The 144,179-nt window shown below is 40.3% G+C and overlaps 1 protein-coding gene and 1 long non-coding RNA gene across 4 annotated transcripts in view; one reads left to right on the top strand and one right to left on the bottom strand.

Moving 5' to 3' along the window:
- LOC110366445 overlaps positions 1–5,549 on the bottom strand; it is a 65,272-nt gene extending 59,723 nt beyond the window's left edge. For both annotated transcript variants that reach the window (XR_004929695.1, XR_002426680.2), the window contains exons 1-2: positions 5,136–5,549; positions 1,780–1,948 (exon numbers count right to left, since the gene is read on the bottom strand). This is a non-coding gene — a long non-coding RNA (uncharacterized LOC110366445). The remainder of the gene's footprint in view (positions 1–1,779; positions 1,949–5,135) is intronic.
- Positions 5,550–52,912: 47,363 nt separating this feature from the next.
- wnt7bb (wingless-type MMTV integration site family, member 7Bb) lies at positions 52,913–99,911 on the top strand. Of its 2 annotated transcripts, none has more exons than XM_012880323.3 (4): positions 52,913–53,347; positions 65,108–65,334; positions 92,777–93,048; positions 98,342–99,911. In XM_012880323.3, exons 1-4 carry the CDS (start codon positions 53,277–53,279, stop codon positions 98,819–98,821), a joined length of 1,050 nt encoding a protein of 349 aa, XP_012735777.1. In that variant the 5' UTR covers positions 52,913–53,276; the 3' UTR covers positions 98,822–99,911. The 2 variants fall into 2 exon arrangements, with proteins under 2 accessions (XP_012735777.1, XP_012735768.1); XM_012880314.3 differs by lacking the exon at positions 52,913–53,347 and adding an exon at positions 58,752–59,108.
- The last annotated feature ends 44,268 nt before the right edge of the window (positions 99,912–144,179 follow it).

Raw genomic sequence — 144,179 nt, 5'->3', positions numbered from 1 at the left:
GCTCAAGAAGTCAACAGGTTGAAGATTCTTAGGTATTCAGAAATTGTTCGGCTTTGCAAATATAATCAACGTATTTAATACCTCATTTAATGCCTTTAGATGTCAGAGGCTCAATTGGCTCCAAAGCAACACCAGCGCAACATCACCTGTCTCTGGCTTTCCACCAGCTCCGCTTCACCAAATCATGAAACATCTCTTTTCCCTGCAGCCAATCAGATCTCAATCTCTGGCTGTTCTCAAGCAAAGAACGAAAGAGGAAGGCCAATGAGTGATGGCCCTCCTCCCCCCCTTTATATCCTACACACACGACAATCACTGTTTGAGAAATGCCAACAGACGGGCAATCAGTCATTGTAATTAGGCTCGCTGCCGTTCCCAAGCCTTCATATTCCAGGCCAGAACTGGAGGACGTAGGTAGCAAGCTCCCCAGCTGCCGCCCGCCACAGCCCTCCGCTGGCTCGGCCTGAGCCCCAGCACAGGCCACTCCCTTTCTGCTCCCTGCGATGAGAAGGGCGGCTGCAAAATTATAAGGGGAGCTGGCTGGCTGGCTGACTACATAATTACTCCCCCCCCCCACCCTCCCGCCCAGTCCCACTGCTCCTTTCTTCAAACTGAACAAGAGCAGAAGCCTTAGCCTCTGAAAATCGCTTTCAAAAAGAGGGTGTTGGCAGTCGTAACCTGAAAATCGTAAACATTAAAAGTGGTTTCGTGTCAGTTTTTCCCTCATGACTTGCTTCTAATTTCATATAAAAGCACTATCTGGGCTTTTTTCTGGTCGAAGTTTGTAAAGACCTTCAGATCTCTCTGGAGTTAACAGCTAAACAGGAAATGAGCACAATATTTTGCAGGGATTTATTTTATTTGCTTGTAGACCGTGGGCCAGATTCTGAAACTGGCTCTGCTTGTCACATATAGGGCCTAAAGTTTTCTTGGCAGGGAATCGGAGAATTGCAAGTTCAGCCAAAATAGACAATAAAGCAGAATGGAGGAACATGCCAAATTGCCAGGGCAATTCGGTACAGAGGCTCATTTTTCCAAAATGATTCATGCTGGAAAGAAACAGCGTTTCCCTGTCCTCAGATGAACTCGGTGCGCTCTCCGTCAGCTTTTACATGGAAGCCGTGGAGAGAGGAAGGGGGTGGGGTGGGGGGTTGGGGGGGGACTAGAGAAAGCTCGGTTGCACAGGCATGCATGTGTGCACACATGCACATGACCACATGGCCATTAGAGCGCATTCTTTGCACACAGTGGAATTAGGTAATGCTCATAAAAACCCCAAATACTCAGACAAACACACAAACACGCAAATAGCCACTACTGTAAAAAAAAAAAAAAAACATTTTACAGACACAAGGGGGAGAAACCAAACACAAAGGTTCCCAAGCAGGACAAATTAGACAGAGGGATAAGTGCCATTTTTGAAGCGAAACACAATCTGTTCTAACTAGCAAATTGTTCCATTGTCCTCCAGCAGGATGAAGGTTACAAATTTGTACAATAGAAATTTGACAAGTTGGGCCTGCATCTGTATTCATTCCCTTATGCTCCGATACCCCTCAAAAATAACGTGTGACTGATTGCCTTCAGAAGATTTCTAATTAGTAAACAGGCTCCCCCTGTGCGCGATTTCATTTCAGTATAAATCCTGCTGCTCTGTGAAGGCCTCAGAGGTGTCATAGACGCCAGAAAACATCCAGCGTCATGAAGACAGAGGAACGCAGCAGACAGGTCAGAGATAAAGCCATACAGTTAAAGCAGGGTTAGGATATAAAACTATACCTCAAGCTTTGAACGTCTCACGGGCCATCTCGCCCTAATCGAAAGGTGGAGAAAAGTCAGTCTTAATCCAGGAGGTCCATAGTCCATGGAGGGGCTGCAGACAACCGCAACTCAGGTGGAAGAATCTGACGTCGGAGAAGCCATTAGACGTGGACTCCACAAATCTGTCCTTTATGGAAGAGTAAAGTAAAGCTATATAAAAAGGCTATAAACCACAAGAAGTCCCATTTAGCCCTGCACAATATATATCACACGTCTATCGTCATAAAAACATCACTGTGTGAAATATTCATATTGCAAATGACTGCTTGGAGTGCAATAATGGTTAGCCAATATATTCCAAGAGGTATGAACGTGCCTTTTACATGCCAATGTAATATTTGGCCAGTTGGAGTCTCACGGCAGCAGATGTTCACACCGGACACTAATGATATTGTAAAAAAAAAAAAAAAAAAATGCTGAAGGTCAGACAGTGATGGAAGGACAGACGAGAAAGAGAGGAAGGAAGAAAATAGGCATTTATTGCAACCAATATCACCACTGAAATATTTACTAATACTATCGGAATCGCCAGATTTTCTAATATTGTGCAGCCCTAGTCCCACAGCAGTTTGCAAACGCGTTGAAGTAGGCGCTCTGGTCAGATGTGACCAAAATTATACTTCTTTTGGCCAACCTGAAAAACCTTATATGCGCAAAAAAAACCTAGCCTGTATATTATTCTGTAATCTCCATCCTTTATTTTAGCAGGCACAGGGAAGCTGGACAGAATTGATTTAAAGATGCATGGAGCTAATTACAGGCCGGTCCAGGAAGAAAACCTGTTAGGGTCTGGAAAAGGCGTGAGACTAGGGCAGAGGTTCACCTTCCAGCAGGGAAACGGCCCTAAACATAAAGCAAGAGCTACAAGTGGACAGTTTTGATGAGAGTATGTCCATGTGTTTAGCCAAAGTCCAGACTAAAAAACAAATGACACACTGGGCAACACTTGAAACTTGATGTCCGCAGGCATGCCATCCAATCTGATACCGATTCATTTTGCAAAGAAGAGATGGAGCAAAATGGCACCCCGTGCATAGCTGTTTCAAGAGTGGGTTTCATTAGTAAAAATACTGAAAACTGAAAAAATATAGTTTGTGCAAAAAGTATATTTTATGCTATAGTTTATGTAAAATTTTGTAATATATGGTAATTATGCCTTACTTTGTGTCACATAAAATCACAATAAATTACACTCCAGTTTGTGGTCGTAATATAACAGAGTGGAGAAACACACAGCAAGGCTGTGAATAATTTCAAACGGCTCAGCGTTTTTTCACATTAAAGAGATATATTTACAGTAAACCTTTACTCTCTAATATCTTAATAACCTATTTTAAAATAATGCAATACAAGTCCACACAGTACATGTTTCTTGCGATTCAGGATTTTTACAGCTCACTTTGCAAGTAACCACCAAGTAGAACTTAAAGTAAAATTAGATCATGCAAACATTAGGTATTAAGTTACATGGGAAGGATAAAATCCATTTGCATGATGTTGTCAGAGGCTTTAATGCACCCGTAACTATGCAGCTAGTAATGAAAGTCGCTGTTTGTGCAGCAGAAATGCTGCTGTCGGCAATTTTCAGAGGCATTGGATCAAAACATTTATCCTAAAATTATCTTAAAATGTGGAGGTCAAGGGAGACGCATGCAGAAGCTGTAAATATGCATTCGCTGAACTCCAAAGATGTGACAGGGGGAGTTATTTCACTCGTAGAGAAAATCTTGTTCTCTGTCTCCTGTTTATTGTCAGAAGTAAATATCCGGCACTAAAACGTAATTAAAGTTCACTTAACGTTCCTTTGGTGAACTGTAACCTATCATTTACCGAGGAGTTTAAAAAGCAAAGAGGAAAAAAAAAAACTAGAACGACAAAGAAACTACAAGAGAGTGTGACGGCAATGAGAAGAAGAACACACACAGAGGTAGGTGTGTTTCATTACTGGAAGAAAATCCATGTCAACCAAGTCACTGCAGTATTACACAGAGACATTTCTGTTGACGTCTACAAAGGTTCAATACAAAAAGGACCAACTTCAGGACAAAACGAGAACCTACTGCCCAGAGCTTCAGCTCGAGGGTTTCTTGTGTACTGTTCTTTACATTCCTTTATTCTATAACTGTACCCTGGCTAAAAAAAAATAAATAAATCTGCATTTCATCTAGAGAGGCACCAATCAGCCACATTTCAGATGACATTGTTTTTTCTTGATTGGCTCTGATCTGAGATCCACAGGTTTTAGTAAAAAAAAAAAAAATATTTAAATTTTTTCTTATTCAATAAAGCATAAGAAATAACTACTCTAAGTAACTTCGGTCAATAACACATCAACCAACCCCTTACACTTTGATTTTAGTTGAATAAAAATCTGGCAAAGGTATAGATTATTTGCAAAATATTGAAATTCCTTCATTTTGTGTTGGATTCAAAATTGCTATTTGAATCAATATATGTTTAAATATTTACGAAAAAAAAAATTGATCTGTTGAAATTAATAGTTAGGTGAGACCTCATTGAAAGCCAAAAATTGGAGGAGCGCTTATTGTGGTGTTAGCTGGTGCCCTATACATGGAGGCCCGTCAGTCCTTGACGCAGCCTCAGGGTTAATGTCCCGACCTTGAGACCTTTGAAGGAGGTCTAGGTACAGTAATAATGGCTACTAATACTACCAAAGCTTCTAAAATTCAGTATCAGAAAGGAAAAGGGTGCTGGGTTCATCTTAATATGTTATTTTAAAGATATTAGAATATAGGGTAGGTTTTTAAGCACAGCTGCAGCTCTATGTGTTTTAAAGTTATAGTGAAAGTCCAACATGCTGCTGGTGCACAACCCTAGTTGCAAATGATTATTTTTGGAGCAGAAGGTTCACAGGACTGGAACTTACTATTAACCCATTCAAAGTTTTAACTACAAGTGATTAGGCTCATACATTTTTAAATTTTTTTTTTTTTTTTTACAATCATGACCATTTGTATTTGTATTTTTAAAACCACAAGGCACCTAATATAGCATAACACTACAAAAAAAAAAAAAAAACTATTCACATTAGTGCTATGCAATCATTTTAAATACCAGAGTTGTTCACAGGTGCTCCAAAACTGAATTAAAAAAAATTAAGTCGGTGTTAAGTCTCGTTTCAAGGGTATTCCCATTTGGCTAATCAATTTTCCAAGAATATTACGGCAATAACTGCTATCGCGTAAAAGCAATATTTATGGGACAATTAAACTTTTTATTGGGTTCTTCAGACTGAGCCAAGCGCCCGTGTTAAATGTGAACAGAGGGATAAGGAAAACTTGGAAGTGACTTACCATAACAAGGCGCCATGTGCTGCTTGTCAACTGAGCGTCCACATGGCGCGTCAGACGTGGCTGACAGCGGTGAATGAAAGAAAACTAGTTCAAATGTTTATCTTCTGACGCACACAACCTATTTATATACGTTGCGGGTGCTGCGCGCAAATCTCTTTTTTTATTATTTTCTGGTTCCCACAGACCTGCCAAAAAGTTAAAAAAACAACAACAACAACTTGTCTTCTTCCTGCAGAAAGCCAAAGAAGTGAGCAGCGAGCAATCCTCCGGGTTCCAGGTCACCTATGAGGCGGTGGTGTGACAGCGCAGTGGTGAGGACAGGGATTAGAGCAGAGAAAGGACGCTTCTCCTCTCCGCTGCGCAGTGCGCACCCGGTCCTGGTGTCTCCAGAGGGAGGGCGGGCTGCATGCATGGCGGATCTGACTCACTCCGCTGTGCGGAGAACTCCGGACTGGCACTTATTATCACACCCGAGCAGGGGCATTTTTTTTCCCCGCTTAGGTTTGTGGGGAGCAGAAATATTTACTAGGCTTCATTCTTGTCTGGGCTGATTGTCCCAGTACACTGGATGCGAATCTGGTATTGGAGCACAATGAAAGAAGAGATCGATATTAAACAGCGCTGACGCATAAACACCTATTTTATACTGACCCATGTATTATAGAGAGTCAGTTTAAGTCACCATTTCAAGTGTTTATTCGTGTTAAGTTTGATTGATTATGGTTTAGAGCTAATAAAACATTCAGTGAAATTACTCAGAAAACTGGAATATTACATGAGAACAATAAAAGCTTTTTTTTTTTTTTTGTTTTTAAATGTATGTAGCAATATTAAAACTATTTAATCCATTCTGAAATGCCCAGTTTCTGGGATTTAAAACTACTTTTCAACATATAATCTTGCATGTATCTTTTAGATTTTAGCAGCAAAAGCAAACAATACTTTTATAATAGAAATTATATAAAATAGGCTGAGCACTTATGAAACTGTTTCTTAATCATAGAACACTAGTTTCTTAGGTGTACAAATCCCTCATATTAATACATTAATACATACATTTGCTTCAGTTTCAGGAAGGGGTCTTCTTGGTTTCACAGCTCCCATCAAATATTGGGAATCTGATTAACCTCAAGTAAAGTTCACATGTCTTTGAAGCCTTTTCCTGACTTCTCCACATTTGCATTTTTAGCTGAAGACTTTGCAGAGAAGTTACACAGGGTTAAAATGTACAAACATGTCAGTCAAGAACCCATAAAGTTCTATTGCAGTCTTGGCACAACTAAGACAGTCATCAACAAATCTCTAAAAACCTTGTAGGTATGTGTTATAATCTGATGAAGACAGATCTTTTGGGGCACACTTCTATAAATTGTAAAGGTAAAAATGAAGAGGATATAAAAAGGGCTGTGAACAAAAGACGTCCTCAATGTCTGAAAGATTCTGAGACAAGAGATGGCCTTAGAAAGACCAGGTTGGTTTAACAGGGGCGTAGTCTACATTGTTGGCTTTGGTATTTTCTATTTTGCTCTTGACATTAACTAAAAAAAAATAATACTATGTGGGGTTAAAGGCTTGTCAGATTGCTGGCCAATCAGGCACAGTGATACATTTGTCATTTTAATAGTCGGTAGTAGTTTTGCAAGTGTGGGCAGTTAACACATCCTGGTGAAAAAGGAAACCAGCATCTCCATAAAGCTTGCCAACAGAGTGAAGCAGGAAGTGCTCTAAAGTTTCCAGATTCATGGCTTTGCTGGGGTGAGAAAACATAGTTGACCAACACCAGCAGAGGATTTGACTCCCCAAATCATGACTGACAGTGGAAACTTCCTGTAGGACTTCTATCAATTTAAGGGCCTTAGGAATCTCCTTCTAGACTCTGGAACTTTGATTTCCAAATGAAAAAAAAACCTACTTTGATCTGAAAAGATGAGTTTGGAAGGCCTAGCGACAGTTCCGTCATTATCTGAGTTAGCCCAAAGAAATGGTTCCGAAGTTGTCTCTGGTTCAGGAGTGGCTTAGTGTCAGTCATGGGGGTTTAGACGAAAGTTCAAGCCGGAAGACTCATCTTCTCAACCCACAAGACTGCTTATAAGTCGCTTCATAAACGAATACTTCTGCTCTCCAGCTGAGCTTCAACCCTCCCCCACCCCATCTCCTCCTTAGCGCTCCCAGGCTCCTTCTCTCCTCTGGCTTCCACCACCAGTGTCTGGACCCCAGGGGAAGAATTCTCTAATCCTAATCCTAAAATGAACATCCAAGCTCATAGACATTCGCAGCTTTCATGTTTTCTGCCAGGGTCTGAGCGCCAAAGAACTTTTCTAATTTATGTCAATAACTTTCTCTAATTGCCTCTTTTTTGTCTGTGTGAGTCTCTCCAGATGGAAATAGCCTTTGTCCTGGATGTGTCTAAAGCTCTGACATCAACTGCAGTCTACACCTTTTGAATCGTACTTTTTTCTTCCACTCAACTTTCCATTAATATGCTTGGACAGCTTACCTTTAGGGGCTTATCATTATTATGAACGATATTAATGACTGTCTGCCAATAACTCCCAGGCAGTTATTGGCAATCATCTTTCCTATGATTGTGTAGGTCATAGCATGACATTTCTTTTATATAATCACTTTTATCAGCCCTTTTTAATGTTCTAATTTTTCTAAGAAACTGATGATGGGCTTTTAGCAAAAGTTGTAAGCCAGAATAACCAAAACTAACAAAAATAAATATTTGACACACGCCACCCTGTGTGTAATGAATCTAGTGTGTTAATTTCCCTCTTTTTAACTGAACTACCAAACTAATGCATGTTTTGATGATATTCCATTTTACTAAGATTCATGGACCATGTTAGAACCTGTTTGCATTGTATCTTATAAATATTATATCTCAATACTGGAAATAAGATAATAAAATTAGCTGGTAATACAACACAACCAAATCTGTGTTACTTGAGGCTTGAAAATAATTTCACATGGTGTTTCTACTTGTAACTCTTTGGATAATAACTTCTTAAATGTTTAAAAATGTTCAAATGCATCTTTGTTGTCACACTGATGAGTTATTTGAACATTTAAACCTAACAAGTGTGACTGTTCTTCTGCATTCAGAGCCCCCCTGCTGGTGTGGGGCCCTAAGCAGCTGCTTCTTTCATCCATGTCTGCTCTGTTGATCAAACTCATAACCATATTTTGTTGCTTTAGATTAATTCTTAGCATGTATTTCATCATTCCCATTAAAACATTTGTGTAACACGGGACAATAGCATAGAGTTTTAACATGTGAGCTGTTCCACAAAAATTACAGTATTGCAATATTCAAAGCAACATTGAATGTGTTCAGCAACAAGTGTGGTTCTTTGGGTGCAGCTGCATTTGTTATTAAATATTTTTCAGGCTTTAATAAAAGGCAGAGCCAGACTAAGTCATAAGCGAACTAAGCTGCTGGTCAGCCAGGAGTGCCTCCAGAAAGTTTTCAAAGGAGTGGCAAAACGGGGTCCACTACTGATATTGTGGAGTCCTACAAGGACCAAAAGCGATAATAGAATTCCAAGAGTTTATTTTTTTCATGCTGTTGCCATATCTGAAGGAGTAGTGGACTGAAGATACAAAACTCACTTCTAATGTTTTAAATTTTAAATTCCTGCATATAAAGCTGCCTGACCTTGGGTGCTGGATGTTTCCCCCAGACTAGCAGGGGTTCCCAAGAGGGCTTTATCTGTCATGCCAAGCATAGGTCTCAAAAGTTTCAATTTTTAATTGAATTTAAAAAACAGTTGCAGACATTTTTAAATTCTATAACATTTAAATATTTGCATTTTTGAAAAGCTGACAAACGTGTACAGCTTCTATGCAGTTTTTTTTTTTTTTTTTTTTGCTGCTTTTTAATTATTAAATCAGATGAACTGGAATTGGAGCTCAAAATCATACTCTGCTCAGGGCCCAATATTATCTTGGGTCTCTGTCAAAAGGTACAATCAAACAGGGTAAAATTAAAATCAAACAAAACCCTGCAACATGCCTTTTTTCATTGAACCTAAAGTATTGTCATTAGCAATTTTGTAAAAGTTTTGTCCTTCCTGTGCTTTTCATGGGTGCTGCCATCTTGGCATCCTTGGCGATTACAATAACGTACCAATCGCACCAGGCCCCAGAAAGAACATGCAGCAGATCCAAGTCAATAGATCTAAATGTACCATAATGCCAGAATGTGTACTGTTGCAAAATAAACCATTTGCGTGCAAAGGGAAGTCCTTCTTACAAATTCCCGACCCATCGAAAGATGTGAGAACGAGCAGCAGCACTGCTGACAGCTTGTATGATGGGAAGGTGTGTTTAAACTCTCCTTTGTAGGTCACTGCAAGGCTTCCGATTCAGCCAACAGCGGCCTTCCTATTCTTATCCTAAGAATATGGCACATTTTACATGAAAATGGTTGCCTACTTTTGTTTGACTTTAAGATTAAAGCATTTTTTTTTCTAATTCCTACTCTGATGCTTGGAATCTCAGACATGCTTAAACAATATGAGCAAAGCTTTTATAAGTGCAGCAGACACATCGAACACATTCTTTTGAGCAGAGTTTTATTTTTATTAGAATAAACACAAAGCTCTACCTTATTTGTCAGCAGTGCAATACCAAGCAGCCTCTTTGTAGTGTTATGGACTTGAGTGAGAAAGCAGTTCACCCCACAGTGCTTCGGGCAGACTGACTGGCCTTAGAGATGTCTGAATGGCGATTGGAGCTTTCAGCTCCCTCTCGCTGTATCTTAAGTGGCACCTGTGTGCCACACCGCTCTGAAATCCCTGAATTGACACCAAACACAGGCAGCACTGACTTGTCATCCTGCAGGGCAGGACTTTTCTCAAGGCTCTTGTTTTCTCTGGAGACAGGTCAGTGGTCTTCATACCAAAAAATAAAGAGACAACGTTTTCATTGAGACAATTTGTCTCCCATTGCATTGGGGAGGCACGACCCTGCTGAACCCGTGCTGCACAGAGACAAGGGTAATGAGATTATCTGTGCATGAGTTTGAGCATTGTTTGTGACGTGTCCTCTCCAGATTGTGTGTGTGTGTGTGTGTGTGTGCAGCCTTTAAGGCTCTGCAGGCTCATGTGACAATATCACCGCAGTAATGAGTGAGAGTATTGTTGGCGGCGGCGTGCAGGGGGGGTTGGGGCGGTCATTGAGTTCGTCGAGTAAAACAACTAGTTTGTGCCGAAGGTAATGACATTTAAGAGTCTAGGATCTCTAACTTTATGAATTAGAGGAATGCCTGATGTGTGTAATTTTGATGCATAGGAGCAGACGGTTCACTGTGTTAGTCCAGGTGGTGCTGGATCTAGACTTGTACTACATTGGTTTAATTACACGTAGTCGGCACTGAGATTCCCACAGTATGATAACCTTGAGTAAAAATACTACAATATTAATGTATTGTGGTATTTACACTGAATTTGTGAACGTGCGTAGCAAGAAAATTGATTTTGTTTAAAAAAGAAAGGCAACAATTTTCCACACTCCCTCATACGTGTTTTAGGATGTTGATTATTGGATTTATAATATATAAATCTAAAACACATATTTGTTATTATGCAGGCTTCTTATACCTGAGCAAAAATGTAGATTAGACCAGGGATCCGCAACCTGCAGCTTTGGAGTCACAACCGGCTCTTTGGACTTTCCACAATAGCTCTTTAGCTCTTTGGCTTGACAAGTTAAAAAAAATTAATGTGTAAAGAAATCATGTATTAATTGTATTGAATTTTTTGACTTTAATTATCCTTGCAATGAAAATTATGTTTTTTTAATACAATTTTCCACAAATATCATCCCATAGAAGAAAGTGTATATATCAGTTTTTTTTTTTTTTTTGCAAAGTTTGCTATTCTTTATTTGACCACCTAAAAATAAAAATAAAATATTGGCTCTTTAAAAATGATAATGAATTTCCTAGATGTGCATCACAGTTCTAACTTGCCTTTTTTTCAAAAGGTAGTGTTTCATTTTCACCTCTGAGCAGGTTTTAATTAAACTGATCAATCGTGGTGTCCTTGGGCAAGACACTTCACCAGTATTGCCGATGGTCAGAGGGCCGGTGGTGCCGATGTATGGCAGCCTCGCTTCTACCAGTCTGTTCCAGGGCTGCTGTGGCTACAATCTAGCTTCTCACTGTCAAGTACAAGCCTCTTACCATTTGCTTAAATTGACAGTTTTTGTCTTTTCCGCTTCATACAAATTAATACAAGCTTAGTGAGCTCATTAAAGCTGGCTAACTAGTCGGGCTGTATGCTCTGGTAGCCGGTTTAGAGCTTACCAAGTCTATTTTTAAAACAGCACTTGCAAGCACTTGGTAAGCAAGGGACATGTATGGTAGCCATATTTCAGCCAGCTGACCAGAGGGGCAAAGTAGCAGGAAAAGGGCGGGGCTTCCATGCAATAGAAAAAAAACACTGGTAGGACAAGCCATGGGAAGATTATGATGGAAAAATGTTTGCATATCCAACTAAAATATTTCATTGTGAGATAAATTGTCTTGTGTTTGACCAATAATCTGTAGAAAAATCAAACAACAAATCTGTATTTTAAACGAGTCCAGAAAATTGTGAGCATGCTCCCTGGACAACCTGGATTTACGTCAGGTGGACGCCGTATGTCAGCAGATATATTAGTGTCTGGCTTTTGGATTTACTCAGACCACCAAATAAGGCTTCAGAGGACTGGAAAATAAAAGTTTTCTCCACAACAGCCATCTAGCTGGCTGCTCCACACGTCACAAGGGGACGGGGAAAATAGCACAGCTATTGTTCTGCTTGTCAGATCAAAAGGACTGCTGTCAATTTTCTATGAAACTGTTTAGACAAGACTTCTGCTAGTTTTCAGGACAGTGATGAATCATCAGACCACGACTGTCACATTCTGGGCCATCAATGGGCGTCTTTCCTTGAGTTTCTACACAGTCTGGAAATGTAAGGAAATGTATGAAATCTTTAGGGTTTCCACTTCTGGATAAATATGACAAATGAAAATCAGCATGGAATTAAACAGATACTCATATTTTCCTTTAAATATGATTTAAATGTTTTTTTTCTCTTCTGTTTATTCCTCCATGTATACTCACTTTTGTCGTTGATGTCCTTCCTTCATCACTCCTCCCCTTGTATCCTTACATCTTTCCTTGCTTTATTTCTAATTTCTGTCATGTCCTTGTGTCCTAGCTCCATTCATACCTTGTGTCCTTCCTGTTCAAAGACAGTGCTTCCTTTCTTGTGTGTTTCCTTTATTTCTTTAGTTCTCTTTCCTTTCCTCCTTAATTTTTCCTTTATTTTATCCCACAATAATTCCTTCCTTCCTTCCTTCCTTCCTTCCTTCCTTCCTTCCTTCCTTCCTTCCTTCCTTCCTTCCTTCCTTCCTTCCTTCCTTCCTTCCTTCCTTCCTTCCTTCCTTCCTTCCTTCCTTCCTTCCTTCCTTCCTTTGTGTCCATCATTTTTCCTTCTTTCCTTAAATGCATTTTTCCTTTCTTTCTGTCCTTCCTTGTTTCCTAGTAGTCTTTCCTTCCTTCCTTGTGTCCTACTAGTCTTTCCTTCCTTCCCTTGTTCCTTTCTTTGTGGTCCTTCTGTTTTTTTTTTACATTAAAATGTTAAGGAACCCCTTTCGTACATCAGGCAGTTTGTTTTATGCTGCCTCGTAGGATTCCTCAGGGAATCTAAGAAAACATTGAGAGTTTCAGGCCAAATTCTACACAATTTAACTGTCTTTGTTTTGTCTCTTTTTTTTTTAAATATTTAAAACTTTAGAAACTGTTAACTGACTCTTAGCTGTATACAGTATTATAAAATGGTGAATATGCTCTAACAGCTTTATTCATTTTATAAACTGCTAAACAATCCCAAAAAAATATCTTTGAAACATTCTTTTTGTATAACCTAGTAACATAAATATAAATATTCTTAGTTTTGTTCAACTATTTTATATTTAGTCTCTTTTTCAGTGCGGCCTTCTTTGTTCTTCTACCTTTTCAGAAAAAAATGAAGTTCAATGTATTTTTATTCAAATTCTGCCACGCCTCAGATAAACTTGCTGTTAACCTGTTTTGATAATAGTGCCTGCTGCTTTATTAGGATTCAGACCGGTCAGGTTGGGAATCATTTGAATTCAGGTGAAGGTTTATGGCTGGCTGGTCTCCTTGCTTCTCCCTGAAATCCATCCAGTTTGCCAAAACCACACATGAAGCGTAAGCACTGAGGGTCCCTGGGCCTCTGCTGAGATATTTTGCTCGGATGCTCCTTGACCTCGGACTGTCTTGAGGCTTTTTGCACTCTAAGCCTCGCATATTTGTAAACAACATGTTTTCCGAAGGTCTCCAACACGCTCGCTCCCTGCTTGTAAGTCAGCCTGATTTGCACAAACAGACCGTTCTCTGCCATTTCCCCCCCATGTAATATTTTTTTTTTTGTGGCAAATATCTCCATCTAATTTAGGATCAGAAAACAAAATGTTTAGTTTTGTACAAAGCGTGCATTAAATACTGAAATGAGCATTGTGGATGAACGACTTGACGGTAGTGTTTGAACTCTTTCCTGCCTAAATGCTGCTTGGCATCCAACCGGACTGTAAACCAAGAACCTCAAAAACAAAACCAAACAAATAAAAAAAAAAAAAAACTGGCATTAGAGTTCACACTTTTGGCTGTGACGAGCTTGCTTCTGTTCTCGCCTGTGCTGGTCTGTTAACTTTCGGAGCTCCTTAGGAAAACATGTTCATTAAGTTCCCAGCGGGAGTCTCCGGGCTTCGCCTCGTCAATGACGGACACATGAATGACTCAATGCGTCTGGATTTGTAACCTATGAGGGCTTTAGAAAAAGTCCGAGAGACAATGGCAACTGAGGCAAAGCTACAGAGCCCTCAGCCGAAACAAAATGCCATTGTTCGTATTTTTTTTTTTTTTTCACAGTTAGACAGTGGGGGCTGGGTGGTAGGCATCCCTTCTCTCGCCTCCCCAATGAGGCTCCCACAACCTTAGGTCTGGTGTTCTGCCCCAGTCTCCAAGTGTTGCTAGTGGCGCAAGTGATTAGGAAGGCTGCCTCTCGGTTTCTGCAGCTCCGCAGGGGGAGCCCCTTCTTGAAATGCACTCCTCGTTCTGAGTCCAGACAGCAGCTGATGGGGGATTATCTGCTGGCTGTGGCATGGCGTACTCCCCGCTATAATCTTCAATTAGTCCAGTTCCCCGCAATATGCTTCTCCGACCTGCCGCTACCTTTCCCACGACTTCAGCATGAACACCACAGTGATGTGTTAGAAGTTTGCGAGCTTTGCATGTTGCACACGTTGTTTGCTTTGTTGTCAGTCAGCATGCAGAAATATAGGCCATTAATCTGCGGAAGATTACATTGAGCTACCTGAGAATATTACTGGTCACTTTTGCGACGATGTACTCGCTGTATTTTTTGACAGATTTTCTTTTTTCTTTTTTTTTAGTTTAATGTTTTGTGGTCTATTCATGAGCATACTCACTCAAGAAGACCCATTATAAAAACCAATGACAGCCGTGGACAAAGACAAACCAACAGAGACACAAAATTTGTAAGATGGAAGAAAAGTTTAATGGTTTACAAAACATTTCAGCAAATAAAAACCTGACGTTTGCCAGGCGTGCACCTCTGTTTACTCTGATATCTAAAGTCAATCACTGTTAATAGACTTTAGTAAACAGTCCACCTGTGTGTTGTTTCATCTCGGTATCAAACCAACTGTCCCACGAATGCTTCAGTGAACAAACACCATCATGAGGACCAACGAACACAGCAGACAACTCAGGGATCCATCAACCAGATATGGAAAAAGTATAGCACAATAGCGCAAACTGTAATAAATAATATTAGAAATTATTTTTAACCAAAACCTCTCAAAAGAAAACTAAACATTATAAAAGGAGTATATATACACACTATTGCCAAAAGTATTCGCTCACCTACTTTGACTCACATATGATCTTAAGTGACATCCCGTTCCTAATCCATAGGGGTTCAATATGACGTCGGTCCACCCTTTGCAGCTAGAACAGCTTCAAATCTTCTGGGAAGGCTGTCCACCCGATTTAGGAGTGTGTTTATGGGAAATTTCTGACCATTCTTCCAGAAGCGCATTTGTCAGGTCACATACTGATGTTGGACGAGACGGCCTTGCTCTCAGTCTCCATGTTAATTCATCCCAAAGGTGTTCTATCGGGTTGAGGTCAGGACTCTGTGTAGGCCAGTCAAATTCATCCAAACCAGACTCTCCTCCAGGTCTTTATGGACCTTGCTTTGTGCTCTGGTGCACAGTCATGTTGGAAGAGGAAGGGGCAGATCCAAACTTTTCCCACAACGTTGGGAGCATGGAATAATCCAAAATGTCTTGGTAAACTGAAGCTTTCAGAGTTCCTTTCTCTGGAACTACGGGGCCAAGCCCAGCTCCGGAAAAACAGCCCCACACCATAAACCCTCTCCACCAAACTTTACACTTGGCACAATGCAGTCAAACACATATCGTTCTCCAGGCAACCACCAAACCCAGACTCATCCATCAGATTTCCAGATGGAGAAGCGTAGTTCATCACTCCAGAGAACATGTCCCCATGCCATGCTGTACAGCACTGCATCGGACGCTTTGCATCACACTCGGTGATGTATGGCTTTAATGCAGTTGCTCGACCATAGTAAGCTCTCTGCTTACTGTTCTTGAGCTAATCTGAAGGCCACATGAGGTTCTGAGGCACACACACAAACACACATATATATATACATATTGCCGAAGGTATTTGCTTATCCTATATATCATATTGCAACAGAGCAACCTCATTAACTCCTTAGACTACAGGATATCTTTAAAAACTCCTTTCCATCATTTGATGAAATCCAATTCTCTTCCACTGACAAAGTCAGTGACTAACTCTGGCCAAATAAATTCTTGAATTTTTAAATTATACAATATACGGTAGTATAAATTGCCTGCTTTTTAAAGACTTATTTGCAAACCTTTATTTGATTACAGAGTTGAATATTAAAATTATTGCTGTTTCCTCACTTAATCAGAAAGTAAAATGATCACCCGTCTCTGCCTGAGCCGGTGCAAGTTAAAATCGTAATGCTCTGTGGGAACACTAGCTTGAAAACCCTCAAGGAAGCTATTTTCTTAGAACTCTTAAAACATTTCCAGTTGAATAATTTATCTTTCACCGGGCATATCTGGTTCTGGGCGCTTGCATGCTTTAGTAAAGCTGAGTGTTTATTAAATGAGCACCAGTGTTTGGAGAGGAACACTATACCTTACTGGGACCAGCTCGCAGCACATTAACATTGGTTGAGCTGATGTAGAAAAGCGCCAGCACTAATACCATTTATGTCGCATACAACCATCTAATGCCAAGAGACTGGAGAACTGAAAAGGAGCAGCAGGCCTTTTGGTACGTGAAAGGGTTTGTTAGAAATCTATATGCTAATCTTGTTTCTGAATGTTAACTGATCCGTTCATCACGCTGTTTACTCAGTCACAATCTCTTATTCATTAGCTGGGTTTCCATTGAAGCTAACTGAGAAAACCTTAGAAAACAAGGTAAATCCCAAATCCCTCTTCTTAGTGAAATCATTATCCTTCCTTTTCTTTTTTAACACTGACTTGAATTGAATTCGGACAAAAATGCATTCATTAGTGCCAAGTAATGTTTATAATGTAGTTGGTTTAAAGTTTGTTGCCAAGGAACCTACTATAGTTTAAAGGACACACATAATGCTTTTAAATCCTTACTTTTCACATTTAAATCATTCAGTCGTGGTCTGTTATATACAGTGGAACTTCCTTGTTATTGTAGCTCCATGGGCCATCTTTTGACCCTGTCAAATTCAAGATTGTGAAGAAGCAATCGTGGCCCAAATGGAGTTTGGTGACCTACAAGCATGTGTGCAGGCTGGAACCAAGCTAACTACAGTGTGCTTTCTGTGAAAATCAAAGCAGCAGTGATTTTTCTAAGCAAGAGAAAGCTGACCCAGGAGCCAGACCCCCTCCACAGGCCGAGCGCAGCCCACCAGAAATCCATGTAAAGCTCACCAAGACTGAGTTCTCAAATGAGAGCTTTCACCCTGAGAGCTGCTTCCTCGCCGTCGGCTCAAACTGCTTTCAACTGGATGCCCCAAAGTCAACCAAATGGACAACAGAGGCAGAGGCTTGGAAGAGTTTAGCAGGGAAAGTTAGGATGGGATTAATCATTTAAAATGGTTTACTTTTAATGTGTTTTCACTGTATTTTTAAGGTTTGACTAAAGTTAAGACCTGGAGCTTACAGGCTAACGTCACTCACTAGTGACCATTGAAGCAATGCTATGCTAATTTGTTTTGGGTGTGTTTTATGGTTATGACAAACTTTATTTCCATAATGGATTTTAACACAGATGTGACATCAATGTTAGTGTTTTCCAGTCTGTTTATTACACCGGATAAAGATTACAAGTCTTTATAAATAAACTCAGAACGTCCGCTAGCATTAGCTGGTACTAGTCTTGCTAATAACTCGCTACTAACCCTAGTTAAACCTAACTAAGGCTTGTTTAAACATAATGCTTGTTTTCATTTTGCTCCGCCATCGTTTGATAGTGCTAAGAGCATTAGTATATCGTTAATAGGAAACATTAATGTCAATTTAATGGTGTTTGTGTAACTCTAAGATTAATCCTTGGCCCGGATGTGCCCGACGTATCATATCCAGTCAATCATCCGCTTCCAGCATCCTCTTGCTTCTGAAGTGACCAATTTGAGCCTTAATTCTTTCCTGGGGAAATAATTGCATTAATAAAATCAAGTGTCCTAAAGGTTATTGATTTTTATTTAGCAAATTGTTCTTTAAATTTATTTCCCAAATAATGTTTTGTCTAACTCAGGATTTGCATTATGAATGGGTTGAACACAAACCAAATGTTCGAAATCAGTTAAGATAATTTAACCTCATTCCACATTCTTTAAGATGAACTTTGGTTCTTTAACTTAGATCTACAGTGAACCCAAGATTCACTGAATCATTCGTATGGTGATGGTTTTATTTGTCCTTTTGCTCTTTTGTGTGTACATAGTTCCTTAGTTTGTGATGGCAGAGACAGGCAGGATGGTCAGGGGGAATAACCAGAGTCAGAAATCCGAGAGCAGATCCAGAGTCAGAGCCAGGTGATCAGAGATCCAGGGAAAATCCAAAACAGAATCAGAGCACAGAAGCAGGTCAGATATCCAGATAGCACAACAGTCAGGTCCAACAGGGGTTAGGCAGGCTCAGAGAATCAGTAGGCTGAAACAGGCAGGAAGGATACAGAAACGCTGGAATAAACTCACTAGTGGCTTGTAATAATCTGGCACTAGTGACTGGTCTGAGAGCTATATAGTCAGACGTGCAAGTGGATAAGGTGAAGGCTGATGAGAACAGGGCGGAGCCGCACAGATGTGTCAAATGATAAATCAGACCAACACTAGTGCCAAGATCATGACATATATTCCTCTTTATCATTGCAGTAAGGTGCCCTGTACAAAAGTGTTTTATCACTGTCTGATGGTACGTACTGTCACCTCATATTCCTGTGCCCTTGGACATCTGGAGCTTCGGACATTGCTTCAAAGGTGCTTTGGGTCACAGAGAAGCACTGCGGCTGTAACCTGACTCTCGCCAGATGGATCTCGTTTCGCCGAGCTCCACTCGGCATCAATACATCCATCTGGACTTGCTGCCATTGCGAGGGACTTTAATACCACATAAAATGGACGAGCCAATCAGGTTCACCTGGCGGGATTTTCGGAGATGTGACGTATCAGAGAAGCGACTGTTTGGATTCAGACAACAATGGAGTAAAGATGACGGACAAGTGGTTTATCCAATCATATGCAAGGATTTTTGATAAGACCTCTCCTTCTGAAATACATCTCCAATTGAGCAATCCCAGATGGATGTGTGGAGCTCAGTGGGATGAAATCCATCTGGTGAGAGTTAGGTTACCGCGGCTGGTCATTGACCTAGAACCTAGAAGTTGCTTCCAGCCCTTTCAACCCTCACTGAAGAAATACCTGTCTCTCTCTCATGTCATAGTGTCTGTGACCTTCTAATCCCCCTCATCTCTCTCCATCTCTTAACTTGCTCTTTCCTGGTCCTAGTGCAGCTCAGACCTCCAGCTAAATCAGTGCTTTAAGCACTTAACTAAGCTTAACTTTAGTGTCCCAGTTTAAGAAGGAGACTGTGTTCAAGCAGAGGACAGACAGTGTCATTTGACAGCTGGTGTCTCGAAGAGAATCATAGTTCTCTTCCTTGCTATCAGTGATATTTGTTTGTTGTTTGGTAGCCAAAAAAAAAAAAAAAAAAGAACTTATCCATAATGTACCATGCAACCTGAAGTCTGCAACCTGCTTATTGTGTGGGTTAATACACCCATTAACCAAACATTTTGACTTATCCATTCATAACTTCGGGATCATTGAGCTTGGATTGCTGTAAGAAATAGAAATGTTGGATTCACAAACCTGATTAGGAAAAACTGATGTTGTTGTTCAAAAAACTTAATTGGGGATAGAAAATTGAATACATTGAAAAATATAAACATATCTGTGCTGCACCTGGACAGACTGCATTCCACTTTTCTGCACTTATGGAGACTCTATAAAAACAAAAATCATGTATTTAAGGCTAAAAAACGTGGATTTTGCATGATATGCCCCTTTAAGATGCAACGATACAAAGCTTTATTGTGTTGAATTTGTGTCCCAAATCGGAGTAGTCCAACATCACTAACCACATTAATCATATAAATATTTCTCCATGGAAAACCAAGAGGTCAGAATGCAGCTGATTTTGTGTGATCGTGTCAATATTTGAAAAGAGCGAGTTCAAAATACCAGTGTGAAGTTCAACGAGTGAGGTCATCCATCCTGGGAAAACACAGATGTCAAACAGGTGGCCCTTATGTAAGGGTGAAAGCAGCAAATGTTGCACCTGCTGGTTAAAGAGCATTCCTTCCTGAAAATTTATCTAAAATTAGTTGTTGCAAACGTTGTTCAGAAGAGCTTAATATATTGATTAACAAGTTGGTTGGAGAGGGGATCTCACGTAAAAAAAGTAGAGAATATGAGGCTGCTCAGCTAAAATGATCTCAAATGCTTTAAATGGAAACCCATTTCAGGGTTATTCCAGACAAACAAGATCAATGTTATGGAATGTTCAGCCAAATCCCTGGATCTTAGTACCATGGAAAACCCGTGGGATAACATTAAACATATTTTTTTTATATGTAGAGAAATTGAAGAATGTAGTGCAATAGTCTGGCCTGGAATACCTGCTCACAGGATCCGGAAGCTGCTCCCCTCCATACAATACAGATGTGAAGCAGTTCTCAGAAACAGTGCTTATAAAACCAAATATTAGTTCAAGGATTCAAAAGAGAACATACATTTTTGAGAACTATTTCGTTTAAGAAACAGAGACATGAGTTTGGAAAGAAAAATCCAGACAGTGTGTGGGTTAAAAGTCAAATTCTGTGTGTGTTTTTCGGGCCAAATATGGACAATAAATGACTGACCTGACATTTCCATAAAAAAGATATCCATAAATATCTGCCGATAGGGTGATTTTCATCTACAGTGTACAAAAACAGACATGTTTTTTTTTCTGTTTCTAAAAGCAAACCTCATCATTTAGCAAGAATCGTTGACATGAACGGTGCTCAGCGTGCAGGATATGGTCACGTTATATTGACACAGGAGGCAGGGAAACCACAGCAGTGCCAGTAAAGTGAGTCATTCTCATTTGGGGAAGGGTTATCTAAGGTAAAGTCTTCATGTGCTTCAGGTGTGATACTTTATCTATTATTTCTGCTGACAAAAACCTGGCCTCTGTTGGCACGTCAGTCCAACTCTGCGACACGGCTTGAACAGCTGGGAAAGAAATAAAGCTTTCGACTCCCCTCAGTTCACCTGCGACCTTTGCTTTGAGGACACGGCTGAAAACGTGAGCGCTCATGAGCCAGGTGTTTTTGTCCGTGGGCGTATGTGGGTTTTCTGTGGAGCGCAGTGATGGGCCTTGACAAGCAGACGTGCTTTAACAAGACGCGGGGCCGTCCTTGATAACACACTCAGATGAGTGCTCTATTTTGGGTCATGGGACTCCGTGGACTCACTCACCCCAGCCGGGCTGAATCAGAACAAGTTTATCAGGGACACAGACGTCTGGATCCAGCACCAGCGCTGTTTTATTCATTCCTGCAACCAAACACGTGTGGAGAAAAAACTCATAAAGCTCAAACCTATTCGTGAGATTATTCTGCATTTCCATTTCCTATTTTAATTTTCCATTTCTGCACGTAAAGGTCAGATTGGCATGGTCTTCACTGTATGCATTTCCATTCAATACTTGCAAGAAGTATTATTGCAAATACACCTGTATGTTTTTGGGGGTGCATCTGCACTGGTTTTGCACATTTAGAAATGTTTGACAATTCTTCTGAGCAAAATTACTCAGTTGAACAGGTTGAAAAGCTTGACATAACTTTGCAAGGCTTTCCAGAGATTTAGGTCTGGACTTTGATATGAAAATGTTTTCATCTAAACCATTCAGTTGAAGCTCTTGCTGTATGTTAGGGTAGTTTTGCTCCAAGGTGAACCTTCACCCTGCAGTCTCAAGTATTTTGCATCCTGTAACATGTTTTCTTCAGGAGATTCTCTGTATCTAGCTTCATCCATCTTCCCATTAAATATGTCTAAGTTAGCTGTTGCAAAAAAAAAAAAAAAAAACAGCATCACAGCAGCATGATACTGCCAACATGTTTCAAGGTGGCAATAGTTTGTTGAGGGTGAATGTGCAGTCTGCCTGTGCAGAAAACCTTCTTGCAACACTGACTTTCAAGTCACTTTTAATTCAGTTTATTGATCAACAAAACACCAATTCGGAAGAAAAGTCATCTGCAATTAATAACAGAAATCTATAAACAAATCGGTCCAGTATAGGTCTTTCCAAGGATGCCCAAAATCAGGGCCAGTGTCCTTCAGACAGCCTTAGATGTTCTCCTGCTTCAGCATACCAGAATCAGCAGAATGGTGAAGCCAGTTCATCTATTTTAATCAACTATGTTGGCGCAGTAACACATCTAAGATGTGTAGGACACCAGCCCTTTTGGGAGTGGCGAGCTGGACCCCTGATATGGACAGATTCAAATTCGGTTGCTTTCCACTTCAATTCTACTAAGTAATACAGAGCAGTTGAACTCAGTTTAGAAAGGAAGCCCAGCCTACTGCATGGAGGAGGCATCAACTTTGCAGCAATCCCTCCTGAAAAGCAAACATGTGGCAACAGTGTAAATATATCAGTTCCTTTACACGAAACCTCCAGCAGAACCCGGGCTCAATGGCAGCAGCTATCTGATGCAGCTTACTGGGGGTTTGAGAAGACAGAGCCGACAGAAAAAAAGCAAAGGGCTGAAAATTTGTCACGCTTGCATTAAATCCAGAATTGTGTGGATAACTTGCTGCTCCCCTTGGCCAGCCGGTTTAGGTGGATAGTCATGTCATGGGAAATTTGCATTTGTCCTATACTCTTTCCACTTTGAGATAATGGATTCAACAGAGCTCTGTAGAATCCTCAAATGTTGGGAAATTGTTTTGTGACCTAAGTCCTGCTTCAGACTTCTCCCCAACCCTCTCCCTGATCTGTCTTCTGTGCTCCCAGGTCTTCACGTTGGTGTTTGTTTGCAAGTTTTTTTTTACAAAGCTCTGAGCACTTCACACAACAGCTTATATTAGAATGCAACGTCTCCTAAATGGACTCTGAAAACATTGACTGCTCCAGATTTTATTTAGGGATAACAGAATAAGGGAAGCTTTGACAACAGGCACACAACATTTTCCAGAAGTATCATTTTTCTTCATATTCCCAGTAAATTAGCATTTTGGTAAAATTGCTTTTTTGCAAATAGAATCCCAATAAAAGAGATTGAATAATGTGACTTTAAACTGGCAAAAACGTGGAGTACTTTTGGAAGGAAAAATGCGTCCCCAAGAAGCTTAGGAGCTCCTTGAACATCCTTCAGCGTTTGGTAGAGTCTTAAATGCATCTGATTCCCATCAGCACGCTTGGATGGGCTTCATGTCAGGGTTTCATCCATCTGGCTGACAGAGAAGATTGTTGACTTTGCGGACTGCCTGCTGGCTAGCTCACACAACTGAGTAGCAGTTTTTTGTTACTGAACATGGCATGTGTTATCCATCATGAGTTGTCAGTGGCAGCCATGACTAACACCGCTTCCTTGTCTACCAGCATATTTACGTATTCTGTAAAAAAAAAATCCACATTTGTAAAGATGACATTTTTTGTCACTATAAAAAAAAACTAAAACACACACACACACACACACACACACACACACACACACACACACACACACACACACACAAGCCCCTCCCAGAGATGACAAACACGCATTGTCCTGTTAAAAGAAAAGAACAATAACTTTCTTTGTGGCGAAAGGCTCAGAGGTTAGTCAAGTTCAAGGATCTTTAGGAGCCATAATTCATCTTTAGGACACACATATGGTGAAGAAAATAGGGAGGAAAGATATTTGTTGGAGCATTATTAGTGTTTTTTATCTTAAAATGATTTACGTTGCTGGTAAAATGCGCACAAAGATAACTTTCAGGCACTTCTTGGTGACATTTCTTCCCGTCTTTGTGTCGCTCCCTCCTTCAGCCTCGTTCCTTCCAACGAACACAATCCGAATCGGCACAGCGGGCCTCCCTGTGTTGCTTTGTAATGATATCACCTCAGTCTCGTTCAGTTGATACGGCCCATGCATCACCAGAATAAGCTACGTAACAGACAGCAGCGTGAGCAGGAAATTTAATTTGAAACAGCCAATGTGGCTGTAAAGCAACTTAAGAGAAAAGGTTGCTTAACAAAGATTTTAAGAGAAACAGGCACAATAAATCAGAAAGACTTTACAAAACTTCTCAGGGATCATTTTTTCCTGATCTAATCTTCAAATTTAAAAAAACAACAACACATGTATTTGCTATTTCTGTCTGCAGCGCATTTATCATAACCAACAAGAGGATCATAACCTTGTGATGTTTTAAGAAAATATGCAAAGGAAGTAGAAGAGTGTAAACTGTGTGATTATTATTCACTGAACTTCTATCTGACCCGTGTGATTAGAGGCCTGCAAGGGCAGGGGATGTTAAACATATTGCGAGAGTCAAGCAGTTTATTGCTCTGGGGTCTGCTCTGTTTAAAAGGTGCAAATTAGTATAGACACAGCAAAGGCTGATTGTGTATGCAAAGGAAATTTACTGCAGACTCCATCAGTATAATTTACTGGGTCACTGAATCTTGATTTTTATCTCTCTAAAAATCTTTGAAGCATTTGGTGGGACATAATCTCATTAGTGGGAGCACTTTTTCCTCCTTTTTTTTTTTTTTTTTTTGCTATTTGCTGCACAATGCCTGCTGGCGAAAGTGCAGATGGTGCTAGCTTGAGTCATGCTTTACAACAAATAAATACTGGGGAAGTGGTCTAAGAATAGCACACACATTACAAATTGAAAACAACCCCAATTTAATTAGCATTACACCACAGAGGTAAAACAATCCAACTTCAGCTATTTTGCTATCCCGGTCTTGGGTCAAATATTGACTTATAATTTATTATTAATCGTGTTCTAGATTGCTTTGCCGCAATAGCAAGTGGCATTTTGGATATGGGTGATATGGCTCACCACCCAGAGCGTCATTCCTTGAGGACAGGATAAAAGTGAGCCAGGAAAAAATTATCTTCCACATGCACCTGAAAGTGTTTTCAGTTGCTGTTTATGAACAGCTGGTTATCGATCTTGAAGATATTTGCTTTTCATTTTAATTGTATTTATAAGGATCTTAGACTGCATTTTATCAGCTCCAATTCAAAACAGAAGATGCTACAGATCTCAATTAGATTAAAACAAAAAAAGAAACAAAAGCAACAAAAATCTGCATTTAAAATTCTCGTTTGGCATCAGGACCACCTTACACCGCCGCTAACTGCCACAGGCAGAGTCTAGTTATAGCGATTTGTTCCATAATACCGTTTTGATTCATGAAGCCTATTTGTGAAAACCAATAAAACAAACTTACTAAAAAAAAATGTGTAGAACCTTAAATATCTCCGAATTATAATTAAACGGGTGAAATCTCATTGCTTGTTCAGAACGTGCTGGGTTCCCCCAGGGCGGCATTGATGCAAAACTCCCCACTGACAACACAGTGGGGTTAACTGTTTGAATCGTAAACATGATTACTATTCAAGTACCAAGTGGCTTAATCCATTATTTCACCCTTTAGCGATCTTGTACATTTGCAGATCTGGGTGTTTTGTACACAACTTTGCTAGGCCAAAAACAGAAGGTTTTCTCCGACCATGCATCGATTTCTATCCTCCAGGGGGACATTTTGTACCTAATTGCTCATTTAAAGTAACTTTCTATAATCTTTTCATAGTGTTACATGAGGAAAGGGGATTATGTGACACCAGTAGTATTATCTATCGACAGGAAGTCCCCTGGTGTTATTTCGGTTTGGTTCTTAATTCATAAGAGTGAGCTGACATCAGCCATTTAAGTTTGTTTGGCTCCTGACTATTAAAATTATCAATCACAACGGCCAGGTGAAAAAGCACTGAGGACTATAAAAAGCAGATTGTAGCAGGTCATGAGTCTAGCAAGGCATTTAAAAAAGGTCTCAAAAGAATCTGAAATCAACCCTTCTACAAGTGGAGGCATTTGGCAACAGGAACGTTCTAAGTTCTGCCCCTCCAACAAAGTTCATCCTAAAAGCAAACAGCAAAATGCCAACAAAATGGTGTCCAAAAACAATAAATATCTGCACTGGACCCACAGTAGACTCTTTCTACGGTTGACATGAAAGTACATGTCAGCATAATTAGAAAGAAGCTGTACAAGTTAAATCATCATAGAAGGAGTGCAAGTTGAAGCCATTTGGTCTCTGAGGAAAACACGGAGGCCAGAGAATCCAGGGCTGAGTCAAAGCCCGCTGGATCTCATCGAGATGCTGGAAGTTAACTTGAAACAGGCCATACGTGCAGGAAACTCCTTCTAAAAGCTCAAGGTGAGGACTGGGACTTACGTTTCTCAGATAGATTTCTAAAACTGATTAATGGTTACAAGAGAAGTCCTACTAAAGTTATATGAACCAAAGTGGATAGGACTGGCTGTTAGGAAGGAGGGTGTCCTAACGCTTCAATCACTTAAAATATTTTTTTTTTGTCAAAATGTTATGTAAATTAGTAAAACCGGGTTATTTTTGTTGTCTTCACATGTAATTATATCACTTTTTTAGAGATAGAAATGATAAAACATCATACATGAAGAATTATTTTGAAAGGACTGGCTAATCAGTTGTTTTTCATTACTGTAACTGTACCAAGACAAGAAGAAGCTTCATTGTCATTGTATTCTTGAGTGCAATTAAAACGTTGTTAGCGACAATTCCCGCGGCAGCTACGATGGTGAAATGAAAAACAACACAATTAAAAGATAGACAGCGAGACAGATAAATAACAAAATTGATATAATGCATATTAGAAATGTAAAGTGTTATTGTTCCAGCAGACCAGATAACAGCACAGAATTAGCTGGAGATAAAATGAAGTGGTAGTTGTGTGTGTGTTTTTTTCTATGTGGTTTTATGTGTGCTTTTTATTTATTTCTTATTTTTATTCTTATCTTTTTTGCTTTTGTGCGAAGGTAGCAGGTATATATGTATCTGTGTGGAGAGGATGAGGAAGGATTGGGGAGACTCCCCTGTAGTTCCTCCAGCAATCTTTTCACACCTCTGGGGAAGAAGATGTATTAAAGTCTGTTGGTGTATTAAAGTCTGTGTGTTACTCTCTGTCTACCAGAGGGGAGGGCTGTGAATAGAGAGTCCCCCTGGATGACTGGAGTCATTCTGGATCTTTTTTGGCCCATCGAAAAAAAAAAAAGACGACATGAGCAAATTTCATCCAGGCACTGACGTAGGCAGCCAGCGATCCACTGAACCGTCTTAGTGGCCCGCTGCAGCTGCATCTGAGGAAAAAATGAGGACATCGTACTCCCTAATAGCTAAGTCTGACAAATAATCCAATACAATATGACAGACAGGGGAATTTTTTTGGTCAAAGGGTGAACGTTGAACACAGCTACTAGCGTATGCTTACTAAATACACTTAAAAGGCAAATGTTATTTTAAGAGAACAAACTTGCTTCATATTTTAGCACAACACGTTGATATTATTATACAGCATCTTATTACCATCTTTCCATTTGTCATCCAATCCTGTGGAAGACGTTCCATGACGTTCTCTTCTGGTTGTTGTATAGTTCAAAATGCACCCGTCTGTAAATAAAGACGAGGCTCCTTTTGCTCTCTCTTTTTGGCTCCGGCTGCATGTTTAGGGTCATTAAACTGCTGGAAGTTCAAAATCTGCTTCATGATGCTGTTTGTTCACCATGATTCTTTTCACAAACAAACCTCTGAAGTCTTCACAGAGCAGCCAAACTTACACAAGAATTGAATACCTCACAGGTGGATTCTTTTTTACTGATATTAAGACTTTGGTGTGTTTTCTTTAGGGGTATCAGAGTAAAGAGGGCTGCATCTAAATGTCCGCCACACTTTTTGGATTTTCATTTCTAAGACATTCAGTTTTTCTTTTCACTTCACAACTATAGGCTACTTTGTGTTGGCCCATCGGGTAAAAACCTCAACAAACGAAATTGCAAATTGTTGCTTTAGTGTAACAAAATATGGAAAAACCGCGGTTACCTACGGACCAGCTGCACTGCAGCATAGTGATGGAAACCATGTTGCTCAGAAAGGTCCAAAAACATTTCTTCCCTGCAGTTTCAGGGAGGAATGATATTTCCTCTCTGGGGAATAATCAGATCATCAAATGGTGATTAGTATTCGGTTTGTGTCAGCTGTGTATCCCCACTGTGCCTTCCAGATTTGAAAAAGGCTCTGCACAGACTATAAGAGGAGACAGCAGTCGAGATGTGCCAGAGATAGTCAAATTCAGCTTTTATATTTGCTCCATCTTTTTGTGTGCGTGCTTTGTGCTATACATTCAAGCCGATCCCTGCTATATATCGTAACAGGGGTACTGTTACAGTACAGTGATACCCCTAGTGGGACTGGGAGGGTTAGGTTTCTGAGCCAGAAACCGTTTCAATCACACTGCCGGGGCCTGGAATCATTACAGACATGTTGTTCTGCATCTAGAAAGTGGTCCGCGATCAATTATCAAACCCCTCTCAGCCCACCACAGCAGTCAGGAAGTGCTAATGTAGTTATTCATTATATTTATGTTTGCAATGGCACGCAACAAGGGATTGGGGCCTACATTAGACACCTGGTAAATCCGTCTCAACTTCAGCTCGTAGTCATTCAGAAAGCGTGCAAGGAAACAGAGGAAAAAGACACATCCCCTGAGTCCTGTCACATCAAAACAAGACAAACAGATGGGAACGGCAGGGAGAGACATAAAAAGGCCACTTCATGAATGGGGGGGGATTTCCGCCAAGCGATTATGAGATTAATGATAAATCTCTCGAAATGTATCAATGGCTGTTTGGGACATTTTCATTATTTTCTGTTCTCCATCAATTGGATTTAACTTTAGTGATGTCTAGCATGTTTATGGATATGGTAATTTAAAACGAAAACACACATATGCAAACATATTACTTCCATTTAACTCCTTTGATGCTCTCTTCCAATGTGTCTTTGAGAGCAAGGGTACAAAGATGGTACCAATTAAGATGGAAAGGGAGCTGGGGGACAGTCGAGGGACTGATCTGCAGAGTCCGCTGCTGAGTTTGCTTTAATATAAAGGAAACGCCTACCCATTGTAGCATCATTATTTGTGCAATCACTCCCTCTGGTGGCTGTGCACGCCTGTCAAAACCAGCTCTCATCCAACCAATTTGTTTATTGCAGGCAGGAGGTTTGTGATAAGTCAACAATCCTGGAAACTTGTACGTTAGTTTCCATCGTATTCTGATCTTAAAGCTTAATTATTTGGCGTTGGACCAAAAACATCCCTTTGTCATCATTGTATAAACTCATTATTTTAAACTGGAGCAGCAATAAAGCAGAGGTACTTAGAGGGTGATACATGCTCCTTTCTTTGCCTCCATCTACTGGTAACAGTCAAGAATCAGTGACTCAAAATAGTGAGGTCTTACTGACGTTTTCAATCCTGAATTCTGTTACATGTGAGATAAGAAATCAGTTTTTATTCGGTTTTTCTTTTCTACAAACAGCCTTTTTAGGGCTGAATGAGTCAAAGACAATTATCCACACACTGCTTTTTGGATTTTAGTATCTACCATAGAGAGATGGGCAGTCGTTCCCAAACAGATCATCACACAAATGGGTTCGTGACGACAGCGGTCAAGCCCGACTTTCATTTAAGGATGCCAGAACGTAACCACACATCAACCACCGATATATTCCTTAATATATTTAATGCTTGGTTGTGAGTGATTCATTTGAACAGCCTGCGGTGCCAGCTCTGCATACGTTTGGGACCCATTATTCTGTTCAAGTGAAATGAAGATAAAGGAAAGGACAAATTTATTGCCCTTGTGTCCCACCGATTGAACAAGAGGAATTGCACTGTCCGCATTCACAATCTGCTGTTTTCTGGGAGCTTTATGGGTGCAGCACGTCTGCCAATGCGTGTTTCCTTACAAAAATGCGGGAGATTCCAGTAAGCGGTGGCAGACAGCTCTCGTGGCCTTAACGGGAAATCTGTCTTTGGGGGTACAAGATTATAACCTCGGCAAACCGCTGGTCAATGGAAAAGTTTGAATCCACTCGAAGGCTAAACACTCCCGGGTGCAATGCAGGCTCCGGGAGATACGGAGGTGGCCGATTTGACCAAAAACAAATAAATCCTGTGAACAATAAAATAAATACTCAGAAGCGCGGCATACGAGAGGGCGGAAGAACATATTGGTCTGTTTTCTTTTAGTCGTCTGTGAATGTGTCACGGCAGGACAGAGTGTGGGTCTTAAATCAGACCACAGTAAAAGACAGTTAAGCAAAATACTTTTACTTAGCTGATAAAAAGACATTATGCAGGTTATTATATATATGAGCTATTAATTTGTTTGAATTTCAAAAATAATACTTCATAAATCCAGTATTCAATGATGGTTACATTCTAACAGCATCAGCTACTTTGTTTTGGTAAGAAATCCTACTAAAGATTGGGATTTTAATTTAGCTGAAGAAGTTGGTTCAGGCAATCTGTTTTTTTTCCTCATTCATTAGGGTTAGCACAAAAATGTGCTCGCAAGCTGAGGTGAGCAGTAGTGATGCATGTAGAAGCCTACATCTTAGCTTAGCTTTTTTTTTTTTTTTTTGAAGAACATACTTGCTGGAATAGATTTAGAGAGTTTGTATTTATCATTCCCTAGTTTAACAGCTGCACTAAGCTAAAGTCAAACTTACTAGCAAGCCAAGCTGCTTAAGAGTCTTTCCCAATGAACAGCACATGTAAGCTGATGTTGTGAGGAACATGTCTTATGTCCCACAGAGTCATCCCTAGCCCTTTAGTGCATTATGCAAAAATAATAATGAGCTCCACACATCCATCTGGGATTGCTCAATTGTATTTCAGAAGGAGGGGCCTCTTGTTTCTCTTGTTCAAGCAGTGGGACACAAGGGCAATAAATTCGTCCTTCCTTTATCTTCATGTAACTTGAACAGAAGGAGGGGCCTTATCAATAATCCTTGCATATGGTTGGATAAACCACTTGTCAATCATCTTTACTGACATGCTACAAGCTCTTGCCAGATCCGTTTGGGAGATGGATGAAAAAACATCGTTTCCACTAACAAAAGCCTTAAAAGACGTTTTATGGAGTTCTTTTAAAGAATTAATATTCCGTAGATTGGACAACACTGATGAAATCGCAGCATCATTGTTACCGCTTGCTTCCTCGCTGCGAGCCGCCATTGCGGTCTGAATACAAACAGTCGCTTCTCTGATACGTCACATCTACGAAACATCCCGCCCGGCGATCCTGATTGTCTTGTCCATTTTATTTTATGTGTTACTGAAATCCCCCCCCAATGGCAGCAATTCCAGATGGATGTGTGGAGCAGTGTGGAGCTTTGTGGAATGACCATCTGGCGAGAGTCAGGTTATTGTTTTACAGCACAAGTAGGTAAATACAGCTCCATGTTAGATGCAACGAAATCCCCAAAAATAAAAACAGTATTAATAAAAAATTGGCATAATTCAATGTCAACCCAACTTCATTTTATTTCACAGTTAGATATCAAAAAACATAGAATCAGAATAAACTTTATTTGACAAATTTGTTGTGTACAAACGGGGAATTTTGATTCGATTTCCAACACTGGTATCGTGTAAACACCAGGCAGCCATGTAACAGCATGATATAACAATCAATAACATACAAAATACAACACAATTAAAGGTAGAGTCTGCAAATTTTCTCGAAGTTTCGCCAAGTCCCTTTTTGAATAACTGCACATGCGCAAGACCGTCTTATCTGCTCTTCTGCTCCATCTATCCACTTCTGCTCCTCGTGTGAAAATTTTTCCCAAACCCTTCATCTTCTTCGTCTCTTAAACGTGTACTCGGTTTGTTTCTTACCACTCTCAGCCATGTTCAATGTATACAGTAAGAGCAGCGGCGCTACAATGAATGGCTAACACCGAAGCTAACCGGATACATAAAACACCAGAGGTGCAGATGTGCAGCCTGCAAGCGGAAACTAACGAGGAATGAGGATGCACACTGGCATTACGTGAGCACGTCTCAATGATTGGCATGTGGGACAACCAATAGATAATACGAAATAAGAGACAGAGGGGGATGAGGGCAGGACATTCCCTTTCATTCAGACCGAACGTAGGGAGTTTTTACAGGCCTGCAGCTCTCAGAGATATCTAATTTTTTAACTTCCTTTTTCTGAATACATAATGTATTGACTACTGTCAGTGTGGAAAGACCCAGTGTAACAAAAAGTGTTTCTGAACAGGATTACCAACTATAGCTTTAAAACACATGCAGAATTTACACTAAATGACCACCAATCTAAAAATGTATTACAATGAATAAAATATAACAGAACCCAGTGTAGAAATATAACAAGCATAAATTTCGCTGCAGAAACATGGGCGAAACTAAACCAGTGTCAGCCCTGCCCACCCACCGCCCCCCAGTGTGAACAGTGTTCTGGGATACAAAAATAGCTTTGGACAGGTTGGACTTTTAGAAAATATTCATAGAAAAACTTATAAACGGTAACTGACTATAGCTCTTTCAGTGCACCAACTGTAAACCAGTTTGTCCATCCGATTGGTCTGTCCCCAAATATCTACCGCTAAGGTCGGCTTTTGGGGAACAACTGTAGGTATACGACAACAGTTATCTGTGGATGGAAAATCTTGGCTAGGGTAGGGATATCCACTTGGCCCATCTGCCAACGTTTAGGGTTGGGCGGGGTTGACGCTGGTTCAGCTCTGACAATAGTTCTGTAGCGAGTGCCCTCTCAAAAACCAGGAAACTGCTCAATAAAAAGCAAATACAATCGTACACATAATGTCCTACATTGAACACTGGGCCCTTTAATATGTGGGGATTATTTTAGATTTGATCTTCTGTTCTTACCGTATCAATTTAAAACACATAGCCAGTTAGAAGGATCTAACGGTGCAGCTTTTACCTCAGGAATAGGACAAGTTATCCCAGGAGTCTGATGTAGACGTCTACAAGTGGGCTAGGTTTGAAGATGCAGGTCTTAGATAATTAAGAAGCTTGTCTGAAAAGAGATAAATAGGTACATATATTACTAATATTAAGCCACATTAAAAAGGTGACCTATAATGAAAAATTCTCTTTTTGCACGTTTTTGTACTTCCATTTGGGACTCTAGTCCTTCTAGAAACAGTCCAGATGATAACAAAAACATCCAGCTGATTTTTGGCAATAAGTAAATATTTTGTTGGTGTCTGGAAAATTAGTCGTTTCAAAAACCTCCTGTTTATTACGTCACATGGTTTCTTTGGCAGACAGTGGATGGTCTTCTATGCAGAAGGACGTAAAGTTCAGGCTATTTCTACACTTGAATACTTCCTAACTTCCCCAGAGGTGCGAGTCACACTAGCTGTGTTTCCATTGACCATCAAACAGCACAATTTGTAAAAAATAAAAATGGAATGCAAACACGACAATTTTGAAAAACTAAATGAATCCACGTTTTTTGATAAAAAGTTTTTGCACTATGATGAGGTGTTTTTTTTTTTTTTGCTGTATAGAAATTGGTGTCATTTGCAAAACTGCAATGGAGACAGTTTTTTATTTTTTTTAGCATCACACGAGTCATGTGATCAACAACCGGATGTTACTACTGGTGAAAAAGACGAAGAAGATGACAGGAAGTGTTGAATCCATAGCGCTTCTGTAAGATCACCAACTACAATTTTCCAAAAACGCTTCATATGTAGCCACTCCAAAGTAAGAAGGGCTTGTCGCTCCAATGCCTCAAGGTCTCCTCTGATGGTAGATGGTGCACACTAGAGCTGTGGCTGAAATATGAATATCTCATGTGTTTACATATGGAGCTTAAGCGAAAATTCAGACTGAAGAAACTCTATTGCCTACCTCCATCAATCAGAGACTCATCCGCCTCCGACGCAAGCCAATCAGCTTTGAACTGCTCCTCCTCGAAGCCAATCAGCATCCTGGGTTCATCTTAAAAGAACTCCACATCCTCGTGTCGGCCTTCTCCTTAGCGAGCAAGCGGTGGCTGCGCGTGTCTGGTTTGGACTCTGTCGACCGGTTTCAACCCACCTCCATCCCCTTCTCCACCATCGTAGTCAAGCTCCGCCTGGCTTTCCTACGGTCCTCCTTCAACCTCGTCCCTATCAGAGTGTAATTCCTCCTGGACTCTCATGGAATTCCCTGTCACTCCGTAAAACGGTCCGGCAGAAGACCGCCATGCTGAGCCTGGTTCTGCCAGAGGTTTCTTCCCAAAGGGGAGTTTTTCCTCTCCACAGTCGCTTCATGCTTGCTCATCATGGACAGTTCAGGCAAACCTGTGTTTATCAAGTTGGACATCTAGCTCAAACAGATCATCATATGGACTGAACAAACTTTATTTATCTCCACTCCACCACCAGTTTCAGACCTGGGGGGAAATATCCCTATTCTCATATGCCTGCTTATGCATATTGAAGTATAATTCAGCGTGAATTTTTTCCTGCCGAGGTCTGGGCGCCAAACTCATAAGATATTGTATCAATAAAATTCTTCTAATTGCCTTTTCTTTCTGTGTGAGTTTTTCAGATTTAACTGTCGCCGTTATGAGTTATGGCATCAACAAATGTATTTGCGGGTGATTTTAATGCCAATTATTTTAATATTTTTATTTCTGCATTTATTTTTTAATGGAAACACCGCAATTTGTGATTTTTCAACATTAGCAGAAGATCAACAAAGTTTTGCTCACATTTGTAATAGAAATGCAGCTATAGATGACAAAACACTTATTGCTGTAATTTATTTGATTACCAATGTTTACTTTGTTATCTTCCAAAGTAAACTAGCTTTAGCTGTAATGCATGGGAATTTATGAACCCGATATTCTAGCCGGACACAGAAATTTGTGTTTTAAATTGTTCACCTTGAAATAAAAGAAAGTGGCAGGAGTGACAGGCAGGCAGGAATGGCGGGAGACCGCAAAGTCGGGCTTGATCAGATGTAGATGGCAGGGACTGACTTGGCCAGATAATGCAGGTAGAGACAGACTTGACCAGGTGATGCAGGCAAAGAAAGACTTGATTGGGTGATGCAGGCACAGACTAACTTGACCAGAAACACCCAATGTGTTCCCAGCATGGGCAGAGGGAGACACAGGAACCTCCAGGAATAACCTGAACCAGGCGGTGCAAACAATCAATAGAAAAGCCGACTAGCGTGGGCAGGGCAAGAACAGGTCCACAGGATAAGGGGGTGCACTAGGGCATTGTCCCCTTTTTTTAATGGCATATAGGGGTGGCATGAGCAGTTAAAAAAATAAAGTAAAAATAATCTGTGCCCCGAAAGCACTTTTCCATTATCTATCATATCACTGTGTGAAGAACTGGAGATTGTCCATCATGTAAACGCTAGCTCAGAATATGCCTGCAATAGCGTGTAATGATATGTATTTGACATTTAGCACCGTTTGTGGAAAATATATTCAAATCAATGTGCAACAGTTTTTCTTCCCTTTTAAAAATACTTCTAGTAGAGTTACGGACTTGCTTCAAACACACTGGCAAAAACACATGCAGGCAGCGGGATGACAAGAGACGTTCTGGCAACGGCTGTTTGAGTGAAGCAGGTATATGTGGGCAGAGTGACAGGTGAGCTAAGTTGAGTCTGATTTGCTGCAGCAGCAGGTGGAACTAATTATGTTGAGTGAGTGAACGGTTACTGAGAAGGGTGGAGCATGGAGTGGAGAATGATCAGCCAAACAGTCCAAAAACATAAACAAAGCCCCATATCCTGACATCAACTAAAAGTCCACTTGCCGCATGTAACGCAGCCTTTTCTTCTCTGAGCAGTGAGAGCTTTGGCCTTTTTGACATTATGTTAACTTTAATTCTCTGTAAAAAGACTGTGGAGTGATGCCCATTGCCGGCTGGTTGCTATGTGCATGGCCTCAGTAGCGTCCCTGTCTGTTGGGCTGGCCGCCGCGGGGCACTTGGTAAACTGAGCTACACACTCTGCTTTCTGGCCAGTAGAGTAAAGAGTACCTTTGCTTTGTTAAGCTGTAGTGGGTTTTGGTAATATATATAGAATATATTTAGAAAGTTCCCTGTTGGACATATGACAAAAGCGCCCACTGTAGTTAGAATTGTGACTGGGAAAGTTGGGGTCAATGAGGCGTCCCAAGGTCAGTATACAATATGTATAGAAAACATATTAAAAATGAATGGTAAATTACTTTACAAGCACTTCTGATGGTATGTATCACTCTAAATACCAGATGCAGGTCATAGAACTGTAACATGTCTCTTTGTAAACTTGATGTTTGAATGCATAAAGCTTGTTGCAGAAGCCGAAAAGGAAGAAAAAGAAGAAGGAGAGGAATCAGGATCCCTCATTGTCCCACAGTGGGGAAATTCAGGTGTACAAGCACTGAATACACAAATTTACAACCTATGAAAAAAAAAAATACTGTACAGTTATTAAAACTAGCATGCTCAAGAAATTAAAGAAGTTTGCAACTGAGTAGAGTGATTGTAAGAACTATGCAAAACATGAATGTATATTTATGCATGAAAAACACCAAAAGACTATTTACAGGAATAAAAAAGACTATGCAAAAAACAACAGAGATGACAAAGACATAATGGGTTTGTTGGGAGCAGTGATGGTTGCAAAGTCTAACAACTGCTGGCAGGACCGATCTGCGATAACACTCCTTTCTTGTGCATGTAGGATGCAGAAGTCTGTCACTGAAGGAGCTCTCCAGCTCTGCAACAGCTTCGTGCATGGGCTGAGAGACATTGTCCGACAGTGATGCTATGTTTTTGCCAGAGTCCTTCTGTCTCCTACCACCTGGATTAGATTGAGGGGCATCCTAGAACAAAGCTGGCCTTCCTGATGACCTTATCAAAGTAGTTTTCCTCTGCTGCAGATAAGTTGCTGCTCCAACAAACTACATATAGAAGATGGCTGATGCCACTACAGACTCAAAAAAAGGTGTTCAGGAGCATCGCCTGCAATCCAAAACACCCCAGTCTCCTCAGCAGTTGGAGCCTGCTCTGACCCTTCCTGTAAAGGGCATAGTGTGGTGACTCTAGTCAATGTGTTGTTAATAGTAATTACCAACTAAACAAATCCTGCTGGTTTTCAGACTTCCAGTTAGAATGTGCTCAGTTAGGGTGTGACATAATCCCCGAAGTAGGGACATCTGAGAAAAATCAAATGTACCACAACCAGGGGCGTAATCATAGATCAAGCACCCAAAACAAGACATGTTGGGCTCATCAAAGGAAGATAGGACAAGACAACATTTTTACCATGCTTTTGGTAAAATTATAAACTACCTCTTTTGTTTACATAAATATAGTAAAAGTTCACCAAATCATAAATTCTGTGATCTGTAGCACCAAGGCACATTTTTGCTTAATCATTCGTATCTATTTGAGACCATTTCTTTTTTGTGGCAAGTACCCAAAATCCAGCCACACAAACATTTGTTAAGGCTTCTTCAATGCTGTTCAACCAGAATGTTGTCAGCATGCCTGGCAGGCAGTTTTTTTGAAAGTCTTCTGTTCGCAAAACGGAACAAAGAAGGAACTACTTCCCTTCTTTCTTGTCTCTAACATAGATGCAATGGTGTGCCAAGCCGTAAATAATTAACTATATATCAGAGGCTCAAAATAATAGGTTAGACTTAAATCACCAGGGACGTCACATCATGCCAACAACTGGAGTAAGACCTTAACAAAAAATACTTTGGTGTTTTTAATATCACAAGATCTTGCGTTGGTTCATTTTATCACTGTGTTAAAACTCCCAAGAATTGAAGCAACTAACATGCAATTAAAACTGAATTACGCGGGAATGTTCCACATGAATGATTTCAGTTTTACCTTTTTAGTGCCAATCCTAACTTAGAACAGCATCTTTTCAGCATGGCACATGGTGCCTGTTGTTTCTGTGCTTGGTGTAATTGCTAAAACAAAGTCCGAAAACAGCAAAGGGCACAATAAAACGTGGTCGCACCGCATTCTAATAAAACCAGACGGGATGCCTTTCATGTGTTTCAAACTTTAGTTTATGATGAGTTTTATGTTATGACTGTAAATGTCTCTATGATGCTGTTGGGCGCTGAGGTAATGGCCCTAACTTCAGTGGCAAGGATGACTTCTCTTCTAAGCCGAAACCGGGTTCAATTTAAGGATCTCAGGAGCTTATGAAAAAGACACACTGAGATGAGGAGGAAAGGGGAAGCAAAGGATGAAGCCTCAGAATAGCAATACTCCAGTGGAACCTTAAAGTGCCCATTGCGCCCTCCTGCTGTCAAACAACCCTGAATCCTCTCTTGCGGCAAACTCCAGTCAAGCTGAGCCCGCCGACAAGCTTTGGCAACCCTGACTGTCACTCTTTCTGCGTCTGCGGAAACGTCTTCTTCCCCTGCAAGCCGAGGGGAAACTTGAGGGCAGACGCACAGACCGAACAGACAGACAAACCGCAGGCAGCCTGTGCTCTCGGGTTGAAATAGCAGTCACATTTCACAGGAAGTCATTGCTCACTGTGATGCTTCACCGCTCAGACACAACAAAGTGGGCTTCTCCAGACACAAACACACAGGAAGAAAAGTGTGGGGGTTAAGTGGAGGCCAGGAGCAATATAAGAGATGAAATAAAGGATGCGTCGAACGCAAGTTACACAAGATGAATAACAAATGCATGAGATGAAACTGGAGTAAGCTATTTTCAAACGAAAACCCAAGCTTTGAATAAATCTTTGCACATTGCAAATGTGTTCATACCTGTATGTCACAACTAGAAACGTCAGTCTATGTGTCCTGATGCATCTCAATACTCCAGGTTGAAAAATATATTGGATAGGTCCTCTGGACGGGGTTTTCATTGTTATAAGCAGTGCCCTCGCATAGTGGATCAACAAGTTCAAGTGTGACAATCAAAACTGGTTGTTCACATGGAAAAGAGGACAATCAGGCTACCGACCGACCACAAGTGCTGTGATGGCCAGTTATTGCTCCCAGAGGGCTGAGTCATGCTCACCATGCCAGCATTGTAAGAGGGGGGACAATTGGACCTGGAGACCACCACCCCTGTTTAACAACAGGGGGTTTCTCTTCACAAAAAGGGCCTCCTTTACTCCTCTTTCAGACCAAAGTTCCTCCCTATCCAGGATGCAAACATCTTCATCCCTGAGAGAGTGACCGCTAGCCTGCAGATGAGTGTAAACTGCAGAGTCTTGGCCTGATGACGTTGCTCCTCTGTGCTGGGCCATCCTTTTGGCTAGTGGCTGCTTTGTTTCCCCGATGTGGAACTGATCACAGTCCTCCTGGCGTACACAGCATTGCTCTGTTTGTGCCCGAGGGACCGGATCTTTGGGGTGAACCAGTCTTTGCTCTAATGTGTTTTGGGGTTTGAAAGCCACTGGGATGTCATGTTTAGAAAATAAATTTCTCAGCTTCTCTGAAATTCCCGCAACATATGGGACGACTACTGATATGGGTTTGGGGTCCTCCTTTACACCTCATGGCTGGCCGGAGGCCGGTTTGGATTTCTTGCCTGCTTTGAGGAAAGCCCAACTGGGATAAGCACATTGCTACAGGGCCTGTCTTGTATGTGATTTCTCCCTCTCCTTGGCTTCTGCGTTTGTACGGACATTGTCTGATCTGTGATACAGAGTCCTGATGACTCCTAACCTTTGATCCAATGGGTGATGGGAGTCAAACTTCAACAACTGGTCTGTGTGGGTGGGTTTATGGTACGTGTCAGTTTCTAACTGTTCTCCATCCAAGACTGATACGACACTGTGCAGGAAAGCCAACCTGGTATTTTTTTTAACATCCTCTCATCTGAAATGTATATATTTGATGTGATCAGTGAAATTTTGGACTTCCCGAGATTTAATTTTAACCCAGGTGTCTTCAACATACCTGAACCAATGGCTTGCTAGCCAAAATCTCTGTTTTCTACCTCCATGTACATGTTTGGAACATTGGGAGAAACTGGGGTCCAACAGCACACCCATGTTCCTGCCTATATAATTGCCCCCCCCCCCATATGACTGCGGGCACAGTTTCAGGAAATGGCACAGTTGTTCTGTGGAAAGATCGGTGTTCTGTATGTGGTGTTCTGAGCTGCAAACTAAAGGACTGAGTACAGACACCAGATATTTGGAAACATTGTGAGTGACAGACTTAATCATGCTAACAATGGGTCTTACTGGTACATCTTTTTTGTGAATTTTGGGTAAACCATATTGACTAGGAGTGGCCTCACCTGGGTACAGTCTGTGGTACAGAATATGGTCAATAGCCTTGTCCTGCTCCAAATTCTTTTAGGCACTTTATCAACTTCTACTTATAACCACTTCCTGGACCTCTTTTTAGCAGCTCATTTGTGGTTAAGTCACTAAGGAGTGTCATAATTTTCTCATGATAGTCTTTCTGGTTCAAAAGATACAGAGTAATTTTGAACCAGGCTATCCAGACTACCATAAGAAAGTCCAGAGGACCTATGCAATTTCTTTTCCTTTTTACTTCAATCGATGTAATGACTTTTTTGCGAGGGACCAACACAAAGTAGTGCATAGATGTGAATTATATGTTATTTCTTGTTTTGTTTTTTTTAATAAACAGAAATCGTGAAAAGTGTTGGATTTATTAGTATCCTGCCCCCGTGAATCAACACAGTAGAACCAGTTTCTGTTGCAGTTACAGTTGCAGGTCTTTTGAAGTTTTTCTCTACTAGAAACTAATACTGAAAACTGCAAAACACAATATTAATAACCCAACAGCTCATAATTAAAGAACTGGTGCCCTATACAACAGTGTTTAGCTTTGTCAGTTATCAGTGCCTATCAGAAAACTGCCTCAACCAAGTCACACCAATGAAATCCCAATGCTGAGTTACAGCTTCCATCTTGATGAAAGAAGGATTTTATTAATCTGGAAAAAAAAATGTTTTAAACACATCTATGATGTTTGTTACTCTACTGCTTAATAAACCTCTCAGAAAAAAAACTTTTAAATCCATGCGTCAAGTCCTGAGCTGAGCTTCATCTTTCACATACTGTACAGTAGGCATAGAAAAATATATTTTTCTCTCCTGTAAATTAAACAGTTTGTTTTAACCACACATTTAAATATTTGCTTAAATACAATGCTCCAGATTTCTTGCTGGAGCATTTTGAACCAATGCTCCAGCAAGAAATATTCTTTTCATTTATTTATCTTTAAGCTTGTAGGTAGCAACAAGGAAAATGTAATGCTCCTGCTTCTGCAAAGCCTGCATTGGTTCACTATCTGACAAGCTAGCCAATCCATTGTTGAACATAAAATCATGTTACTGTTTAGCAAGGAGAAGACAGCCGCAGTTAGCATTAAAGTCTTGCCAACATGGTTAGTGGATTGACATTTAGAGCATACAAGAAAGAGAAGCAAGAACAGCTGGATTTAGATGGAGAACAAAATACACACAACCTGTAGAACTTTTTTTAGGCGTATCAGACTGGGCTCAATCCAAATGCATGCCACACTGTTTTTAGTAGAAAAAAATAAGTCAAAAACATGTGTGATTTTCCTTTCTCTCCACTATGGCCTACTACTTGGTGTACCAATAAGATAAATTCAAGTTTGTAAACAGACAAGATGTGAAAAGGTAGAAGGGTGTGAATACTTTTGAAGGGCACCGTACCGTCAATTCATTTTTCATGGTGGGACAGTCCTGTAAGTCACTTTTGGAAGAATGATGGTGCTGTTTCTGAAGCATTTTCCTTCCCTGACTATCGAGTGTCGGAGACCTCCAAGAGGCTCCCGGACCTATTTAAAATGTCCGATTACTGTTGTGGGGCAAAGCAGCCAAACAAGCGGTGTGCAGGGCTGTGTAATGGATCCATCCAAACATTCCTTTGTGTATGCGAGGCCCCTACAAGGTTCAATGTGCAGCTGACACAACAAAGAGAACCTGTGTTTGACGAGCAGGCTGATGCCCAGGCCAGCTCTGAGAACGACAGAGAGGGCCGGGACAGTCTGAATCCACCTGAGGTTTGGCTGCGAAGAGCCACAACAAAGATAAAAACACGGAATACAATTATCTACAACTAACAACCGCCTCTTAATGTTTTTTTTTTGTTTGTTTTGACTGTGTTTCACTTTAGAGAGAGAAAAGCAGACATGTCCGACATGTCTGCTTTTCCAAAATTCAACTCCACTGAATAACGTTGACCCTGCAGAGATTTCATGAAAATATTCTTTCATTAATAGTGGAGTTTGAAGTCTTAGCAGTGTTCTCAAACTCAAGTCCTTGAGGGCCGGTATCCTGCACATTTTAGATGCTTCTGCTTCAGCACACCTGTCTCCAGTACGAGCTCTTTAGCAGAGCTCTGAAGAGCTGGTGAGGTAGTTTAGCCATTTGATTCAGGTGTTCAGGGCAAGGGACAAATACAAGATTAAGTTTACACTGCAGGTAAATGTGACTCTGATCTGATCTTTTTGCCCATATGTGACCCATATCCCTCATTTTCATGACAGTGTGAACGGCCCAATTCCGATCTTTTCAACCCCCACCCCCCCCAAAAAAAAAGATCAGATTTGTGCCACTTCCATATGTGCTATTTTGGTTATGTATTGGATTTTTTTCAAAGCTTCCGCAGTCTAAATGGTGACGTTGCATTCTATCCAATTTTACAACAAATCTCTCTCTTCCTGTGGTAATTTTACCGAACCTTCAACAGGAAAAGTTTACTCAAATTAATTGTGAGACAGAGATACAAAAAAGGGAGTTGTCTTTTTATACGGTTGAGGTAAATATCTGATTTCAGCAGTATGTATGAACTGGAAACAGTCTTGTTTAGTTTCACCATGGGCTGGTAGGGTGCTGTGTGAGAAAAAAAAAATCAACAATTTTAAATCTAACAGAAATTTGCAGCTGTCCACATTTATTCCTGGGAAAGAATTTATGGTCAAACAATGCAAATGTTGAACTATTTGCTCAAAACGACAAGAAGAATGTATGGTGGAGTAAAGGTGAGGCTTTCAGATGTAAAACACTGTACTGTCAGTGTACTGTATTAATATGGTGACTGTTTCAACGTGTCTGACAATTGTGCCTGGAGCAAAGTGGATGTACAAGTTAAGAAGGCAGAGGACTCTAACTTCTGAAACTCCATCTCAGATCAGCAACTTGTAGATAGTTCAATCGCTCTGGGTTGTTCCTGAACATCCTTCATCTGACGCTGATAATTGAAACATGGAAATAATGTGGAGTTTCTACCCAATCCTTACCTTTAAACACCAACGCAATTGTAAGTTGTCTAATCATTTCACACTTAAAAAAGTTCAAGTAAGTAAGTTCTAAATGTATATGCCAGTTGTTCCTGTGATGAGCGTATGTAAACTTCTGACTTAAACTATTTATGTACTGAGGAAACGTGCACTAAAAAAGGTTGAGTGGACAACAATTTTTCCACACTTTTTGAAGACATTTATTAGCTGCTGTGCTCATCCTGAATGATTCATGTGGGTTTATCTGATAAATAATGAACCTCTGGAAAAAAATAATGGCAAGCCTGCGCTGTTTTAGACTAATCTGACTTTAATGGCATTTCAGAATGTAAGTCATTTATGATGTAATTCAAGACAATAATAAAGAATGTGGGTTTAAAGCATCTTTTTTTTTCGTGCCGTCACTGAAGTATGGACCTCATTGTTTTTCCAAATTCTTACTAACCACTCCTCAACAGAGCCAAAATGAAGTCTTAAAGTGTACCAGCTTCTTCTCGGCTGCCCGACTGGCTTCGTGACTGCCATTGTTAGGGAAATTAAACAGTGCACTATCTCGGTGACCCTGATTGGTATGTCAAAAACTTTAACGAGTGACGAAAGAGAAACCGATCAGGTGCATCTCTGAAATCCTAGGTGATTTCTCAATGAACTTGGCCCTTGTTTTTCGCAAGTGCAACCCGAGGCCAAGCCTTTCCCAGTTCACAAAAGCAAACCTCAGTTCGTGCTCGAATGGCGAGGGGACGGAAACGCGGCGGTGTTTGAGTTAGATGCAGTGCAAACACAGACAGCGCACGGCTCATTGTGTGAGACAGAGAGGAGAACCAACGGCCTCCTCACACTGCAAACACTCCCAGCTGTTTGGTGCTACGAGGTGTGTGCATGCGTGTGTGTGCCTGTATGTGTGTGTCTGTGTGTGCACTCTTGTCCCTGCACTTGTGCTCGTCCAAAGCTGCGGTCAGATACAAATATAGCGCCACACCTTGAGTCAATGCCACTCTGTTTAGCTTTCACAGGTATGTAAATCTCGGTGCCAAAGCATGCATTTGATGTACCCGCCGAGTTTACCCAAAAGGAGAGGAAAGTTAATACCTAATGCAGTTCTGCAAGGCTAACCTCAGCATTGAGGCAAAGCATGATCGAAATCTCCTCTGATACAAAACACTAATGCACATTCGAAACCAAGTTGAGAGATGGATGTCTTGAAGCATTTTAGGCTGTGGTGATGCACTTTTATTCTAATCCTGCCTTGTACTTTTATATATATATATATATATATATATATATATATATATATATATATATATATATATATATATATATATATATAAGCATATGTATACACTTAATAATTCATTGTTTATTAAAAAAAATTATAAAACAATTACAGTTAAAAGAGACTAAGCTTTTACTGATTTAGGTTAGTCAGGATTACAAAAGGTTTTAGTATTTGCTTAATGTTAGAAATTTAAAGAGGGACTATTTAAAATTAAGTTCTTCAAATCCAGAAGTTTGCACACATTTCCTCGGTAATTGATAGAATTACCATCAAGATATTTCCTTTTATAGTACCACATAGGGGACATTATATATATGTGTCTAACCCATCACTTAGGGAGCGGTTGGCTACCTACATTGAATGGCACCTGGGGAGAAATCTGGGGCTAAGGGTCTTGCTCAGGGACCCATGGTAGCACTCTGTGGGAATCGAATCGCTGCTGCTCTATCCACTAGGCTACCACTCCCCCAAACTGTATGAATTGGGAGACACCTTTTGGGCATCGATTAAGAACCTTTATACAATAGTTTGGTGGCATTTTGACCCATTCCTCCAGATAGAACCGAGTCAAGCTTGTGGGCCACCTTTGCAGCTCTGCCGACAAATTTTCAATGAGACTGAAATCAAAGCCTTGTGATGGCCTTTTGAAAACATTCACTTTGCTTTATTTAAGCCACTATGTAACTCATTTGGTGGCATGCTTCAGGTAATTTTCTGTGTGAAAGGCCCATAACTTTTAGCTGATGTTTTGAGATGTGATTCTTTTATCAAAAGATTCATTGATTGATTGATTGATTGATCAATGGCTTACAGAGAATTATCTGAGCTTTCCCAAATTGTTTAAAGGCAAAGAGCTTTTAAGCCTCTTTTACAAAACCATTTTGTCATAAACCCATAAAGCTGAGCCTGTTGTCATAAGGTTCATAAATCAAAAGTGGAGACACCGATACAACACAGCTGTCAGATTTCAGAAATGTATCCAGAAGTGCGAGATGACAGAAGTTGTGGTGTAACATCAGCTTCGGCAGTTTTCACAAAACCTGTGTTGGAAGTATTCCCATTCCGTTCTTATACAATAAGAGTAGAATGGGGAGACTTAACACAATAATGGTGGATTGACTCAGAGTAGCAGTACCGTGGTTGGTGTGGGAAATGCTCCACATTGAGATTATGAGGTTGGTGTTCCCTTTGATTGGAATCCTGGTTGTTTAAATGCATCAGGTGACTTTAAAATATTAACTTGTAGTAATTAAAGACCATTCCTGTGTTGTTATTCTAGCTGCATGTGCCTAAAACATAGCCATAGAAAAAAAGTAAGACGAGACAGAGAGCTTTATAGTGTGAGTTCATTACTTTTCTCGTCACTATTGTACCTTTAAATCTTATATGTTGGTTATTTCATCAAGCAACCATCACCTGCTTCTATGAGAACCGTCCAGTTGCTATGACCACTGTCATCATGAAGTGCATCGAGAGGGTCTTCCTGACATACATCAAGGACGCCATCCCTGCTGGCCTGGAAAGCCTGAAGTTTGCCTACAGGGAGAATCGCTCTACAGACGATGCTGTCTTGTTAGCACTTCAATCAGCTCTGACTCATCTGCAGCATCCCAACACCTCTGTTAGGATGCTATTCGTGGACTTCAGCTCAACCTTCAACACAGTGCTCTTAGACATGCTGGCTCTGAAGCTCCACAACCAAGGGAAACACACATCTGCCCTACTGATCCTCAACACTGGTACACCTCAGGTTTGTGTCCTCAGTCCTGCTCTCTTCACCCATAACTGCTCTGCTATCCACCCCACAAACATGGTTGTCAAGTTTGCTGACGATACCACTGTGGTGGGTCTCATGTCCTACAATGATGAGACCCACTACAGAGGGGAGGCCCACAATCTGACACAGTGGTGCTCCAGGAATAAACTCATCCTGAACACCAGCAATACCAAGGTCATAAAGGACTACAGGAGGTCTAGCAGGACTGGACATGCTGCTCTCTGCATACAGGGGGAGGTGGTGGAGCGTGTGGATAGCATAAAGTTCCTGGGCATTCACATCTTCTCTGATTTGTCCTGGACAGTGATGCCTCCCAACCTGGTGAAGAAGGTCCAACAATTACTCTTCTTCCTCAGGAAACTAAAATGAACTGGACTTTCTACTAAGCTGTTAAAAAAACATTTATAGAGCTACAATAGAAAGCATTTAATTGTGTGGTATGGGAGCTGCATGGCACAGGAGAGGAAGGACTTGACACGGGTGGTGAGGACAGCAAAGGGGATTGTGGGATGCCATCTCCAAATCTAGACACAGTTTATGCTGCACAAGTCCAGAGAAGGGCCACAAACATCGCCACAGGTCCCTCCCATGCTGGCAATGCTCTGTTTGATCCACTTCCATCAGGTAAACACTTCAAAAACATTAAGTAAAAACTAATAGAGTCAACGTTTTTATAAAGAAGCTGTAAGGGCAGACCCCTGCTCAGAACTTTCTAGTCTGTTACATGATACAAACACAAGAGTGGTAATGTCCATTTGAACAACAGGGAAACTTGAGCGCTGTAGTAGCTCAGGGAAGGAGCCAAGCTTAAAGTCCTTACCATCATATCAAGGGCTCAACACAATAGATTATACTTAATTCAAATGGTTAGCACTTCGTAAGATAGCCAAGAAATTTAATTGCCAAATATCATCAGGTTTTAATATTGTCATAGCTCGTTGAACCCTTATCAGAAAAACTCTGGGTATTGACCTTTAAAAAGGATGTGAACCGAAGAGTTCAATAAAAGCTCAGTGTGGGAAAACTTAAACAAAAGATAAAAAAATTCATCCAGTAGTTTAGTTTTGTGAAGACCATAAAGTAATGCACCACTGAAAAGCAATGCATTCTCCAATGTTGATTTACAAAGTCTGAATGATCTGCCCATTATCTTATTTTTTGTTGTTTTTCCACATTAAAAAGAAGATTAATGTAAATACCAACTTTAAAAAACAGCACTCACTGGTGTATTTCAGATTATGGATGGGTTGGAACCAAAAAGACAAACACATTTTCTTTCTGGCATTGCTTTACGCATCCGCCTGATTTGCAAATAAATCAGAAGTGTTTGTGCAGACAAAATAAAGTCAGACAAACAACTCATAAAATATGTCGTTTTGTGTCTGACAGGGGTTCCAGACAGCGGAATCAGTTTTTTTTTTCCTGCTGAACTGTGACCAACAAATACAATATTTATCAAATGGTTGTTACTTTACTTTATGTGAAGCTGTAGATGTCCTCTGAATTCATTAAAACCCAGGTCTCCACACATGGCACTGTAGAAACCTGATCTTGCTTACTCGAAGGCCTCCTTGACTTGAAACTGGACTCTTTTCTTTCCTTCATCATACTTTACTGAGTGGACTCATGAATAGAGGCTACAGCTCTGGCACCATGTACCATACTGTCAGATTTAGGTAAATGTATCCAGCCTTGCTGTTCTGTCTCAAAACCCTGGCCTGATCAAGAAAACACTCATGCCAGTTTGGCTCACGGGCTTAGTAAAAAGGGCTCTCTATGTAAACAAAAAATATTGCAAATTAGTATTTGAAGGATTTAATATGAAGAAAAAAAACACTAATCCCTCTCTGAGCACAAGTTTAAGCTTTGAACAAGCTCTGCTAGTTGTGTTGGACGCTACGGACAAACCTGCCTTTCATCGTGAAGCATTTTAGCTAAGCCAGTCAGCTGTTGAGAAGGATGATCTACCGCCACGGTTCTCAAACTGGAACAAGTCGACAAAAGTTTTGATAATTATTAGTGAACAGCTGATATTCTGGCTGCTTCAGAAATTTCTCAAAAGAGCTGAGGAGAGAATTTTAAAAACATCCAGGATGAACTGAAGGTCCAGCTCCCTGCTAATAGATGTGCTCAGTGACCAGGCAAAGTATTAGCAACACGGCTGCTAACGATGTATTTCTCTGCACTCTCCACCTGAAAACACTATAGCAACATTTTCATCAAATTAGTTTAATACTCTGCTTATAAAAGATTTACTGAAAAATACATTTGCAAAACTGCAAAACGTTACCACACCTGTCATAAAGTTATATCCAAGGTCACCATGTTAGATTTTCAGTTCTGAGTTGCTGAGAAACCTTCAACTCCCTATTGGTTTCACAACTTCTAGTGAACCTTTTGTTACATTATTTAGCCTAAAACTTTGTTAACAAGGATGTTTTTTTGGGGGTTAGGATTACAACAAAGGCCAATTTTTTACCTTCCTGTCCTGCACTACTGGCTTAAGGATGTGTCACATCAGAACCAGCACAACCAGAAAATGCTTGTTTTTAAGAAATACCGTGGCCGGGTATCAAGTACGTCTTTCTCCATTTTAATAAAAATCTCACAGGGACAACAAGAATGCAAACACCGCAAAGGACTCCTGGCCCTTTTTTACATTTATTTTCAGCTTCGCCATCCCTCCATCCATCCATTTTCCAACACGCTTATCCCTATTGGGGTCACGAGGGATGCTGGTGCCTATATCCAGCTGTCAATGGGCGAGAGGCGGGGTACACCCTTGACAGGTCGCCAGTCCTTGCAGATTTTCAGCTTCTCTTCTGAGTCAAATATATCCAAACTATCACGTTGTCACCCCCTATAAGGCTGTAGTGAAAACTATATGTGTTCAAATGACCCAAAAACGGAACGAATACTGATGCTTGTTTGTCCACGAGCTCAAAGCCACTATGGTATGGCGAAGTCCAAGTTTGGTCGTACTTATGTTTTTAAAAGTCAGTCACATTGTGGTATGTTGAAAAGGTGGTATTTACTGACGAGGTACTTGTTTCAAAAAGTTTCACAATCACTGGTGTAAAGCGTATAGAAAAACCTGCTACACCAGTGAGTGCAAGAAGGATTCAATCACACAAGACCGGGCCTCCATAGCTCCACTGTGACAGAATGAGGTAGACGAAAAGGTCAAAGCTATACAGCTAAGAATGGTTGATTTACCCTTTGACATCCAGGTCACATTTTACAAAGTTCTCCTGTGAATTCCCTCTATTTGGAGTTACATTGTGCACGATAGTCACAAAAAAAAGTTGGAGGAAGTGTTAAACTCAAGAAGAGCTTAGAGCTCAAGTGAGATGTCTGATGGAGATGGAAAGGGGGACTTTGCAAGAGAAGTACAACTATTTTCCCCCTCCTGCCTGGGGCCCAGAGTAGATGCGGTGGACCCAGCCCCAGACGCCACTCCGTGGTTTGGCACGCTCTGCATTTCAGCCCTCTCACTGTTTCCAGTTGAACCAGCTCCCATGCAAACACATGGGCGACCGGTGGGTTTTCTTATTTAGTTGTCGGTCAAGAGTACTTAATAATATTCAAAAAGACAGAGTGACATAGCATCCCGTGCTTGCCAAAACGTAATCTTCCTCTCTTCTTCCGAACCTCTGCTTCTTTAAAGTCTGAAGAAAAATACATGCAGATAAAGAAAGAACATCCTAACAATGCAGTGCAATTGTGAAAAAAAAAAAGCTCGGCGAAAACTCATAACGCACGAGGAGGACAATGATTTCCTTTCAGGAGGCTCTAAAGAGGAAATATTTCACATGCAACGGCCTGCATGTGCAGCACAAAGCACACGCAGTGATGTGGCGTCCTCAGATTGATGTCCTTGCTAACCCGAATGCTCTCATCCCCTGCCTCAGCTTTTTGAAGTTGAATAAACAGTGTGTCATAGGATCCTCCGGATACCACCCAAGTGCTACAGTGTGTGAGAGAGCCTGCGAGTACGCGCAGTGCTCGCGTCTCCGGTTTGATTTGTGGGTCTTGCGCTCGCTGCACGTGCAAAACGCCGGGAAGGCCTGCGAGAGTGTGCGAGCGCGCACCGGGAATGCTGACGACGAGCGAGCATCAGTGCGCGTGACACGTCTGCAGTGACAACAGCGGGGTGACAAATTACGCTGACGCAGGCTGTCCCTAGCCTTTACCCGGCCGACATTAAAAACGGAGCTGGGCCTTTGAACATTTTAATTAAACTAAACGGGACCATCTCCACCCTAGGCCCGTGATTTATGTACGTTCGAGGACAAACAAGACCATCTTTTACAGGGCAGACATCAAATGGATGTCTTTTTTATGTCACCCTGGTTCCTTGGAGTTGACTTTGATTATTTCGAAAATCCATCTGGAATTTTGATGGGCATGTTTTGAACGAAACAAGGCCCCGGGACAATAAAAGCGGGGATGTCTTGAAACAAAAGGTCTTTGCGGTTTTTTCTGTTTCTCATACTGAGCAACAGCCTCATAGTCTGTGCACTCAGGAAACTCATGTCTGTGACTTTAGTCTGTACTGTCATCATTACAACACTTTAGCAATTGTTCATGTCTTTTTTTTTTTAGAGTTGGAGCAGATGATTCGTGTCATGTATTATTTTACAAAGTCACATTTGGACTACAGAAATAAAAAGAATCCAAAAGGGGGAAAAAAAAAAATCACAGTTTTGCGGCACTAACAAAGCTAACCTGCTTCACTTTTTTAATGTTCTAAGTCATTATTTTGCAGCTTCAACATCCTTTGCAAGCAGTCTTTTAGGGTAAGTGACTTACAGCTTTGCACATCTAGAGGTCGCGTGATTTTTGCCCATTCTTTTTTCGAAAGAAGTTTAAATCCAATCGGATTGGATGGACAATGTCTGTGAAAATCTATGTCAAGTCTTGCCGCAGGTTATTATTAGGACCAGGGTCGGGATTTTGAAAGCATCACCACACTAGGATGCTACTGGCAGGGTTGGTGTATCAGAGGATGGTTTTGCATGTGAACCAGAGTTCAGTTTGGTCTCATCTGACCAGAACATGTTCATTCACATATGTACACAAATAGACTTTATTTACAAAGTTCTAACAGTTCCGTCCCAGGACTACCCTGTATGTATCTCTATCTGTTTCCTATTAACTTTGATCTATCTCTATGTCCCTCAAGAAAAAAAAAGCATTCCCAAATCATAAAGCTCTCACCACTATGTTTTACCAAAAGTGGCATGTTACATTTTAGCTCCTTCCATATTGTCGTTCCCCTTTTGACCATTACCATTACGCTAACATATAGAAGAGAAAGAAAACTTCTGCAGGTGGTTTAAGAGAGGTCATCGCCTTGAATCACACAGAAAATAAACAATATACAAGATTATCCCCAATTATGCAAAATATACATCCCAAATGCTTATCTAATTTTAAAATGAAATTTAAAGAATTTTTTTTTTTTTAAATTACCTTTTTTTAAGTCAACTCTTAATTAGCTGCACAACGTTTTCTTGAGGGGCATCGGCGGGAATAATAAAAATGCACACCGCACTTATCAGATTTTTTTTTAAATTAAACATGTTTGAAAATAATATCTTATTTCCCCTCCACTATTCCCCTTCCTGATTGTGCACGCACTACCTTGTGCAAGTCTGGCACGTAACATCAAAATAAAATGCACCAAAGTTTTTGGTGGTAACCTGACAAAGTGTGGAAAAGCTCGATGGAGTCTAAATACTTTTGCAAGGAGTTGCATGTTTTGTAAAGCTGGACGGAAGTGAATGCAAGTTACTGCTAATTGGCCTTTAACGACGCGGGTTGCTTTTGATGCAAGTAACACGGAAAAGCCCTCTGGAAATACAGAGTGTGTACATCAAGTGGGTAAATGTAAAATGCAGTTATCTGATTTAGATTAAAGAGTAAAGAAACTCTTTAAAGAGAGGCCAAAGTTATGTGGCATGATTTAGGCAGGCCTGCCATGATGTTGAGACTCGGCTTGGATCAATGCCTTACAGCCACCAGAGGGAGTCTGCAAAGTTATGCGACGAATCCCGATGGAGTTATTTAAACATCTGCATAATATTTACATGTCGATGCTCACCCCCCCCCCCCCCCAAAAAAAATAAAAATAAAATAAAAACTATTTTTTTCCCCTATTGTGTCGCCACATTGTGACTGACGGCATCCATACGGCATATTCCTCATAATTACTCATTATTTGTCATGCACAAAACACGTTTTCTTGTAAACCAAACAGCTGGAAAGCCTTTTGATTTTACTGGGCTCACTGTTGTGGTGTGGCCCATCCGGGGGGAACCCACACTGGTGGGGACAGAGCCGTGATGTTGCAAGCGCCCAGTTAAGGCCTATAAAAAGGCAATTTCACTTCGTTCCTTGTTAGTTTTCTGTACAACAACTACACGTGTTGAGCTCAGGCTGGAAGCCCGTCCCATTCGCTGCATAGCTGTGCAGGTAGGGGAGGAGGAGGAGGAGGAGAAGGAGGAGGAGGCGCACAGCCCTTTTGTTACCTGTACCAGGCTACCTGGCTGTTGGACGTCAGTAACAAGTTTGAGGTGCGCAGGAAAGCTTCAAGTCAGATTCGCAGAGTTTGGATTGCACTCCGAGGCAGCAGCTTTTTTTTTTTTTTTTTTTTATCTTTAAAGGCGCACAGAAAAGGGGGCGAGAATGGTTAATCACAATTGAGCGTTTAAAAGAGAGGACGAATAGGGAGGCACTTCCTCCAAGAACTCACTCACCTTTCAAGTGCGAGCACACTGCCAGCTTTCGTTTCGGACACCCCTCAGCATCTCCGCTGTTCTGGGGACGATGGGGCTTTCGCCGTCCAAGCTCTCCAGTGAACCTCAGCTTGACGTGACGGGAACCCGGCGGTACGCGTGCATCTGGGGGGGTTAGGAAGGCTGCAGATGTGAACTCCAGTTCGTGTTAACAGTGCATGGCCTCTGGATAAAGTGCTACCGATCATGCACAAACCCCTCCGAAAGCGGAGTTTCTACGTGTTCCTGTGTTTTGGCATCATATACCTCAGACTCGGGTGAGTTAATTTTCTTCTTGGTTGTTCTCTTCTCCCCCCCCCCCCCCCCCTCTTTTCCATCATAACCTGCACTTCCTTACATGCGTAAGCTGAAGAGTTGACCATAACATGTGCCAGGTGTCTTTGCGTGCCCTCTGACATCACACTGAAACAGGTTTTAAATATCAAAAAGGATATGCACGTACATTAAAAAAATTTAAGTTTAAGCTGTATTTTGGAATATTGCGCGTAAAAAGAAGCAGTACGCAGGCTTATTACGTTGCATATTTACAGTGAGAGGCTTCATTTCCCTATTTTCTGGAGGCTCTCTGCTCTTTATTGTTGCACAAGATCACTTGAGCCAGTGTCTCTGCTCCCGATCCTGCATACCTTCATTAATAGCGGTAGACTGAGTTGTATTTCCACATTCCATCGCCTAGACTAGAGTTTTTTTCACGTCTTTACCTGTTTTGCAATAGCTCACCTTAATTCAAAAACGTGACTTGTCTAAAGCTTCCCTGCGCAAATCTACTATCATTTTGTGTGTATTTGCTGGTTCACTTTGCAGAATGTATGATTTTTGCCAGAGCCGATCCTAGAAAATATGAGGTCCACATCACACATTTATTGAGGGCCCACCACTCACCAGCGCAAAAGCCCTTTTTTCGGCTAAAGGCGTTAGGTAGACTTCAGTGACACATAAGTCTGTTCAAATTATATATGTAGACTTTATTTAGGCCTTCATATTTGGTCTATTTCTAGGCTACATTTGTGTCTTTATTGCAGCATTTGTTTATTAAGATATCGCAAAGCTTGACTAAAAATTCACAAGGAGCAAAAATGTACAAATCATCCAGAAATCAGGCAATTAAAATGTAACAAATTTCTTTTTGTGGTATTGCAGTAGTGTTATCAATGTGTAAATAATACTTTTTTTGTTATTTTTTTTTAGAGAAAGTGAGCAAATCATGTGCAAGCCTGAATGAAGACATCAACCATGAATCGTAATTTTTTTTTTTATGAACAGTTATTTTCAACACCGAGGACCCTTAAAATCCAATAACTGAATCAAAGTATCCTGGAGTTGTATGTTAGTTGCCAGATTTATCTGTGCAGCTGCTTGTAATCAAGAGATCATGAGATTACTGTATTTCATGCCTGTCAATCTCCCCTAAAAGCTGTCTGCATTTAGAGATAATTTAGACGCCCGGAAAATACTTTTTATCTCAGACTATAAATGTCCAAATTTTAACATAGCAGTCTGTTGACTATTTAGAGTCATTAGATGTGTTTTAAAAATAAAATGCACCCCTTTATATGGTTCATGCTCAATCATTTTTAAATGCTGCATTTAATTAGCCAATTTTTACAGTTAACTCCATTAACTAACTCCATTACTGAATCAACTTATAATTAAACTGTTGATATGACGGGATGTGTTTTGTTTCACAATCCCATCATTTCTTTTCACATTATCTAATAAACATATAAATCCTAGGATAGAGTACTCATTATTCTGTGTGTGTCCCAACGGATACTCCCTTATTCGGTCGCCACAGCGAGCCATTACTTTTTACGCCGGATGCCTTTCCTGATACAACCAGGATTTGCAACAAAGTCACCTGTATCATTATTGATTTAAAAAAATATATATAATAATTTTACTGTTGCATTTGTAGCACTGCAAAATGGTACGGGGATTAACACTGTTGCCATGCAACAAAAAGGTCCCGTGCTTTGGCTGTTATCCAAAAAGCGTTAGAGGAACAAGTTACGCTAAATTTGTGCTTGAATGGTTGTTTCTCCTCTGTCCCTCTGTGTAGCACTGTGATGGACTGGCAACCTGTTCAGAGGATCCTCTGCCATTCACACAGTGACCGCTGGAGAAAGTTACTCGCCCCCCACCCCCATGACCCCGCATGGATAGGCGGATATAGACAATAGTTGAATGGATGGTTCATTTACCTACCCACTACATGTACTGTGTGAATTTATCTTGGGGGCCCCAGCCCTGTAGGGGGGTCTTAAAATCAACAAAGTCCCCTTTGACCCAGGGAGACCCCTTAAAACTTATGGTAATTAATTTTCACTATCGCTATGTGATTTTAAATTCGTTGCAGTGCCTAAAAATGCATAAACATTTCGTAAGAATGAACCTCAAGAAATACATTTTCTTTGCTATACAATGTAGATCACTGAAAAATATACATTTTAAAGCTTTTTTCATTGTATATACATGAATTAACTTACAAAACTAGAGGCTCAAAGCATCGGGCGTAGTCCTGAGAGCTTAATGAACAGTAACACCATTAAGAGAGGACGGTGGAGGAATTGGTAGAGCAATTGTAACTTCAAGATAGGGTTTTTTAAAATAGTTGATACCTTTTTATAATTAATAATTTCTTCTTTTCTAAACTGACCCATTCGTATACTACCTACAAACTAATGCTATGACACTCGCAAAAAGGTCAGTGAAGCACCTGGGTCTGCCACAGTGTAGCAGTAAACCTCCTGGGCGTAATAACCTAACGCTATCTGTTATTGGCTTCACAGCCATGGACAGCCCAATTACAGGCGTCTGTTGATCTGAACTCCCCAGTCGAGAGACACTTCCCAGATATCCCGTTCTGAACCACGCAACGCCCTGTTCTTTAGTACGAATCAGTGCAGGAAATCATTCATCCACTGATGGCTCTGTTGGATTATAAAAAGTGAGGCAACAAAACAAACCAGTCCATCCTTCCATTACTCCACAATGTAGTTTTAAAGGCATTGGAGGCGAATGTGGCCAATAGCAACACAGGTTATGGTGGAGACAAAAGGAAGCTGACAAAAAGTACGAACCCTGCTGCTGTCTCTGATTAACACATACATTATAAGGAGAACTTACCAGGAATTGTACAGGGCTGCAACTGAATATATTTGCATGGACCGGATATTTGCTTTGTTTTCCGCCACATCCATTTTTGTTTTAAAACACATTTAATATAGTTTAGAATGATCCTTGGTTACAACATTTAATTGTATCAACAGCGAGTTGACAGGTAAATGGAAGTATACAGTAGCATATTAAAGTTGAGCAATTATAATAAAATAAAATAATCACACGACCGGATTCAAAGGTGCATACTTCCATAATGCTAACAGGCTTATATCATCAACTGTTTTGCCAAACAGGGAGGTGACACTTAAATTATATTTATAATTATGGTTATATTTCCCTAACCAGGTCTGAATTGTCCCCCTATGTGTTAGTGTTGCCCTAACAAACAAAGTTGAAGTTAAGTTTGTCATATTATATCTATCCACATGTTCTGCTCTTAACCAGAAAGAACCATGTGACTTCAAAAAAATGTTGCCGTGTCATTGTATCGTTGTAACAAGTATCAAATATTCTTAGTATCTACATCGAGTTTGAAATTTTAGTATCGTTACAATCCTAAATATATATGTTGTTAACCTTTTTGTTTATGCGATTGGAATTTCAGTAAGAGGAGGAGAAGCTTCTGCTAGTTACAACATGCACTTTATTAATTTTTATTTGAACTTAGAGATCATTTTAACCTTCATAGCAACCCACATTTAAATCAGTTACCCACTCCTCAACCCACCACCCTGCATAAAACAGCAGCGTAATGAACACTGAAATCAAATTTTGTTATGGCTTCTATATCAACTTGGTAAGTGTTAGAAACTGTAATAAAACGGCACTCTGCTTTAGGTAGTTTAGCAACAGCATTAATGCTGAAATCCATTTTGCTAGCAAATTGAGCTCTGATTGTTGTTTACATAGGCAAAAAGTGAATGTCATGGAAAAGCTTCCCATGCCGCATTGTGGGAATAATAATTATCAACAATGCTAATGTTAAACTCATACCTTCTAGCCAGCAAAGTTTCTAACCTAATGCTGTCATTGCAACATCTTGTTGTGCACTTTGTCAGAATAAAACATTTATTATTATTTTACTAGCATTTTGTCCCATTTTATTTGTATTCTTTTATTTTTAAAATGGAGGACAAAAATGGGTATTTCAATAGAAGAAACACTAAAAGGTGCTTGTTAGTTACAATTCCACATTTTCTCAACAAAATATTGGAAGGCGATCAAGTCCAATACGATCTCTTTGTAATTAGGCGGAAAGGTGGGATGAAGTTGAAAAACTGCCAATGTAACAAAATCTTTTGGAGCAGAAATGGAGGTCACAGGTTTCAGGTAGAGATTCTCCCCATTGTCTACCACCACACTTTTGAAAAATAAAAGAAAACAAGCAAACAAAGACTCAATACAGGGAATGAAAGAAAAGAGCTGACAGAAATGTTTTACATTTGATGACCGAGGGGCGTTTCCTGGACCTCTGCAAAAAATAAAAGTAATGATGATGATAGTAAAGAAATCTAAAGTTACATTGGCTCTAGCTGAGTAAAATAAAATGAGAACAATGACAAACTGCAATCAATACAAGACATTTTAGTCAAAAGCACACGGACAACTCTGCTAATCTCTGTAAAACTGTATCGCCGTTAATTAAACATATGTGCTATTGTTGGATCTGAGTTTGTATGATTTAAATCTAAAGGGAAGATGGGTTAAGAGCAATTTATATGCACTGTATTATCCCATGATTGTACAGATGTTTTATACTTCGCTAAACATAATGAAATACAAATTAACAAACATGGCATTTGTGTAATGTTAACTAATCAGAGTACAGATTACCTGAAAATCTTACCAATTTCCTTAAGTTTATTTTGGCTGTTAAACTGTTGAAAAACATATATTTTTTTCAAATTGTTACACAAATTTTTTTTTTGCTAAATTCTAACAGTTTGTTTTAACAGTGTAGTTCAAATCTTTCTTTTCGTTTATATCGGGCTGAGATAAGGATAATTCCTATAGAGAGGAGTCTCAAAATGAACTTGATGTTATAAAATGCCAATCATCAAACATCACCAGCTAGGGAGAACAGACAGGTCCAACACGCCCATGCGTCTTGTTCTTATGGGAAAAAATCAAACTTCCTGCAAAAAGGAATGCCCGCATTAATAATGCATGCCAGTGTGTGTCCCAGAGATAGGATTTCAAACACACACACACACACACAAAAGTATAAATTTAACATGGAAACAACTTGTTGATTTAGAGAGAGGCAGTGTCAGCGAAGTGCGCGCTCCGATTGTTTGACGCCAACTCCGTCTATGTTTGTTTAGATTTGGGGCTGGATGGGTTTAGGATCGTTGCGGTGGTGATGGTTATGGCGGCTGATCATGAATGAAACCTCCTTCACGTCCAGAGGGGGATCGGATCAGTGTCACCCCATTGTCCCGCCGTGGCAAAGTGGGCGGATAACAGTGTCTCCTCCTGCCCAATGGCAGGCACGATCCTCACGAGAGCGCAGAGAGGCACTTTTCTGCCATGCAGAATCCCTAAAACCATCATCATTCCGGCTCGGAGAGCCCACAGTGATGTGTAAGAGCCTCGGCTGCTGAGAGATGTCAGAGCCAACCTCGGCGCACACACGGCCCTGCAGGGAGCTCGGAGCTGCGTAGAAGCGCCCGCGCATGAGATCCTCTGGTCCTTCTCGATCCTCTCCGGAACGGACGCAAAACCGGGAATAAATAGGGGGATTTTTTTTTTTTTGCCTACTTCTATCGGCGTCGTCTCACTACACTCCGAGCCTGGCCATTCGCTCAATGTCATCATGATCATCCTCTCGTCGCGCAGTGTACTGCTGTCAGTCTACTACCCGCAGATATTCCTGATCCTGACGAGCGGCAGCTACCTGTAAGTTAGAGGCAATTAACCTATCTGCTCCTTGATTAACTCCGGAGCCTGCGCGCTCTCATCCACAGCCGGATGGAGAGGCGCGACCTTAAATCCTTGCTGAAAAGTCTCACATTTCTTCTTTCCGTTAGGAGGTTGTAGATCCTGTTTAAGATGTTTGATGTGTTTCTGTATAGAGAGCGCACAACCAAACGCGTACCGAGCGTTTTTTATCTTCGGCGTCAATAAACAAACAGACAAACAAACGAAACCAACAAAAAAAAAACAGGCAAAAAAAATAATCCTCATGGTTTTCGATCATAAAATGAAATTGGGAATCCAAATCAATGCGCATATGGTCAGGAAAACCTACCCACGTGGGAGTGGGCTGCTAATTAGTTACACTTGAACGTGGCGTGGCCAAATGAATAGCTCGTGCGCAATTGGACGCTGTTGATTAATCTGTCGCTAAGGCAACGTTTTTTTTTTTTTTTTTTTTTTTTTTTGCAAGATCCATCAACATAATTTGATCGTTTATTAATTTTTCAGAAAGGAGTACACGGATTTATTTCGGCCACTGAGTGGCAGAGGTGTTCTAGACAATTGGGACGTGACGATTCAGATTTAGTTTTCTTCCTGAGAGAAAGAATTGTGTTTTGCGCTGTTGTTTGCCTTTATTTTTCAGCCGCATTACGTCACCTTTGGCTAGTTCTGAGGCTATCAGTTTCATTATTTTGACCCGCATCCCATTAGTCGTAAATCTGTTGTCATCAAATGATGGATGCAGGTCAAGCGCCCCCTTCATCCCACCCTATATTTTCCTGTATGGTAGTTGTCACGCTTGTTGCAATGCAAGGTGTTCCTAATTCCCACGAAAAGCACAAACTAGTTTTAGTTTGTTTGTTTTCACAAACATGATGTGTTGAGAAATGTCAAACTGTGCTTTAAGCGGTCGCTATTCAGTGTAAAACAACCTAGTTCAGGTTTGAGCTATCAAAGTTTTTTAGATGCTGAACTAGAGAATACATGTTATCCAGACTCAGTAAAGATAACTGAACTGAAACTGCCATTTGTTTTAGAGCAGAATCAGAAGCTGCAAATCCGATGCTGTCTGCTGCGATGTCAGCCAGCTGCAGTGTGCAGCAATATTTCATCACTGCGACACTGGACAATTTTAATATGGCGGTGTAATCATTAAATACGGCATTGAATATACCAGTTGCACGAAACAACTTTTCCTTGTTTGTCTAAAGTAGAATGCCGACTTTCTGAAAGTTTAAAAAACAAGAATTTCACTCATCTGCTCCATCCTCTTCCTCTCTCTTTTCTGCCCGGAGACCCTAAAGCTGAATCCAAAATAGATGTGGTTTCCACTACTATGAATAGGGATGGCTTTGCACATCAAAGCTACGGAGAACAGTGTCTGTTTTAATTAACATTTCCGTCATTTAGGCTAAAACTTAACCTACAATTTCAATATGGGTTAAATTTTTTTTTTTTGCTAGTGTCTTATTAAAAGTAGATTCTACAAGTAAACTTGTTTAATTTGATAAAACACCTTTGGCAATTTCACGCAAGCAAAATCTTCCTTTTCTGGAGGGATAATGTTGTTATGAGTAGGATTCAGATCATTTCTAAATAGGCTTGTATCATAGTGGTCTGGTCAGCAGCAGTCCTTTTTATCCATTTATTGTTATTTCAATTTAGCTCAGAACAAAATGAACGTTTGTCCCAGATCTAGAACAGTGTGAATAATCATTGAATAGATAAGAGAAAACACAAACAAACAGTAATAAAGAGGGATTTCTGACACAGTTCCCAGCCCTGTTCCTTTGGCTGCTCTGAAACAGACCCTGGTCACTCCAACGACCTTTTTTTCAGATCACCTCCCTCTCCTCTTCAAGGCTCCTCTTGTTTGCCGCGTTACAGCTGGAGCGCCACGCTGAGACGCAGCACATAAACACGCTCTCCAGCATGGGCCCGCGCTAGATTCTCACTGAACGATAACCACGAGGAGAAATAACACGGCGTCCTGCTTTTGACAGAGATTTGAAAACAAAATGGTGCAACATTTTGTAATTGCGTGCATGTGAAACAGAAATGCAACAATTACCCCCGCTGCTGCTAAAATAACAGAATTTGCTGACCGTTGTAGTCATCAGACGGTGTTTCTAGCCTTTATTTGCAGTTTCTGAGTTTTAGTGTTGGAAAAGTGTAGCTACCAGCTGGCCGGCCTCGTGCAGCAACAGGTTGGGGCGGGGCGGCGCCCGCGTTGCCCTTCGTTCCACGCGGCCTGGGACGTCGATCACCAACATGAGTTTGTTTTAAAACGTGTAAAATTATATAATCGCGCAGTTTGCAAGTGAGCAGCCAAAAAGGAAACGCCATATTCAGCGCTAACAACAACAGTGACTCCCTGCTTTTATTCGCTCGACTCGGTCGTGTCTGAGGCATTTTGGTAAGTGCATTCCTCAGCGGAAGATGCATGCCCCCGGAGCTTAACAGTGATTCAGGCAGGTTCAGAGTGCTTCGTGTGATGGAGTGGGTGGCTGGGAGCATGCTGTATGCCATGCGGCTAGGGTTTCTTTTAGGGCCACCCTGCTCAGTAATAAAACCAGCAAGACTTTTTTTTTTTTAAACCATTGGCATTGGGCAATAGTGGAGAAAAGTTGATGCGTCTCTGGTATTCATTCAGTTCAGCAGCTGCAGAACTACGCGGACACAACATTGTGACACTTTCCAGTTGATTTTTCCGCCTCCTGGTAGAGCTGTCCCACCATGGGCGAGCTGTCCCCAAGCCGCTGGCATACACAGAGGAGAAGCTAAGCAAACAGGATTGCATTTGTGCGGCGCGATGATGCAGGGATTTAAAAGCTTAGCCCTGGAATTCTCTGTTTGCTGTGCAACAGTTTGGGACATCATTGGTCCTCTGCGGTGTTTTTTTTCTTTCTTCTGTGAAATCATCGGGTGATGAAGAAGAGAAACCCATAACGACTTTTGCTGTCAGATTAAACGCCCTCGTAGATTTGAGTTGACTATCAGGAAAAAAGAAAAAAAGGTAAACAGTAAAATAAAAAAAAAGATCCAGTGCATATAGGAGCAGCGTGGTCGTTCCATTATGAAGGAAGCATGTTTCTCCAGTAGCAAATTGATTGTCCTAAATGAGTGTGTCCTTTCAGCTTGTGCAGACGGGACATCATCGTTGCTAGGAACGACCGCATACACAGCTGAGGGTCACAAAGGGTCAGAGGAGTTCAATCCTCTTTAACAGCGGAGAGAGCAAAGAGGGCCTGAAAGCAGCAGCCGGCTGCAGTGTTTGCTGTGCAAAACAAATGTCTTGTTCCCAGCCCAGTCCACCTCCACCTTAAGGGTTTCGTGGATGCAACACCTCAAGATCTTTGACTGCAGTTGCATCTAATATCCCCATGGTGATCTTTCACTGCAACTTGCAGAGAAAGGTTTTGCACATTTTTCACATTTTATCATGTTAGAACGCCCAAGCCAAATGTGTTTGATTGGAAAGAAGTAGAGCACGATTATAAACTGGAAGGTTTTCCGTCACCATCTTGTTTCATGGTATGTTCAGGGCGATGTGCGGCGTTAGTTTTCTGCTGACTGGGTCATAAATTCAGTTTTGCCCTCATCTGACCAAAGCAGCTTCTTTACGTTTTCTTCTCTATTTAAACTGACATTAGATTTGTCACACAGAAACGGTTTACTAAATAGGTGACTTTTAAAGGTGTGCGCTTACACTGGATTTTATGTAGGTGTGTCAGTGTTAAGTGGGGCTTAAATGCAAATGCATGTCACATTTTTTTTTATTTTCTCGTTTTCGACATTTTTAAAAATCAGGTATTGTTTTTCGTCCACATCAGAGATGTGAAGCCGTAAGAAAATAAATGTCACAGGCCGGATACTCCCAAATAGCTTAGCAAGGCACTGTAAACGCTTAAATGCACCGAGAAACCAAAAGTCTGAAACTTTGTTGGAGTTTACGTGTTTAAATTTAAAAAGATTTAGTTTGGTGTTAGGAAATAAAAGAGATTATCTGAGAGTGAATTTTACCCAGTAAATATGTATATTTGTTCTCAGTCTGGGGGGCTCCACCCAGAAGCTCTGTGAACTTGAATCTAAACCCAAGACACTTTATTCCTTCAGCATTGTTCCTCCTCGCTCGTTCTTCCATTTCCTCCCCTTACGCCCCGCCATCCCGTTTTCGCTGACACACAACTCGCCTCAGTTCGTTCGCTCCGTCTGCGGTTAATCCCCTTTTTTTTTTTCGAGGTCAACGTCGTATTTCAAAGCGGCAGTGTTCCTCCGAGTTCATTTCTGGCTGCCCGTCCTCGACATGTTTGAAAAGTATGTATCTACACGCTTTTGATGGCTGTAAACAGAGCCCTGGAGGGAGTCGGCACTTTGTTTTGGAGCTAATCTGTTTTTGGCTTCCTCGGCAGCTGCAGAGCCCACCTTAAACATATGCTTTCTGTGTATTTACGGCAAATTACTGCATGTGTGTTGTTGTCTCTCTCTCTAAGTAGAACGGAGGAGGAGGCGTGCCATTTTTCTCTAAAGCATAATAACACCTTGAATTATGGCGATTTGTGTTGACAACCCTTTTATGTACTCATCGCAAATTAATTATGGGATGTGGTTGAAGTAAAAAGCCCTCTCTTGTGAACAGTGAGGGCGGCACTTCGCCTCAAGAGTCTGTCTCAAACACGTAATTAAACAAACCCTGAGATGTATTGCTTTGTGTGACATTTGTTTAAAATGGGGACACTGCTTCCACACCGAGTGAAACCACACTGGTGTAAAATGTATTTCCATAAGAGTCTGGAACCCCTTCACAGCACCACGGTACCAAACAATTAGCACAGAAACCCCAAAGTCATTACTCAGACTCCTCTCATCCAAACCAGCTCTGAAGGCTGGCAGTAGTCAAACATGCATTTTGCTTTCTTTCTTGGTACTTACTGAACAACTTACATTTTAGATGGAAAAAAAAATCATCCCGCGTGAAGAAATAATTGTAACACGATCACCAGTGACAGGATTGTTTGTACCTCTAACAATTCCTTTAAAATAATACTGATCAATATTTCTGGAAACTTTAAATACTCTTCTGTGACTTTATGTTTGCCTTGGGAATAATTATGATATGACAAGGAGGTATATTTCTTATAGCCTTTCGAGTCTAGGCAGGACTTGAACCCCTATTTATCTTGCCACCATAGAGAGTAAGTAGGACGGTATAAAAAAGATTGCCAAAGCTTACTGTTGGAGAACTGCACCAAAGAGTCCCCTTAAAAGCCACTAGATGCTATCTACATGCCAAACCGGCTGTTTAGAGGCATGCCAGGAAGAAGCCTTTTCTGTTCTACTGTCACAAATGTAAACATGTGGCACTTGCTGAGCTCTTCTGGGACTTTAAGTTCGGCCATGTGCTTTGGTCAGAGGAGTCTAAGATTGGCCTTTGTTTCCACAAAAAAAAAAAAAAAAAACCTCCAGGTGGGAAATAAAGAGGGGAAAAAAATTTATTTCACGCATTAACAACAGAAGAGGACCCATGATGCTTTGGGCCTATTTGTCTTCAAAAGGCCCTGGAAGAGAATTTGGCCTTGTCAAAGAGCATGGCAATAAATACAAATCTGGACGCCTATGCCAGAAAGCTGAAAATGAGATGCCTTTAGGTGTTTCAGCAGGGTAATGGTCTGAAACACATGGCCAAGTAAACATGTTTTAACCTACTTGCCCGGATGTCAAATCTAAATCCTACAAAAACCTTTAGGATGAGTTGAAGAGAGGAGAACATAGGAGAAAATCTAGAGATTGTGCAAAGAGAAATATTCAAAGATCCCTCTCTCTGTGTACTTGCAGAGGACTAAGTGCTGTCTTATTGGCAGCAGGGGTTGGGCAAAGTACCACTAGGCAAGTTTCTAACCAACCTCTGTTTGTGTGTGTCTGTTGAATGTGTTTGTGTGTGTCTGTGTGTGGTGGCGTGTTTCTCTTATTTCCGGCAGGGCCCTGTCCTCGGTTGTGGCTCTGGGTGCCAACATCATCTGCAACAAGATACCGGGGCTGGCACCTCGCCAGCGGGCCATCTGCCAGAGCCGCCCAGACGCCATCATTGTTGTGGGCGAGGGCGCCCAAATGGGAATCAATGAATGTCAGTATCAGTTTCGATATGGACGCTGGAACTGTTCGGCGCTCGGAGAGAGGACAGTCTTCGGTCAGGAGCTTCGAGTAGGTCAGTCCGGTTTCTTTCACTGCAGAGACAGTGTGCTTGTGTGTGTAGGTATGGCTATCCCTGTAGAAAAGTCTACGATTTACCATTTGGAGTGCTTAGGATACTTTTTACAGAGAGCTTTAATTTTTGGGACTCCTGGCCTTCTTTGCTGAGCAAGCTTTATCTCATTTTGACTTTTGGAAGCAAGATAAATTTAGATTTGCGGTCAGTTCAAATGTTAAAAGCAGTTGGATTGGGAAAAAATCTGGCCAAAAAGGATTTCCATATTCCCCTGGTTGATCACACACTTATACATAGTCAACATAAACATGTTATTTTAACACAAAAATAAGTAAAAGAAGCCAAACGTAGTACTACCAAAATATTACAATAATTCTCATTCAAATGTCATTGTAACAAGTTTATACTTTTGTGTCTCGTTACTTTCTCTCAATAATGACTTTCTTCTCGTTACTCTTTCATTAAGGCCAGATTTGTTGAGTGCACAACTCATAGTTGTACTGGCCGCAGTTTCTCCAACCTGAGCAGTAAATATCTGCTGCTCCTCCAGAGCTACCATAAATTTCTTGGCTCTTTCTCTGAATAATGCTTCCCATCCCCAAGTGGTCACTTTAGGTGGGCGACCCCGTCTTGGTAGGTTTGAAGTTGCGCCACAGCGAACAGAGCTTTGTGAGATGGGTCATGGAGCAATAAGCAATAATTCGTTATGTTAGATAGAAAGAACTCAAAAATAGTGATGTGAAGAACAAAAGGTATATTTTTAGATGGAATATGGTATGAAGTCACACACAGTCTCTCTGTGTTGATCTCCAGTCTCCGTCCGTGCATGGAGGTACGTCCATGTGAACAGCTGCCACTCAGGGCTTAGCTCCTTCCTGCCCACAAAATGCCGGAGAGCACGCCCAGCAGATCAAGACTCTTCTCTTGTTAACAGCATTATAAAGTTTTGAGTTACTTACTTCTTCACTGCTGTTTTGCTGTGTACTTTTTGTCAATATGCTCATATGAAGCAACGTGTGAGAAGGGAAGGGAAACGGCCCAGACCGGGTTGCAGCTGGAGCTTAGGTAGAGAGAGGCGTGGCTTGATACACATCTTGTTTTGGTCTAGAGACAGCGCTCAACAGCGCACCTAGTGGTGAACTTTGGCTTATCCCTCCATTACCGTTTGGGATCTTGTTTTTGCTTAGCTGTACACTTTTTCCTTAAACTTCTCCTCCACCTTATCCCTGCCCTGTCTGCTGTGTTCCCTGACCTCCATGATTGTGTTTTCCTCCGAGGCCTTCGCTTTATTTTTTATCCAGATTAAAACACACAGGTGGCAGTGTGCTGTATTACTGTTGCACTGGATTTTACTTTAGGATAACGGAGTAAAGACGGCTGAATATAAGTTATTGGTTTGCTATACAATTCCGTTCTATTACACAGAATCCCAATAAATACATTGCAGTTTGTGGTGGTAATCTGGTATGAATACTTTCTGCATAGCTGTGTGATGGGTGAACTGTTTTGGTTAACACTAAAAAAATAAATATCCTTGTCTTATCTATAAAGAGAGAAAAGAAGCTGCATAATGCATGCCATCATATTGTCTTGATTTGATGAAGAATCTGAAACATTTGGTGCCAGTCCCCAACCCGCTGAACCCAATGACATGTGTCTCATTACAAGCCAAACCCAAGCTACGCACATCATGCAGCTTAAAACTCAAACCAGTAACACAATGTTTTTGGCTTTTTTTTTTTTTTTTTCTCCCACCGCGCTCACAAGAGCTTCACGTACTGCCGATCCGACTCCATCGGCCTCAAGTAAGTTGAGGGGTGCTCTCTTCCAGCCTGCTGCTCTCTGTCGATGAGGGTTCTGCTTCTGTCAGGCTTTGCAACAGGCCGCCTTCGCTTGGCCATGTCAGCGTTCTGGAAAAGCTGCAGGAAAAGTAGCACTTCACTCCTAATGGGGAAAATCTACGGTTGAAAAATGATATCTCAAATGAGGAGACAAGTAATGGTGTTATTGTAGAGAAGTCATGTTGAACCGGAAAGGATGGACACATCTGTTGTTAATCGGGTGAAATTGGTTGTGTCCGCGCCTGGCTGCTTCGTGAGAGAAGGTGCATAACATACAGGAAAAAAAAGACTTACAGCTAGCAAACATTCAAACTGTAAATTTGATTTTGTTGGAAATAGTTCAAATCTTTTCTCTGCTATTTTTGTTTAAGATTTTCATTTTTTTGTACCCTTTTTCTGGCATTGCCCTGTGGTTTGACTGTGGATATAATTCAGTGGGTTTGCTCTTAAGGGGTAGCTGAATTGAGTCCAGCTCTCTTCACAAATGAACTTAGAGCCAGCGTGCTAGCTGCATCCCCTCTTCTCCTGGTTTTGGTCTCTTCCATATGGACTCTTGCAGCACCCGTGCTTTGAGAACGGATTTTCCTTGATTGGTGCGTCTGGACATCTTATCTACATTTTTTAAGCACCTGTTATGCATCTACCAAAAGCAAATGACTCGATAAGAACCTCCACTCTGAGATGATATACGCGATTAAGATTTCCCTTTTGGATAAACACCACTGATCATCTTGAAAGTTTTATGCTGGTGCCTCCAGCTGACATTTGAGTGCAGATCTTCCATGCAGTTTGTTGTTTTGATGCCGTGACATTTGCGTCTCTTTTAGTCCTGTTAGAACATACGGCCTTTCGCCTTCCGAGGCCAGATTCGGCATTTGATTCAGGTTTTTGTTCTTAATCTTGACAAACACCCATCTCAAGTACACTTAAAAACAAATGTTTACTGCACATGCACTGAATAAATGAAAAAAAAAAATCCCACTTTGACCCAAACTGGATGGTAAAATGCTATAGCTTTCCAGAAGCTTCTTACAGTTGTTTGCTTGAATTCTGGCCAGTTTCTCCTCAGTTTTCTTGACCATCTTGCTCACACACACAAACTTTGAGCTTTTCTCACGCATTATCTGTGAAATTTGGGTCAGAGCTTTGTGATGGACACTTCAAAACATTGACCTTTTGTCATTTAGCCACTTTGTAACTAGGGTCATAGTCCATTTGCAGGACCCGCGTGTGCCCAAGCTTTTACCTCCTGCTTGATGCCTAGGGATGTTGCTTTAATATTTACCCACAATGTTCCTTTGTCTTGATGCCAATTATTCTGTGAAGTGTACGAAGCCCTCCTGCAGCAAAGCTTCCTCAAATTTGGATGCTATCATCTTCATGTTTCATAGTTCGGGGAGTGGTGGCCTAGTGCTCAGAGAGCCCAGAGAGGCTGCAAAGTTCCTGGTTTGACTCCCATAGACTGCCTCTTTGGGTCCCAGAACAAGAGCCTTAGCCCCACAAGACTCACTGGGCACCGCAAGGTGGCAGCCCACTGCTCTCTAAGCGATAGGTCAATTATATATAGCTTACCAGTCTTTCCAGTTTAAGTCAGTACAGGACTCGTTTCATTGTGGATAATGAATCGCCACAAGGTCTTATGGTTTTGTTCTGGGGTTGATTCATCTCTGGGACAAAGAGATTGTCTCCTTCCTGAGCAAAATGATAGCTGAGCACTCCTCTGGTGTTTATACTTGCATATAATTATTTCAAGAGACGATTGTGACACCTTCAGGCATCCTTGCACCCAAGGACGGACCAGCCTTATGGAGAGCCATAGTTATCTTCCTGATAGCATGGCTTATTTCTATTGATTTGTCCATGATGTCACACAATGAGGCAGCATGTTTGAGGTGCTGCTTCAAAAAAAAAAAAAAAAACACCCACAGGTGTGGCTCCATTTGACACCAAAGTTGCTTCAGAATCACATATTGCAAACTGAGGTAATTCCTAACTTGTCAGACAGTGAGGGGAAATAAAGGTGATGTGTCGCTTGGCTCGGTGTATGTAAAAGGTTTGAAATGTAGTATTTATCACTGCCGTATTCTGATTACTGAAGGTATTTGCTTTCACTAGATTGAATAAGGGGTATCAGAGTCTGAATGGGGTCTGAGCACAAATGCATTTCACCCTATTTTAGGTTTTTTGGGGATCTATTGGTAAACCTTATTCTAACGAACCTAAACAAATTCATGCGTAAATGTTCTTCTACCTCACAGCCAGGCGCTATTTCGTGTTGGTCTAAAAATAAAAATAAAATACAATGAAGTTTGTGGTTGTGGGAAGAGACAGCAAATACTTTTGCAAGCCGCTGTATGCCGCCCTGGGAAAATGTGTAAAAACCACAACTGCTGCAGAGCTGCAGTGTAAGGTGGACATTACATGTAGAAATTGTACATTTAACATTTTCTCCAAACAACTTACCAGTAATTTCAAGATTCATAGATAACTTTCTTGGCTGGGAGAGTTTCCAATTTTGATTTTATTTGCCCATCGCTGAAAATTTAACTGTGTTTCTTTAACTCTGCCTCTAAACCATAGACCTGTGGAAGCATGACATGAAATTATTGAGTCTCGTCCTTCCTTAAAATGCTTGGATTGTGTCTACAACTCGGCAGATGTTGATGTGGGAACATCATAATCAAGCTCAGGGCCAAAAAGCTCTTCGCCTTCTGTTCCAATTTAAGATTTTCACTCAGATCGTATAAACTTTCCAGGAAAGCACACATTAATAGTTGGGTTATTTAGCATAATTGTGCCTGGGGTATTCTGACTGACACAAGATTAATTACAGTGAAAAAATTTATTACCCTCAAACTTTTACCTCAAAGACCAACGTGTTTGATTGGGATTTGATGTGATCGTCCAATAGAAGTTGTGAAATGGAAGCGAATGGATAGATGGTTTTAAAATGATTTAGGATCAAAATCTAAATTATGATGTATGCATTTGTATCCAGCTATATTAGTAGAGCCTTTGTGGATCCACATTTTGCTGCTATTAAATCAAGACTTTTGAGGTGTGGCTCTACCCGCTGGACACGAGCTAAACCACTTCTGTCCTTAACATCCCTACATGTTTTAATTGTCTCGCTGTTCCAACACAGCAGAGTCAAAGGGTCAAATTAACAGCTTACCATGTCATCAAGTTTTTCAAGAGCCACCTAATGACCCATTCATTTGATTCAGGTAAGATGAACCAATGAACCATCTAAAACATGCAAGACCCTGCATCCCTGATCTAAACCCATACGCTCTACATCTGGATGTGTGTTTAGGGTCGTTGTCCTGCTGGAAGGTGAAACTCCGCACCAGTCTTTAGCAGCCTGTAACAGGTTTCCTGCCAGGATTGACCTGTATTGGGCTCCATCAGTCTTTCATGAAGTCTGACCAGCTTCCTTGTGCTTGTTGAAGAAAACCTGTGTAGTCTTTTCATCCAAACAAACATAGGTCAAAAAGTTAATTTATGGTCATCTGATCGGGCCACCTCTTCCACATGTTTGCTGTATCTGCTACAAAGCATTGTGGCACATTATTTATGGCACTTCTAATGGCTTAATTTTAACATTTACTTTTCTTTATGCCCTTGTTCTACAAAAATACATTTGTGGCATCCATAGTCAATGGCTAGCTTGTCAACACTGTGGATCCCTTGAGCTCCTGTGCTTTGGCCTGTCACCTGTTAGGTGGATGACCATGTCTTGTTTAGTGTGCAGTTGTGTCTCCCTCTTTATATTTTTAGATGATGAACTGAACAGTGCTCTGTGAGATCTTCAAAACTTGATTTTATAACCTATCCCTGCTATAAACCTCTCCACAACGTTCTCCCTAGGTTGTCTGCTGTGTTTCTCAGTCTTGATGATGCTGTTTTTTTTTAAATTAAAGTTCTCTATCAAACCTCTGCTGAGGCCTTAGGTATTAGGTGTGTTCTTAAGTCAATTTGTTGCGCTGGCTCTTTTAGTATGAGATATCAGACTAAAGGGGCCAATTACTGTAATGAATCACCCACAGAATCTGGAGACCCGGAAATTCAGCCGACACAAGAGTTAAATGTTTAAAAGAGTTAATTAATAAACTGGTGTAGCCGAAACTGGAACTGAATGGAAACTATAACTGGATCACTGCAAGGAAGGGGAGAATGAGGTTAGTGGTCAGGAGATACTCAGTGGAAACACTGAATAAATGCCACTAACCTTCTCAGATGCCGGGACGTTGCACTGGCTCTGAAGATTGATCCAGTTAGTTCAGTATTGGTGATCCGAATCACTTGGTGACTGATTCGGTCAGTGGTAATGCTTGGCAAGACAGGAGCTAGCAGACGTGTTGTAGGCAGTTTGGAGGGGGGGGGGCAGCATGGACGGGGGATCAGTCCACAGGACAGAGGTATCGAGAAGGGCTCGAAAAGACAGTAATACGGGGTCCAAGTGAGAGAATCGGTAACAGGTGGCACACACACCGGGCAGAGGTTTCCAAGCGGGATGGAGACAGGAAGCAGGTCTGAGGTTCAGGCTTGGTTCGTTACCGAAAATCATGAGAAGCCAAACAGGGCAGAGATAGGCAGGCTTGGTTGATAGGCAAGGCGGGAGGTCAATGCCCAGAGATCAGAAGCCAACAGGATTATCCGACAGGGGCAAGGCGGGCAGGAGAAACAGGAACGAGGCAGGTCAAAACACAGGAGCTGAATCAAGGAACGCTGGATGGTTTACTCATTCGATGGCTTTCAAGAATCTTGCAACAACACACTGGAAAAGTGAGGAATAAACAGTGCTCCTCCCAGGTGCAACAGCTCCCAGTCATCTGAGGGTGAAATCACTGAGACTAATTACTGGTAAGCCTCAGGGAACAGGAAGTGACGGGAAGGGATTGCAGCAGCAGGGTCACAGGCAAGATCAGACAGGAATCATCACAAACACAAATACATGCCACACTTTTGTTCAGTATTGCGTTCGCATTGTATTTGTTAAAAAAAGTAAATCAAGCCATTATCTTCTTTTTTCGCATTTATTAAAGGCAATATAGCATGCAAAATCCACCTTTTGTAGCCAATAAATACATTTTTCAAGCTGTTCATTTTTCTCTGAACAATTACCTCACAAGCCGCTAAGCAATGTCATGAGCTCTATCAATTTCCCGAATCCATCCATCCATTTTCCATCAAGCTTTTCCCTTGTGGGGTCGCGAGGGGTGCTGGTGCCTATCTCCAGCTGTCAATGGGCGAGAGGCGGGGTACACCCTGGACAGGTCGCCACTCCGTCACAGGGCAACACAGAACAGGACAAACAACCATTCACTCACACCTTAGGAAAATTTAGAGAGACCAATTAACCTACAGTCATGTTTTTGGACTGTGGGAAGAAGCCGGAGTACCCGGAGAGAACACACAGCTGCACAGGGAGAACATGCAAACTCCATGCAGAAAGACCCAGGGTTGGACTTGAACCCAGGACATTTTTGCTGCAAGGCAACAGCGCTACACTATAAGCTCAGGGATGCCAAAGCTACAAACGGATAAGACAACATGGTCAGCTGTTTGGTGTATTAACCCTCACAATTCATAACACCTCCCCCCAGCATAGCTGAAAAATGGCCGAACGGGATGAAGTGCCTCCCTTGCATTTAAAGAGACCACACCAAAACAAGGTGCCTTCAGACACTCTTCAGAAGAGGGGAAAAGAGAGGCGACAATAACAAGGAATTCATACCAAAGCGCTGCAGTTCCACTTTAGATAGACCACAACTGAATGATCTAAATGTGAAAAGGAAGCCATTTAATAGCATGATATGTCCCCTTTAACTACTTTGTGTTGGTCTACCCCTTAAAATCACATAAAAAATATTTAAGTATGCGGTTGCAATATAACAAAGTCTGAAAAAAGAAACTAAGGTTTAACATTCTTAAGTATTGAAGTGAAATATTTTACTGTTGCAGTATTTTGGGGGGGATTCAAAACACACAATTTGGAATCAGATGAACTAATGTAAAACTATTAATTAATGTCTCTATTCTGTCTCAGGCACTAACATTACTCTCCAGCTGACAAACTGAAAAAAATTAACCATAAGGTCCTGTTGGATTGAAAATCGGGAGTCTAAAAAGATCTTGTTTTCCTGTGCATAAACCTACTTTGCATTCATACCTCCTGCCCTGCCATGATGTTGGCAGGAAACAGTGCTGTGGCTTTGTGGAAATGTGGATTGAATTATCCCGTGCTAAAAGAGATTGGTGTTATTGAGCGATTTGTTGCAGTCTGTGAAGGACTAATTATGGAATTATAGCCAAATCCATCAGCCAATCAGTGTCAACAGAAGGCCTTTACTGAATCACACTAGCAGGATATTTCTGGATACTTCTGCCTTTATTTGTTGATGGCCCTTTTTGTGCAGTGCGCAGTAAAAGCTTCATGTGAATTGTTTTATGCTTCTAACAAAGCCAGCTTGCGTAGGAGGTTGGCTTTAAATTTCAATCGCATTTTCAATATAACATCGTTTGGTCCCATTTTTCAATTCCGCCTTTCCCGATTCTTAGATGTGTTTGCGCTTTTTTCCTCTCTACTGGCATGTTTTGACTGGGGAAGCCTTGTTCTGTGCGCAACATTACATTCCACGGGCTAACCACCTGTAATAGAGATGCCCTTCACTTAAAAGACATGCCTCTGAACACCTTACAGCTCTTTTCAGACCGCAGCGCACTTGAAGTCGGCGATTAGAGCTTGAAAGTGGACACCTTTCAACGGCTACACTCAGCATCAAAGGCCAACACTGGACCCCTTGTCACAAAATGGCCTGCTCTGGTTACTCCCTGTTTGACTTTCCAGCCAGTTTGTCACCATCCTGATTCATGCTTTTTTTTTTTTCTTTTTTTTTTTATCTGAAAGAGGTTTCTTGTTGTGCCGGCAGTGAAATATGACAAAAGTTAAATCATCCTGCCTCTGGCTCGTTGCACAAGAATAGAGGCAGCACTTGGAGCAGGTGAAGCGAAAGAAAGGAAAAGTTCACCATTTTTGAGGCGAGGTTCTATTAAAAGGTTAAAATGAGTTAATATCTTACCTGTAATAGATCACTCTCATGACGTGCAGAACCCTTTATCTTACCCTGGCTATCAGGAATGCTTGTTTCCACTGTAGGTACCAAAACCGCATAGATTCCATACTTTAATCCCATTGATGCTGGGAGGGTCCTCCTCCTGCTTCGGCTTCAGTGACACAGATCACCATAACAGCAAAATGCTGCTTTTGATTCTAACAATCCAATGAGACCAAGTCATCATTAATCTCAGATTTCAACACAGTAAAGAGGTTAGTAAAGTCACTGCACACTTTGGAGAAATGTGTAACAAGTACCTGGGGTGTGGCGGTGGGGATGTGGGGATTCGAGCCAGGAACATAAAATGCCAATCATTTATAACCAATGATTACACTTTGTAACTTATGTAGAGTCACATCAAAGTCCATATAAAGGTGTAGCTGTAATTATCTAACTGAACAATGACTTCCGTGTTTAATGTTTTAGTGCAGAAGAGAGGAGAGGAAAAGAGCAGCGATGTCCTGATTCCAACCCGGTGCTTTGTGGCCATAACTAGGGAATAGTTTACATCGATTGGCCTGTGAAACAAATCCAATCACTTTTTCACTCAGAAGAGGTCTCAGAAATTATTCACAGATTCTTAACTATTTAACATTGCTCTACGTGTCCCAAAGAAACGTTAACCACAGACACGGGGCATAATCAGTAGTTTCTCTGCTCCATTTTAATTAAAAACATCTACATTTATGGGGTGCTGTGTTTGTTTTTATTTGTGTTTTGAACAAAAACGCTGCAAAAAGGCACGTTAACCTGTTAATGTATCCCGCAAACACCTAGGCCCGCCTCTAAATTGCAGATACTCAACCCTTCGGCAGGCACGCAAGAGCTTGGTATCTTGATAAGGTAACACTCAGAAGGTCCAACCTTAAAAGTCAAACTTATTGTAACTGTAACCAGATTGTAGGCGATAAAGTTGGAAAAACACAGAGATGTAACAGTTTTTCCCTTGCCTGGATTACTTTTTTATTTTATGTACCTGCACATGGATGGCTAAAGATATAGACTGTGAAATTACAACTGTTACAAGTTAAAAAATTTAAGTTGATAATAAAAACACACTCAAAAAATGCTATTCTGGAGATTTTCTTCTTGGGGTGTGTCCAGATGTTTTCCAGAGTGGCCATTTGGAGTCTCTGAATTGCCACTTTGCAAAAACGCCTGTACATATGAAATTCAAAAGGCATTAATTCCTTAATCCTTCCACTTACAGTCATCAGTGAGGGCCCTACTGAAAGGTGATACCCAGAGGATTAACCATCCATATCCAGATTCACAATAGGCACTAGTGAAATCTAGGTGATGCATAAACAAAATAAAAAGCTCCTTTTGCTTTTGTACATGACATAAAAGAGTCAGAATAGGTTCCATGTATTAAATGTATATTTAACTTAATATGAATTGATTTCCCAAACTATTTACATTCTAACATTTTTTGTTGTTGTTGAAAGCACACTGCAAAAAGTACAAAAAAGTAGTAAAAGAAGGCATTCAACCACTTCACACAGGTGAGCGAAGCACCTCTCCAACCCCCACGCACACACAGGCAGGCCAGCTGATAGCCTTGTCTGGGCCCGGGACATCATCGTCTTAGATGGCCCATGATATTCTGTAACTAGTGGAAGATTTATGAAAATGTACCATTTAAAGACATGGTTGGTACCCCATTCTATCTATTCCTTTCTCCTTCCATCTTCTCCCTCACTCTCTTCTTCCCGTCCCACCATACATACCTGCTCAATATTTATGATTTACCTAGTTTTCCTCTCAGAACAGATATTCCTGCCAAAGAAGGCTGACAGTCCTACAAATCCCCAAAACCAATAAATTACGCAATACTTTGCTATATGTGATACTTTGAATATAATTTTAAATACATATATCGGATAAATGAGGGATTTTCAACATAGTTTAAAGATCTCAATGTATTACCTCATGAAGTTATCTAATTAAAACCTCAATCAAGTATATGGTAAAAACAAAATACACAGACAAATTTTTAGTTCTCTTGAAATTGTTTCCTGGGTTAATGTGCATCATGTAATATATTAATCTACTGCTGTCTTACTAAAAAAAAAAAAATAACCTGGATAGCAACTTAGTGCAGACCAATCACCATTTCTATGGCAGCGTGAGCCCCACTGAGTGATTTTTATCTGTTTGGCAGAAAGAGAAAATAAACCATGCTATCAAACTTAAAAAATAATTTCTGCATTGATTTACTTAATGTAAAGAAAGATTGATATACTTGACACATGCCTCCCCAGTTTTATTAACATTTTCCAATGTATAAATGTCAGTTTTGGGACTTTTTGTTTTCCATACGTCCTGGATGGTCCAAATTGTTTTAATTTAGACTACTGCTTGTTTTCCATGTTAAAATTTGAGCTCCAAATGACATGGGCCAAATGAAGTTGTGCCTGATAAGAAAGTCAATCTAAAGCAAGTTATGAAACAGTGCAGCCATTAACGTTTACCAGTCTCTAAAAGTTTCCTATTAGACCTGGTCTAATTATAACTTCCATTAGCAAAGATACACAACAGGTGTCTGACAGAAACGGCTTGTTAATGCCATTAGTGCAGACAACACAAAGATGAAAGTGGGCTATACATGTGACTTAAGGTATGATTCAACAGGTTGTGTGACAGTAGCAATACATAATAGATTTGTTTAGTAAAGCACTTGTCTACTAACAATATATCCCTAATCACTCAGACTGTGCAGAAACAAACAGCGCTTATGCTTGGTGTTTTTAAATCAAGTTTTGAGTTTGGCGCCACATGCCATACACCGCTTTGCTTAACTTCAAGTTACTCGAGTTGTTTTAAGCTGTTAGAAGTCAATTTTGCTCGTAGCACCTGTCAGCCGTGCTTAGTTCCAGCATTTTTGGAATAATCACAAATTAAATTGAATGAAGAGGCCAAGGGAGTTATCTACATTAAAAGACTATGAGCTAGTAACAGAACGACACTTAAAGAAATCCAAATTATCCTTTTAAACACATGCAGGTACAAAATATGTTTAATCTTAGTTAAAAAGGGAAGAATGGGAAAAAGGGCCACACATTTTTTTTGGAAAAACCCATACTTTGTTAAAACACAGACAGTAAAACAGAGACAGAGGGGGTTTTCATGTCTGAATGTTACTGTCATGTAAAGTATCATCTTGCAGCTCTTGTTCCTTTTCCACCCCAGGAGCTCAGAGCATAGTGAAGACAGGGGTAAATCTACCTGCCAATACTCAAGGGCTGCAGGGGCCACAGCGGCACCTAGTCAGATAAAGGATACTGAAGTCAGCAGGCTCATTGAAAACCAGTTGTGTGGAAAGAACTCCCAGACAGGCACGTACTTGGTTGGAGGCTAGAGAGTCAGAGCTCCTCCAGGCAGAGCTGCCTCTCAAACGAGGGGAAAGGTCACTTTAGACAGATAGTGCCAAACATAAATCAGGACTGGTTTTCTTTTCCATATATCAGGAAGGCAAAGCCTTGATAGAAAATGTGGTTAAAAGTGCTATTGGGTGTCTTAGCTTCATGCTATAGCTTTGTTTGGGTAGTTTGTATTCCATGTTGCACTGTTGCCTACCATAAACGATCCTAGGGTTGATTCACACCGTGCTCTTTTCTGTTTGGAGTCTACATGTTCTCCCCACGCAAGCAGGGTTTTATTTCCTGGGTACTCAGGTTTCTCCCAAAGTCTGAAAACGGGCATTTTAGGTTAACAGGTAATGCTAAACTGACCTTTTCAAATCAGCCTGTTCAAGAGTTAGCTCCTCTAAGTCCAAGACCAATGTACTCGACTGGAAATGAACTACTCCATTTCATCCAGTGGACTACTCGCTTCATGTCAGGGGCATGTCTTCCTCAAGCAGAGGAGTTTGAGTTTTAGTGTGTTTTTCGCTAGTTATGGTAGGGCAGAGTGGGAAATAGACAGAGAGGAGCTTTAGCTGCAGCAGGTGGAAGTCTGCTCGGGTTTGTCGGGGTGAAAAAACAGCATAATTCTTAATTTACTAGTCCTTCTGTCGTAGTATACCTTCATACAGGTCACAGGAGATGGATCACGACAGAAAGAACCAAGATTCTGAAATGAGCTGGACTAAGTCTTAGCATTACCTAACTGCTGAGTTCGCTTTGGAGGTGTGTCCCTCTGAGACCCTGAGGCTGGAGGGACTACATATTCTATCTAGCCCAGGAATGTTTCGGGATCCCCTATAATGAGCTGGAGAATCACAGATAAGCTGAAGCTGATGGATGGATGGAGTACAGAGTGCGTGCCTGCATGGTGCGGTGCTGTAATGCCCGTTGAGACAAGAGTGACCCTCACGAGAGCCTGACTCAGATCGAGAAGAAAACGGATGGATCTCTTTCACATTATGTGAAACAAACACACAAACAAACACACAACACTCCTCCCCATTTCTATAACAAGGTGAGGAATTTGTGCTTTCAAAGTCCAGAAAAGAAAGGGAAAGGAGAATACAGTTTGGAGAAATATTTGTATTTGCACACTCTATTCTCTATCCCATTGTTTAATGGTCATGTCAATCAATCTGTGGCTCTACCAGTCCAGCCATTCGTCTTTTTCTCGATCTGTCCATCTCTGTCCAGCAATCTATCCATCCGTTCATCAATCAACATCAGTTTGTCATTCCTTCATACTAAACTGTGGTTTTTGCAGATGTGCATGATCCAGATTCTGACATGTAGAAATAGATGCTATACATCCATTGTGAACTACTTTAAAAGTTGCCTTCCAAGGTCAAAGAACTATGGAAATGTGAGTCTTGAGAATTTGAAAATTTTGAGTTGAACAATGTGTAGGAAGCCCGTATACGCTGCACTGCAAGTTTTTGGTCAGAGGATGACAAAAAAACCTTTGCAGATAATAAATGCGCTGGCCTAGCTCCTTCCACTTCTCGGAATCGACTAGCGGCCCGTTGTGGTGAAACCGTATCCCGGCAGAATGCAGAAAGCACAACAGCTCGGTCCAGCCGAGAGGCTAATAATGAGCGGCCGAGAAAACCCATTCCAATGGCCGTGTGGTTCTGTGCGTGCTTTGTTCCCTCATTTAGACGAATCTGCAAGCTGAAATATTTATTCAGAGCTCAACTTTTTTTTTTCTCGTTTTAAATCAGCTCTCTCTCTATATATGTATATATATATATATATATATATATATATATATATATATGTATATATATATATATATATATATATATATATATATATATATATATATATATATATATATATAGATAGATAGAGATATAGATAGAGATATAAAAAAAATATGGACGTGGAAAATTATCAAAAGGATTAAATCTCTTTGCTGGAGACACAAATACGATCAAATCCATTATTATTTAACATGATCAATAGATGAAAGGAATCTAAAAGACTACCTTGTTTGAGAGGGAAGCTCCACAGCTAATAGTCTCGCTTTAATAAATGACATAGGTACAGTGTTGGACGTATGAGCCAAATCAGTGTTAAACCTTGGAGTTTGCACAATGAAGATAGTCCCAGACTCATCCTTTAAAACTGAAGGGGGGTTTCAAGAGCGCACAAGTGGATAGTCTGACTCGACTCCCTAAAATCCCATCAATCTTTCCACTGTTGGAGTATTTTCCCTCCCTTTCTGGAATTTCTTCCTCTCTTATTCTACACCCTGCAGGCCAAACTGTGCTTATCAGTTGGGATGCGTCCTGATTCAACCGATTCTCTTCGTCCCATAGGTGAAAAAAAACAAAAAAAAAAAACAAAACACACGAAAAGCTGCCATGGACATATGACGTAGCGAGCCAAATTCTTCATGTATCGCTGGCCCATTTGTTTATAACCGAGCTACCAGCTAAGGTGCAGATTCACTCCCAGGATGCCAAGAGCTTGACACAGCGCGGATAACAGTGTGGAAATGACGCGTGCATTGTGTTATGCTGGAACGGTGTTGGATAAAAGGCCTATTTTTCAGCCCATCATCATGTGGGTAGCAGTAATCCTTCCTGCCCTCCTCCATGTGAGTCCAGAGAAAACAATGTGGCGGTATGGATGCATGCATATGTGTGTGTGTGTGTAATTTTGTGTTCCTCCACCCTACCTCAACTTTGTCAGATAAGGGAGTATGATGTTTTGTTGCTCTGTGGTCATCACGGTTTAGAAAAGGTCATCACTTGCTCTTTTCCTCCTCAGCCCTCCACTCCCCTACCCTCGTCCACAACATGTGCTTATGTCCAGGGCGGGGCCTTTCACTGCTGGGCCCCTTCACTTGCTCGTTCATCAACTCTGTCTCCCTCTCAGATTGTGTGGGTGTGTCTGGAGCAGAGATCCCACTAAATCATCTCATGCCCACCCAACGTTGGGCCGCGACTCGTTGTGGACCCCGGTCCTCGGGGGGGGGGGGGGGGGGGTTCTCCTGTCAGTGCATGCATCGTTTTGGCCCCTGCCCTCCCCGCAGCGCCGTGTTATCGTGGGGGGGAATCTACGTCCGTCTGTGTCTGCCAGTGACACAGACGGACGCGGGAGGAAACAGGATGCGAGAGGATCAACTTTTAATCTCGCAGTGCGCTTTGTCTCGCACATCCCAAGCTGATCGGTGTGTTCACTGCATGATGGGCACTTACATGTGCCAACAATCACATCGCTGCTAGCCTCTTTAACTAAGTGGGGAAGAGTTGGCAGGTCTGGGGAAGGGAGACACTTGCAGGACAGAGAGTATTTTTTTTTTGGAAAGCTGAAGCTGGATTAAAGGCTCAAGAATTTAGGAAGATTTGGGATACAGTGGCTTGCCTTCTTACATTGTGCGATGTTACAGCCAGACGTTTCAATTTATTTAATTTCAAATTATTGAGATAGATTGACTCAAAGTAGTGCATAATTTTTAAGGGACAAGAAAATAGACAATAATTTAAAAAGAAAATGGGCTGACATCAACCCAGTGAAGGCATGGCAGTCCACCTGTACTGACAACCCAAGCTATGATAACCCTCATGGTAACGCTGGAGCAGCTGCAGAGATCTACAGCTTTGATGGTAGAACTAGTTTGTGCATTTCTCACTGTTGGTCTGTGTGAAAGAGATGCAAGAAAGCCACTGCTGGAATAAATCATATGTTTACCATAAGCTTTGTAGGGGACACGGCAAACCTGTGGAAGAAGGTGTTCTGGACAGATGAGATCAAAACTCTAAATTTTGGCTTAAACGCACAAAGCTATGTGTGACGGTAGCTGTATAATGACAGTGGAGGTTTTTCCTCAGCAGGCACGTTGGTGAGAGATGGTAAGAAATCTGTCTGAAGCTCAGATTCATCTTCCAGCAGGGCAATACTCCAAACACATAGAGCTAGCGATGATATAGATCAAAGCCTGATCATGTGCTGGAAAGGTCCAGGCAAAGTCTAAACTTGACTTTCAGTTGAGAATCTGTGGCAAGACTTGGAAAAGTGCTGTTCACCTGATAGGCTCTGTGCAGTCAGGCTGAGCTTGAAAAAAAAAGTAAGAGAGTTGGCACAAATGTCAGTCTCTAAAAGCAAAGCTGCAAAGCGGGTAGGGACATCCCCTAAAGCAGGGGTGCTCAAGTCCAGTCCTAGAGACCTAGTATCCTGCAAATTTATAATGCATTCTTTCTCCAACATCCCTGCATAAAATGCATTGCTTTTTGCCAGGCCTCTGGGGAGCTGAATGACATAGTGAAGAGGGAAACTGGCCATTTGATTCAGGAGTGTTGAAGCAGGGATCCATCCAAAAGTTGAAGGACAGCAGCTCTTCAGGACTGGACCTGAAACGCCCCTGAGCTAAAGCACTTGAGAAGCCACAGTAGCAAAAGGTGGCTCTAAAAGTTTAGACTCATGGGAAACTGAGTACAAATGATCACCACACTTTTTAGATTTTTATTTGTAACCCATTTTGACAATTATGTCTCGTTTTTTCTTCCACTTCATAACTGCATTACTTTACACATAAACCCAAGGACTTTATGATCACTTTGGTCTGAGTTTGGTGTTTTGGGTCTTGCATTTTGAGGTATTTCTGTGTTTTGTATGTTTCCGTAGTGTTTGCTTGTATTTCTAATTATTCCCTGTTTCTGTATTGTCATTAGCCTAATACCCTTAGCTCCTTAGCCTTGTTAGCCACTCAAGACAATATATGATAAGAAGATAGAAATTTCCCTATTATTGTCCCTCAATGGGGAAATTTGGACGTTACAGTGGCATAAACACACAATTACACACATCCATCCATCCATTTTCTGACTCACTTATCCGTCATGGGGCCGCGAGGGGTGCTGGTGCCTATCTCCAGTGTTCATTGGGCGAGAGGCAGGGTAGAATTACACACAATTTTTGGTAATGAAGAAAACAAGGTAATCCAGTCTAAACTTAGTTGTAAAGCAACAGAGAATGAGCTTTATCAAAATCGGCACTATAAAAACGTAAAAATAAATACCACAGTAGGTATTGTAAAAAAAATAATAATACCAGAGTAAATATTGCACATTTATTGATAATATGGAATACTCAGGTAAAAAAAAAAAGATGAAATATTCAAGTTAAACTGTGCAAAACAGTGTAGCAATACTTCCATATTTACTGAATGATACAAGATATTATGCATAATAGTACAGCACCATCGCGGAGTAGGTAAGTAGTGAGTAAATGTACCTCAGCATCTCAGAGACAGTGTAAATGATTCATAATCAGATCAGACCCCATGCAACCATTTGCATGTTGTAAACTGTGGAGTCTATTGTGAGCAGCAGAGATTATAAAGTCTGACAGCAGTTGGGAGGAATGATCTGTGGAAGCGCTCATCAGAGCATCTGGGTTGCAGCAGTCTGTCGCTGAAAGAGCTCTCCAGCTCTGCAACAACTCCATGCATGGGCTGGTAGTTGATGATCATTGATGTTATTTTTCTTACAGTCCCTTTGTCTCCCATTACCTGCACTGGCAGGTGAGGGTCAAGCTGCCATTCATTCTGTTGATTGTACTCACCTTGTTTCCACGTCACAATCACATCTCCACAGTAATAAGCTATCAGGTTTCTTTGGTTTATTGCTGGTTTCCGCACTTCTCACCCTGATTCCTGCGTCCTTTATCCATGGTTTAATCCATCATTCCATACCCAATCACACGTCTGCCTCTGTCTTGTTGCCATTAGGGCATTCAGCAACATTGATTCATGACACTATCACATAAAATCCCAATAAAACACGTAGAATTTTGTGCTGGTGAGAAAATAAGAGTTTTGATTCCAGTTCTGGATACCCGTCTTGGGAATGAGGCCGTGTAATCTTGGACCGATTTGATTTGCAGATTACAGTGACAATGACAAAAGATATCTTCAGGTGAATAGCTTAGTAAATATGTTTCTGACAAAGATTAAGTGAAGTCAAACAGGATCAAAACTGAGGAAAATCCTCAACACTCACCTCATTTGAACTTGATAATTGCTTTGCACAGCCCTCACTTTTCAGATCCCAGCAGGTGAGGTCCTGATTTGGTGTCATTGTTAGGATGAAAGAGGGGGGAAGAAGGATTTGTGCTTGTTTTAGCAAGTCTGAGCATTCAGTCAGAAGGATTTATATCCACCTCAGGGAGCTCAGAGAAGAAAAAGGATGCTTTTGAAAAATGCTTTCTTCAAGGGCAGTTTTCTGTGCCTGGGAGGCAGCTTACTTAAACTCTCAGCATTTAATACTCTACCGGCAATGCTGAATACGCTCATAATTGGGTTAGCTTTACCGCTTAAAGCCCTCTTCATTATGTGAATCAAACTGGGGACCCATCGGTGAGCGGCTGTGCCAGAGCGTGTCACTTCCTCGACTCTGTGATGCCAGTTCTGAGAGAATGTAGAGCCCAGTTCTGGTAAAACAATATTATTTTATTGTACAGGAAAATGGCTGTGCTAATTCCTCGAGCTGAAAAACCTCACAGACCACAACTTTGTCTATAATTTGCTAGGAGCATATGTTCATAGCAACGGTACATAAAGCGGAACGGAAAACAGTAGTGGAGAGGGCTGTAGTCAGTTCAGTGATTGGTATACAAAGCTAGGGGTTTTCCTCCAGCTTTCCTTCCCTTTCTCGGGGCCCCGGAGACACACTTCCAGGATTGGCTTGGTTTTGGTCAGAGCCTATTTTCAGTGCTTTTGGTGTCATAACTTTATATGTTCCGTTCGCCCTCTTTTGATGTAGTCGATTTGAGCTTTTGCTTATTATCATTTTCGTATTTACTCAGCTGTTTTGCAGTCCTGCAGTTTCCCGTTTTGAATTAGCCTTATGCTGTTCTGCTTTAGGGGGAGGATGACTGAATCAATTTGAAGCGGGTATAATCAAAAGGAGAAAGTATTGGCCCCCCCAATTGATTTTTTTGTACTCCTTTTTTTTGTTGTCACACTTAAAAATGACTGATCGTCAAATTTCTTCTAAAGAAAAACTGAGCAGTTTTCAAAAGATGAATTCAAAGCAACCTGGCTCAGGGTGGCTCAAGGTGAAAAGCCTCATAACAACATCTGCCACCATGAGTTTCTGGCAACTGACAATGAGACGCTTATATTGCTGTAGAGGGATTTTGTGCCACAGTTTTTTTTGCAGAATTGGGCAGTTTTCCAGCATTAAAGGCTTGTTTTAGTTCACAGCACCTTCGTCAGATGCTGTATGTGTCTGCATTTGAACCAGGATCTGAACCAGGATATTCCAAAACCTTGATTTTATTGGTGCATTCAGGTGGACTTTCTGATAAGCTTCGCCTTGATTTAGTCGGGCTGTCTTTGTCCGACACTGACGTTTGCGTGATGATCGGAAGCATGTAAGTGAGACAGAAGGCAAACAGAGAAGAAATCTGGAAGGACTGAAATACTTTTTCACAGCCCTCTAATTCCAAAAGTACAGAGAAAAACGCGTCGTTATTTCCACTTTACACACAGCTGGTTTCATAAGTCTGACAGAAAGAGGGACGAGGAGTCTTCAAAGTGTTAGTTTACATTATCAGTGTAAAGACCCGCGACCACCAGCAGGTGACACTTTCCCCTTTGTTCTTTTTCGTGCTGTTTTTCTGTGACAGGATCGTCTTGTTCTTGATGGCCATGAAAACTCAGCTGTGTCACCGTCTTGTCTTATGCAATCCTAGCCTCCCGTGTCCTCGGGGTGTGAGTGCACGTCTGGGAAGAGTGGACTTCACAAAGCTTTCCCCTTCACTGCCCCACCACAAGCTGCCTTAGCTTGTGGCAATTCAGCTGCCCCGCTCGACTTTGCAGGCCTCTGTGTGTTTGGGAGTCTGTTTTAGCTTTTGCGCATGTGTGCGCTTCGCTGTCGCACGGCTTTCAGCTGGAATTCTCTTTCATTCAGCCTTTTTCTTGTGCTGAGCCTCGCAAAAATCCTTCCCGCCCCTCGGTCTTTTCTACATTTTCTACATGTCGTTATACAAACAGGAACTTCAGTATATTTTAATGGCTTTTTACGTGAGAGGCCGACACAAGGCAGCACAGGCTTTGAAGTGTAAGGGAATTATATGTTGTTTTCAAAATGTTGTTTTTGCAAATAAACATTTTAAATATGTAGCTTGTAAAACTACGAGTAGCTTGTAAAACTACCCTTCATTGCACCTACAGATATGTCTGTAACAGCTTTGCACATCAGTCTGCAAAGCTGAAACAGATGAACATCTATTTTCAAGGGTTGCTTCAGATTCTCATTTGGATTTAGGGCTGGGCTTGGACTGGGCCTTTCTAACACATGAATGTACTCTGGTCTAAGCCGGGGCAGCTTAGACTCCACTCCTCGAGAGCTACTGTCCTCTGACTGCTCCAACTCACCTGAATCAAATGGTTGAATCTCCTTATCAGCGTTTCATTCAACTCTGCAGAGGTCAGCCAACCAGCCATTCGTTTAAGTCAGGGGTACTGGAGAGCTCTTGTGGACTCCATTCCTGATCATAGCCACTCCACTTGAGTCCTCGCTGTATGTTTTGGAGTTGTATTGCTAGAAGATAAACCTCTGCCTCATTCTCAAGCCTTTTGCAGCATGTAACTATTATCTTCCAGGATCCCCTGCATTCAACTCCATCCACCTCTCCATAGCATGGTGCTGCCACCACCACGTCTTACTGTGGAGATGAGGTTTTCCGGGTTAGGGTGCAGTGTTTGATTACGCAGCATTTATGAAGGCCAGACATGTCAGTTTTGGTCAGAGCCGACCAAAGCACCCACATGGCCAGTTGTAAACTGGAAATGGGACGACTGCGCTTCACTGGGTAGAATAGTCCTCTTACGGTCAGAAGGTTATGGGTTCCATTTCAGCTTCCCCCTGATCACATGATGTGTCCCTGGGCAAGGCACTTAACCCCAGGTTACCTACCAGTCTGCATAGTAATGTGTGAATGTGCGTGCGTACATGAGTGCAATTGGATGCCTTCCGCTGGCCAGGTTTGTCATAGAGGCCAGATTTGTTGGATGCACGTCTAACAGTTGCCTTTCTGATCGATTCTTCCTCCTGAGCTGTGGATCTCTGCAGCTCCTCTAGTGACCTCTGACCTCTTGACTGGTCCAGTTCCAACCAACCGCTGATAACCCAGTGCTCTCTTTGCCCCGTTTGTCAGTTTTGTTGGATGGCCATTTCTTGGTAGGTTTGCAGCAGTCCCACAAACTTTTATTTTAAGATGATGAACTCTAAGTAAAAGAGGCTGAATAGAAATACACATTACACGACCAAACCTGATCTATTAAAAAAAGGTTAGAAAAATATGTCATCTTTTCTTTTCACTTATTTCTTTCTTTTCAAGTTTGTGGGAAAAGTGTGAAGACCATTCAGGGGTATGGATACTCTGCAGCTCCTCTCGCCACATAAACTCCTCCTCACCTTTTAAAGTCAGAACACTTTTAGTTTTGTTTCTGTTTTACTTGCTTCATTGCTGTTGTTTACTTGAGCTGCACGCTTTTGTTTGTGCTCGTTCAACTTCAATAGTCACAATTGAAGTCAGGTTTCAGGGCCACCTATGCTGACAAGGGAAAAAATAACAATATGGTTTTCACCACTAAGCATGTAATGTGCACCACAATGCATAACAGAATAAAAACATTTTGTTGCTTTTCTACATTCCTAGTTCTTAAAGCCAGACGTACGTCTCCTGTCAACACATCTTTGGCGAATGTTACTGTGGGTCTGGTTGTATTTCACCTGCATTAGCAAAGCAAGCTTAGTCACTTAATAATTATCTACGTATTATGAAGGTGATATTTGAAGAAAAATACAGAAACGTGGCTTTATTAATCAAGAAAATTCATTTCATTGTCTTATGATATATGATATTATAACAGTGACTTTAAAAAATTGTCAGACTTTTTTATATTTGTCCTATTACAATCACAAACTTCTGACTTATTCTGACTAAAAGTAACATTGATGTTTAGGTGGCTTAGTCAGAGCCCTTATTTAAACTTGAGAATCTCTAGAAGGAGGTAAGAATTAGGGTGAAAGCAAGGAGGCTGTCCAACCTCAAATGGTAAAAAATGGTAAAAAAAAAAAATACCAGTGGAAAGATGCAGAAAGCTTAACATCAGTTATTGAAAGTGTTTTGACTGCTGTTATGCCAATAAGGCTTTTCCATTGTTTAATGAGAAGGGTATAAATAATTTTGGCCTAAAAAGTAAAAAAAAACAAAAAAAAAAAAACAAGTGCGAGCCGGTAGAATTGACAAAGACTCCTGGATAGGTGGCGAAACAAAAGAACGAAATGAAAGAACTGAGTGAAAGTCTGGTTGCTTCCCGTATAACTGAGAAGTTGCACAGGCATCTAAATAACACCTGATTTTATTAATGATACCCCGTGTCGCTTGTCCTGTTATCTCATGGGGTCTGCCTATGTCATTTTCAACCAGAAACAGACTTCTTGGTTTGATGTAAAATCATGCTTTGCCACAAGACATGCAGAGGACACAGCAACACTGCACACATGACCCCCAGCTAAAAAGAAAGCACTTTTAGCATCATGCTGTTGCCATGCTTTTCTTTAGCGGGCACAGAGCTGATGGGAAGATGCACAAAGCTAAATGCAAATGTAGCCACACTTTTTTCAGGTATTTGTCTGTAAATAAGCATGAACCATTTTCCTTCCCTTTTTATAATTATATGATGTTTACCAGTCAGTCACAGAAAATCCCAGTGTAGTACCTTGAAGTGTAGAGTTGTACGGTGTGACAGAATGTGGAAAAGTTCAGTTGGCATATATACTCCTTCAAGGCTTTCTGCGTAGTCAAATACATACGCATAAAACGCTGTATGTTTTGTTTGCTTCTCCGCAGCCAACCCTTTGTCCAAATCCCACCAGTATATCTTTTTCCTTTTCCTCTCCTGTCAGCAGCACGGCCTATCTGTGGTCTGTGATCAGCGGACAAACCAAGGCCTGTTGAGGTCAGTGGCTGTGTTAACATCCTCTAGATTTTGCTACCCAGCGCTGCCTACACAGTATTGCTGGTTGTAAATCTCTTGTGCTGTGTCATATTGAATGCTTTCCTCCGTCTCTAAATGTAGATTGCCATTTTAGTGGAAAGCCGCTAAGTCCAAATATATATATATATATATATATATATATATATATATATATATATGTGTGTGTGTGTGTATTCTTTTGTGTACTGGTTTCGGCAGACGGTGAGAAAAAACAAACATGGTGGACACCTCAGCAGGGGCTGTTATCCGAAGTGATGGGGGTGTTTTGCGCGTGGGCCAAAGGCGCACTGAGTCAGTATCCTTGTTTCTGCTGTTGACACGGGAAATCTAACAGGACATGTTTTGGTTGTTTAGAACCTCCTGCGCCCATTTTGAGGAAAGTAATGCTGATCTGCTCGCCTCCTTTCTTGGCTACCAGAGCACACACTTGCCACTAAACTCCATTAGACATCTGGTTTAATATAGCCCCCATTCTTCTCTCCTGGATGTCTCCAAATTCACTGAGGTTTCTCCAGTCAGTCCAATTTTCCACTGGCAGCTTGCGAGGCTATCCCAGGGTGGTTCCTCCTGGAGGACTGTCAGAACATTTGGGGCTAGACTCTTTAGGGATTTCTGATGCTCTAATCGGTGCATTTAATGCAGTTCCGGTCAATGGGATAATGGCTCTTATTCTTACGGCTACAGGGGGGAAATGGTTTTGCAAATGCAGAACAATTCCGACAAATGACTTATTTTGAATAATCTAATTTCCCATGTCTCCTTTAGTTAATGTCACAAATAAAACATTGAGCTTAAATCCAAAGTTCCACTTCTAAATTAACAGATTTGTTTTGACCAGACTGTTTTCCGACCCCAGGCCCGTCGGGGGGTAAAAACATCCTCATCTTGCGTCCCCCCGTGAACAACAGTGCTGAACAGGCCCAGAAATGTGGTGAGGCTGTAAGGCTTGGGGAACCACCCTTTCTCTGGAAACTACCTTTGTCCTGTTTTAGCGTTACAGTGTCGGTCTGTTTGCGCATCTATGTGCAAAATAATTTCTTAACAGTCAATGTGTGTCAGGGTGGAGGACAGTGTGAGTATTTAGTGTATTTTTATTATGTGGCCAGTCACTTTGTGGTGCATACATGTACATTACATTTGTGCCATTTGTATGTGTGTGTGTGTGTGTGTGTGTGTGTGTGTGTGTGTGTGTGTGTGTGTGTGTGTGTGTGTGTGTGTGAGGTAGGGGCAGCAGAAAGTTACCACAAGCTAGTGGGGCACAGCTCCGCTGCTAACCAAAAAAAGCAAGCGGTTGTGAGTCAGTCCCATCTGGGCAAACCTGTGGCCACCAAATTAGCTGCTGAGTGCCAACCCCAGGATGGGAAATTAACAGCCGCTTTGGGTGAAAAGATGTTGGGGAGTTCAGAAAATACCCCTGAGACTTGAATGAGAGGTGTAAAAAGCCCATCTGTGGAGGAAATCAGCTGTAAAACAGCTGCAAATGGCATCATAAATACACTATAATTAGCAGTACATAAAAATGAATTAGCCTTTTTTATTTAAGAGAGTCATAAAACAAAGTACAAAAGGCAAAATAATCACTAAAGGGAAGCAGTGGTACGATAGTAACAACTTTGAACCTTAGCTTGTATCAGACTGCAATGATGTTTATTAACTTTCTCTAACTAAATATTTATAAACTCCTCATTCAGAAAATTATGCAGGTAACCTCGTTTCTCCTCTTACTGTTAAAGCCATTTAGATTTTGCTTATCTTAAAGTTCAAAAATTCGCTGCTGCAGATCATATAAAATCAAATACACACGTACATTCATGGATACTTTCCTGGATTTGGTGGTTGACATTGTTGATGTGTCTGCAACTAAATTGTGTTGAGTATCGATAGCTAATGGTGAATAATGTTAAGGGACTAAACCAGACTTAGTTAACTGCTGTGTAAACACTGTGGGGTCAGACTGCTACACACTTGGTTTTCATTCACTGAGCCTTGTTCTGCTGGAGGTTTTCCTCCCTGTTAAAGGGGAGTTTTCCTCTCCACTGTCACTTCATGCATGCTCAGTATGAAGGATGTGGCTGGTGAAATCAAGACTCACTGGTTGAGGCTACAAATTGTAGCATCAGTTTCTCTATTTATCTCAGCTGACAGGAGAGGTCTTTTGTCTCTGTAGCCCAAGTTGCTTCCAGGTTTGACACAATGTCCGATCAGAAATAGATTTCCACTTTCCAAGGTTGTTATGAGTGGTAAGTTGAGCTACATTAAACCTTCTATAATGTTGATCAAGTCTCTTCATTCTCCTGTCTTCTGACATCAAAAAAGTTGTTTTTGTCCTCACACCTGCAGCTCGATAGATATTTTCTCTTTTTCGGTTCATTATCACATGACAGTCAAAAGTCAGGCAGTCCCCTTTCTTCCTTGTTTCAATGATCTGTTTGAGCTTCAGCAATGGTTTAACTGGATAAATGCACTGAGTTGCGGTGATCTGATTGGCTGATTTCCTATTTTAATTAATTAGCAGTTCAGCTGCTGTACGTAAAACAGTGCAAACTCCCACTCCCCATATGATAATATTGAAAGTGAAAGTTTGACCTCACTAAAGCCAAAAAGGTTCCCCTGAGCTCCAGGATTAAGCTTTTTAAAACTCATCTCTGCTTCATAGACTTTGCTTATGGATACATATTGTGCTTTCCTGTATTTCATGACTGTGATTTTTTATTTTGGGTGATGCTTCTCAACCAAATATTCTACAGCGTTCATGTTGATCTTTAACATGAAGGAACACAATGTTATGAATTACCATGTTGTTTTAACTTTCAAAACAATAGTGTTAGTAGGTTCCACTCTACTCCTCAGAAAACCATTAAGCGTAGAGTTGGAGATTTCTCCGAAATGTAAGTACGTTTCTTTTTCAATAACTGCGCATGCGCAAGACCTTATTACCTGCTCTACTGCTACTTAGGGATTTCACGTGAAAAAAATCTCCCAAAGCAAAAGATATGTGAATAATTTGTTTAATTTATAACAAAGAAACAGTTTTGACCTGTTGTTTATCTCTTAGTTTTTTTATGTTTTAAGTAAAGGTTGTTGAAAAAACAGCATATTAAAGTTTTTTTTTGTTTTTTCGTTCGGTCTAAAAAATATATATAACCACATTTTTAAATGTTTTAAAACTTCCCCATGCATGGATAATATACTGGGATCTTTCTACAGAGGTCACACTTTTACGGGATATCACAGACTCGAAGATGGATGAATGAATGAATGGAGGGGCTGATGGAGGGATGGGCAGAAAAATGGATGGATGGAGAGATAAAACTTTGAAACACCAAGACAAGGAATAGGGCTAGGAAAGTCTAAAAATCTGTGTAGTTTTCCATCTATTGCTTCCCTTATCCTTTATCCATAAGATACCTAAATCAGATTCCATAATTGTACATACTTTTCCAGAGTGCTCTGTGCTGGAAACGTTTTAAAAAGATGGCTGCAGGGACAAAGCACAGGATACGCTTGAGCTGTACACCACCTGAAAGAAGCATTAATACTACCTATGTAGATTTAGCTGCCGTTGTTGTCTTGTGAACACCTTGTCACTTCCCCTTTGGACATGGTAGAGTGATCCCTTCCATGTAATTGAGGTGTGCATGAGTGGGGCCGTGGAACCTGCAGACCCCAGCTGTGTGCAGTGTGGACAGCAGAACAAGGTGCTCCTGCAGAGGAATTCAGCACTTTGGACAGCACCTAGAAAAGCTCTCCCCACTCTGGAATTCTGATTGTGCACTCTCGCAGGCTTGGCCCAAGGATTCTGCGGTCAGAAATGTAACCACATTTGTACCAAGGTGCAGGAGGGAAGCTGCTCAGGGCAGAGAAGGAAAATGGGGTGATTCATTAAGATGGTGTGCCAAATTTAGAATCTATTTATAACATAATAATTACTTTCAATGACTTAACGAGACTTGCCAGAAATATTGTACTTACTGTATTTTATTGACCCTCCTAATGTTTGCTTTTAAAACTATTGCTATTTTTTCTAAAAACAATCTACCGTCTTTCTTTTAGGCAGCCGGGAAGCAGCTTTCACCTATGCCATCACGGCAGCAGGGGTGGCCCATGCGATCACAGCTGCCTGCAGCCAGGGCAACCTGAGCCAGTGCGGCTGCGACCGGGAGAAGCAGGGCTACTACAATCAGGAGGAAGGCTGGAAGTGGGGAGGCTGCTCGGCTGACATCAAGTATGGCATCGAGTTCTCACGGCGCTTCGTGGACGCCCGGGAGATTAAAAAGACTTCCCGTCGCCTCATGAACTTGCATAACAACGAGGCGGGCAGAAAGGTAAAGATCCTTTCCCAGAACCTCACACTTCTCAGGCCGCTTGAAAAGAAAGGCACACTTAATTTCAAGCCAGAAGATATGAGGTCATGAAACACAGGATGAAGACAATTGTTTTAATGTCATCGTTTCATACTCACAAAAAAAAAAAAGGTTTACAACTCTGGGTGTATGTGGGGGTTAGTGTCAAGTCTTCTGAAGCTTCTAACAACTTTACTTTCAGGATGCCTTATATTTAGCTCCATCCCCACAGCATGCTGCCATCTACATATTTTACGGAAAGGCTTTGCAGTTTTGGTTTCTGCAGAAGAAATATGAAAATATACGTTCTCTCTACAATTTTCCAGGAAAGTCAGACTTGTCGAGTGCAGTATGAATAGATGTCCTCTCAACGCATTATCCCACCTGAGTAAAAGGTCTCTGCATCTCCCCCAGAGTTACAATGGGCAGAATACAAATGCATGCCACCGTTTTTAGTTTTTCATATGTAAAATTAATCTAAGCAAAATATCCTTTTCCTTCTACTCCCCTACACACAGTTATGCACTGCTTTATATATGTATATTTCATAAAATTCCCTAAAAATACATAGAGGCTCTTTAGGTATCATTGTTAAAGTGATTGATCAACAATGTAATGTTTCAGCAGCTGGTTCTGCTCAAGCCAATTGCCGTCACTTGTTCACTTTTTGATTTAGGATTGTCTGAGAATACCCATGAAGATAAAAATAAAGAAAAAATCCTAAAGTCATCAATAAAAGGAATAAAATGAATGATCTAATTGATAGCACTGTTTCTTTTCTATTTGGGGGAAATGTAGCCTGCTCATTAGTTGACAGATGGAAGACCTTCTTTGCAGTTCTGCTCATGGAATCATGAAGTGGGAAGTCAGGAAGTGGATATTATTGCAGTTGTCTGCACAATACCAAAACATGTCACTCCCATTTGTCTGTGTCTATTCATGGTGTGAAAGCAGGCTGACAATGACGGTGTTAGCAGAGCAGACTGATCAGGGCCAGTGCTGGTGGATGCCAGGGTGCTGGCATGCTGGGCTGCCAGGGTGGGCGCTGTTTTTGGTCTCACCCTGGGCCTCAGACACTCTATTTCCAGTATTTCAGAGTATTTTTCAAGGTTTTGATGTAAAGAGATAGAAGAAGATTTTTGTGATTGGTTCCTACGAGCTTGCTTAATGGAACTGGTTTTACTGTGCAACTATCAGCTAAATCAGTGGTGTCAGGTAGTGTCTATCTTAAACTGGGATTAATAATTGGTGATGCTTGGGCATAATACATTTTAGGTAGAGTTTTACTGCGGGACAGTGAAAATGTACTAGAATTTTATATTATGTCTCAATACAAGGTGGTCCTAAAACTTTATGTTTAGTAGGATTTAGAACTAGAGATGATCAAATGAACTCAAGGCTTTAATCTTTAATTTCACAGTTTGAAGAACTTGGTCAAAGCCCTTAAATACTCCTTTCGTGTCCCTAGGGGTCAACAATTAAACCGTGTTAGTTGGGCTATCTGCTCTGGTAGCCTACAGTCAGCTGTTTTCAACCTGCTGTTTGTTGCTTGCAGTTATCTTAAAAAGAGTGACAGGTGGTACTCCTTTAGTTTCACCATAATGACGTTCCAAACAGCTGACTTTGTCTGTCTTGTACAGAAGAAAAAAGGTGTGCGTTTATCTGACGCTGTACAGGAACCGGTGAGGAAATTGTAGCGGTGTGATATTCTGTTCTGTAAGGCTGGAGAAAATTACATTCACTTTCTCTGGGATCTCATAAGACGTACTTTCAACAGGAACAGTACACTGTATTGCCCAACAGTGCTATAAACTCAATACAATTCTTTAACATAGCTAAATATTTTGAGGTAATCAGTTTCATAAAATATTTTTAGTTCATTGAACCTGTTGGGGTTTACAGTGTATGATGGAAAATTTGTTTTGAGACTAACTTTACAAAACATTGTGATATACTAGAAACTGACCAATGCCTAATTGTGACATAATATTTTCTCACACACCCATAACCTATGTGATATAACTTTCCTTTCTCTGACAATTTCGCTATTGTTTCTATGCAAGTCTATTAACTTTTTGTACATTTGAATCATTTGTCATGACGTATTTACATTGTTTTATTTCATTCTTACTCTATAAGAAGACTTTTTTCCCTTTATGGAGAGGAAGTGTACAGTAAACCAATCACTTTTGCATTTGGTCTATAGCTAGTAGCCTAAAATACATATTTTACATCTTAAAGTGAATTGCACTTGCAAAGTCAATTCCATCAACACAAAATGTCTTTTTTTTCTGCCTTACTTGTGGCATCAAATGCCACAAATGTTTGGTTAAAAAAAAGTCCTTTCTTGACTAATATATTTATTGTCTATAATAAAATTTGTGATTCTTATGAGAGAAGAAACTGTGGCTAAGACGGGATGAGATTTTTTTTTTCCAAACACTAATATGGGCCATCATTAAAACAGAAGACTATAATTACAAGATTGTATTCAGTGACCAAACCGAATGTAAAAGAACACCCAGTAAAACACCACACTGCTTAAATCTTGCAGGGTTGTGAGGGTTGTGGGGCTGTTTGACAAGCAATCTTGAGATGGGACTCTGGTCATGCTGGACTAATCAGTAACAGATCGGAGGCTTTGATCAACGTAGTTTAAGTAAATGTTTCCATGCATCTGTCAGGCTCTCTATGCCAGGCATTCCTTGTGGGTTTTGTGCTGCGCATTTTTGGAAATCCTCACTCTGAATCAACATCCGCGGCAAATCTGACAGCTGACCCTGGCTTTTATGTAGCCCGGGGAACTCATGCTTTTTCAATCAAACGTCTTTAAACTGGGAAACTGTGACCACATTGGTGCATAGACAAGACTGACAAAGATACTGAACGTCACTTGTGAATGTTCATAAGTGTTGGACAGAAGGGATGACTTGTGCCTCTGGAAAGGCTGAGTGCCAGGAAAAAGCTGCACAACCAACCAACATATTATACAAAAAGTCAAATGCTTGGTTCAGGCAAGTTGAGGGTTCCTAATTGGGTTAAAGGCCTCATGTCAGACTATTATAGATGTGTTAATAGGAGCCATTTGAACTCCACTCCCTTGTTTCTATGTGCCTACAAGAATGATTCAGCGCAAACTCAACAAAATACAGTTTTTCTTGTGAGTGTTTTAAGTTTTAAGTGGCAGAACACAGCAGTCATCACATCCTCAGAGGCTAGTGGACTTTTCTTCATAGTTGCCACATGTGGTAGATAACCACAAAGAAACACATGAATCAGGTCTTAAGAGGGAAGTGTCTCCACCTAACATTCGATCATTAGATTTAAATCTGAACCTAAAAAACAAAAACAAAATCTTTTTCGGCACGTCCAGTTGTTTACTAATTTAATTACCAGTATATTATTCAAGGCATCACATAAAGTTCCCCTTCAAATTGTGAACCCATAATTGAGCTGATCTCTGTTTGGATTTCCATGTGCAACACATTTCCTGAAACAATATTCTTGATTTAACTCTTTCAGGATGACTGATGGCTTATTTTCCTCTGTGACTGATGTGGTTTAGAGAAGATAGAGAAAATTACAGGATGGGACATTACTAGTGCATACAATTTACCCTCTTTCAGGACAGGCTGTTACTTGTAGAGTGGAGAATTAAGATGTGTTTGGATTTGCTCACCAAGATCAGCAGTCATCCAGACTGACAGCATCTGATGAAGTGCCTGTGGCTGCAAGTGATCAGCACCATCATCATCATCTACTGGAAATGTCAGCAAAAACATAAAATGCATTTTTTTTCTTTTTTGGGGGGGTGTTATGAATTGGCATTAAGCCTTTTATTGTAGGTTTGTAAAGAATAATCCCGGTTTCAGCTTCCCCTGCCAAAACATAGCATGGCATTTAATATTGAGAGTTTTTTTCAGCCTGAGAAGATCTCAGAGGTGTTGTGCACATAGGTTACACAATGCTATGTCAGTAACTGTAAACAACACCTTTTCACTACGTAGTAATCGTTGTGGAAAAGACAGTGCCATGAGGCATTCAAAAATCTTGTTTTATGCCAAAGATTGCTAGTTAGTAACTAAAAGTGGGTGATCGACTGCTTGGTTAATCACTTGATTGGTTTGTTAATATCTTAATTAGTAGGGTAATTGGCTACTTGTTGATTGGTTTGTTAAATATTTTGGTTAGATGTTATGTTGAAATAGTTGGCTAGATCTTTAGCCAGTTGGTAAATGGACTGAACTTATATAGCGCTTTTCCAGTCATGCTGACCACCCAAAGCGCTGTACACTATAGCCACATTCACCCAGATGCACGCATTTATTTTCTGGTCTTATTATTCTGGTCTTATTTCTTTCTACTGAGGCCTTCCTCTTCTCCTCATAAACATGAATGCGGTTCAGTTTATGCGACCATTTTCAAAGTATACAGTGAGAGCAGCGGAGCTACAATGAACGGCTAACACCGGAGCTAACCTCTAAGCTAACCAGCTACATAAACACTAGCAGTGCGCATGCTCAGCAAGCAAGCGGAAATTAGCAAGGGACAACCACGCACATCGGTGTAACGTGAGCGCGTCAGAGTGATTGGAGTGTGAGACAACCAATAGATAAGCCGATTTCCCTGGAACTTGAGGGGGCGTGGGCAGGACCACAACTCTGACCAATCTCTGCCATTTGGTCCGAATGACAGGATTGGTCAACGTTCTTACAGGCCTGCAGCTCTCATAGACATCTAATTTTCCATTCTCCCTTTTCTGAATACGCAATATATTTACTACTCTCAGGATGGAAGGACCTTTTCACCCAATATAACAAAAAGTGTTTCTGAACAGGATTACCAACGATAGCTTTAATGGTTGGTTGATTTACCCTGGTGTGGGTTAATTTATTGATTGGTTAGATTATTGCTAGATTAGTTTATTTTCGCTTGTTTGATTGATTATTTAATTGTCTGGTTTAATTCAGACATCTACCATGTTTATTTTTTTGCTTTATTTCTCTGTATAATTACCAACGATAAGTTTAATGGTTACCAACGATAGCTTTAATGGTTGGTTGATTTACCCTGGTGTGGGTTAATTTATTGATTGGTTAGATTATTTCTAGATTAGTTTATTTTCGCTTGTTTGATTGATTATTCAATTGTCTGGTTTAATTCAGACATCTACCATGTTTAACAGTTAGAGTATATACACATTTTCAAACAAGTGGAAGCTTGGTGACATGCATTTGTTTACTGTAGCTGTTTCATCTTCTCTGTCACTCTGCAGGTTTTGGAAGAAAGGATGAAGCTAGAGTGCAAGTGTCACGGCGTTTCCGGCTCCTGCACCACCAAAACCTGCTGGACGACGCTTCCGAAGTTCCGAGAGATTGGCTACGTACTCAAGGAAAAGTACAACGAAGCCGTACACGTGGAGGTTGTTCGGGCTAGCCGGCTACGGCAGCCCACCCACCTCAAAGTAAAGCAGACTCAGGGCTACCGCAAGCCCATGGAGACAGACCTAGTTTACATTGAGAGGTCACCAAACTACTGCGAGGAGGACGCAGCCACGGGGAGCGTGGGCACCCAGGGACGCCTGTGCAACCGCACTTCGCCACACACTGACGGCTGTGACCTCATGTGCTGCGGTCGCGGCTACAATACACACCAGTACACCAAAGTGTGGCAGTGCAACTGTAAGTTCCAGTGGTGCTGCTTCGTCAAGTGCAACACGTGCAGTGAGAGGACGGAGGTTTTCACCTGCAAATAAGGCTGCATTGAATGTCACCATCAGAAGGTGAAGCACCGAGGACTAGTTGAATAAAGACCCGACAGAGCGAGATATCCGCACGTCTTCGAGCAACGAGAGATTGTATAACTAAACAAATGGAATTTACTCTATCAGCTCTTTGTGGCATCGTTTTGCACAGCAGAATCTATCTAATTGCTTTTCAGAAAGTAATTGCTAAATATCAGTAGGTAATAGCCCAGAACTTTACTATCAGATAGGGATTGTGCTCATGTACTGATGTATCCACCACTAAGCTGGGATTATCCATACAGAAGGAGGCCCTCCCCGGGAACTGTGATTCGCAGTTTGGGAAATATGTGTGTCGTTTGTTTGAGAGACTTGCACGAAGAGGAACTCAGAGAAGCAATAAGATCACAAGAATGGCCACAGCTGATGTGAGGTGACTGGGAAAGATCTGTCAAATCTATGATTTAAAAAAACAAACAACTTGTATAGAGCTTGTTGTGTTTCCACTAAATTAACTGAATCTTGACTCGCACCCTCTGGATTGTCTGGGGCCGGTGTCAGAGGCCGAGAAATGAAGAACATTTTGTAAGTGTGGTGCAATGTGTTGCGCCAAAGTTTGGGTGGCGAACTCTGTTAAACCCTTTGCTGCCAACTGGAATATGGTGGAGAATGTTAGTTTTCCAGTAACACTGGAACTGTCTGTTCTGAACACTGAAAATAAATTGTCTATTTATGTTATAGTATCGTAAAACAAAGCACTAACGGGTAGAGATGTCTTTTTTTGTACTAAATGTAATGAAAAACACTTTCTAGAAACTATCAGAAGATGACCAGGCCATTTCTAAAGTATTACCTTAACTTTTAGAGAGAAAAAAAAGCTTTCATTGCTACTGTTGTGCTGACAACAAAATACATAATTCCAGACTTCATAGTTTTAAGTTTCTGTTTTTCCTTTCTAAGCCTACGCCTAAAAATTCACATTTTCATCTGGGGGTGTACAGCAGTAGCTAACAGAACAGAATTGCCATCAATTAAGGTACTCCAAATGGTCACTGCTAAACGACAGAAATATGATAATAAAACATAACTGCTAAAAAAAGTTTTACATTTTAAAGATGTGTGCTTCAATGTCATTGAAAAAGTTCATTCACGTTAGTGATTCAGTGATGAAGTGAAACCCATACATTAAATGCTGAGATTAATTTTGCACAGTGATGCATCAAATGATTATGGTTCGTAGCTGATGAGAACCCATTAGAGTAACTCAGAATAATTTAATATTACCTAGAACCAATGTTTAAAATAATATTTTAATACAGAAACGTTACTTAATGGTCATGCTTTGGCTAACACAACAATGAGAAGACTCCTGCCTTGACAGCTGTCCAGCAGACAATCACCAACATCCGCGAGAGAGATCACAGCGAAAGAAGCTGCGAAAGAACCAGGTGCAGGGGATGGAAAGATTGTGGTAAAAAAACAAGAGCTGGGGCGCCAGGGATAAACTCAGCGTAAAAAAGACTGTAAAACAAAGCCTGTTCGAGAGTTTGGGTAAGATTCATACGACTGCAGCATGTGCTTAAACAGCCAAAGCTCACAGTTGTATCCAGGACAGGGGCTACAACTTTCACTGTCCTTATGTTAAGTCATTTATGAACCAAAGACAACTTCAGCCTATTACAGGGGTTATGAGAAAATGGACTAAACTGTTGCTCATGCTGATTAAGACAATGCAACGTAGACTTCCTTGATACCTCAGCAGAGCCACAGAATAATCACCGCCATGCCATGCCGAATTCAAGAAAAAGCAGATATCCAACTCCTATATTACAAAGTACACAGAAATACCTTTCAGTGGGAGAAAGTTTGATACATAACATTTTTCATTGGTTTTATGTGATACTTTTCTGAGAAACACAATTTTAAGATTTAATTACCTGTAGATATATTCATCAAAATGTATCAAAAAACCGGTGTTTTTCACAGCCTTTACAATCAGATTATTTTATTAATATAGGGAATTCTATCAGTACCAAGAAGATTATTCTTATTTTATATTTTATATTATTATTATTATTATTATTATTATTATTATTATTATTATTAATGCCATAATACAAAACCATGGTAAACATGGAATGCATACACATTTTTTAAATTATGTACGATTTCAGCCTAATTTTTGAATACGAAGGATTAGTGTTATGTATTATGGGATATTATAACTGCATTTCTCATACATTTGAGGTGTAGTAGATCAGGTTAGATAAATGCAAATATAAACGAGTAAGGATGTAGACTGTTAAATAACATACTGCTATTCCACATTCAGTATACTAAAAGGAAATCATGTCCTGATCATTTTTTGTAATGAAAAAAGCTGATTTTCTTTTGATTTAATGATGCACTGCATTATGAAACATATGCAGACTTATCCCTGAACCCTGTGGAGTAAGAACTCCACATTCTTCATCTATTGCTTCTGCATGTCCGTACAAGACATTTTCTTTTCGGTGTTTAGTTGCCAGTTTCGACTGTTCCAACAAGCTTCCCAAGCTATTATTTGCATAACTTTTTCCTCTTTGAAGGAAAACACACACACACACACACACACATAGACAGACACAAACATACATAAAAACACACACAGCTGGCAGCCCGAATCAGGGGAATCATAAATCATTAAAAATTAAACCTAAATAAATCAAGCACTCAGCTGACTGCGATGTTATTTTGTGCACAGCATATGTTCATAATATACTGCGGTCATACATCCTGATTGTGGTCCGCATGGAAGAAACAGTCCTGTTTTTTTTTCTCTGCTCGCATGTAGAAAGGTTTTCATCTCTATGAAATGTGACCAGACTCACAATAACGATGAACAATAAGCACAGATAATAGGAAACAACTGATGTTCATACACAAGAGACACTGTTGGAAAGAGAAGAATATCTGTAAATATCTGTGATGATCAGAATTTGTTTCGAGGATGTAACCCTAATATTGACCAAGAAAAAAAACGATACTGTTGCAACTCTATAAAACACAGCAGAAAAGATTTCTAACCTATGTTTTTGTCACTGTCTCGCATTAAATCCCATCCAGCTTTCCTGTATTAGGTCAGTTAGGATTAATGAGTGATTCTTCTTTAAAGAATATTTTTATTACTGTTCACAAATTCAAAAGTTTAGACACATTTCTTTAGGATCTGGTAGAATTCCCTTTAAACTGTATGACTTGGGTCAAACCTTTTGGACGTCCTTTCAGAAATGTCTTAGTAGTTTGCTGGTCTAAGTCTAAGTCTAAGTCTAACTTTTGGGCACATTTCTTCAGAACTGGTTTAACTGAGAAAGGCATGTAGGCCGCCTTGCTCATACACATCTTTTTATCTTTCTTGAACAATGTCTCTGGGACTGAGATCAGGACTTTGTGATGGCCACTTTAAACAACACTGATTTTATTGTTCTATCTACTAATTTGGTTGGATGCGTGGAGTCATTGGAGTCAATCTGGAAGATCCATCCATGCCCAAAATTCAGCTTCCTGGATAATTTGTTGTTATTTCCTTATAATGCTCTTTCCTCAAGATGCCATGTGCTTCGTGAACTGCACCAGTCGTTCCTGCAGCGAAACACACGCAACTGGATGAAACCACCCCTGTATTTCACAAATGGGAGGGGTTTCTCGAACTTAAGTGTGTTACCATTTCTCCTCCAAATGTAATGAATGACATTTTGGCCAAATATTTCAGTTTTATTTTTATCAGACCTCAGAACATGTCTTCATATATTGAGGAGGGAATTGGCAAACAGGAATCTGTCTTTTAAATCTTTTTTTTTTTTTTGGAGTAATGGCATCTTCTGTCCTACCAACACATGCTGGTAGACAACTGGTTTCCCTGGGGATAATGGCCCAATCACCTTCAGTAAGCATCTTCACTAGGTCTTTTGCTTTTCCTCTGCTGTCGGTATGCACATTTCGAACCAAAACGTGTTCCTTTCTGGGACACAGAACCCCTCTTCTACCTAAACCGAATCATGGCTTGACATTCTCATGCTGTTCACACCTACAAATACATAATTGTTTGAACAGATAAACGTGGTACCACTGGACATCTGAAGATTGTATCCAAGTCATGAGTTATGACTTAAAATAACTCCACAGGTGTATCTCAATTTTGAGATAAATCCATCCATCCATCCATCCATTTTCTAACACGTCTATCCCTCTTGCGGTCGAAAAGGGTGCTGGTGCCTATCTCCAGCGTTCACTGGGCGAGAGGCGGGGTACAACCTGGACAGGTCACTAGTCAATGGCAGGGCAACACAGAGACAGACAGGACAAACAACCATTCTCACACACACTCACACCTAAGGAGAATTTAGAGAGGCCAATTAACAGTAATGTTTTTGGACTGTGGGAGGAAGCCAGAGTACCCGGAGAGAACCCACACATGCACAGGGAGAACATACAAACTCCATGCAGAAAGACCTCCATGGGTTGGACTTGAACCCAGGACCTTCTTGCCGCATAGCAAAAGCACTACCCACTGCGTCACTGTGCAGCCATATTAATATTATCATCATTGTTATTGTTATTATTATTATTATTATTATTATTATTATTATTATTAGTAGTAGTAGTAGTAGTAGTAGTAGTAGTAGTAATAATAATAACAATAACATTATTAATAATAATAATAATAATAATAATAATAATAATAATAATAATAGTAATAACTTATCAGCAACTTACAAAGTCTTGACATCATAATTTTGGGCCCCAACATTTCTTTGAAGTCAAAGTAATCATATGTAAACTTCTGAAAATGAAGAATATATTTTGTGTTAATCTGGCTTTTAGCAAATAGAAATCATTGTGGTTAACAGTTCTAATGTCAGGCTGTGAAAACATTGTGAGAACACTGTGCGTAAATATCAGGTTTCAGCTATTAATTTTAAAATGGGGTAACTTATGTAACGAGTGGTCAAAGGCTCCAAACACGTTGATGCGAGCGCAGACATTCCAGGTCAGTGTTTCTCAAAAAATTATATCCTGCACGTTTTAAAATGAAAACAAACTAAATCAAAGAAGAAAAAAAAACTTTTCATACTGGATGAAAGGATAACCAGTTCAGAATTTGAACCTTGTGTTTATTGCTCAGCCGGAGCTAGTTTGGCGACGTGAAATGAGAAGAGGACCTTTATGCAAATGATCCAATGTGAATGGGAAGTGGCTCAGTGTGCCCCTTGTTTATGGACACACAGAGAGGAGTGTAAGACCTTTTGTGGGGGTGTTTCAGAGATGGATGGGATGGCTCGATGAAAGGAGGTGCATGCGTAGCCGGAAACTGCGAGTGAAAAGAGCGGTTATTGAGGAGAGGAGCTAATTGAGAGTGGGTTTTTTTGGAGAAAGAGTGGGTACACTGTGTAAGTAGGAGCAGCTGTTGAGGCAACTTTGTTACTGGTGCAGAGAGTAGTTAAAAGAAATTTATGAGAATGGTTAAAGTTATTTACTGTGGTAAAGCCACTCTCCCGGATTGTCAAAGTGGCTTTTAAAGAAGTAGGACATTTCTTTTTAAATAGACCCCGTTCCTTTTTAAAGCAAAATAAGCTTTATTAATCAGACACTACAGAATACATAATTTCCCATACTAAGTTTATTAAAGGTCTTTATGATTTTGTGAGAGCTGCGCTAATTCATCCAATTGCTGGACGTTCACCTCCTGTGTGTGTGTGTGTGTGTGTGTGTGTGTGTGTGTGTGTGTGTGTGTGTGTGTGTGTGTGCGTGTGTGCGTGTGTGTGTGTGTGTGTGTGTGTGTGTGTGTGTGTGTGTGTGTGTGAAAAGCATTGTAGGTGGGCAACAGAGCAGAAGTAAGATGTGTTTTGTTAGTTGTCTGAAGCCCAGGGGACCGGAACCCTGTAAGCTCTCCTATATTATGCCCTGTGTTGAGAAAAACTAAATCAATTTGTTTCACATAATGTGATTAGAAATATGAGAGTAAAAAAGCCAGACTGTCTGGAGTGTAGACATTCCATTGTTTTGATGGCAGGATCATCATTAGTTCGATGAGGTATGTTCTGATCAGCAAGATCATTCTCCATTTGTTTTTATTTTTATTGTCTGAGTTAGGAAGCCAGAATGTTATGCTGATGATACTCAACTATATTTATCCATCAATCCTGATGAACCTAATCAGTTTGATAGACCCTAAACATGTCTTGAAGACATAAAAACCGGGAATACTTTCAATGTTTTTCTTTTAAATTCAGACAAGAAAGAAGTTGTTGTATTTGGAGCAGTGTCTTTGGATAAGAAAGTGGTTTGTCAGTCACTTCATCTGGATGACATTAAATGAAAAGTAAAATACCATGGGGTTATTTTTGACCTCGACATGTCATTTTAATCCTATGTTAAACAGGTTTCTCGAGTTTCCTTTTTTTCACCTCCGGAATATTGTCAAAATTAGAAACATTCTATCCAACTTCTGAAAAACTAGTCCATGCATTTGTTACTTCAACGCTGAACAATTATAGTTCTTTACTATCAGGAAGTCCACAAATTGCAGTTCAAAGTATTCAGCTGATTCAAAATGCTGTAACAAGAGTTCTGATGTAAATTAAAAAGAGACATCTTTTTAATTTACATCATTGACATCCTGTTAAATCAATAATATAATAAAAAATTCACTTTCCCACATATAAACCCTTTAATATTCCTTAATAATCCCCTTAAAGCTCCATCATACATCACAGATCTGATTGCGCCATATGTTCCTAACACAGCATTTCATTCTCAGACTGCAGGTTTACTTATGGTTCCCAGTCTCTAAAAGTAGAATGGGAGGCAGATGCTTTAGTTATCAGGCTCCTCTCCTGTGAAACCAACTCCCAGTTTTGATCCGTGAGGCAGACACCCTGTTTACTTTTAAGACTAGGCTTAAAACAAAAGTTATGCTGCTATAGGCTTAGGCTGATGGAGGTCATAATCTCTCAGCTACATTCTCCTACTACTCTCCGATTTAGTAATATTTGTTATTATGTTATTATTTTAACTTTTAACATGTTTTCTCTCTATTTTTTCTCTTCATTATAGCTACATCTGGCATCGTGTTCTGTTTAGCAGTGACACCGTCCCTGTTAGGGGGCATCAGCTGAGCTATTGCTATGAACAACTTCATGTTCTTCTTCTATAGATGATACAGTTAACCCTAACTTTCTCCCAGGTATAGCTTTTGGGTGAGCTTTTACTGCGACTGTTTAAGCTCTTTTTAATCCTATAGAGTCGAAAAGTGGCTTAGAGCTTTCCCACTTAGTTGTGTTTCTCTCTTAGATGAAGCCACTGAATTAGTGCTTCTGCATTCTTTTTGTGTGCACAATCTGTGTTCTCAAACCCCCAAGTTGATTGTGGCAGTTGCCTGATTGTGCTGGAGGTGCTCCAGTTACAGGGAAGATTTTCCTCTCTACTGTCGCCACATGTATGCTAGGTATTGCTGCAAAGTCAATGCCACAATACAGACAACTGTCCACTGTTGTTATGCACTATTTCAAGAGGATTGAATACTGCAAGTCAAAGACTCGATGCCATCTGCTGGGTTTCGTTAGATAGAAATCTTTTTAACCAATCTGTCTGTAGGATTTAATTGAATTGACTTTGTAAAGTGCCTTGAGGTGACGTGATGTAAAATTGATACTATATAAATAAACTGAATTAAACTGAAATTGAACTAAACTCAAACACATAACTACTCAAAGCATTTTAAACATGGACATCATCAATCAAAGCCAGGCAAACACACAAATTGGATGTTAGTTTATTTTATGTCATTTTGCCATATAGAAGCAAGGTATTTGCTGAAGGGGATGAGTTTCTGCTCTAAAGAAGATGGGAACACCAGACCTTAATTTACATTAAAACCCTTGTATTAATAGAGGGTGTATTTAATGTTTTCCCTAACCTTTCCACATGTTGTCACGATATAAAATATTTTCCTCCATCACATTTTATGAGAAGTAGCTTGAGCTCTAAAAACGTTACTTACTGTAGGCCAGCTGATCGGCAGTGTGCACCATTCTGTCACTCCATGCTATTACGTTGACATTATTTCTGGTATGTCATGACAAGGACTGAAGTAGCTTTGCGATAAAACATTTTAGCGGCTTTGAAACTGTGATCCCTTAAATCCTTGCCGTTTCCTGAAACTGGAACCCAGACCGTGGCTAGTCCCAAAATAACCTATCGCGCTAGTTTTAACTCTTATAGACTTGTTTGCTATTCCACGGTGTGAAAGCTGTGGTTGACGTTATATAAACCTTTGGAGGTACTGCTGTGTTCCTGGCATCAGTATAGTGCCTTCACTGGAGGGACATTCAGTTGGCTTTTCCGCTGTCGTATAGCGATGTCAGACCTAAACCTTGAATAATGCAGATGAACACACAATGCAGTGCGACCGCAGCACAGCATGCAGCAATTAAAACGGCACAGTCTTTTGTGTCATGTGATCAGCCTCAGAACTGTTTCTCTGTGTTGCTATATCTTTGTTTTGACTGCTTGTCTTTGTGAAAGACAGTCACTTGGAGGTTTCTCGTCATCTGTTTGATATTAGTGGTGAGGAACATATGGCCAATCAAAGGCAAAAAAAAAAAAAAGCCAACCCTGTGTGACATCATTGACCACAAGGCAAAGCGGGGATCATGGAGACCCCAGGCTGAGGTCTGTTAACACAACCTGACTTTATTCATCCGTCTGCAACTAGATTCTTCAAATAGCACACCAGCAACAGCTTTCTGTTGCTTCATGTGTGATTTCTCCAGTGCTCTTTATCCTCGGTGGGAAATCAATGACTTTGTTCTAAAATAAAAATAGAATTGCTTGGAATAAAGGTTATTTTTTTATTATTTGAACAGCTGTATGTTTGAACTCACTTATTTTGTTGAAGCACCCAAATCCATAGCAACGCAGCTTTACATTGGTCTAACAATTGATTGTGGATGTGCACAGTCCAAATGTTCTCTAAATACCCTGTAAATAGCTTAAAATTCACAGATAGTGTCGGTAAGTGTTTATTGTACCGTGTACACCTAGAAAGGGAGCAGTCTGGGTGGATGTAATAGTGCTAAAACTGGGATGTGCACCTGTTTATGTTGGACTGGGGAAATGAGCTATACTTGTAAAATGAGGTTAATACTCTTGTGGTGATGGCCGCAGGCCTCACAGCTACAGGGAGGACAGCATCAGCAGTCCGAGATGACGGGACAGAGCTAACCTCCGGCGCTGTTGTATGTCTGTGTTTTCGGTTCATTTTTGCATAATCTGGTAAATTCTCTGGGGGTCTGCCCACCTCACCTTTCTCTCTGAATGCCTCTTCTTCAGGTGTGAAGTGTTTCATTTCTATTTGGGTGTTTTGTGCTACTGAGAGTCCAGTGGTTAGCTTGACCATGGCTTCACCTTGAGGTTATTTTTCTCCCCATACTTTGTTTTCACGACTTGAAGTCAGGCTTCTGGAAGCAAACTCCACCCAGGAAAAAAAAAACTACAAGACCCTCAGGCAACAATTTCTGAGCAATTTACCCCCCCCCCCCCCCCCCCACACACACACACACACACTCTGTGATATAAAGCAGAATAACATTTTATAGTTTAAATACACATGAAATAGTGAAAACTCAGATCTTGGCAACACATTGATCAAGACCCCCAGTGCCTACCACTTTTTTAACATTTGATTGCCCAACAATTCACTTTTCCAATCCGCGATTATTTTTTTTCTTGAGTTGAATTTCACATATCATTCAGATGCAGCAAATAATAAGCTGAAGCGAAAGCTAAAATTACAATGAATTACCTCAGTCAAAACCAAAGAACCTCAGAAAGGCTCCAAGTTCTGCACTCTAAATGATCCTTTCTGATAAAACAACATCAATATGGTGCGCAGCTGAGACCGCAGAACCTGACACTCCACAGCTGCCATTTGTAAAAATCTGGTCTTAGGGTTTGTTAAGTTACACAGCACCAAATGTTGTCCACACTATTAGGAAAAATATCCTTAAAGCAGTTCATAGCTTTTGAGCGACTTCACTGTGAATCTTCAAAGTAAGTCTACTTAAGCCCAATGTGGGGTTCACAAAAACGGGACTTTAGCAATATTGTTTGCAAAACTTCCTATGTTATTTGTTACCACAAATTATAAACTGTGTTTTAAAGAATCTGTAATCAGTGTAATATAACCTAGTGCATGTTAGACTAGTCTATATTTTGCAGTTTTTATGTATATCTAATTCAAAGACGATCCTAATGAAAAAATCGTTGAAAATGATCCCTTTTGTGTCTTCAAATTAAAGTAAATGTTGCAATTAATATAATTTCAAGCAATGACCTCATCCCTTGGTTTGCAGAGAATGATCCAAAAGAGAGAAAATATCCAGTGAGTGAAAGTTGTGAAGAATAATAAGGCATGTTGATGTCAAAAGTCAGAGGAGAGTTCACAGACTGGTTTGAGATGAGGCAATGGTAGGAAAAATAACCAGTTGTTACAACCAAAGTGTGCTGAACACCATCGCAGAATGCACATTTTTCAAACTTTTACCCAGATGGGCTACAGCAGCAGAAGACCAGAATAGTTACCACTCCTAGGAAATTGAGACCACAATTTGCAAATGCTCAAAATTGCTCAGGCTCAAAATCCTCGGTAGGGAAAGTAGCCCCTGGCTGTCCAAAGAGTTGCTAGAAGTAGTCTAATGACATCATACAGTAACAGCTGTATCATTGACCATTTACATGTATTTTTTTGTCACTATTCCAACCCTCCCTCTTTATCTAGGAAATTCTGGTTTGGAGAGGCCTTTTATCCAGTCACACGATGAATGCAAATGGAAACATAATTTTGACATGAATACTTTATTTGCAATATAAAAACACTTTGTTCAACAATTAAAGCTACATGCATGTATGTATGTAGAAATAATTTTTTTTCAGTTTATAAATGTTTACTAAACAAGCAGCATATAATAAAAATCAAAGCAAATATTAAGGAACAAAAACTACAGCTATATGAAATACGAGCTAGACTTGAAATGTCTCATTTGTGAGCCTATTTTACAATGTCAATAAGGCTAGGTTTGGACTACAATCCTTGGCAAGAGGTTTAATAATGATTCTATATAAAGGTCTATTACCAGCCCAGGCCTGCACTTGTACCTGACAGTGTTTTTTAGGTGGTTCTTGTTCCTCCCAAACCTCCCTATTGCACACTGTGAGCCCCATAGTACTAATTGAGCCCATCTTAGTATTATACACCCTGTTGCAACCTCAAACATGGTTCTTGTTCACAGAGGTGGGTAGTAACTATTTCATTTACTCAGTGACTTTTAGAACAAAATGTACTTTTAGAAGTACTTTTACCGCAGTGTACTTTTTACTTTTACTTGAGTAATATTATTGTAAAGCATCACTACTCTTACTAAAATAAAACTTCTGGCTACTCTACTCACTTTGAGTAAATTCATTGAATAAAGAAAAGACTTGTTTTAACCAAAAAGAATTACACCTAAAGTTTTTTTTTTAAATTGTTTGTAGACAAGCTTTTTTATTTTGATGTGGTTTTCTGTCTGCTGAGCTCACTGATCCATTTGGGGGTCAAGGGAACATACAGTTAAAAGTAGATGTTACCATTGGAAGTACTTTGCACGGGTCTAACACACTATATATTGCCAAAAGTATAAAGCTTGGTGTAGAGAAACTTGATTGATTTTGGGGATGAACTAGAGCTGTGGCTGAAATTATGGTTTTCACATCTAAGTATGATCAACCCCTACCTCTACTCACCACCCAGCCAAACCTTGAGAAAGACGTTTAAAGAATAGTTGAAGTTGTTATTGCTATTGCGGAGTGGAGATTCGGTAAAAAATTAACAGGTTTGCAGCAGCTGAGTAATGCTATTGTGTCAATATGATCCACCCTGCAGACAGTAAGAACTCTCTCCTAACAGTGGCAGTAGCTCACTGTTAATAACAGTAGTAACAGCGTTATGGGATGTAACACTGTTATTTCCCATAAACTGGTTAGTAAACTTAGCCACCTGGGCCTGGGCAGTCCATGTTGCAGGTGCAATTGGATTCTACATTTCTTCAGGAACGGACCGCCAATCATCTGGGTGGTTTAGCACCCATCATCAACCGTCATCCCGAACACAGGAACCCCACAGGGGTGTGTCCTCAGCCCCATTCTCTTTTGAATTTTCACTCACGATAGCTCCCTTATCCACCACCACCATAGTCAAGTTTGCTGATGACACCACTGTTGTAGGTCTGATTTCTGGTAATGATGAGTCAGACTACAGGGAGGAGGTCCAGGTGTTGGAAAAATAGCCTGGACCTCAACATCTCATAGCGAAATAAGTAGTTGTGGACTTCGGAAAATCCAAGCGCACCACACACGCTCCCCTCCTGAGGTACTACAAGTTCCTGTGTGTTCACATCTCTGCTGACCTCACCTCCATTAGCATCTATTAAAAGGTTGAGGACTTTAAAAACCAAATCCAACATACTCGAAGACAGTTTTTGCCCAAGACTGGTGAAACTCATAACCCCTATCACTATGACACCCTTATGGAGAGAAACTAGCAATTATCCTGATTGCTGTTAAGCTTTGTTTTGTGTATTACTTGGTGTATTAGGGTTAGGGTTGTCTATATATGTGTGATATTCACACTAAAAAACTGTTTTTGATTGTGTGAAACAATGACAATAAATTTTATTCCATTGTATGCTATATTAACACACATCTTCATTCCCAGGACTCATCATCATCTCGTACATTCACCTCAAACAAACTTTACTTTGACAAGAAGTGTCACAGCTTTTTTTATATGCTGAGATACAAAAATAAAATGTTACTTCCTCAACAATAAAAATTACTTTTTCATTTCTCCTCCACTCAACAGCAACATTTTTATAAGTAATTCAGTGAGTTACGTGGAATAACCAAACCTCTGAAATAGTGAGTGCCAGTGAATCCCAGTTCCAGCAGATCTTCCTTCCATGTCAAACTTGTGGAAAAAGCAGCAGAGGAGGTTCCATGATGTGGGTCATATACATGGAAATTCCTGCTGAATTTGTTGCTTTTACATTGGAAATGGAAGGTCAACGGAACAACACACAGTTTAAACATACATTGCAAAATTTTAAGTTTGCCCAGTGATACACAAAGCTTCCTTGTTCAACTAAAGTATCTTTGTACATTTGATGCCTTTTCCAGCTGGGTGAACCCTAACACAGAATGGCAGAGTTTAAATTATTTTGTCAAATGATGATCAGCAGGGAGTTGACAAAGTTCCTTAACAAAGTGAATTAGACCGCTCTCAGAGTTGATGGCAAAGGCGTCCTTTCACCGTACCCGACCTCAGAGGAAGTAACATGAGAAAAAAGCGATTGCCCAGGTCTTGTATATTTCTATCTCCATCTGTGTTAGATGTTGGAGGTGGGCAAGTGCACATGCCTTATATGTAGGGCATTGGACACCAGCTCCGTGTGGTTTGGGAAAAGTCAGAGCCTGGTTGGGGCTTTTATCCAACTACGCTTCTCCAAGTTTTTCCCCTCTTTTTTTCTCTCTGTGGGTCTCATTTTCCCCAACAAGCTCCCCATGTACCACATTGGCCCATCAGCACCCCAGCCTTAAAAAACATCCCCTACACTTCCTACCAACTAACTGTCCCTCGCCTCATCGCCATCACAGTCCTGACATCCAAATATCTGATGGCGGCATTAAGGTTATATTGATATTATAGAGAAGTCCTTTGGTCCATCGTTGCCTTTTCAATCAACACTGTTAACCCTCTTTTTGTATGAGCCCCTTCAGTGTATTAGAATATGGATTGAGTTACACTGTACTGTGTATTTGGGAGGGTAAAATCTCTTTGGTAACACGTGTCTTTGTTTAAGATACTGTTCTGGCACTGACAGTCCTCCGAACTCCTCTGCTTCTTCAATGCCCAAACAAAGCTAACACAGAGCAGATCTCACAGGGAGAAACCACAAGGAAACGCATACATTTAACTAAAACAGTTGTCTGTTCACTTAGTCTGTCCAAGGTTAAACCAAGACAAAAGCAGGTTGGGTGTTTTAATGCAGCACGGTTCATTTGAAAATTGATATTTACTTATTAAATGCAGAGTGCAGGCAGCCTTTGGTTTATTTTCCTTGGCTTAATGAGTTGAAACAACACAGCTAAAATTTCTTTGGGTGTGGATACTGGATTGTTTAAAATGTCAACTTGTGCAATAAGAATTGTTTGATTAATCAGTCATCCTGATTCCAAACCAGCAGAAAACTATTGAGGGGTTTTGGAAGGAAAGGGACTTCAACAGGGCATTTTTACACACCATAATTTTAACTAACTTAAAATGTTGGGAGGGGACTTTTACATTTGCTTTGGATGTTAAAACATATTCTAACTTTGTTGTTCTGAAAACCTTCAGGCCATACTCGCAGAGAGGGAAAGAAAATACTGTGTGGCAAAAACGTAGAGCTGTTGTCTCAATGCATGCTGGACAAAAGCCTTTCTGCAATAGGGTGACCAAACGTCCCTGATTTTCAGGGACAGTCCCTGTTTTGATGACCTGTGCCTGACAAAAGCTTTCCCTGGGAATGTCCTCAATATCAGCTTTTATGATTGATAAAAAAAATGTTGCACACTCGCTCTGTGTACTCCTGTTTTCTGGAAGAGGTTAATAGCCTGAATTCTACAATGCTGGAAAAACGTGGATTGCTCTGGATCAGGGGTCAGTCGCTGCCTCAAGTTGAGGTGTTTGTATATCTTGGTGTCTTATTCTTGAGGGACGTAAGATGGAAAGAGAGATAGGCAGACAGATTGGGAAGATACTCATTCCTTTGGCAGATAATCTTATTTACTGGCTCAAATCAAGGACAAATAGACTAATTTTAAGAACATTTTATTTGTTTTTAGATCCGTTTTTGCGATGCATATGGATCATGACCAAAAGAACGAGATCCCCGATACAAGTGACAGCCTTAGAGCTCGGATGTCCGGGATATCTGTTTCTCCGCATTAAAAGGAGTCAGTTTACTTTGATTTCAATCTTTTTCAACCTAGTAACAATCACCTGTTTGGTAAAACCACAGACTTGAAAGAGGATGTTCCTTCACTTTTTAGAATAAAACAAATTCACTAAAATAGCCCTCATGACAGAGTTAGTACTTTAACAAACAAGTAAATTCCCCTAATTGGAGGTCAAATAAGTGTCAGAATGCTTTTTGAGTTTGAGTTTTTTGAGTAACAAAATTTAAAAAACTATCCAATCATTTTTAGTTACTGCATGACAATGTAGTGATGCAGTTCTGCTGATTAAAACAACAATGGACAGCTTTTATAATAAATGACACCCAATACACACATATCAATAGTACTTACTTTCAGAGGCTGTTTGGCGTTTTCTTCCTCAATCTTTGGCCCCACAACTCTTTTCATCTGACTCCATTGCTGCAGATGATAGCAGAAACCCTCTGGATGTCACTGCTACAAGTCAGCTCAATTTTCTCCTACAAAACCAACGGCTACTTTGTGTTTCAATTAGTTTTTCCAATGGACTTTTTCTTCTTGATTTTATCTGTTGTGTTGTCCTGTTACAAATTCACTGGTTTTCAAACATCACAAAGAAACTGATCCGAGACACATATCCTTTCAGGTAGTTTCACTGGTTATCTGGCTAAAAGGCAAACATATCTTGATGTTTTCAAGTGCCCGCATTGCTCTCTACTGCAAATCCAAGCTAGCCCATCTACACTTTGGGTCTCCATTGTATCATGACCCTTTGTCATGATCACCTAACTGGTTGCCAAAATGTACATTTACAATGTACATTTGAGCAAAATTTTATTGCAAGGCTCTGAATAAAAACAGAAGAGAGAGGAGAAACTGTATAAACATAAGTATGTGCAACATCAAAATAATTTAAAATATAAATATAAAATAAATAGAAACAGAATAAAAATATTGTGACATTTGGCAAGAATGTAGCAGCAAAAAAATACTTTTTATATGTACAGAAAAGTTATGTATACAGCACTATGAATAGAGCAAGTATATGTAGCAGCAGGATGTTTTGCAACAATAAACTTTTGCAGATTTTTTGATTGTACAGGGATGGATCAACTGTAGTGAGAGGTTACTGTAGGGATTGGGATGAAATCTTGGTTTTTTTTTTGGAGACTTTTCTTAGCTTCATGTCTGCTTTCAAGATGAGCTTACTTGGACATCCAGACCTACCATGTCAGCAGTAACTCTCTTCAACAGGAGCACATCAAACTAAATGTATGAGGTTAGAGGTATCATATCATACATATATGCTGCATATTATTTTAAGTATCATATTGCTTTCTGCATATGATAACATCAAAAAAGGTTCCTACAGATAAATATATTATGTGAAAGAAGAGCATGTTATTTACCACCCAAGCTTTACATCTTTTTTTTTTACATCTAAGAATCAGTTGTTTTATTTCGCTTTTTTTTTTTTTTTTTGATACCACAAAATATTTAAATCAAAGACATATCTTTAGAATATGGCTCAACTTTAGCTTAAAGCCAGGCTTGGTGTTTGTAATTATTTTGTAATTCTGAAACATTGCTTGAAGGCTTTCTGTGAATAACATATTTTCTTCCTGTGAGACATTAACAAGGCTGTGAAGTACCATATGTGCCATAAATCTCATTAAAGTGTAGAACAGCTTGACTGAAATTTAATTCAAATACTGCAAACACAACAAATCAGATTTATGTTTTCACATAAAAATCCTGCATTGTTTCTTTTTTAAGTTTAATGCTTTTTGTTGTTTCACACTGAGTATGGTTCGGAAAAAAAAAAACCTTCTCTTTCAATTTGGTTAGCACAGATTTTAATAACCATCATAAAAGGAAAAAAAAGAAGTTTGAAAGAATAGCTGCTCAATATGATCATTACAGGATCAGTTTACCCGCCGTTGGATATGTTCTATCAATTAGCTGGTTTGGGCAGAAAGCAGAGGAAAAATTAATGTTTCTAATTTTAAGTGTCATGGTTTCAACATATGGACCCACGATTCATCCAAAGAAAACTCCTACCCTTATGTTCTCTGTTTTATTGAGCTGAATGGCAATAAAATGAGATCCACAAATGCATAAACCCCATTAGACCTCACTGGGAAGTGTCATTACCTTCCTGGAGCAGCGGTGAAATCCATTTAAAACTGGGGCCAACGACCTGTAGTCACACCTTTCATCACCTAGGCCGTTACAAAATACAAGCCACTCCACATGGACACGAGACAACAGAAGCGATAGAGCACACAGATACTGTCCTGTCGTGTCAGGTCCAGTGCCAACTGTCTGCTAAGACTCTTTGAATTTCTTTCCCATGTGGATGGAATGAGAAGGCAACAGCAGATGTCAGACAGTGGTTGTTGGCTGAGCGAGCAGACACTTGTCCCGCTGCTCTGAGCCACAGAGAAATGATTGACCCCAAAGACTGTCTCAGACTACTGGTAGAGTAATATGGGTCAGACTACTGGTGGACATGATGTGGTTAATCAGAGGCGGCTGGGCAGTGGCCGAATACTGGTTTCAAGGTCTACAGAGGATTTAAAAAGGTCTTAAAACTACTAAAAGTTTCCTTTATACAGTTCCTCTGGTTTAAGATTTTATTAATGAGATGCCAGAAAAAATGTTGGAGTAGCTGGAGTTTGTTCTGGCTGAATGGACCCTGGAGTATAGGACTTGACATTCTTCTCCACATTCGTAATTGACCACACTCAAAAAGCATCAGCTATCGTCTATGTACGTCTTTAGCATAACTGATATTGTTGTTTTTCTTCCTCTTCTGACTTGAAGCTTTTCGTCATGCCTTGTGTTTGGTGCCACTCTCTGTCTGGGAGTATTACTAACAAGGTTGACATGCACAGGCAACGCTGTCACAAAGATCTGGGCTCCATTCATCATCCATACAGAGGATGACGATTACATCACTCCGGCCTTTGGGTCGACTGGACAGTAGAGCACACTGCTAGGTATGAGTTACAGCTGATCTGGTGCTGTCGATTCCCCACCTCTTGTGCGTACTGCTGGTCAGCTGCCTTAAAAAAAGGCTACTACATTTTCTTAATACTCAGAGTGAATGCACAATTGGGCTGTTTGGAAATACATTTCCTTCAAAAAAAGAATAGAAATGAGAGGTGTGAAAACTAAACGAGCCCAATCCCTCCCTCTGTTTACGGTAATGCTGTTTGGCAAGCTATGAGCTACTTTGCAAGCTGTTTTGAATCAAACTAATAAGAGCATGTCTTACATTTTTAGATTCATGTTCTAATGCCCTAATGCCCTAATGTTATGATACCATGGCATTTTTAGTCATAGAAGTTACCATGCCAAGAGCATCTCATATCAGCCTGTACCTTGGGGCAGTGAAGATGTTTGTCAATGAGCAGACTCCGAGATCCATTCATTTGTAGCCAAAGAGAAGAACGGACTCTCCTTGAGCTGAGTCAAATGTGTAGAAGCTCCTCCTCAGCTCAACAGTATCGATTCAGACTGGGGCAGGACTTTAGTTTGATAGGCCTGATCTGCAACCAACCCCAGGGAGTAACAGACTAGGATGATACTATTATGTAAGAGAAGGATGGAAGTCTTGTTTATGTAGACAGACCAAGAGGAAGACTGAAAAAGAAGTGGCATCGTATCCATTCGAGCAATGTTCATACCAAAAGTTCACAAACATCTGTGGTTCAGAACTCAGTTGCTCAATAACTACAATGCAATTGTGTATATGTTTGTACCAGCGACAACGGCAATGGCATGAAAAAACACTGACAAATGTGCTTCCCAGTACACAAACCATTCATTGTTGTTAAATAAGCAAAAATAAAAGTCTGTAAGTAATATTAAATGAAGAGCCACTTGGGAGCAATAAGAGCCTGCTCTTCTAAGAGATCCAGTGCAAAAGAGCTGAATCTTTGAACTGGACTTTCAATCACTAACGAATGGGGCTATAGTGGTCATGACAAGTTTTTAGAGAAAAGCTCAGAAGTTCTTCATTTTCTTTCACTATTCTTTCATCACTACTTCCTAATCTGTTGGAACCCATTCACAACCAAACCGACTTTGATTTATGGCTCATAGATTTTCTGCTGTTAAAACATGAAGGCCTACGCCTTCCTCTTGTTCATAAAACATGCTTTCCTCGGTAAGTAAGATCAGCCCTGGCAGAGAAACAGGGAACACAGCTTGACGCTTGGTTAGCTTGAGTGATGGTCGTCACCATGGCAACATGCGTGTGTTTTCAATTGGACACATCAGTAGCTCCTGTTGTGTGCCGGTGTGCGGGGATGGTAAATGTTTTTAAATATACGAGGTGACTTATTAGAAAGTTTGCTAATTACAGAGGTGGGCCAAGGTATGTAGTAAATCTTCTAGATTATAGGTTAGGAGTACAGTAAGCCCAACTATCTGCAAACTCAACACTTAGTACCTTGGAGGCCTCATGATTGCAGAGCTGCACTGCCATAATGTTAAGCCGTGGCATGAAATACTCACAACTCAAACTGAAACTACGTGAAAGTCAAGCTGATGAATGTAGGTTCATAAAATATCCTGAGGGGGAGAAAAAGAGGAAGGTTTAAATTTAGCACAGCACAAACTTCACTTTTTCCATGTTACGTTGAAATACTGACATATATTATGACCTCAACCACATCAATTTACTATATTTGATATCTGATAAATCAGAGGACTTCTAAATTCAATTGTTCCATTGTTCCATTCAATTGTTCCCAAGATCAAGGGGGCTTAATTCTCAGCCTCACATTCACGGAGAAATATTTAAAGATATTGAACACAACCAGAACTATTAGTTATTTAACACATTAAAGAATGGAAAGTAACTGGATGGAGAGAAAAAATATCTAAAGGGGTTAATTTTCAACAAGGAACGCCGACATCCCATTTGCATAGAAAACTCCAGGGTTTGCCCCAAAGCTCCAAAGCCAAACAGTTTTTGGTCACTTTGTTAGTGGAAAATTAGTGGAAGGTGAAAAATCTTTTTATGAAATGCTCTTGCACACTGACTAAAGGTGGATTTATCTTGTTTAGGATAACTGCTGCCTTTAGATTACAGAAAAAATGGTTTGGTTTATGCTTACATTTTGCTGTGATTGACTCTTTTTGATAAGAGTAAGCTTTTAAAAATCCGATCTTGCTTTATTCTAAGTGGGGATAATAAATACTGCACCATAACATCATGTAAAAGTATTGTTTGTTGCTGGAAAAGACACATGTGGAAGAAACTGCAATTTGTTTTTTTGCTTTTAAAAATAAATACTTATATTGTAATAAAAATGTAAGTTAGTAGTAGTTTTTTTTATTTCAGACTTCAGATTTTGTCAAAGAAAAAATAGGTCTAGCATTTACATTCCTTAGTTAACCTGCCCTAACGTTGTCACATTAAGTTGCAAAATGTATTTTCTCTCTGGCGAAAGTATTCATAACTTTTGAAATTTTTCATGTTTTGTCCTGTTACAAACACAAACTTTGTGGTTTGTTCGTTGATTGGATTAGACATGATAGTTCAAGAAACTAGTGAATAATTGCAGAGCAGAAGAAAAAGAATACATTTTTCTAATAAAAATCAGACAGGTGTGGGATGCATTTATATTCAGTCCCTCTGAGACATAGTTTACAGAACAATCTTTTGATGTACTTGGAATTTAAAGTCTTTTGGGGTATGTCTCTCCCAGCTTTGCACATCGTAGCTCATAATAGCTTGAGCTCAGGCAGATTGGTGGGAGAGCCTGTGTAACCCGCAATTTTCAAGTCTTGCCACAGACTGTCTCTCTGTCAGGCTATAGACGCTTTTATCAGCTCAAGAATTGATTGCTGTGACGCTCTGTCGGCGTCTCCCAGTCATTTCTCAATTGGTCCACAATGCCAGTACACATCTTTTAATTGAAACCTCCAGACGCAAGAACATTGTATCCTTCCTCTACTGGTTTGTCTGTCCGATTTTGAATAGACTTTAAACGTTTATTGTTTTTTCTTAAAACTCTTATTGGTCGGGCTCCACCCTACATTTCTGATTTATTGAGGTTCTGCATGCATAGAAGATCCTTGAGGTCATTGTCCCAATTATTCTTGAATGTTCTGAGAGCTAAAAAATAACCATTGGGCCTTTACAATCACAGCACACAGACTCCCGCTGGATCTCTATTCAATCACTGACTTGGGCCTTTTTAAACCAAAACTTAAAACCCTTTCATTTAGGAAGGCTTTTAAACTCAGTACCACTGTGGCATTTTAATCCAGATTTCTAGCTGTTATTTATTCTTTTGTCTTTCATCTGTTCTGTTTGTTCTATCTGTTTTTAGAATCAGAATCTGTCATGATTTTACTGGTGACTCTAGTGCGGAGGACAATTACAGACGCAACGACCTGGATCTTAGAGAGTTTTATTTAACAAATTAAAGGGGCCTAGTGAGTCTTCTGGGTCCTGGGTTTTATGCTTGGATGCTGATGAGGAGAAATTGTTGTTAGCGGGGGAAGAAGGTAGGTTTTGATGAATTGGCAAGACATGGGCTTACAGTGGAAGGCTGATGAGGGATCCTGGATGGGTGAGCACACTCACAGAAGCTGAGACTGGCAGGCGGCTGCTGGATGCTGTCGTTTCTCCCTTAGCACCCCAGGAGAAGATGGGGGAGGCTGTTGGTTTTAAAGGGTGCATTGGCAGGGTGGTAGTGACCGCAGTGAAACCGCTAACGAGGGAGTGAGTCAGGATGTGGATCAAGGGATCCGGCACATTGTGACCTTCATAAGCCGATCCGAGGACAGAGATGGTTGTGTCCCACCAGAGATCCAGGCAGAGCTTACCCAGAGCACCCGAACCCCCAAAGGAGAGTTTACCTCCAGCCAAAGTGTGTGCTATGGCCAGTCCTGCAACAGCTGATTGCTACTGGATGCCCACATTCACCTGAATGTGAGACAAAGGATGAGGTTTGGCAGAGATGAACAGGGAAAGTTAGTTTGGGATGAAACAATTTAAAATGTATTACTTGTAATGTGTTTACATTGTGTTTATAAGGTTTACCTAAAGCTAACAGACTTAGCTACCTACAAGCAATCTTCTGAAACAAGACTATGCAAATGTGTTTTGGGTTGTGTTTTGAAGTTTTAACAAGTTTTATAAAGGGTTTTTAAACTGTGAAGGGAAATTAATGTCTGTATTTTCTGGTCTGCTCATTACATGATATATGGCTAAAATCCTTTTAAATAAGTCCATGCTTGTCTGCTAGCATTAGCTGCCATTAACTTCCTACTAGACAATAAATAAACTACGGTTTGTTTAAACATAACACTTGTTTTTGTTTCACTCTGTAATTATAAGATTGTGCCACAAGTGTTTCTAAAGCATTAATAGGGAACATTAATGCTGAATAATGTTATTATGTGTACTTTAGGAGAAAGCTATCAAGCTAATTGCCTTGCTTCTAACTACGTGATCCAGATGCTCCCGGCCATAATCTCCTTAAAGCGCCCCTCCACCATTTTAAGTTACAAATCAAGCCTAAATATTAGAGAAATAATTACATTCATTAAAAATCAAGTGTTCAAAATGTTATTGATTTTTAACTGAACAAATCATTCTTTAAAATGTTATTTTCTCAAATGATGTTTTATATAACTTGGAGTTGTTTTCTGAATGGGTTGAACACACACCAGTTGTGCTAATTTTCTTAAGTTACTTTCACCTCGTTCCAAATTCTTTATGATGAACTTTGCTGTCTTACTTAAAATCTCACTAAACTCTAAATTCATTTAATCTTTTTTATTTGTCCATTTGTTCTTTTGTGTGAACAAAGTACCTTAGTTTCCTTAATCTTGATTTTACTTGGTTTTAGTTAAGTTTCACTAGCCTAATAAAGAAGAGTTGTTGATTGAAATATATCATTGATTTGGGTAAACATGTGATGGTATTCCGTGGATGGGCATTTATTTCTGTTAAAAAATTCTTATACTTTAAGAGAAGTTGTCACTAATTGATTGCACATGTGTGTAGAGTTGGTTTTTATAGAATATTAGTGTTTGAATTACTCTTTCACATTTTGTCTGAATAGCAAAGCCAATTGGACTGATATTCACCGGACAATGCCTAACAAACGGAGAGTTATTTGAATAAACACTAAATAACTTCAAACCATGTAATTGCAAAACAGTTGTGTGTGGGATGTGTGGGTTCTGTAGAGATGTTTAGAATGTTTAAAATGTTTTTAAGTGAGAAAGTACACCTTAAAACATAACCTGTGCAGTCAGATGATTATGAGCCTACTGTAAATCTGCTTTTTAAGGTTTAGGAGCAGCAGTGCTCCATTTGCAGGTTTGCTGGATGGGGAATCCCCTGTTACTGCAGCATTTTTCTCAGCCAGACTTAGGCTGACAAAATGCCTATACCACTCAAGCCTATTAAGCCTTGGTGATCTTAGTATAGGTAGGAGGTCAGAGTAGAGTAGGGGAGGGGGTTATTGTTGTTGTTGGGGGGTGGGGGGGGCAGAAAGATCTTGATTTCCAACTAGTTTTCAAACTTGCAGAGGAAGTGGTTGAAGATGGCAGTTCAGGATCATGATATGGTCAGCAAAGGGCTTCTGAAGCTTGTTATGGTCTTCAAAGTCCTCCAACTTGTAGCAGGGTCATTAACTGAGAAGCTGCTTTTCAGATTATTACCGTGGCTTTAGCTGTCTACATCTTGTTGGTTAGCTGATATCTTGCCTGCTTGTACATGGTCTGATTCCCACTGCTGTAGCTCTCTTCTTTGGTCTGAAGCAGCTTCCCGAGATGTGAAAGAAAACATGGTTCATTGTTGTTGTATCTGGTCTTGGTCTTCACACACATTTCCTCAAAAACTTCTGATGTATGATGTCACAGCGTCAGTAAATGCATTCAGGTCAGTGGATTACGCTTCGAAAACACTCCAGTCTGTGCAGTCAAAGCAGGTCTGGAACATCTGCTTTGATTCCTAAGTCTGCTTCCTAAAAGTCATAACCGCAGATTTAGAGGTTTTCAGATTTTGCCTTTAACTTGGAATGAGATGAATCAGACAGTGTTCAAAGAGTCTTTGGAATTGTGGAATTGTGTGGTATGCTTCTTTTAATAATGTGTAGCTGTGGTCCAGAATGTTTTTATCTCATGGGACAATTTATATGCTGGCCATCTGAGGTGCAACCTTAAAAGGTGCATCATTTTTGAATTATTTTTATGATTTTATTGTAAAGCACTGTGACGTTCTAGCTGGTTGTTGTACAAGGCTATATAAATAAATTAAATTAAATTAATTTTACCACATGAATATCATTTGATCTAAATCATTACATTGTAGCTCTGCCTGTATTTTGGGGATTGTTGTGTTGCAGCCTCTAAGAGGATTTTCCTCCATTCTTTTCTGTATTTAGCTCTTTTCTTATATCCAATAACTCTGATCAGAAAATCATCACTACCCCATGATGATGCCACCATCATGTTTCATGGATTACAGTCACTGAGTCAATTACCCACTATAGTGTAAGTGTAACACTATATAATGTCACCCCTTGGAGATTAAAACATTTAATCACATATTTTTTCACATCTGAGATTTTCAAAAATTCTTTACTGTGTGTCTCTGTTGATATATTATATATGAACAGATTTTTAAATTGTAATAGGTTGTGTAAAGGGGAAATTGTGAAGATCTTTCTGATTTTTGGTGTTTTCTATATTGTAAATATTATACTGTTGGACCCAAGTAAGAATAGCTGTAGTTTTACCACAGCTAATTGGGATCTGAATAAAACAATATACATCAAGTGACTACAAGTAATGATTACAAGTGCGAACCCGATATTCAAACCAATACAGAGTACATTTGAAAAGTTTATTGAGATAGTAGAAGGTGGATGGCTGGAACAGAATGACAAAGAGATGCAGGTAGAGGCTGATTTGAATAGAGTAATCCAGGGGTAACCAAAATGACCAGGAGTAACAGATGATCTGATGCCGGGCAGTGGCTGGGAGATGGAAAGCCTTTGTATGTGATCAGAGTGAGCTACTGACGTTACGGCCCGGTTTAGGTAGACAGCCATCTCTTTGTAGTTTTAAGTTGTGCTACATGCTTTCCATTTTCAAATGATGAATTGCACAGAGCTTTGTGAGATGTTCACAGCTTGGAATAACGTTTTATATCCTAATCTGCTTTAAATTCCCCCACACCAGTTTCTCTGACCTGCTGTACCTGCTTGTCCCTTGGTTTGTTCTCCAACAGACCTAAGCTTTCATAAAACAGTTGTATTTCTGCTCAGATAAGTTTACATACATGTGGCCTTTATTTTATAACTATGTGACTTTTGTTGTTGCCGGATTTGAACTAAACCCCTTCCTCCATCCTTCTCTATTTTGGGCAAGACACCAAAATAAATAACTTGGATTATTTCTTGTAAATAATGCCATTAAGATCTTCAGGTGGGATGAAAACAAAAGAGAAACTTTAAACATTTCTGCACACTCTATACCCTCTTTTTTATTTATAGATAGAACAGGAGTTGAAACTTTAATAAAATTTGCAATTTTTTACAAAATCCTCTTTCAGTTTGAACAAAAAACTTTAACTTTTTATAAAAGAAGGGGAGAAAGGTGAAAGCAGTGCACAAACAGACACAAACATTCCTACTGGTTGGGAGAAGGCAAGGCTGGGTAATGAGAACGGTTTAGGAGGGAGACAGGTCTAGGGGTTGGTATTCATGCACAATGGGCCTTGAGAGGTTCCTTTTTCCTAAATGGCAGGCTCTTTCACAGGTTTCTCCTCCCCAGCCCTGAAAAGGACCCCACATGATTCCTCCCTGCCCCAACGGTAGACTTTTCTTTCCCATCGCTTCCACACAGCTGTTTCTTGGTCGTGTTGTGTCATTATTTGGACTCATTTAGATGCCCCCTGCCTGAGAGGAGCTTGGTTTTCACAGAGTTGTTGTGGTAACTTGCTCGCATTTGGTCTAAAATATGTTGCATGCTAGTTATTTGATGGTTTGGCAAATGTCAAGTGCTGGTTAAACTAATTTGGGTATTCAGACGAGGGAAAAAAAAAAAGGGCCTACAATGAGACTAGGCACGAAGACATTTTTCAAAAATCTTTTTTTTCTTAAGCTGTGCTGTCTCAACATTATGTGAATGGTTTTTCTTTAACCATAATATAATATTTCTGGCACGAAAGTTCCTAAAGAAATATTTCCTAATTCTGAATAGGGAACATAATCTGTGATCCGATATCAAATGAAACCAGCATGGCATGTTTTTGTGTGCAGAGGAAAACTCTGCTCTGCAATTTTGGGAAAGCAATGAGATGTCTAATACACTCTGATTTGAGAAGAGCAGATTTCCTCTGTACCACAGCAAATCTGACATTTTTGGGGCTTTCAGTAAACAGGTGCACCACCGCAAGTCTCGCTGAGAGTCTAATGTTTATAACTAACAGGCTATCGGTCCAAATCCACATGAAGACCCTGTGGACTGAGCCAGATATGGTATATCACAAAAAAGTGGCAGGGCACACTTTTTTTTTTTCCAGAGGAGCTAAAGGAGAGCTGTTTGTGGTGAAAGTGGTGAGGAGAGGCCTCCCAGTATTGGCAGCCATGTGTGTTCTAGACAATCAGGTGTCATTCCAACTAGAATTTCATCAGAACAGCTGCAGAGTTGGGTGACTAGCTGAGTATTGGTCAAATATTTATGTTGAGAAGCATTTACTTTATCAATAATTAATCTACAGTTTGTTTATACTTCATAAAACAGCACAAAAACAACTAAAAATAAGCTGTTTGCTACCACCTAAGTAAATTATTACAGAATGTATGTCCCCTGTTGATTATTATTTTTTCATTTTGACCCTGTTTTGCTGGTATAGGGTGGGATATTGACTCATGAATTATTTCAATATGTACAAAAGCAATATTTCAGCTATTCAAATTTTTCATCTTATTAGATAAAATACAGAATTTCTCAAAAATCTGTATAGTCAGGTTTGAAGATTATTCTAGAGTGTCCTGCACTGGAATAATTAGATGGGTCCCTTGGCCTACACTCCTGAATCAAATGGCTAAATTCCCCACTAGCCTGCAATCAAGCTGTAGCGAGTTCTGCTAGCAAGTTCATTTTTGAGTCAGGGGTGTTGTAGCATCTAAAAGTTACAGGACACCAGCCTCTGAGGACTGTAGTTTGAGACCACTAATCTGGGGGCATACATTGAAAACTTAAGGAAAGGGAATAAGATTAATGCCTAGTGAAAATGTATAGTCACTGTTTTCATGCTTGAACGATTACATAGTGTCTACTCACTCCAGAATGAATAATTAGCCTATTATTTATGACACTATTTTATCTCAATAATCAAATAACAAAAGACTGAACATACACAAACGAATATGAGTCACCTTAGAGGGGAAATGTTCAAGAGAATTGCGACTGGAGGTTCAGAGTCTCATTAGCTGATTGGAGATTGTACTTTATTAATCAATTTATCTCTCTCTCTGAAAAGTAAACTAAAGGTTTTCACATAAAATTTGGATTCTAAATGCCTGGATGAAGGCTGAGCGAAAGTTTGGAAGAATTCACAAGGTAGATTCAAACAATGGCCTGAGGTCTTACATGTTCTGATGGTAGACAATCTTAATCATAGGATAGAACAGGAGTACCTCCAGTAGTCAGACAGCTATAGTTCCTCTCTCTGAATTCAGAGAGGTTTCAGTGCAAATATGTAATCTCGCTGTATAAATGATGGAAATAATATTTACACTTGCGTCCTTTGACCTCTGCTCATCGCACCATTGCATTATTGTCTCAATTGCCCCACCTGTTTATAGTGTGCTCATAGGTCTTTTCTCTACTCCAAACTGTTTGGCTTCTATTACTGCACTGTTATGTTATTGTATAAGCAAGCACATCGTGTGGAATGTACAATCCAGTGTTAAATTCTTCGTATGTTTATCCAATTCTGATAAATGGGACCGGTGTCTGCTCAGGTGAAGGAGGGAAAAATAATTAACTTGCCGGAACATTAGAGTATTACAGTGAATAAATGAACACACCAGCATTTAAAAACAGAATCATGTGCAGGCAAAATATTGTTTTAGCTCGTTGTAATGACCACAGTCGTGGTCAAGGTTATTTCATAACTTTAAATGGTCTGTCCACTTTCGTAACTTTTGCACAGGTTGCTGCTTCCAGACATTTATTCTTGTATTAAATCATTTGACCAATAAATGGTAATTGGCTTGTACTTGTATAGCATTTTATCAAGTCCAACTACCCCAAAGAGCTTGACACAACAGAGTCATTCTCACACACGTTCAAAACCTAACGGTGGTGAGCTATGTTAGTAGCCACAGCTGCCCTAGGACAGACTGACAGAAGTGAGGCTACCGCACATCAGTAGCCTGGCCAGCCAGACTGAATTACACGGGGCATTACTAATCCTCCGGCCCAAAACAGACCGGGACTAATCACAACGTGGGAGACAGGACTTTACTCTCAGTGGCAGAATTACCCATAATGCAGCAGTGTGTCTCTGCTACCATAATAGTCGAGATACATCCGGAGATTTTTGTCGCTCGGTGCCTTCACATTTGAAATCAGACTCTGCCAGCTCCTTACCAGACTGATACACAGTGTATACAATGAAAGTCAGTCTGGCTGGCCAGACGAACACATCAGCACCACCACCACCATCAGGGAATGCGGGTGAAGTGTCTTGCCCAAGGACACAACAACTGAGACTGTCACAGCAGGGGATCAAACTGGCAACCCAACAGTTACAGAACAAACTCCCCATCTCTTGCACCATTGTCACCCTGCAATAACATCTCAGGCATCAGTTGTTGCCAGGGTCAAACAAATCTGTCTGCCACTTTTAGTCCACTGTCTTCAAGCTGAACCCTTGACTCACAGGCTCCAAGGAACACTGCAAATTGCACTGCTTGAGTGCTTGTTTTGTGTCACTGGTTGAAATGATGTTTGGAACTACACTGGGTTTGTAAATTTGACTTGCCTAACCAGGGGGTCAATGAGATACCAGAACACTGTTGGACACAAACAAGGAATGGTGCTTTCCAAAAGCTTCGGAGACAACACAGCAGATCTACAGCTGTATGAGCAGGTGTACAGAGAAAAGGAGCTCCTCAACAACAAAGGTGAAAAAATAAGACAATCTTAAAAACACTCATAGTCTCTGGCTCAATCTAAATACCCTTAAAAATTGCTTCTAGCTCTGGCTCCTGGCTCTTGTTCATTGACCTTTAACGGGGTCAACAGTAAGAACTCTATTGTGGATAGGAAAGGAGCTTTGAGCTGTTGTGCCGATTTCAGACAGCCTTTAACTCCGACGTCATTACGTGACTGAAACACACATGGATGATTCTAGTCAAATCCGGGTTTACAGTCTTCCGAAAATTAACTACAAAATGCATGCTCTCTATTCTCTTCTGACATCTTTGCTGATTTCCATGAAGGAGCTGTGCTGATACATCATGTCACGCAATGGACTGTGGGATACCTAAAGGGTTCTTAGCGCCGGTGAGGGACATTGCGATGTCCCTAGGCAAAACTAGCCATGGGAGGGAGCATTCAGGCTAATTGTCCTACCTCCTTCCTTACTGCACTATTCGGAGATCACTTATCATGGGGACCGCTGATGCACTTCCGCTTTGGTTAAAGAATCCTAACTCTATAAGGGTATTTGGATTGAGCCTGTATTTTCTTGGGGGTAAGCAAAGACTTTCATTTCGGGAGCACGATTAAAGCGCTGGATCTAAAAACGCTGGTCCTACGTTTATGTAATAGGCATAGGTGTTGAGTAGAAATCAGGGTAGTCTTTCAGCATCAGCTTTGATGGTGATGGAGAAGGACTTCTTGATGGTACTGAAATGCGTAGATAATCTGCACATCAGTATTAAGTAACAAGTGTGAGTAAACTCTTCTTGAGGAGTGAAAAGAAGAATGATTTTGCATACAAATCTTCAGGATGTCTAGTAAGAAAAATGCTGCTATTTTCCTAAAATGACATTACAGTTCGAAGAGGTTATAATCTATTGTTTTCTCCGTGTGTCACAGCTGTAGCTGCAGTAGAAGGAGACTTGTGCACTCCAGGTTTTGTTTGTTTAGTAAAGACATGTAAGCTGGCTACACGTTATTTTTCCATTCCAACTTTTATTATTTTTATCATGGTATGGTTACACTTTACCTTCCAACAGGCATAGAGGGATGTCTTTTACCGAAATAGCTGTATGAAAAGGTCTACATCTATCTAACTAAATGAGAAAGCCATTCTTTTCAAGTTTGAGGTCCATGGTTGGAATTCTGATCTCAATTTGTATTCACTCCATTTTACCCAAATATTATTAGTTGTGTTTTAGGTAGATTTAGTCACTGGATGTTATTTGTAAAGTTACTGGAAAAGATTACATAGACTTGCATTAATAAACCCAATTTATGTAACACAGAATATCTTCTCACCACTATTTTTCTGAGCTTTGAACTTGTGAGCCACAATTGTGTTGTCGCCTACAACATTGGGTTGTTGTTTCATAGCTCCTCCTTGTAAAAACAAGACGGTTCTTGACATTTATGTTCCAAAAGGCGTTGGACACAGTTCAATAGATTAAGGCATGCAACAACAAACATTGATGAATCTCACACAAGACGTTAAAAATAAACATAAAGACAAATGCACCCTAAGCTTTCTTTATATAACTGAAACAGAAGAGTTGATGGTAAGGTTGGAACAGGGTTTGTTGGATTTTTCCTCTGCAGGGAAGTAACCCAGTAGATCATGAGTTCTGTGTCCCAACAATCCCTCCAGTCAGCGTTTCGTTGTTAACCGTGGTGTTTCTTGTGCTGACACTAAGTGTAGGGACAGGTCAAATGACCATTCAGAGGAATTCTGTCTCGGACATTCCAGAGCTTCACATCATGAAGGGTTCAAGAGAAAAAGGTCGAACAATGTGATGTGGAATCTGGGAGGGAGTTTGCCACCTCTTATTTCCACCTCCAGAGATATGAGTTAAACATGCGGAATGTTAATCTGTCAATGTGTGGTCATGGTGCCTTCTTTCCAAGCAGTTGCGATTTGAATCACGAGGGCCTGCAGTTGTGCCGGGGCCCTCGCTGTCTATCAGCAGCGATTAAAGGTAACTGATCCTGACACCCCGATGACCATGAGAGACATCCCTCGCTCGCCAACAAAGCCACATGTCACACACGGCCATCTTGTTTTCTCCCAGCAGCCCTCTGGAATGTAGTTCATCCCCTTGGCCTCCTTAGGAAGGCCATTCTACAAATTCAGGTTGAGAGGCTATTGAATCTTAACCCTTCAGGGCGACGGATGCAAAGCAGCTCTCAGCATGTGAAGCTATGTAGAACGAATGCATTTTAGCGCCTTTTATATGCCGTTCAATAGTCTGTCCTCGGTTAAACAGGAACTCTAAAGGCTGTCTCAGTAAACTTGTCTCTGAGATGAAATAGTGAAACGGCAGAGAAGACATATGTGATCATCATCTCAGGACCTATTGGAATGAGAACAAAACCCTGTCAATGGGAAGCCGGGATTTTTAAACTGACAAGAGGCACTGAAATGTTTCAGAACAGTTTGAAAGGGTTGGAGGTGGGATCCCAGATCAGACTTGTACAATTACATTTGAATGTTTCTCAGTTGACAGAGAATGTATACTCAACTATACATTCATATTGTGTTGAAAAAAAAAAAATGTACACAATAGTTCCCGTTTGTGGCTGACTATTGTACAGGGAGTGGTATTCCACTGTTCTTTCAAACTATCCCAAAACCACTGCACCCATTTACTTACTCCAACCACATAGGCTGAAATCACTAAATTATAGACCTCTATAAACAAATCCAAATCTCTTTCAACGGTAGACTATTAAAGCTAAAACATAGAACAAGACTTACGATGCAGATGTACACCTTGTCGATTTCAAAGTATCACATTTGTGGCTGTTGTAAGTCTTTCAAATAGCATTGTAGGCTTGAGCTGGTTACTGCTGTAAATTAATACAATCATTTAGAAAAGTAACCAAATAAAGGTTTTTTTTCCTTGTCGTGTTTAGGTCAGAAAAGGACTTACCCAGAACAGAACTGACAACAGGTCTGGCGTTTTAATTGAAAAGAAAACCTGCAAAAATGGTCTTGCATGAGGAGATCAGGCAGTAAGCAGAGAAAGCGGGGAACACACGGAGCAAGAGAGAGACATGAAGTCGATGGAAGGATCTAGTGGAGAGATCTAGTGGAGAGGGTCTCATTTATAAAACATTGTGCAGAATCTACACTAAAAGTTTATGTATGAAAATGGCATAGAGAAAAAAGAAAAAAAGGAAAAAAGAAGGTTAATAACACATAGGTTGTTTACACACACAAACATGTGTGGCAACAATGGCCAACACCACTGTTGAGCAATGTAAAAGAAAAATTTAAAACATTTTGACATTCAAACACAGTGGTGATAGTGTATGGGTTGGGCTGCTTTGGACGTGGAAGACTTGGCTGAACTGATGGAACCATGAATGCTGCTCCGTTGCAGAAGATCCAGAAGAAGAATGTCTGGCCATCAGCTCATGACCTTAAACTCAAGTGCACTTTGATTGTGAAGCAATATAATGAGTAAGCCTGCCTCTGAATAGCTGGAAAAAAAAAACTTATCAAAGGTTGTGGAGAGGCATAGTACAGTCTGGACTTACTTTATTAAGAAGCCATGGCATGACTTTGGTAGCATAGTAAAATGTATTATTTTTGCTGAAATACTCAAATACTATCATATTTGTTGTCAAGATTCTCTTATTTTAGGAATTTCAAACCAGTTCATGCCTCCTGTTGTGTATAGCACAGTCCAGTATTGGTCCGCCTGTTTCCAGCAACCTCCTTACCCTCCTCTCTGCCGAATAAAGGGGAAAAAATCTTTTTAGGTTCTTCTAACATTGAACTGTCTGGCTAGTTTGGTCTGAAACAAATCTTGAAGACATTATTGCATCTACTCTCCTTGGCAAGGTTCTGAATCCATTTGGGAGGTAGTTGTGGCTTTTGTGGCCATGTGTTTATTGTTTATGATTTGTATTCATGCCTAATTAATGACGCGCTGACGAGTGCAGTCACTCACTATGGCGAATGACCGTCTGATCTCACGCAATGAGAGAATGATTTCCGCCCTTCATCCAGGGCTTTGGAAAGGAGCGAAGAGCTTCCTCGGGCCCAACTCTTTGGGCAGGAGCACAGACATTAATGCTCTAGAAAAACAGAAAACCACAGAGTGTCAATCTTTGTTCCTGCCAGTCTCTTTTTTGGAAGGCTTTGTCTTGTTTTCAGTGTGAGCTGAACAAGAATATTGTTTTTCCTAGTCATAATTGGTAAGCAAATTTCCCCTGGATAAAGACTCGGAACCCATGTGCAGATGAGTCATGGGGTCGTTCCAAGGTCTCTTTGACCCCCCCTCAAGGCAACTCTTCGATCCAACAAATCCCAGTCACAGGGTTATTGTTTTCAAATGACCTGCTTCCTGACAAATGATGTGTGACTAAATTTATAATAATGCAGGTTGTCTTCCTTGAGAAATTGCAACCTTTCTACAGTTGGAAGTTGAATACGTACGCGTTGTAGAAGCAAAAGTGACTGACACTTTTGATTAAATTTTCCACCCTGTCATTTGCATTTGACAAAAGTCTCCACGTAAAAAAAAATTGTTTTGCAGTCAAATGCTTGGAAATATAAACATACATTTGCAGTGAAATATTTGAAACTCTCACTTTTTTATTAAGCAAATTACATTTTAATGTATGAATTCTGATATATTCAAAAAAGCAAGATTTGTTTTTCATCATTTAAACATATGCAAAATATGCCCACACCCATAACAGTTTTAAAGCACCTGTGCATTAGTGTGAGCATTCTATATTCTTTAGGAAAAATACTATCAGCATCCCACATCTTAGGTTTACACTATGTGGCTAATATGTCTCACAAAGGTTCTCCAAGAACATGAAATTGTGAGGACATCTCTTGTCCATTGCTCTCTTCAGATGACCTGACATATTGCCTGCTTTCAAACTACAAACATGGATTTTCCTGTCAATAAACCATGGTTTCTTGATTCAACGGTAAGCTAGAACTTTCTGTGCTGCTCAAAATTATACCCCTGTTTTATCTTCAGCTGTCTAGTAGATTTTGGACTAAATAGTGCTGACTGGTGTTTGAAACTATTCATAATTTTTCCCACCTTCACAGAAACCTTAGTTCCATCTGGAGAAAGATAACCTCAGAGCATCACACTGCCAGTACTGTGTTTTGATGTGGGTATGGTATTCTTCTGATAACGATGAGTGTTGTTTTTCAGCCAAACATTCCTATGAAGTTGTGGTGCAAAAGTTTGCATTTGGTTTCATCAGACCATAACATATGTGATCAGCCATAGCAAAACCAGGAAAAAGTTTCTCCAGGGCCTTTTTGAGTTATTTACAGGTTCTGAAAGAGTAGAATATAAGCTTTCTGATTATGTCAAACCTGTGGAAATCAACAAAGAATTAAAGAAGATATGACCACTCAAATGTTGGTACTCTGCAAAGACAATTAGTGAGAAAAAAGGCCTGAAAGTTTATTTAGATCCACCCCAGTTGGTTTTGGTTCCTATGAGGAGGATCTCAGTTTTATCACTGTTCAGTTTAAGGAAGTTGGAAGTGAACCAGAATTTTATTTGGACAGGCAGAAGGTAAGGAAACAGGTTGGAGTGTAGAAGATAACTTATATGAAAGATAGAGCTGGGTGTAATCCGCAAAACAGTGAAAATCGATGACATTCAACATTCATATGAAAGGTAGGGGTCCCAGGACAAGAGCCCTGAGGCACACCAGTTATGACAGGGGATGGGTGAGAACTCAAGCACTTAAGCTGAATGAACTGAGTGAGACCAGTAGGAATGAAACCAGTCAAGGGGGGTTTGAGTGAGGCCAACTGAAGATAATATGTGGTGAAAGATAGAGTAAGAAATTGTATCGAAGGCCACACTGAGGTCCAAAAGAATGAAAATAAGGAGTAGATCCGAGTCAGCTGCCATGAAAAGATCATTGGTGTTTTTTCATGAGGGCGGTTTCAGTACTGTGGCGGGAATAGAAACCAGACTGGAATTATTTATAGAGGTTAATATGAGTCAAAAAAGAATGAATTTAGAAGGCAACTGTTTTTTTTCCAGGTACTTTGGAGTTAGGAGGCAAATTAGAAATGGGGCAAAGATTATTGTAGTTGTTGGGATCTGATTCAGATTCCCTCAGTTTATGAGTGACAATGACAGTTTCAAAGAGAGTAAGAACAATTCCAATGGTAAGTCAAGAGTGAATGAGTCATGATTGAAAGGAGAGTTTGAAAGCAAGGTTTAACCAGGGCTGTTGGAACTGGATCAAGCATAGATGTAGAAGATTTAGATTTACAGAAAACTTCAGGGATTCTGGAGATGCTTGGAAACTTTACTGAGGGAAAGGGAGAGAGTTTCAAAAGGGAGGAGACACACATTGGTGCTTTATAAAATTACAGGAGTCTGTAGAGAACAAGTGGATGGGAATGTATTTGGTGGTTGGAAAGAGTTGTTAAAGAGTAAAAACAAAATCCTGGAGTTACCTTCATTAGAACTGATTAAATCAGAGTAGTCTGAGTAATTAATTCCTTATGCTGTGGTATTTTGAGTTTTATATGTTTCTTTGTAAATTTAGAACGTTTCTTCGTCAATTTAGAACATTTGGTATGTGTTCAACCGATTCACAATGCAAATCTTGGTTATGCAAAACATTATTTTAGGAAATAATATTTTAAAGAATTTTTTGCTAAAAAATAATTAAGCCTTAGGACACATGATTTCTGTTAATTATTTATCTTGGAAACAATTCAGACTCAAATCAGTAACTAGCTAGAGGGCGCTGTACTGGACGATTGATAAGAAATGTTGGGTCGGGGCACTTCCTGTGGCCATTGTTTAGATTAGCTTACTTTACTTTAAATTTACATGAAAGTTACACAAAACACAATTAAATCAACTTTAATGCCCCCTATTAATGCTTTAATATTGCTCATAGCACTATTGAAATGATGGCGTAGCTAACGAAAACAAACACTGTGTTTAAAACAATTTGTAGTTATGGTTTACCAGGGTATTAGCGAGTTATTAGAGAAGCCAATGTTGGCTAATGCTAGCGGGAGCTCGGTGCTCGCTTAAGACTTTTAAGCCATATTTTGTTGTAATGAGTGGACCAGAACATACAAGCATCAATGTTCCATCTGTGTATGAAACCCTTATGAAAATAATGTGTGTTATAACCATAAAACATCAGCATAGCGTTGTTTCAAGGACAGTAGCGGGTAGCTGAACCTGTAAGCTCCGGCTTGGTACTCGGTTAAACCTTAAAACAGTAAAACAAATTAACAGTGACCCATTTTAAGCATTCCCTGCCTATTCTCTCTGCCAAACCTCTGTCTTTGTATCTGTTCGGTCGACTTCGGGCATCCGGTTGGAAACTGCACGTTGAAGCTGGTTCGGGCAGCAAGCAATCCGCTCTCACACCTTGTGAAACCCAGCCTGGGATGAAGCTTTCCACTGGTCTCCTGTGGTCTGCGTTCGGCCCATGGAAGGGTGAGAGGGGGGGGTTGCAGCAGGGGAGGGGGGGGGGGGGGGGGCCCAGAAAGAGCTGGGGATAGTTCACGCAAGTTCCACATAGAAAGGCCCAAAAGTAAGATTAAGCTAGGAATCCTTCTAGCTGTAAGAAAACAGTGCTAACTATTGTTCTGTTATTTTCATTCAACTTGAAATTTATTCTCTCTGACTTGATGTACCTGCCAAAAACATACTCCGGCACAGTGGTTCAGTTTCTCCTCTCAGTTCTAATCTCCGAGGCAGCCTCTTCACCCTCCTTTCCTCCTCCTTCTCCCCCCTAGGCGGCTGAAAAGGTGTCATTGATGAGAACACTGTGAGTGGGTGAGTGGTGTTCGGGCCTCATGGGCTCTTGTAACAGCTCCACTGAAAAGCCCCCATAGACACACCTGTTAACAAACACCAACAATGGACTGCGTGGCTGCCAGTTCAGAGCGCTCCACAGTCTGACCCCACTCCCACCTCTCAATCCCGTCGGAAATTAAAGGCTCTCTGTTTAAGCATCCTGGCTCACAAGGCACAGACTACACAGAGTAGCTCAGTATCCGCCTCAATCCACTTTTGTGCGGTGACAGAAACTCGGTGGATTTATATTAAGATGCGCTGTAGTAAAAGGGAGCGATGGATAGCTGCTCTTGCAAATTTCCTATCTGTTAAATGTTGAAGGTCAAAAAGTGCACGGTGAACAACCTTTAAAATCAATTCAAATGGACTTATGTCAATAACAAAACAAACAAACAAAAAACGGTTGGTTTGACCTTTGATCCAAAAACTGATGTAGTCCAATTCCTTTCCAAATGTCCTCATAGGACCCCATGCCATAAATTAACATCTGACTGGACTATTTGTCCCACATTATCCCTCCAGCCCAGAAACCAGTGATATCTGGCTCAGATCAAAGCATTGAGTCAAGACAGTTTTTCTAAGAGAGGAGGCTGCCAACCCTTTAGGATTTTGGTTGTAATATTTTTTTTTCTCCTTGTGTGCTTAATATTTTTTTTATATAACATTTGTCTATTTTTGAGAACAGTTCATACAAAATTGTGTTCTGTTTTACAACATGTCCACACCTTAGATATCTGTTCAGTGTCACTTCATACAATCCATAAAGGGCTTTGAACTCACATTAAATATGGAGAAGCTATGAATCTATTTTAGCATAGCCTAAGAGCCCGCTTTTATTCATAGTAAAAAAGAAAGCACCATCTTATCAACCTTAGAGCTTTGAAAAAAGACTTACAAATTCTGGAGCAAATCTAGAGGAGCCACTTAATCTTAGTAGTTTTTTCAGACTGAGCATTCTCTGGTTAACCTGGCCATCCAGATTGATAATAGCACTCTATGTTCTGCATATCATCAATCTGGGACTGCTCCATTTGAATCCGTTTGGGGAAAGGATGGATCTTCAGCAGAACTCTCTGAGCTGATTGGGCAAAGCGACATCTAATGCCCGCCTACCAAAAGTTGGTTTTAGCCAATCACGGTATCAAATTAAAATGTAAGCTGCAGACATTATGAGAAACCACAAGAAGGTAAAGCTTGTCAAGGCACTTCTTGTTGTTCTACTATCAAAGAAAAAAATTGTTGATTTTTACAAAACAGACGTGATAGCAGCAGCTACGCGTGCGTCCTCCTGGGACATGTTTGTGTTGGTTCGGCTGTGGGCTCAGCCGCTCTTCTTTTCGTCGTACCGGTGTGTCCCGCCTCAAACCTCAATACTGCACCGTGATTGGTCCAAACCGTTTTTGGTTCGGTTGAAGCCGGAGTGACACAAGATGGATTCTCGTGTGTTTGTGAACCCACAGATACTGCAAGGATTCAGTTATTCTCTGATGGTTGTTAGTGTAAAGAAGGACAATTTTAGACCCCATATAACACGTCATTGTTGCTTTCACTTTACTATTGATAAAGAGTATTTCTTCTTATGAGTAAAATTATATATAAAAAAAATCTTATGATAAAATTGATGTTCTTGCTGTCTTTTCCCCCACCGTCAATAATCTAAATGCCAAATATTCTATTAAAACGTCCTAAACTGATTACACCAAGACATTGTGGAGATATTTAGCCTTTTCCTCTGGAATCTATTTAGCATGTTGGAATATTGATCATTCACCCTAACAAAACAAGTAAAACTAATTTTGCATTAAGAAACAGAAAAATGTTAAAAATTACTGAAACAATATATTTAATTCTTTCAATAACTGGTCAGCCCTTAAAGAAAAAAAGCTATTCATGAATAGATTTTTTTTTTTTTTTTTTTTGCTCACAGCCAAATCTTACTGATACAAAGTGTTTGTGGGGTGAACATCTTCAGACATTAAGCCACCAGCTGCTCATCATAACCATTTGGAAAGGGGCTGCACTTCACGGCTCTGACCATTGCTTTTGTGCTCACTCTGGGGGTTGCAACCATTCATCTCTATGGAACGGATAATAGCCTCACTGGCCGGGTTGCCCTCCATTCCCTGCCACTGCTCCATCCTCCCATAAAATTCCTCACAATAATTGCGTTCCCTGGAAGCCAGTAGGAAAAGAGGAGCTAAAAAGCAAAGGGAGGGGGTTAAAGAAAGAACTCTGTAGTGGGGAGTCTGCATTCATCCCTGGTCTATGCACTGCAAACAACAAACTGCGTACCACAGTCTAGGAAGAAAGAGCCATAATGGTCAAAAGCAGTGAAGGACTGGTTCACCAGTCCCCAATTCAGTGGGCCCTGGCTTCTTTAATAACTGACTGAATCCACAATTAAACCCTGCTTACTGGTAATACAAGTCTTCTTAGAGACTCAGTTGGCAGTAATGGGAGAAAGGGCCACTGTTGTGTCCTATAGATTAAAGCAAGAAAAGGAATCAAAAGGCACTTTTACAATACAGTAATCAGCGTGTTTTCTCTCTGAAAGGCCCTCAAGTCTCCATTTTAGAAAACACAGGGCATTACCTCATCTCTGCTCTTTCCAAAAACCATTTAATCTGCCACTTTATTATATGCAAAATCCTACATGTTGTCCGGGCTCTGTGAGGCATAAAAGTGGAGGTGGCGAACCCGTGGCAACAACTGAGAGGTAATCTGCCGATATGGCATTTTCTTTCTTTAATGTTTAAAGTTTGAACATTGTAACCTGGCACAGTTGTTTTCAGAAGTTTTCAGATTGACAGTGTTTTCCACCCACTTTACTGCTTCTGTGTTGTTTGACCTTTTTGTAAGATGTTTTCATTGACTACCCCAAGTCAAATAGTTCATACGTTTCGAAGGCTTTTTCAGAAACGCAAGAAGTTCACAAGAAGCCATCAATAGGTTCTAAACGAGATTAGAATCTTTACATAGACCCAAAATTTCAATGACTTAATCTTTGAGCCATCCCGTGACTTTTGTTTTTCACATAATGCCATATCACACTGGAAAAAAAGCATTGTTCATCTCCAAATTGCTGATTGATTAATTGATTTGTACAGTCGTTGTTGGAGCAGAGAAGGATGCCCAAGGCTTTTCGTTGCATTCAGCTTTTCCTCTGTGGGGAGAACCTTTTCCAGATGCCTTAAACAGTTTGAATCAGGCTTTATCTGAGAAATGTCACACCCATTTTCTGGTACTGAAAGGAAAAAGTCAGCCCATCCTCTGTGTTGTTCTTGGAAAGATGCTCCTACATTGATCAATTGCAATTCTCTGCCTCATTGTGCTTGCCGACACACTCACACATCCCTGCTGCTACTCCTGGCCAAGGTCTGCACTGATGGCGACCTAATCGCATTGTTGAACCCTCTTTAGTAGACATTCCCAGGACTTGCTGGCATTTCTTGGGCAACCTGACATGTTTTATGCAGCACCTCTCTCCTTTAATTTCTCCTTGATTCGATACATAGTTTATGTGGCGGCAGTTTTCCAAGCGGCAATATCCTTAAAGTGATGGCACCAGGTTTTTTTTTATCTTTAGAGGTAACCATGGTTGACAAATGAAGGATAAGTTCATGCACCACAATTCCATCAGACTGAGAGAATGAAATCAGCTAAACTGTCCTCGGAAATCCTGCCTCTTGACCCAGTGACAAGATAACTAAAACTGTACTAGCATTAATTCTTTGCTTTTAAGTTATACCAACTTCACAAGTAATTGAGTTTGAAATCATAATTTTTAACTGCAACAAAGTCTGGAGACACACCACACAACTTTCATAGTTGACACAGATTCTGAAAAGTTTTGGAGTTCACACAAAGACTGTTTTATTTTTATTTTTTTCATGACTGAAAGACTGGGGTTCGCACACTTAACAACACCGCCAGCTGAGGGATCACAGGCTACAGGATTTATCTTACCAACTAAAGCCAGCTGAGCACATCCAACTTGTGGAAACTCTCAAAAGGGCAACAGTTTGAGGGGAGAAACATACCAGCAGGAGGCAGTAATGGAAGACATTTTCAGAATTCGGACTGGTTTCATTTCAGTGAAATTCCTCAATGAGACGCAATTAAAAAAGAAATGTGCAGACTTTATTCTTTGCAATATTATTTTTGACAGTTTGGAATATACATATATTTGAGTTGTGAATTAGTTTGTGGGTTTTGAATTGACTGTCAGCAATTTAAATTTTTTTTATCTTAACAGACAACAAAATCAGAGAGTAAGGGCTGGATCATGCAACTAAACATTAAGAAAGTATGATAAATAGGTTTATTCTATTTGAATTTTTTTTATTTCAGAAACATAATTTCTTTATGTATGTGCAATACGTAACATGTGCAATAAGGTCCTTAATTAATTGTATGTGTTTTAGTCTTGAATAACCAATTGTCTTTTGTTAACATTGGTCATTTGGACTGTATGGATGTGTAATGAGAGCCAGGACATTAACTTAAAAGATGGATGAAATGCAACATGACCTTTCAGACTGCAGACACTTTGAAAACTATCGAATACGTATCTGATTCAGTATCACATATTTAAGAGGCACAAATCAGATTTTTCTGGGGGTCAAAAGATCGGAAATGGGTCGTTCATACTGCCACGAAAAAGACAGGTATGAGTCGCATATGGGCAAAAAAGATTGGATTTGGGTCGGGTTTGCTTGCTGTGTGAACTTAGCCTAATGTCAGATTGGGTTAGTTCCTCTGGCACACCTGCCCAAACTGGTATTAAGCCCATCTCACACTAACAGAGTTTTGTGCCAGACTGACTGAATTTCCCCACTGGGACTCGTGTGTTCAATCGGGTAGAATATTCTGAAGCCTGTCTGAAGCAATTGTCTGAAGCAATTCCTGTCAGTCTCAAAACCTTTGGCGATCATTGAACTACAGTGGTTTGACTTTTAAGCAAGTTCTTTTTTGTTTGTTTATTTATTTGCTTCTTAAGACAATAAGTTACTACAACTTGTTCCATTTGATGATCTGTCCAGTGTGCATCCTGCCTCTTACCCATCGAATGCAAGCCATTGGAGTATAGCAACATATCATGCCTCCTTTTTTGACCCTACGATGATTACGCAGGTGTAGAAATTGGACAGAGGCACAGAGTTAGGAAGTAAGTAGTTTAAAAGAAAAACTACCAAAAATATGTCCTCTCAGTTCACAAAGAAAATGTATTTCTTTGATCTTATGTTATGTATAGAGGGTTCTGTGGGTGTGTAAACTTCCTTTGCCTGTCTGGAATTTTATTACAAGCTGAAATGTCAATTTTTCTTGGTTTGCAAAGTTATTATTAACGTTGTTGGACTTTTTTGTGTTAAAGTTGTTTCATGGGACAAAAGTACAAATGTTATAGTTTTCTTGTTTTACAGGCATGGAACAATGCAACCAGGTATAAAAAGAAATTAACTTTGTGAGGATGAAGCCGGCTATGAGAAGAGGAATGCACCCATAATGACTGGGTGCATTCAGGAGAGACTTAATTTAAGCTGATATAGATAAAAAAGCCTACTCGTGTGAATACGCCCTCGAGCTTCATTTTATGTGCGGTTGTCCACAGATGTTACCCCTTTTTCATGTAGGTCTTGCTTGCAAGACCATAAAGCTCTTTAAAGACATTCTGATTTACAGCAAATGTTTAATGTTCTTGTGTATTTTCCCTCAACACTGTAAGGGTGTTTTCACATAAGTTTCGATGCAAGCCGTAAAACTAGAGCCAAAAGCAAGAGAGAGGAGAGGAGCCCTTAGCCGGGTACACAAAGGGTGCACATACTGTATGAGAATGAGAGCATCAGCTGTAGAGGAAAAAATTCATAAGGTACCATCACTTGGTATTCCCTATTGTGAAAATGTAGTGAATGTAATGAAAGACAAATGTATTTGTTAGCAATTTTTGTAGTAAAAATACAATCATGTCTTTTCTATCCCATTAGAAATTGACATTTTAACTTTGTCCTTCTAAACCATAGCTTTTTGGTTTAGGTGATGATATGGCTTTAATTTTCATCAAACCAGCTCTAGAAATCTTTTTATTTTGTATAGCCAAATTGCTGTTTTATGCCATCAGAAGTAATCTGGCAAGATCTGCAAAAATCTGTCCCGGGTAATGAACAATATTGCCAAACTTACCGACATTCTGCGAAGAATAGCACTTTCACATGCCTCACGTTAGAGCAGTTCTATTTGCTATTCTATAGAGGGCGAACAGATGTAAGGGGATCAAAATAAATCCTGGCTCAATATCTTTACACATTTCTACGCCATTAGCTCACTTTGGTTGTATACAAAGTTTTCCTCTTATACTACTGAGCCCTGTTGGCTTATTATATTTTATTTCTAAGTTTTACACTTTTTTTGGCTCTATTTTTTTTAGTAAACAAAGCACTTGTGTATATTTACCATAACAATACATTTGACCAGAAATACGATATTCTGCATGCACATTATGAGTAAACACGGAGAAGCAATGGAGCCGATTGAGTCAGCAACGCACAGCGGATGTACGGAAACAAAGAGATAAAATAACCCTTACCATGTAGATCGGATGGGTCTTCAACCATGGCAAGCTGCCACCTTACTGCGAGGCATTTCAGGACGATCTACTGGCCCTTACAGGTCTGTGTCAATTGTTGCCATATTGCTTTCTGATAGATAACGCTGGCAGATGACACAACAATCACATTGAACATATAAATACAGGATTAATTACTTATGATTTAGAATAAAAGGAAGTTGCAAACTGGAATCATCCAGTTTTATATCCTTTTTCCTAACAGGCATGTGTTGCAAAAAGTATTGTAATTTATAGAACTAATGCAGAGCATCTAAACCTGTTTAGTACCAGTGATTGGTTTGTCTTTTTTTGGCAACTTTAGGGACTTAGTGATGCAGCAACAACTGTGGGAACTGCAGGTGCTCTGCTTTCTGTAGAGTTAAAAGAGTTTTTCTAATGTAACAAACATAACAGTTTTTGACATTATTCACAACTGAAAAGTAATTATTAACACAGGAATTCACGTATGCAAATAGTTTCTTATTATTGATAAAAACTCACTTTAAAGATGCTAATTAGTTGTATGAATAAAATGAAATACTGTGAAAAACAATCTCAAATGTAATTTTCTTTTCTTTATATGAATGGTAGGTGTAGAAGATGTTAGAATACAAGAGCATAAACTCCCTGAGAGAAAAAGGAGGGAAAGCAGGAAAGATGGACGGCAGAAAAAAGAAATGTCCTCTGTAGGTTTGTGTGTTTTCCATATAAATCCTTAAATATATGAATGGTTCTGTATGTATAGACCTTTGCGTTTGGGCCACATGCATGTGGCAGCTGAGTTTGCGAACAGAGTTTTTTCATTGTTGTTGTGTACTCTGAATCATCAGCTGTGACTGCCTATGGCTTTGTTTTTGTGGCTTTAATGCAAAAGAAAGGGAAATAAAAGATAAACTGCTATAATAGATGCATGTTTGCAAACTATGCAAATTCCTACAAAAGCCGGACTGGAACTGAAGCATAGAGCTACAATCCACACAATAACAGCCCAGGTCTCAGCCCTGTTCACTCTTCTCTCCTCAGTCAGGGACCAGAACCCTTCCAGTCACCCAGCCATCAGTTCCCGGTTACCTCCAGTACCAATTCTTTGATTGAAACTTTTACATTGCCTTCCTGCCTCCGTTTGTTGCCTTCGGGGTCAAAATGGAAAATCAAAACCTGACATAGGTTCCTGGGTAAAAATATAGCTTGAAGACAACGTCATCGTCTTATTAGAGCTTGGGGGATGTGGGTTGTCACTCTGGTTTGGCAGGTTGTCAGAGAAACCAGCTCAGTCTGCCAACTAACTGCAGAGATGTTGATTGCAGCCTGGCAGTATCGTAGGAGACGTTTTACCTATGCAGTACTAAAAAAAAGAACTGAATCACATGACAGTGCTCTGGTTTTCATCCCAATGTGAGGAAGCAACAGTGCTTACTTTGAAAAGTAATTTATGCAGAATCCGTTTGATTCCAGATAAGATTCTCGACTGTTCTCGATAATAAAAAGATATCACTCTACATCAACAAATGTGACCTTTTGACTTAATAAAAAGACTCTTAAGAAGGTAATGAAATAAAAAAAATTAGCTACAAAATAAAAAAGGTGAGAAAAAGTAATTTCTCGAACATTTATGACTATCCTAAACATTTTCATGTTCTCAAAAAAATAAAATTTTAAGAATTTTCAAAGTAACAAATTTCTT

Source organism: Fundulus heteroclitus, unplaced genomic scaffold (genome assembly GCF_011125445.2).
Source record: "Fundulus heteroclitus isolate FHET01 unplaced genomic scaffold, MU-UCD_Fhet_4.1 scaffold_52, whole genome shotgun sequence".
Taxonomy (NCBI): Eukaryota; Metazoa; Chordata; class Actinopteri; order Cyprinodontiformes; family Fundulidae; genus Fundulus; species Fundulus heteroclitus.
This window is presented reverse-complemented; position numbering and strand designations above follow the sequence as displayed.

Excerpts from the sequence above, each read along its gene's own strand:
- wnt7bb (XM_012880314.3), top strand. The coding sequence starts at position 59,026 with ATGATCATCCTCTCGTCGCGCAGTGTACTGCTGTCAGTCTACTACCCG. Across the intron at positions 65,335-92,776 it reads CGGTCAGGAGCTTCGAGTAG|GCAGCCGGGAAGCAGCTTTC; the intron begins GTCAGTCCGGTT and ends TCTTTCTTTTAG. Across the intron at positions 93,049-98,341 it reads ACAACGAGGCGGGCAGAAAG|GTTTTGGAAGAAAGGATGAA; the intron begins GTAAAGATCCTT and ends GTCACTCTGCAG.